Source organism: Salvelinus namaycush, chromosome 14, assembly GCF_016432855.1.
Source record: "Salvelinus namaycush isolate Seneca chromosome 14, SaNama_1.0, whole genome shotgun sequence".
NCBI classification, from domain to species: domain Eukaryota; kingdom Metazoa; phylum Chordata; class Actinopteri; order Salmoniformes; family Salmonidae; genus Salvelinus; species Salvelinus namaycush.
This window is the reverse complement of record NC_052320.1, coordinates 9087982-9232160: the sequence shown is the minus strand read 5'-3', so window position 1 is coordinate 9232160 and position 144179 is coordinate 9087982. Positions and strand designations below refer to the sequence as shown.

Genomic DNA, 144179 nt, shown 5'->3' with positions numbered 1-144179 from the left:
TGGGTCAGATCTGGAACGTAGTCGTCCTCTTGAAGAGTGGTGTGATGGGTCAGATCTGGAGCGTAGTGGTCCTCTTGAAGAGTGGTGTGATGGGTCAGATCTGGAACGTAGTCGTCCTCTTGAAGAGTGGTGTGATGGGTCAGATCTGGAGCGTAGTGGTCCTCTTGAAGAGTGGTGTGATGGGTCAGATCTGGAACGTAGTGGTCCTCTTGAAGAGTGGTGTGATGGGTCAGATCTGGAACGTAGTCGTCCTCTTGAAGAGTGGTGTGATGGGTCAGATCTGGAGCGTAGTGGTCCTCTTGAAGAGTGGTGTGATGGGTCAGATCTGGAACGTAGTGGTCCTCTTGAAGAGTGGTGTGATGGGTCAGATCTGGAGCGTAGTGGTCCTCTTGAAGAGTGGTGTGATGGGTCAGATCTGGAGCGTAGTGGTCCTCTTGAAGAGTGGTGTGATGGGTCAGATCTGGAACGTAGTCGTCCTCTTGAAGAGTGGTGTGATGGGTCAGATCTGGAACGTAGTCGTCCTCTTGAAGAGTGGTGTGATGGGTCAGATCTGGAACGTAGTGGTCCTCTTGAAGAGTGGTGTGATGGGTCAGATCTGGAACGTAGTCGTCCTCTTGAAGAGTGGTGTGATGGGTCAGATCTGGAGCGTAGTGGTCCTCTTGAAGAGTGGTGTGATGGGTCAGATCTGGAACGTAGTGGTCCTCTTGAAGAGTGGTGTGATAGGTCAGATCTGCAGTGTAGAGAATCAGCGCATTCCATCTTTTTTTTAATCCCCAGTTTTCTCCCCAATTTAGTGACATCCAATTGGTAGTTACAATCTTCTCTCAGGTCGAGAGCCATGCGTCCTCTGAAACAAGACCCTGCCAAGCCGCACTGCTTCTTGACACACTGCTCGCTTAACCCGGAAGCCAACCGCACCAATGTGTCAGAGGAAACACCGTCCAACTGACGACGAAGTCAGTTAGCAGGTGCCCGGCCGCCACAAAGAGTCGCTGGAGCACAATGACACAAGGAAATCCCGGCCGGCTCAAACCCTCCCTTAACCCGGACGACGCTGGACGCCGGACGACGCTGGACCCTGTGATTCTCCCGGTCACGGCCGGCTGTGATACAGCCTGGGATAAACCCGAGGCTGTAGTGTCGCCTCAGGACTGATATGCAGTGCCTTAGACCCGAGGCTGTAGTGTCCCCTCAGCACTGAGATACAGTGCCTTAGACCCCGAGGCTGTAGTGTCACCTCAGGACTGATATGCAATGCCTTAGACCCGAGGCTGTAGTGTCCCCTCAGCACTGAGATGCAGTGCCTTAGACCCCGAGGCTGTAGTGTCGCCTCAGCACTGAGATGCAGTGCCTTATGTAACCGATGTAGTGCCTTATGTAACCGATGTGAAATGGCTAGCTAGTTAGCAGTGGTGCGCGCTAATAGCGTTTCAATCGGTGACATCACTGGCTTTGAGACCTTGAAGTAGTGGTTACCCTTGCTCTGCAAGGGCCGCGGCTTTTGTGGAGCTATGGGTAACGATGCTTCAAGGGTGACTGTTGTTGATGTGTGCAGAGGGTCCCTGGTTCGCGCCCGGGTCGGGGCGAGGGACGGACTAAAGTTAAACTGTTAGATTGATGCTGTTTCATGACACTTACTGTAAGCATAAAAAGAGAAGAAAATAAATTAACAATTGGCACAATGTGGGCATGCAGGATAAGACAACAGTAAAATATCTTTAACAGTCAATAATCTACAAAAAAATTCTCGTCTATGTCAAATGTCTCAACTGCTCACATTTACTTAACAATTACAATGGAGCACACACGAGTGGTAGCAAAGGCATATTTGTTCATCTGTCCCTTCATATTAGGACATTAATTCATTGGTCATAAATCTAAAAGATTTTAAGAAAGAGGATATCAAAAGTAGACAGTAGTTGGATAATATATTTTTTTACTGATCTCTAAATGGTAAAGTCTTTCTTTACCTAATACCTAATACTTTTTCTAAACACACCGTTCCATATTCCGAAGGACATTGTCCTGTACAGAGATTGCCAAGCTTTCCTCAATTGGGGGATGCAAAAATGTAAGTATGTGTATTTTCCAAAGTTATGTGTGTCTGTTATATCATTCCTGCAACCAGTGGATGATTTAGGTATAGGCGATATGGGCAGCCGCCCAGGGCAGCATCATACTGGTGACATTTGCGCATTTGGTTTTCTATCGCTTATTTGCATATCACGTCAATGATATCATGTCACCGTGTGGGACTGTGGGTCAATTAACCTTGTCGGAGTGGGCGCCCTGATTCTAGTTTGTGAGCTAGGCAGGCTACTGCCTGGGAAGGTCTCCCACTCAGAAGTACGAGATGGGGAGGGGGGCGGGGGTCTCCCCACTGGAAGCCCGAGGTAGGGGGAGTGGGGGAATCTATCAAATAGCGCACCTTTGTACAGTACTAATGCAATTAGTAAAATCAGTCACACTACCAAATACTACCAAATAAACCACAATTCATTCATAATACTGTGAATATATAGTTTCACAGACATATTGTTGAATTTTTTTCTGGTTTGTGCGAAATCGTTAAAAATAATATAAAACCAGTCTGCACACCACCAAGTTGAATTGGTTGACAGTGTTGGGGGATGGGTAATGTATTGATGCTCGAGTGTCAAATCCCCACAAATTTGTTTCTATTTGTCTTTGTTACTTCTTTTGATATTTATGAGTTATTTTTGTATATACTTTTATATTTATAGTTTTAAATGTTATGATTATTTATTTGTGTTGTTCCAAATGTCTGAATAAAAATTACATTTAGTGCAGAAAGGTGATTTTTTTTTGTTAGGGGGGGGGTGTAATTGGCAAATCTCTTCTTTGCAACTGCGCATCTGAGTTAAAATATATTATTAGAAGCGGTGCTATTTCAATTGGATCTACTTGCACTAAGATCAGGCAAGCATGGTCAGCTGAATAGGATCTCATGTGGAATCCAGTCTCAGTGAGACCTGATGCAGAGAAAAAAAAACATTAATGATCATCAGCATAGCTAGTACAAACCAAGCTCTTACCAAGCCGGTTAGTAGGAATCAATACACATTGAAGATCAGAGTATCAAAGAGAAAAAAGTAACATTTCGCACACAGAACTTACTGTCAATGACTATGTATTTGAGGAGGGGTGGTTCTGCTCTCTCCATTCCCTGGGATGTAGCAGAATAGATCACTGGTTACTGAGTGGATGTAGAGGCCATGCATCAGATCATTGACGTTTCAGGAACTGTAAAGACAGAGACGCATCATGATTAACCATTACCTAAGGTCTTCACTAAGTTAGACTTAGCCTAGCAAGTACATTGACTATGGTTCCCCTCAGCAATATGTCAGTCAGGCAGACAAACTGTGAGATATTTAGAGAGAGAGGGACAGCAAAACATCGGCTATTTACATTTCTTCGTCAGCAGGCTGGATAAATACTGTATTACTTCGCTTTGTTCTCTCCTCCATCCAAGCTTGAAGATTCCTGCAACAAAAAAATATATAATAATAATTTTAAAAGGCTGTTGAGAAGTGTAACTTCAGAATGAGTGTTGGGGGGAGCAGTGATATACATAATGTATAATATTGTCAAATACAAAACACACAAAAATTCAAGGATCCTTGATGAATCAAGAAGAACTTCACATTCATATTGGGGCGTACACGTTTCAAGAATTAGGCTAGCTAACAATGTCTCACACAATCAATGTTTCCTATATTTGTATTAATCAACTACACACACACACACACTCACAAAGCTAGCATGACAATGTTGACATGATGAGAATCTTTTCTATAAGTTATTGTGATCATTATCTTTCTCCGTCACACACGCACAACACACACAACATTGTCATGTCAACGTTGTCATGCTAGCTATCTAAAGCTATTGTGATCATCATCTCTCCCTGTCTCTCTCTCACACAGCGACAGAGAGAGAGACAGAGAGAGACCGAGAGAGAGAGAACACAAACACATTTCTGTCATTAACTAAACAGATACAGTATCAAAATGTCAAAACGTTAGCTAGCTAGCTATAACAGGTAAACTTACCATGTCCATGGAGGATTAGCCAGAGAGCTAATGTTAGCTAACTAAAATGAGCTAGCTAGCAAAACTTTCCTTGATGTTTTTCTCCCCAACAAATCGCTGCTTTACACTCTAAAAATAAAAGGTTCCTGGACTATCCTTTAGGCGTTCTTCAAAGTTAAACTGTGGGGAACCTCTATAAGTTCTTCAAATAACCCTTTTAATGGATCCTCAAAGAACCTTTTGAAGAACCTTTTGGGGTTCATTTTTTAACTACCGTCCCCTATTATTAATAATAATAACAATACACATAACAATAACAGAATATTTTAGTTCTCAGTGTTTATTATGATTTTAGTAGCAAAGCAGAATAATAAAATCTAAATGAGGTAAACTCCCAGCAGAGCCCCAAGTCCGATGGGTTTATCCTCTGGTGTGTTGATGTTAATGTGTTGATGTTCTCCGTATCCACAGCCAGAATGATTTTGCAGTGCATTGTGATCGAACAGGTTTCCTGTTATATTCATCAGAGGGTGAAGTCTGTGAATCCCAAAAAATAGTAATTATACAGATGATTAACAAAACATGCACACAACAGAATTCATAGCTTGGTTTTTGTGTTGAATGTGAATGAAAAATCCTGTTTTGATAATGACCTATGGGATATTCATTGAAATGGTAAGGGAGGACGATGGTAAATGCGAACTGCATAACATACCAATACCAATTGACATACCTTTGTCAAAAGCGAGCTGTTCAGTCATCTGCACGCAATACAGCTAGACTTCAACATATTCTTATAGACTACATATTCTTACCTCTTTGATGATTGATATCCATTGAATTGTGTCCATTTTCTGTTTTAGAAAGATTGGCACACATATGAAAAGACAGATGGTATTATCATAAAACAATATACATTTAGATCATACAAGGGACAAACCTTAAGTGAAAAATGTAAAGATCTCAATTTAAGGTAAGTGCCTGCACCTGTTGTCCTTTCAAATCGAAATGTTTCAGTTGGGCAGTTAGGTTCCTGCAAGAACCCCCAACTAAGAAGGTTCCTCGATGAACCCCACCTCCGATGGGATTCTTCAAAGAACCTTTTGGGAGCCATTTTCAGTGCTAAGAACCCTAAGATTCTTCAAAGAATTTTGAGGATCTTAGAAGAACCCATGTTGAACCCATACTTTTTAGAGTGTAATAAAAACCTAAATGGCCTTACTCCTGAAAAAAATGATTGAGCCGTATAAGCTGAAGTGGATTCGGCCCGATTACCATTAGCCGGAGCCCAGAGTAATATGATTCTGCCGGACTCTGGAAATTCTCAGCCCGCATGAAGCCACCCAAGTCCGAGTCCATTCCGAGTCCCCTGTATCTCAAACGGAATACGCCAGAGCCCAGCGTGTTGACTGGGTACAGTATGCCATGACACCCTAACCCGGCTTGGTGCGCTCTGCCAGCTGTTGTTTACCAAGTGTGCTACGCTGAATCATGCAAACCCTGTTGAAAAAGAACATTACTCAAATTGTAATAATTGTAATGGTTCTAGTGTCTTATATGCAATGGGTGCATGAACCACAAACACTATGCACATGTTAATATAGATTGGTGTCTATTACTTGAGTAGTATTTAGATAACTGGTCAGTAGTTCAATCAGATTTCAACCAAAAAACAGATATCAACCAAAATAAGACGTATTTCTCATGGCGTCAAAAATACGGAATGAAAAACATGTGTGGTTATAAGACGTCTCGACCAGAAGTAAAATACATCTTTATCAGGTTGTATGCCCACTGGGTGAGGGGCGGAGTAGGAAGTAACTGAACAGGTTGTTTTGAACAATATATTTTTGAAACAGGAAAATGTACACATTTACATCGCATTTAAAACATAATCCATGAATTATATAATATATATATTTTTAAATGTTTTTGGGACCAATCACAAGAGGGGTGCCACCCCTAACACTCTAATTGGCGAGCCGCCACTGCTCAGTGGTTGAACTTGACATTTTTGCCAACCTGTGAGGTGAGATCAAAAGGTTGCCTATATAAGTAGGCTAGTAGGCCTAAGGAATATAATAGTATAGAATTCTTTCAAGAAATTAGTAGTATGCTACAACATTTAATTTCATGTTCCTTAAGGCCTAGATAATGTTTTTATGGGCTACTATGATAAAGTAAGACAGTGGAAACAATGGCCTTATGGCATTTCACAGGTTTATCCTTCAAAAATCATTAAATTGTTGAAATGACCCATCAAATATATTCTACGGAGCCTTTAAATAATATGGTTTATTTAGGCTACTCCTGAGAAGTGACAGAAAACTATTGACAACGTAAAGTCATCAAAACCAAAATGTAATGACCATCCATGAGATGGACAGGACTAAGATGAAACTGTTATCTAGCTGACAGACGGCTGACAGGGATCTTGACTGAGTTGTCTTCAGCCAGGCTGAGTACTTGCTGGCCCTAGTATACACTCCGGGTCTTTTAGGCAATCCGCAGGCATCCCCAAAACTTGTCACGCCAACAATGTAGAATTTTTCCTGATCCTCACTGAAGCACTGGAGTGGGCCTCCACTGTCTCCCTTCATAATGCAGTGAAAACAGAGTGTGTTCATGGTATTATCATGGAGAACACAACTTTATTCTAATGGACTATGTCCCAAATGGAACCCTATTTTCCATGAGCTCTGGTCAAAAGTAGTGCAGTATAAAGGGAATTGTGTGCTATTTTGGACACAGACATAATGGCCACCTCACCTGACATGTGTCGACCACCCCGGTCTCAGAGCCACCACAGATCATGCCATTCTTGATGTAACCGTTGTACCAGTCGATCCGGTTACAAGTATTTTGCTCAAACAGCTCCACCTCAGCTTCTTGCAGTGTGTCCATTGGCTTTCCTAAAGAGATACCAGACACACATTGTTCCAAGATGGCGTAGCAGTAAGACGTGTGTGTTTGTCTTTGTCTTATCCCGTGTTTTATCCCGTGTAAATAGCCAGTCTTTTTCGTATATATCTTAATCTCACTTCCTATCTACGAACTAAATATACTTTCCTGCAACCCGCCTCACCCAATGTGGTACGGATCTGCTGTTTTTATTCCTTATAACTGGAACTTCCATCAGGAGCTAGCCAGCTAACTAGCTACTAGTCTTTGTTAGCCACGGCTAGCGGTTTTCACTTTTTTCTCGGTCATCAGCCAGCCAGCCAGCCTTAGCTCAGACAACACTTGCCTGTCTGCACAGCGCGATATCAACCCAGAGCATATCGGACTGCTTCTCTCTACCACATCACCGGATTCCTGCCGCTCTGGATCATTAAACCGGATCATCGCAGCTAACTAGCTGCAAACGAGTGGCTACTGTTAACTAACGCCTCTGTCCCGAAGCAAGCACCAGCTAGCCTCGAGCTAGGCCCATATACCAGCTAATTCTAGGGCTACAATACCTCCTTTTCCAATTGGCCTGGACTCTTTATTGTCGACACGGAGCCCCGCTGATCCATCACGACTGGACTGCCGACGTGATCGGCCGATGTGGTCTCAACAGGCTATTATGTTACGATGTCGCCGAACAACCATCTACTAGCCCCGGCCCGCTAGCTTTTCTGAACGCTGTGGCACCCTGACTCACCTATTGTTGGTCTTTTGACCCTATGATCACTCGGCTACACAGCTGATGCCCCCTGGACTGTTTCAATAACACGGTACCTCATTTTGTTTACCTGTCGGCCCCAGCCTCGAACTCAGGTCCTGTATGTACCTAACTGACCTTTCATCGCCATTTACCTGTTGTCTTAGCTCTCCTGATCAACACCTTTGTTTGCTTTATGCCTCTCTCTAATGTCAGTATGCCTTGTCTACTACTGTCTTGGCTAGTTCTTACTGTTTTATTTCACTGTAGAGGCCTCAGCCCCGCTCAAAATGCCTTAGATAGCTCTTTTGTCCCACCCCACACACATGCGGAGACCTCAATGGGCTTAACTGGTGCCTCCAGAGACGAGACCTCTCTCATTGTCACTCAACGCCTAGGTTTACCTCCACTGTACTCGCAACCTACCATACCATTCATTGTCTGTACATTATGCCCTGAATCTATTCTACCACGTCCATAAATCTGCTCCTTTTATTCTCTGTCCCCAACGCACAAGACGACCAGTTCTTATAGCCTTTAGCCGTACCCTTATCCTACTCCTTTGTTGTTCCTCTGGTGAAGTAGAGGTTAACCCAGGCCCTGAAGCCCCCAGTTCCGCTCCTATTTCCCAGGCACTATCATTTGTTGACTTCTGTAACCGTAAAAGCCTTGGTTTCATGCATGTTAACATCAGAAGCCTCATCCCTAAGTTTGTTTTATTCACTGCTTTAGCACACTCCGCCTACCCTGATATCCTAGCCGTGTCTGAATCCTGGCTTAGGAAGGCCACCAAAAATTCCATCCCCAACTACAACATTTTCTGCCAAGATAGAACTTCCAAAGGGGGTGGAGTTGCAATCTACTGCAGAGATAGCCTGCAGAGTTCTGTCATGCTGTACAGGTCTCTGCCCAAACAGTTCGAGCTTCTACTTTTAAAAATCCACCTTTCCAGAAAAAAGTCTATCACTGTTGCCGCTTGTTATAGACCCCCCTCAGCCCACAGCTGTGCCCTGAACACCACATGTGAATTAATTGTCCCCCATTTATCTTCAGAGTTTGTACTGTTAGGTGACCTAAACTGGGATATGCTTAACACCCCGGCCGTCCTACAATCTAAGCTTGATGCCCTCAATCTTACAGAAATGATCAAGGAACCTACCAGGTACAACCCTAAATCCGTAAACACGGGCACCCTCATAGATTTCATCCTGACCAACCTGCCCTCTAAATACACCTCTGACGTCTTCAACCAGGATCTCAGTGATCACTGCCTCATTGCCTGCGTCCGTAATGGCTCCGCGGTCAAACGACTACCCCTCATCACTGTCAAACGCTCCCTAAAACACTTCAGCGAGCAGGCCTTTCTAATCGACCTGGCCCGTGTATCCTGGAAAGATATTGACCTCATTCCATCAGCAGAGGATGCCTGGTTATTCTTTAAAAGTGCTTTCCTCACCATCTTAAATAAGCATGCCCCATTCAAAAAATGTAGAACGAAGAACAGATATAGCCCTTGGTTCACTCCAGACTTGTCTGCCCTTTACCAGCACAAAAACATCCTGTGGCGTACTGCATTAGCATCGAATAGCCCCCGCGATATGCAACTTTTCAGGGAAGTTAGGAACAAATAGACACAGGCAGTTAGGAAAGCAAAGGCTAGCTTTTTCAAACAGAAATTTGCATCCTGTAGCTCTAACTCCAAAAAATTCTGGGACACTAAAGTCCATGGAGAATAAGAGCACCTCCCAGCTGCCCACTGCACTGAGGCTAGGAAACACTGTCACCACTGATAAATCTACGATAATCGATCATTTCAATAAGCATTTTTCTATGGCTGGCGATGCTTTCCACCTGGCTATCCTTACCCCGGTCAACAGCTCTGCACCCCCCACAGCAACTTGCCCAAGCCTCCCCCATTTCTCCTTCACCCAAATCCAGATAGCTGATGTTCTGAAAGAGCTGCAAAATCTGGACCCCTACAAATCAGCTGGGCTAGACAATCTGGACCCTTTCTTTCTAAAACTTTCTGCTGCAATTGTTGCAACCCCTATTGCTAGTCTGTTCAACCTCTCTTTCATATCGTCTAAGATCCCTAAAGATTGGAAAGATGCCGCGGTCATCCCCCTCTTCAAAGGAGGAGACACTCTAGACCCAAATTGTTAAAGACCTATATCTATCCTACCCTGCCTTTCTAAAGTCTTCGAAAGCCAAGTTAACAAACAGATCACCGACCATTTCAAATCCCACCGTACCTTCTCCGCTATGCAATCTGGTTTCCGAGCGGGTCATGGGTGCACCTCAGCCACACTCAAGGTCCTAAAAGATATCATAACCACCATCGATAAAAGACAATACTGTGCAGCCATCTTCATCGACCTGGCCAAGGCTTTCGACTCTGTCAATCACTGCATTCTTATCGGCAAACTCAACAACCTTGGTTTCTCAAATGACTGCCTCGCCTCATTCACCAACTACTTCTCAGATAGAGTTCAGTGTGTCAAATCGGTGGGCCTGTTGTCCGGACCTCTGGCAGTCTCTATGGGGGTTCAATTTCTTGGGCCGACTCTTTTTTCTGTATACATCAATGATGTCGCTCTTGCTGCTGGTGATTCTCGGATCCACCTCTACGCAGACGACACCATTCTGTATAATTCTGGCCCTTCTTTGAACACTGTGCTAACAAACCTCCAGACGAGCTTCAATGCAATACAACACTCCTTCCGTGGCCTCCAACTGCTCTTAAATGCAAGTAAAACTAAATGCATGCTCTTCAACCGATAGCTGCCCGCACCCGCTCGCCAGTCCAGCATCACTACTCTGGACGGTTCTGACGTAGAATATGTGGACAACTACAAATCTACAAATACCTAGGTGTCTGGTTAGACTGTAAACTCTCCTTCCAGACTCACATTAAGCATCTCCAATTCAAAATTAAATCTAGAATCGGTTTCCTATTTCGCAACAAAGCATTCTTCACTCATGCTGCCAAACATACCCTCGTAAAACTGACTATTCTACCGATCCTTGACTTCGGCGATGTCATTTACAAAATAGCTTCCAACACTCTACTCAGCAAATTGGATGTATTCTATCAGTGCCATCCGTTTTGTCACCAAAGCCCCATACACTACCTACCACTGCGACCTGTATGCTCTCGTTGGCTGCACTCGCTTCATATTCATCGCCAAATCCACTGGCTCCAGGTCATCTATAAGTCTTTGCTAGGTAAAGCCCCGCCTTATCTCAGCTCACTGGTCACCATAGCAGCACCCACCCGTAGCACGCGCTCCAGCAGGTATATTTCACTGGTCATCCCCAAAGCCAACTCCTAATTTGGCCGCCTTTCCTTCAAGTTCTCTGCTGCCAATGACTGGAACGAATTGCAAAAATTACTGAAGCTGGAGTCTTATATCTTCCTCACTAACTTTAAGCATCAGCTGTCAGAGCAGCTTAACAATCATTGCACCTGTACACAGCCCATCTGTAAATAGTCCACCCAACTACCTCATCCCAATATTGTTATTTATGTTTTTGCTCCTTTGCACCCCAGTATCTCTACTTCCACATTCATCTTCTGCACATCTATCACTCCAGTGTTTAATTGCTAAATTGTAATTATTTTGCCACTGCGTTCTATTTATTGCCTTACCTCCCTAATCTTACTACATTTGCACACACTGTATATAGATTTTTCTATTGTGTTATTGACTGTACGTTTGTTTATCCCATGTGTAACTCTGTGTTGTTTGTGTCGCACTGCTTTGCTTTATCTTGGCCAAGTCGCAGTTGTACTGTAATTGAGAACTTGTTCTCAACTGGCCTACCTGGTTAAATAAAGGTGAAATAAAAATAAATAAAAAACATGCTGTATTCACCTACTGCTAAATTCAACATTCAGCACTGTTATACCCTTGTAGCCTGGTCCCAGAAATGTTTATGCAATCATGTCAACTCCTTGTCATGCATGACAAGGAGTGGCATAATGGCACAAACAAACTGGTACCCAGGCTAAGGCTCTTAACACCTAAACTTCTCTTCATCCAGGGGTGCTGCATTGTGGTTGACCCTGTTGTCCTCTCAAATGGATGTGTTTGTGTTATACGGGGGGTTGAGAGCAGAGCAGGAGGCCAGTTTCCGATGTTACAGTTTGATTAATAACGGTTATATTGTATCATATTGTATTGTCATTTTCTAATAGATCCCACACAAACCTTTGAAAGAAGTGCTGCCCCAACCACTGACGAAACACTGGTTGAGGTTTAAGTCGAACTCCTCCATCTCGTCTTCCACTGTACAGACAGGCTGGACAAAGTCTGTGTACTCCAGTGGAGAGCTGAGACGCATAAGAGCTATGTCGTTGGAGTAGCTGGGGTGGTGGAACTTCTCATGGACTCTGACCTCCACAACATAGCGGCGCTGGGAGTACCGCCCTGGTTCTGTTAGCACGTTGAGTCCTGCCACCACGCGCAGACTGGACATCCTATGGGGTCTGGGTGCAGCAAAAGCAGTTGGGGGGTTAAACAACACAAATGATTATTTTGAGCAGAAGAGTATCAGCAGCTTTTTCCATTGTTTACTGACTAGAAGGAAAAAGGCAATATTGAACGATAAGAAAGTATGTATCTGTCACTGCAATGTAATTTATAAGTTAAATATTTTTGTCTTATTAAGCCTATACGCAATTTAAGAAAATATTTTTGATCAGTGACACTTTCAATGATGTATCTCAAGTGATTGTAGCCTACCTGTTTGGCTTTATCTTTTTGCATGTATGATTAGGCATGGTGATGGCTGGGTAGCCTATTTAGATTTAATATAGGCTATTCATGTGATTTATTTCTTGTTGGTTATATAGATGACTCACGGAACGATAGTGAAGCAGTGTGCAGCGGTGAGCACCCAGTGGCTGTTGAGGATGGTCCCGCCACAGAGGTGCCAGGACCTCACCTGCACGCTGACCTGCCAAGGCCATGCACCCAAAGGTGCATTGCGCCCTCCAACAACACGTGACCCTCCTGGAGCGTCCGCCAACGGCCGCTGTCCGCAAGCTGTCATCACCATCGCAGAATAATGGAAATGTAGGATGTAAATGTAAGTTTCAGTTGAAAGTTATGCAGGTCAAGCATGCGCACTAATGATTACATATGAAACTGATTATCACAGTAGGCTGAGTATGGCAAAAGTAAACACCCTTTACTCTGCTTATCATAATCGGTGTAAGGTCAAAATCAAAGTAAACATACACTGATTAAAACACCTGTTTTTCTGATTAAAACACCTGGTTTCGAATTATTAGGACATGTGCACGATTTATTCGGCGTTCCAGCGGTATATTTAATCTGCGCATGTGCTAGCACCGATAGCACAAGCCTCCCTCAGTAGGCTGGAATCAGCTTTCGCGTCATCGCTTATTGGCAACATTTAGCGCGCTCGTTGCGCACAAGTCTCTTCATGATACATCTGGTATTGATCTAGGACTTACTTCCTTGTGCTGAAACTTCAGATAACAATACGCTTATGGACAGGGCACATTGTAAAAAGATTCCAAATGTCCTAACGTCCATCTTTATGTGAGGAAAATGTAGGTGGACTAAACTGGCAGGTGGATTGGTGGAACTCCAATCATTGATTGATTGATTCATGTATTGTTCCAAAGCAAAAAGGTGTCGGCTTTGTGACGTAATAAAAAGTTTGGTCACCTTTTTTTTTTTTTTTTACTGTAGGCTATGTGTGAGGTCACTTATCAATAACTAGGGACTGGGATAATGTTGGTACCGGCTATCATAGGCTACAATATAATTTCAGATTTTGCATATAATTATTTGCAACGAATTTTAGGCCCAATTTACGCAGTGTCTCATGTCATCACTGTAGCCCACATCAATAGCCTAATGATCACGTACAGACAGTAAAACATTATTGTATGCCAACAACTCATTAGGCTACATTGGCCACGATGTAGGTCTACAGTAGCCTAAACGGCATATCATCCATCATAAATCTTACAAGACTGGAAAAGTGGTCCACAACGGTGGTCCACAATATCAGCTGATATGGCTCATTCAGTTGCTGTGCCTGTGCTGAACACCCTACAGGCTAGTATTTTTTAACTATTTCACCTCTTGTCGAGGTATTTGAACAAAAGTTAGATAACAATTCACCTCTTTATTTTGTTAACATGTACAGTAGGCCTGTTTTTGACGCACAAATGAATGGTGGTGGTGTCACTGATTTCTTCAGTAAAATGCATTTGCCGACACTCCCTTACATTTCTGCTGAGTGTCATCAATTATGCAGCCAGGGTAGCTGCAAGCACTGAGAGGTAGCAGCAACAATATGACGACAACCCCAGTTTCTCCCGAATCTTTTCGACATCTGCAGCCGAGCAACGCCTTTCTGGGTTCCTTGTAATGCTTATAAAGTAGGTCAATTCTTAGCTTTTTCTAAAATGGTTGCATGTTTTGATGAATTGGTTGGTTCTATAGTCTGTCAATAACCTGATAAAAATGTCGCAGAGCCGCTCTCTGACCAGCATCTTTTTTTTTGCTTGAATTGGCTGGCTGCCTTAGCCTCAACCTGATTCCCGTAATATTTAAGCTTAATCGATATATTGCTAATATCCTTCACTGAGCTAGCCATAATATTGTTCAGACAAATAGGAACAATTATAAGGAGAAGACGATGGCCACAATTTTGACAGCTTCAAAACTCAATGATTTAATTTTTAAATTTTTTATTATGATTATCAAACAACAATGTATGATTTTGTGCTTAAATTGTATTTCATTTCGTGGTAGTTATGACACGCTGCAAATATTGGCCAAACGAATGTATGGTAATGGGCGCCAGTAGCCTGACGAGTTCATTCTCTCCCCCACCTTCCCCCAAAAATGCTCATCAATCTAATCGAGCCTATTCTAACATTTAGGGGTGTTTTCTCTGGTGCCAGAGCCTTTGAAACTATGCTGCTATCCTTCACGAGTCTTTTTCATCAACCTTTCATCTCAAAATTGATCATCAAAGCAAGAACCTTACAACCATTGTAATTTCGTTGCATACACTTAGCCTGGTATCGATCAGGTGGTCTACATGGCTTTACGGGTGTGGTAGCCTACACATCTCCTTCCTTCAATTGGAGCCGACTTTAGGACTAGGCAGCGCGTAAAACGCTCAGAATGTCCTAGAAACATTGAATTACCGGAGAAAAGGATGGAGAACTATATATTTTTCCTGAGTCTACTATGTTGATGGCGATAAGGTAGGACTATGTATTCGAGATGGGACATTTTGCACGGTGGGAAAATATAACCGCCTAAAATCCTAACATAGAAACCACCCACTGCAGCATTTCGTTGTGTTTCTTAGGCTGTGATGGGCCGCACTTTTGGGTAGGCTGGTGCTAAACGCGTACATTGCAATATCTGTGCACGATGGTTAATTTGTCGTATTATGTACAGTATATCTACAAACCGACTTTGTGATAAGATTGGCAACGGTAGAATGATCGATATAAAAACACACGTTTTGTTATACATCATAACATTCAGTGGTACTCGATTGACGGTGTTTCGCCTATTACTCCTCCCGTGAAAATCAGATTAGATAACGATACACTAAACTAGTGTGCATGTCTTTGGCAGGGAGACTGCTGTCATTGAGTTTGTAGTAAACAATAGTAGCCTGAAATTGATAGGGCCATCGACTGCCAGGAATATGGCAGGTTCTGGTGCAACCCACTGAGATCTGCCTGCTTCGTTACAGAATATAGATTGCCATTTGCCATCATACCATGTCGCCGAATGTGTATCCTAGGCTATATTTGGAAAATGTTTGTCATTATGTGAAGTAAGGACATTTGAATTAGCCTAAGGCCATTTGGCCACGGGTTTACCTGTGAGTCACCGTCGTTAACAGCAAGAGCTGCATGGCGCTTTCTGTATACTCTGTCTAAGATGGTTACATAAAACTAGGCCGGTGCACCGCCACCGGATGAAAGAAAATGACAGAAAAATTGTTAATTTCGTATTATGTCCCACTGGGTCCAAGCAAGAATATAATATGAGGGATGGTTGCTATCGAAGGTATGCTGATGCATAGGCTAGCCTAATCTTACATTAGCCAGTGTGGTAACATTTACGGAGTTAAGTAAACGCTGTAGCCTAAAAAACCGTAATGTGCATTTTGATATTGCTTGTGTTTGTTTAATCAACGGAACATATTCCATTATCGGATTATACGACACCTGCAGCCCCATATCCCTGTTAGTATTAATGTAGCCTATGACTTTAGACTCATGGCCTGCATCCTAAGATCCATTTCTGCCCAAATATCTTGTCCTGTTATCATTAACGCCCCAATACAATACTTTTCCGGAGTAAAGCGATCAAAGAAAAAGAGTGTGCATGTTGATATTGTATTCAGAAGGCATTTTTTTACAAGATATTTGAGCCACTACTCTCGCTTGCCTCTATCGATCTCATGGTGCTGAAATGGGACAGCGCCCGTGAGCAGCGCGAGACGAGGGAGAGAGAACTGCATTCCACTCCCTTTCCCTTCTTTCTTTTATCTCTGATTTTAGGCTGCAGTATTGTTGCTGTTCTAGCCTGTTAGAAGTGTTTCGAGCTGCCTGTAAGGTTGGTTACGTTGTCAATCCCTGTGTTTAGTTATATTGTGCCAATGCAAACAACACAGTTATACAACAAGCTCTACAGTGGACGAGCATTCAGTGTGAGGACAAACACTGACATTTACTGTTTTATCGTTGGTTGAATTTAATATTTAATTTGAAATCGTGAGATTTATACAACGTTATTCATTGCAATATGTTAGCGGGATGTTTCGATATTTGCAGGTTTATACATGATAAATGATAGGCCCATTTTGGATGTAGGGTTCATCCTCCCCAGACCTTGGTTCAGAGGTTAGATGAACCCTCTACAGAATATGTAGGCTATAGATGTATAATTTGTCGTTTGTGTGAATTGTCCTTATAGGAGTATACCAGACCTGTACTCTGGACAGCTTGATGACATGAGCTCGAGAGTCACAAAAACGTTAAGAATATTCACTTCAAACATTGATGACGGGCAGTTTGTGTGTGTGTGCGTGCGTGCGTGCGTGCGTGTGAGAGAGAGAAAGAAATTGCACTTTGACTGAAGTCATATCATAGAGAAACATTGTATGTTGTTGAATAGTGATTGTGGTCGTGTTTAGAAATGGTCTTTAGACAGATGCCCCAACATGATTATGTACTAGTCATGTGCAGTACCCTATTATGTGAGGGTGGTATATGGGAACTGGATCTACCAGCAACTGAATTTGTGCTGTAATATTGATATTTTTTCAATGAAATTGAAAGCAAAGGTACAGGTATACTGTATTGGGAACCCACAATACTTACTGTAAAACAGTGCCAATGTAATGAGGAATGTAAATTAAAGTTCCTGTAGTGTATTAGCTTGTGGGATTAGACTGTGTAGCGTATTAGTGGGATTAGACTGTGTTGTGTATTAGTGGGGTTAGACTGTGTTGTGTATTAGTGGGATTAGACTGTGTAGCGTATTAGTGGGATTAGACCGTGTAGCGTATTAGTGGGATTAGACTGTGTAGCGTATTAGTGGGATTAGACTGTTTAGCGTATTAGTGGGATTAGACTATGTAGCGTATTAGTGGGATTAGACTGTGTTGTGTATTAGTGGGGTTAGATTTTAGTGTAGTAGTGGTATTATACTGTGTTGTGTATTAGTGGGATTAGACTGTGTTGTGTATTAGTGGGATTAGACTGTGTAGCGTATTAGTGGGGTTAGACTGTGTTGTGTATTAGTGGGATTAGACTGTGTTGTGTATTAGTGGGATGAGACTGTGTTGTGTATTAGTGGGATGAGACTGTGTTGTGCATTAGTGGGATGAGACTGTGTTGTGCATTAGTGGGATGAGACTGTGTTGTGTATTAGTGGGGTGAGACTGTGTTGTGTATTAGTGGGGTGAGACTGTGTTGTGTATTAGTGGGGTGAGACTGTGTTGTGTATTAGTGGGATGAGACTGTGTTGTGTATTAGTGGGATGAGACTGTGTTGTGTATTAGTGGGATTAGACTGTGTAGCGTATTAGTGGGATTAGACTATGTAGCGTATTAGTGGTATTATACTGTGTAGATTATTAGTGGGATTAGACTGTGTTGTGTATTAGTGGGATTAGACTGTGTTGTGTATTAGTGGGGTTAGATTTTAGTGTACTAGTGGTATTATACTGTGTAGATTACTAGTGGGATTAGACTGTGTAGTGTATTAGTGATATTAGACTATATAGTGTATTAGTGGGATTAGACTGTGTAGTGTATTAGTGATATTAGACTATATAGTGTATTAGTGGGATTAGACTGTGTAGTGTATTAGTGGGATTAGACAGTAGTGTATTAGTGGGATTAGACTGTGTTGTGTATTAGTGGGATTAGATTGTGCAGTTTATTGGTGGGATTAGACTGTGTAGTGTATTAGTGAGGTTAGATTTGAGTGTATTAGTAGTATTATACTGTCACTTTGACTGAAGTCATATCATAGAGAAACATGTCACGACCGTCGTATGAATAATTGGACCAAGGCGCAGCGTGAGTAGAGTTCCACATTTTAATGATAGTGAAACTTCCAAAACAACAAAGATATAACGATCGTGAAATACGTAGCGCACATAGGCACTCATACAAAACAATATCCCCCATAGCAGGTGGGAAAAAGGACACACTAAATATGATCCCCAATTAGAGGTAACGATCATCAGCTGCCTCCAATTGGGAACCATACACACACACCAACATAGAAATATACTACCTAGAAACCCCCCTAGTCATGCCCTGACCTAAAACACCATAGAGAACCCCGAGGGCTCACTATGGTCAGGGCGTGACAAAACATTGTATGTTGTTGAATAGTGATTGTGGTCGTGTTTAGAAATGGTCTTTTGACAGATTCTCCAACATGATTATGTACTAGTCATGTGCAGTACCCTATTATGTGAGGGTGGTATATGGGAACTGGATCTACCAGCAACTGAATTTGTGCTGTAATATTTATATTGTTTCCTTACAGTTACACATCCCATAGTCTGTTGTGGTCTGTTGCCAGGTAGGTCTCTTTTTTTCTCTGCTTGCACAGATTCATGACACGGCACATTTCTATACTACCACTTTACTACTGTACTATTACCATAATACTGTTGTATTTTATACATTTTGCCAAGCATGGTTAGCATGGAGTGTGATAGTGAAAAACTTGCCATTATAGAAGTAGATGGCAGGCAAAAAAAATAATTAGATTCTATGCTTGCCATACCTAAACAATATTCGTTTTTTATACTGCATTTTTTATACTGCACTCTTAGAAAATAAGGTGCTATCTAGAACCTAAAAGGGTTCTTCGGCTGTCCACATTTTTTCTTGTTCCAGGCAGAACGCTTTCCACAAAGGGTTCTTTATGGAACCCAATAGGGTTCTACCTGGAACCAAAAAGGTTCTACCTGGAACCAAAAAGGGTTTTTCTAAGAGTGTGATGCTAATGATAATATCCTTTCAGCATTCATTATTGTTACAGTAAGAGCAGCGCCTCTTTCTAAAGATCTAACTCAACTGAATATACAGTACCAGTCAAAAGTTTGGACACACCTACTCATTCAAGGCTTTTTCTTCATTGTTTCTATTCTCTACATTGTAGAATAATAGTGAAGACATCAAAACTATCAAATAGCACATATGGAATCATGTAGTAACCAAAATAGTGTTAAACAAATCAAAATATATTTTACCCACACAACACCATAGAAAGAGGCGAGGCTCTGCCATCTGCCTGGTACAGTTGAAACCAGGATTCATCCATGAAGAGCACCCTTCTCCAGCGTGCCAGTGGCCATTGAAGGTGAGCATTTGCCCACTGAATCCGGTTACGACGCCGAACTGCAGTCAGATCAAGACCCTGGTGAGGACAACGGACACGCAGATGAGCTTCCCTGAGACGGTTTCTGACAGTTTGTGCAGAAATTCTTCTTTGTGCAAACCCACAGTTTCATCAGCTGTCCAGGTTGCTGGTCTCAGATGATCCCGCAGGTGAAGAAGCTGGATGTGGAGGTCCTGGGCTGGCGTGGTTACACGTGGTCTGCGGTTGTGAGGCCAGTTGGACATTCTGACAAATTTTCTAAAATATTTAGATTTAAATAATTTATCAGATACTCCTTTTCTGAGCGACTTACAGTAGAGAGTGCATACATTTAATATTTTTCCGTACTGGTCCCCCGTGGGAATCGAACCCCCTGGCGTTGCAAGCGCAATGCTCTACCAACTGAGCAACATAGAACTAAAACAACGTTAGAGACAGCTTATGGTAGAGATATTAACATTAAATTATCTAGCAACAGTCAGCATGCCAATTGCACGCTCCCTCAAAACTTGAGACATCTGTGGCTTTGTGTTGTGTGACAAACTGCCTTTTATTGTCCCCGGCACAAGGTGCACCTGTGCAAGGATCTTACTGTTTAATGAGCTTCTTGATATGCCATACCTGTCATGTGGATGGATTATCTTGGCGAAGGATACATGCTCACTAACAGGGAGGTAAACAAATTTGTGCACAAAATGTGAGAGAAATAAGCTTTGTGTGCCTATGGAACATTTCTGGGATCTTTTATTTCAGCTCATGAAACATGGGACCAACACTTTACATGTTGCATTTATATTTTTTGTTCAGTATATATATTTAATTTAATGTCCTTTTCTATAACTGTTCTGTACTTCATCTGTTCTGTACTACATTTTATGTGGACCCCAGGAAGAGTAGCTTCTGCATGTGCAGTAGCTAATGAGGATCCTAATAAACAAAACTAAATAAACTAACATCCCAGGCCTGAATCAACCACACATTTTATGCAAGTTACGGCATCAGTATCTTCAATTGATAACGAGCACAAATAATCTACAGTTGAAGTCGGAAGTTTACATACACCTTAGCCAAATACATTTAAACTCAGTTTTTCACAATTCCTGACATTTAATCCTAGTAAAAATTCCCTGTCTTAGGTCAGTTAGGATCACCACTTTATGTTAAGAATGTGAAATGTCAGAATAGTAGTAGAGAGAATGATTTATTTCAGCATTTATTTCATTACATTGCCAGTGGGTCAGATGTTTACATACACTCAATTAGTATTTGGTAGTATTGCCTTTAAATTGTTTACCTTGGGTCAAACATTTAGGGTAGCCTTCCACAAGCTTCCCACAATAAGTTGGGTAAATTTTGGCCCATTCCTCCTGACAGAGCTGGTGTAACTGAGTCAGGTTTGTAGGCCTCCTTGCTCGCACACACTTTTTCAGTTCTGCCCACACATTGTCTATAGGATTGAGGTCAAGGCTTTGTGATGGCCACTCCAATACCTTGACTTTGTTGTTCTTAAGCCATTTTGCCACAACTTTGGAAGTATGCTTGGGGTTTTTGTCCATTTGGAAGACCCATTTGCGACCAAGCTTTAACTTCCTGACTGATATCTTGAGATGTTGCTTCAATATATCCACATAATTTTCCTGCCTCATGATGCCATCTATTTTGTGAAGTGCACCAGTCCCTCCTGCAGCAAAGCACCCCCACAACATGATGCTGCCACGCCCGTGCTTCACGGTTGGGATGGTGTTCTTCGGCTTGCAAGCCTCCCCCTTTTTTCTCCAAACATAACGATGGTCATTATGGCCAAACAGTTCTATTTTTGTTTCATCAGACCAAAGGACATTTCTCCAAAAAGTACAATCTTTGTCCCCATGTGCAGATGCAAACCGTAGTCTGGCTTTTTTGTGGCGGTTTTGGAGAAGTGGCTTCTTCCTTGCTGAGCGGCCTTTCAGGTTATGTCGATATAGGACTAGTTTTTACTGTGGTAATAGATACTTTTGTTTCTGTTTCCTCCAGCATTATTCACAAGGTCTTTTGCTGTTGTTCTGGGATTGATTTGCACTTTTCGCACCAAAGTACGTTCATCTCTAGGAGATGAGCGGTATGACGGCTGCGTGGTCCCATGGCGTTTATACTTGCGTATTATTGTTTGTACAGATGAATGTGGTACCTTCAGGCGTTTGGAAATTGCTCCCAAGGATGAACCAGACTTGTGGAGGTCTACAATTTTTTTTCTGAGGTCTTGGCTGATTTCTTTTGATTTTCCCATGATGTCAAGCAAAGAGGCACTGAGTTTGAAGGTAGACCTTGAAATACATCCACAGGTACACCTCCAATTGACTCAAATTATGTCAATTATCCTATTAGAAGCTTCTAAAGCCATGACATCATTTTTTGGAATTTTCCAAGCTGTTTAAAGACACAGTCAACTTAGTATATTTAAACTTCTGACCCACTGGAATTGTGATACAGTGAATTATAAGTAAAAAAATCTGTCAGTAAACAATAGTTGGAAAAATGACTTGTGTCATGCACAAAGTAGATGTCCTAACCAACTTGCCAAAACGATAGTTTGTTAACAAGAAATGTGTGGAGTGGTTGAAAAACGAGTTTTAATGACTCTAACCTAAGTGTATGTTAACTCCCGACTTCAACTGTATGTGAGCAATACACTCATTTGTATTTTCTTCCAATACAATATTCATGGAGCTAGCGTTATATATTTTAATAAAATACATGGTGTCCTCTACAGCATTTAAAGCCTTTGTCCCCAAAGCACCCTGTTTCCTATAGTCCACTACTTTTGACCAAGACCCATAGGGCTGTGTAAACTATTGTATGTAGGGAATAGGTTGCCATTTGGATTGCGACTCGTGATCTAACCTACTTGTTATATCTATCATACATGAAAGCCGTTGACTCATATTTGTTCTGTCGTTCTACATCTGTAGTGTCTTCTCAAAATAGCAGCATCGTTATTTGATGTTTTAGTTGGTGTTTTTAGTTTGATGATCTCACCTTTTTAACCGTTATCTCTCGTTCAGTGTTAGCGTATCTGGGTCCCGCCCCAAATGGCACCCTATTCCCTATATAGTGCACTGCCTTTGACCATGACCCATAGAGCTCTGTACAGAAGTAGTGCACTATATAGGAAATAGAGTGTTATTTGGGACATATCCTGTGTTATTTCTTCTTCTGTCAAGTCCGGACTGTACTGGTCCATTTCTGCGACGGCTCTGCTGTGCGAGAACTTGAAAGATCTTCTCTTGCTCTGAAGCTTTTCTTTACCGTAGAAAAAACAGGGAGAGAGTACTTGCGTCCAAAATGGCACCCTATATAGTATTTGGGTCAAGAGTAACGGGGGTGCCATTTTGGACTCACATAAAGTGTAACGCTAATTATTACTTCTCCAAATCCAGTTCATATACATACATCTTGCTGTTATGATATCCATGTATGATATTTACAAACATTTCAAAATCATTCAAACTATTAAATATTTAATGCCTTGTATTTTCAAGAGAAGACTATGAAAATCACAAGGGCCTCAACAATAGGACAGCCCATTTCTACAGTCTAATCTGCTCTGATGTTCTTTGGGCTCTGCTTCCTCAACTCTCTTGCTCTTTTGAAGGAAACAGGCACCACTCACTCTTGTGCATATTACCTTCGAATGCTCTTGTGATTTTTGGTTTCACCTTGATTCATCTTTTGTTGAGCACCTTCTATTACCCTTCTAACTCTGCTCTCTTGGCTCATTTGTTCTTATTTACTCTCTCTCATTCCCCCAGAGCTGGTTTCAGTGGATGGTACAATACTTAAAGACCAAGTAGCTAGAGGATGACAACATGGCTGCACCCCTTATGGCACCACCAGGACCTGACAGCTTTAAATATTTTACCGCGGAAACATTGGCTAACATCGAGCTCCGGATCAACGAGGAGAAGAACAAACCGCCGCCAAAACAGGACAGCAGTCACCGTGACGACGACGATGACAACAAACCCAAGCCCAATGGCGACCTGGAGGCTGGGCGGAATCTGCCCTTCATCTATGGCGACATCCCTCCTGGAATGGTGGCAACACCACTGGAGGATCTGGACCCTTTCTACCAGGCTCAGAAAGTAAGTGACACAACACACGCCTCCTCCTTATCTCTATCCTCCATCACAGACCGACAGACACAGACACACACACACACACACACACACACACACACACACACACACACACACACACACACACACACACACACACACACACACACACACACACACACACATCCTTGGCCTTGCTTTGTCTCATCACCTTACATCACAGATATAGTAAGAGGAATAAGTGCTGTCATGTGACTAAGATTGTATTACATTTTTTTAACAATCACCTTGTGGTAATTTTTCAAAACCTTATACACAAAACTCAAAACGGTCATCACTTTTAACACAGGCTGTCCAATGTTCAAAACATTGCATTGTGCATTCATATCTTTAAAAGAAACCTTGTACTTGCAGAATCGTTGGTTCAAATAACTAATTTATCATGAAATACCATAGGAACATTCATTTAGATCACCCACACACAAGATACCGATAGTTTCACTGTGTAGTTGTTCGTACAATCATTAAATATTGTAGTACAAAATATGTGATACGTTTCATTATGGTACTACATGTAAATAAATCACTGTAAAAGGACTAATAGAGAGAATACTACAGACAAAGTGGAATCATTGACAAAATCTGAAATGTATTGATGAAATACATTAAAATCACAACATAGGATTCTTTGAATCAAAGCAAAAAGAAAATAATTACAGTAAAACGTCAACTGCAGTGTTCCTCACCTAGCTTACTGTAAAAAGCAAAACAAAGGATTGATTACTGTACTTCTATATTTCCATTAACCCTGTCTTGTGGATTTGGCCACATCACAATGGATGTTTTCATTAGCCAAACATCTTGGGAAGAATCTTCGGGCATGGTGAATCCAGGCCCAACACTGGTCTGCCGTGATGTCATTGCATGTGTCATCCATGGCCTGGAGAAGGGTGGCTTGTTTGTGAGGGCGGCTATCATATACCTTCCACCTCCATGTGGAGAAAAATTCCTCAATCAGGTTAAGGAAAGGAGAATATGGGGGTAAGTACAGGGTGGTAAATTGTGGATGGGCCTGAAACCATGCTTGCACCATTTGAGCATGGTGGAACCTGACATTATCCCACACAATGACATAGGTCACGCCATCAGCTCTACAGACCTGATTTAGCTCATCAAGGAAGGTTACAAGGAGAGCTGCATTATATGATCCAATACGAGGTCTGAGTCCCACCACACCATCTTCCGATATAGCCGCACACATGGTGATGTTGGCCCCACGATGTCCAGGTACTTGGATGGTTGCCCGCTGGTCAATGAAATTCCGACCTCTCCTCCTTGTCTTGGCCAGGTTGAAGCCTGCCTCATCCAAGAAGAGGAATTTGTGATGGTTTTTGTCAGCATCCAGCTCCATCACCCTCTAAAAATACACCCTCTTGGAAAGAGAATTACTGATTACAATGATGTAGAATTTTGGGGGAATTTTTCACAACAGGCATCTTGCTTCACTCTGTCTGCATTTCTTTTCAAAGGCACACGGTATAGCTGTTTTAGAGACACCTGGTGCCCTTTCAGCATGCATGCAATAGTCGGCAAACTTATGGCTTCCACATTGTTGAACATGTCATCATTGTCCATGATGGGCTGCGGAATTTCTGTAAGGCGAATATCATTTCTGGCCCGAACCAAATTGACCACAGCCTGCTCTTGTTGGTCAGTCAGAATTTTGCCTCTGCCTCCCCTATTCGGCCTAGTCTCAATTCTTCAGGGAAAATGACAGTAAGAACACATTTAGTCACATCACCTACTCTGTGGTACACATTGGCATGCAGTATACAGTCATTTGACAATTGAGAGTAGCCTAATGTTTAGTGCATGCTGAAGACTTACTGGTTCTCATTGCGGAAAGTTGATCTTCTGAGGTTTGGTTGAATCATTGTAGCTGCCTCAGTCGTCATTGTCATGATTTACGACATGGTCTACAACTATTGCTCTGATTTCATTGGACACTCTTTGCTGTTGCTGCCGCGGTCTTGGTCCGTGTCCTCTACCACGTTCCCCCACACCTCTCAGACGAGGCCCACAACCACCTCTCAGAAGGGGTGCTTGTCCCCTGCCTTTCCTTTCACCACCACGTCTTCCTCCTCCCACTGCTTGACCTCTATTGTGACCTGGATCACCTGTTGTGACCTGGATCACCTGTTGTGACCTGGATCACCTGCTCGCTCCATGTTATCGCTATGTTGTTGTAGGGGGATACCACTCATTTCACAATATACACTCGTACCACAATGTGAAATCTAATCATCAGTAACGAGTTGGCAGTATTGGAAAAGCAATTACAAGGGCCTGCATACACTCACTGGCCCCTTTATTAAATACACCTGCATGTTAACGCAAATAGCCTGCTCCTTCGTACAGCGAATCATGTGGCTGCCTGCAACTTAATATAAAGAGTATATAGAGTAGACAGCTTTAGTTGTTGTTCGTCCAAACATTAGAACGGGCAAGATGCGTCATCTAAGCAACTTTGACCGTGGTATGATTGTTGGTGCCACACATGGTGGTTCCAGCATCTCAGAAACAGCTGCCCTCCTGGGATTTTCACGCACTACAGTCTCTAGAGTTTACAGAGAATGGTGCGATAAACAAAACACATTCAGTGAGCGGCAGTTCTATGGGCAAAAACACCTTGTTAATAAGAGAGGTCAGAGGAGAATGTTCAGACTCATTCAAGCTAACAGAAAGGCCACAAATGCTTAAATAACAGCCGTTTAAAACAGTGGTGTGCAGAAGGGCATCTCTTAACGTACAACTCCGTGAATAATTCAGGCTGTTGAAGAGACAAAAGGGGATCCTACCCAGCACTAGATAGGTGTACCTAATAAAGTGGCCGGTTAGTGTACAGTAATGTGAAATCTGAAAACATGGTTTGGAAAAGTGGTACATGGGACCATAGAAACAGTGTCTGATAAAGAATGATGATGAAATATTACATCCATAGATAATGTAGTCCAATTGGTTCATGTTCCACGTTAATTGGTGTCAATGGATCTCGTTATCCTGAAACTTTCATGATCTACACATGGAATATTGTTTGTCAGTTTCCACAAAACTATGCAACAGTTACTTATCATTTTGAGCAGTTGTATCAATTGATAATTAGATAATTGTAATGAAATTAATAGACATCCATCTCAGATGTAATGTGTGAATTGCATTTTGAAATGGTAATACTTTAATGTTAAGTTGTGTCATTTTGAACAGGTGATTTTAGTTCAATGAACAAATGATCTTAGCTTTATGTGTATTGTATCCAAGCAATTGGAAAAAGTGTTAGTTTAAAAAAAAGTGCACTTTGATCATTGGTTGTGAGTTTTGTGTCTAGAGTTTAAAAAAATGTGCACTTTGATCAGTTTTGTGTCTCGAGTTTTGAAAAATGACATCAAGATGCTGAAATTAGTGCCAAAGTGATTGTAAAAACACCTGTAAGGAACAGAAAACAGTGATTCTAATGATAGACCGTCTTCTGAAGATCAATATGGAAATGCTTTCCCAAAAACATCCCAATTCATTTAATGCAGTGGGCTAAATCAGTTTCTTGGTCTTAAACAGATCTTCTTTGGAGCAAAAGTATACACCTCACCCACATGGTTATGGGCTTAAGAAAAATAAACAATACACTTGTCAGATATAAAGTTGAAATGTAATACATTTCGAGTTTGCATCCCAATATTACACTATACATCACAGAAGACTGAAAAAAAGACTGAAATAACTAAACCGTTTGACATAAAAATACCGGATTTTCGGAGGCTTTTTAAAAATAATGTTAATTAATTATGAAATTATAAAAAATATTAATAACATCCCCCCCACGAGGCCAATAGGTATTTTGACTGCAGGAAAGGGTTGTGGGCCTCTCGAGTGGCGCAGCGGTCTAAGTCACTACAGATCCAGGTTCGATCCCGGGCTGTGTCGCAGCCGGCTCAGACGCACAACTGGCCCAGCGTCGTCCGGGTTATGGGAGGCTTTGGCCGGCCTGGATGTCCTTGTCCCATCGCGCTCTAGCGTCTCCTGTGGCGGGCCGGGCGCATGCACGCTGACACGGTCTCCAATTGTACGGTGTTTCCTCCGAAACATTGGTGCGGCTGGCTTCCGGGTTAAGCGAGCAGTGTGTCAAGAAGCGGTGCGGCTCGGCAGGGTCGTGTTTCGGAGGAAAAGGGCTACATCTTAACTAGCGTATGCCTACCTGTCAGAATTATTATTTACATCAATCCAGTGGCCATTTGTTTTGAAAATCTCATGTGTCCCACAGAAACAGCACTAACCAAACGGTGCTAGGTGCCTGCACAGTTGAATTAAAAGTGGTCTCCTGATGTTGTTTAAGCATTGTTGTGGACTTAGATCATATTTTGTTGTTTTTCTGTTAAAAAGTGTGACACTGAGAGCGGAACCCCCCCCCCCCCCCCCAAATGAAAAAAATCTGGATTTTTGGACAAGTTGACGGTCTCACTTATGCATTTCACCAGTAGGCTGATACCAAAATGAAGACACTCATTCAGAGGCTGTAGTGTAGTTAGTATGTGTTAATAATTCCATATCTGGCCATGTCTTATGACTTTAAATTCTTATTTCTTCTTATTTCATGTTTTCATTCCATTATTAGCCTATTTGCATAGTACAGCTTCAGTTGACCTGACTGAAAGACCAATGTGGGATTGATCATTTTAGGTCATTCATAGTGTATGTCACTGTTTGTCATATCATTTTTCACACAGGGCGCCGTTCTGTCGCCGTGGGGGCCTTTTAGACATTTTGGGGCAATATTATAGTATACCCACTTCTCCAGGTACCACTACACCACTGTTCATAACCAGGGGTGAAAGTAAGGCGGTACGGTCCGGTACGGCGTCCCGGCAAAATAAATAGTGGGGGCCATACCAGTAAAACATGAGCCTATCACAATAATGAAACCAAAATGTCAAGAAAACTGTGGGCTACTAGACCATTATTTATCATTACTACATGTCAGAGGCATGACAAAGACTCCTAAATGGTTCAACGAGAACACTGACATTTTGCCAAGGCGGAGATGATTGGCCGAAACCGAGACAGTGGAGGCATTAATTCTGGCCTAATGACAATCTCCAAATGTCATTACACTTTTTTGGCGTTTTGTGTAACAGATGTCTCTTTCCATTCACCACTTTGTTTGGAGGCTGGTAATATGTTGAGAGTGGATGAACGTGTGCAGGTCACCTAGTAAAAGGAGCCCTGTGAAGTGATTGACAATCATATGAAAACATAATGACTGGTTGCGTTTATGCCACAAGAAAAGGTAATGCATTTTAAAAGTGACATTTTTGTTGTTGTTTATGACTAGGCCCACAGAGATGCTATTGAATTAATAGCGATTTTAAATATAATTTTATGATTAGGCCCCACGGCCGGCCCGCCCATTAGGCAGGATTAGGCAGCCGCCTATAGCAGCAGTTTGACAAGGGCGGCATTTTCCGAGCAAAACTGACCAAGACGCACCTCCAACAATACATACCTCACATTATTCTGCCCCAAAACAATGATAGCTTCTCTCAGTGGCATTAGGGCTATACAGATTAGCGCTGATGCCGCCTTATGATAAGCAGTGCCTACTTTGCCAAAGGCTGTAAAATATTTAGCTTGTCCATGCCCAGCGCTCCACCAACACAAGAGTACAGGCTGAGTAGTGCAGTCTGTGTAGAGTACAGGCTGAGTAGTGATGTCTGTGTAGAGTACAGTCTGTGTAGAGTACGGGCTGAGCAGCGTGTCAATACAATAGAATCCTACTCCGACGCGTTCTGCCTACAACAACATCTCTTGCATAGTTAGTTTTGTTTCGGTATGTTGCATTGAAAGTGGCTAATACTGTATGTCACAATTGCCTCAGTCAAGGGAAACGTTGATGGTGTTAACAGGGAAAACTCTAGAACAGTGGTCACCAACCTTTTCTGAGTCAAGATCACTTTGAGTCAAAATGCAAGCCGAGATCTACTGCTCAGATTTTTTTTGACTTGGCTTATAAAACGTAAGTCTATGCAACATTAACCAATTAAAAACAGTACTGTAGCAATTAGGTTTGTGCAGTAAGCTACAGTTGAAGTTGGAAGTTTACATACACTTAGGTTGGAGTCATTAAAACTCGTTTTTCAACCACTCCACAAGTTTCTTGTTAACTAACTATAGTTTTGGCAAGTCGGTTAGGACATCTACTTTGTGCAATTTTTCCAACAATTGTTTACAGACAGATTATTTCACTTATAATTCACTGTATCACAATTCCAGTGGGTCAGAAGTTTACATACACTTAGTTGACTGAGCCTTTAAACAGCTTGGGAAATTCCAGAAAATGATGTCATGGCTTTAGAAGCTTCTGATAGGCTAAATGACATCATTTGAGTCAATTGGAGGTGTACCTGTGGATTTATTTCAAGGCCTACATACTAATACATACACATTGAGTGTTTGTAAACTTCTGACCGACTGGGAATTTGATGAAAGAAATACATGCTGAAATAAATAATTCTCTCTACTATTATTCTGACATTTCACATTCTTAACTTAAAGTGGTGATCCTACCTAACCTAAGACAGGGAATTTTTACGAGGATTAAATGTCAGGAATTGTGAAAAACTGAGTCTAAATGTATTTGGCTAAGGTGTATGTAAACTTCCGACTTCAACTGTATAGGCCCAATACATTATCACCACATATTGGCTTTGATTGAATTTCCCTGCCAATGCATTGTTCAGGCCATGCATATACAATTATTTTTCAAAGGTATGATCACACCGGTAATAGATCTGTTGCTGTATTACTTTTGAGGCATAGCTGAGTGAGTATACATTTAAATAATTAGCTTTTATTTTACCGGGCTGATGGTGCCTGTATCTGATGTCTCAGCGGAAGGAGAGAGCAGCAGACTGAGGGTCCACCTGTCAACATCTCTCCAGTCTCCCTTTTCTCCACTGACACTGACCAAAAAGGGACACAGTCTTCCAGCTGATGGCGAAACTCGATTCGCACCGCATTATTTCTGCCTCATGCACAAATTCATGTTGTTACTCCTATGAACAGACAAAGTGAAATATTCCTTGATATTAAAAAAGACCCAAGTCGCTAATAATAACAACAACGCCTATAGATAGACTTTCCTCCTCATTCATTACTGCTGCAGTGCTTGTTGTAGTCATTCATTACTGCTGCAGTGCTTGTTGTAGTCATTCATTACTGCTGCAGTGCTTGTTGTAGTCATTCATTACTGCTGCAGTGCTTGTTGTAGTCATTCATTACTGCTGCAGTGCTTGTTGTAGTCATTCATTACTGCTGCAGTGCTTGTTGTAGTCATTCATTACTGCTGCAGTGCTTGTTGTAGTCATTCATTACTGCTGCAGTGCTTGTTGTAGTCATTCATTACTGTTGCAGTGCTTGTTGTAGTCATTCATTACTGTTGCAGTGCTTGTTGTAGTCATTCATTACTGCTGCAGTGCTTGTTGTAGTCATTCATTACTGCTGCAGTGCTTGTTGTAGTCATTCATTACTGCTGCAGTGCTGGTTGTAGTCATTCATTACTGCTGCAGTGCTTGTTGTAGTCATTCATTACTGCTGCAGTGCTGGTTGTAGTCGTTCATTACTGCTGCAGTGCTTGTTGTAGTCATTCATTACTGCTGCAGTGCTGGTTGTAGTCATTCATTACTGCTGCAGTGCTTGTTGTAGTCATTCATTACTGTTGCAGTGCTTGTTGTAGTCATTCATTACTGCTGCAGTGCTGGTTGTAGTCGTTCATTACTGCTGCAGTGCTGGTTGTAGTCATTCATTACTGCTGCAGTGCTGGTTGTAGTCATTCATTACTGCTGCAGTGCTGGTTGTAGTCATTCATTACTGCTGCAGTGCTGGTTGTAGTCATTCATTACTGCTGCAGTGCTGGTTGTAGTCATTCATTACTGCTGCAGTGCTGGTTGTAGTTATTCATTACTGCTGCAGTGCTGGTTGTAGTCATTCATTACTGCTGCAGTGCTGGTTGTAGTCATTCATTACTGCTGCAGTGCTGGTTGTAGTCATTCATTACGGCTGCAGTGCTGGTTGTAGTCATTCATTACGGCTGCAGTGCTGGTTGTAGTCATTCATTACGGCTGCAGTGCTGGTTGTAGTCATTCATTACGGCTGCAGTGCTGGTTGTAGTCATTCATTACTGCTGCAGTGCTGGTTGTAGTCATTCATTACGGCTGCAGTGCTGGTTGTAGTCATTCATTACTGCTGCAGTGCTTGTTGTAGTCATTCATTACGGCTGCAGTGCTGGTTGTAGTCATTCATTACTGCTGCAGTGCTGGTTGTAGTCATTCATTACTGCTGCAGTGCTTGTTGTACTCATTCATTACTGCTGCAGTGCTGGTTGTAGTGCTGAGTGGAAGTAGGGAGAACACACATTTTATGTCTTATAAAAGTGTTGAATACAAAGTGTTGAATACAAAGTGTTGACAGTGCTGAGCGAGAACTTAAACATGAAGTCACTCATTAAAACAGCAGCTCTTTACTGTATTCGTTGACAGTCTCTCTCTAGTTATGGTTTTAAACGTTTAGAAACAGTATCAACTTTGTTGTAGCTTTCTTTTACGTCTTTACTGCAGATACGGTAGTCTGAGCCATCCGATTGACCAGCGGTAGGCCCATAGTGCACTTGATTTGCTCTCTGAGCCCGCAGCGAAGGCAGAATTTGTACCTTCAGACACATGAAATGGTTCAAAATGGCAACAGTTGGCCTACCCAGCACGCAGGGCATCTGAAATCAGGTGCACCTACTGCCAACAGCCCAAGACAAATTAAAAAAAAATAAGAACACAAGGTTTTGTTGTTGTTTTTTTAACAGAAATGTTTGGCGATCGACTAGAAATGCCTTGGAGATCGATCAGTCGATCACGATTGACCGGTTGGTGACCACTGCTCTAGAAAGTTGAGTGAAGTTTAATCTCGTGCTTCTCTCTGTGGGCTGATAGTCCCAGGGATCTGCGCTTCAGTCTCGGGACGCACGCAGCTTAGAGGGAAGATTGGCTTGAAGTAGATTGTACAGTCAACTTTCCTGACAGTTCTTGACTATGTTGACACCATTTACCAGAATGCAGCAGCCACTGCTCTTAAACTATTTGATGCCGTCTACCATAGCTTTATTACAAACAAATATTTGTATTTTATTTTTTTGGTACCTTCTACCCCTTTTTCTCCCCAATTTCCTGATGTTCAATTGGTAGTTACAGTCTTGTCCCATCGCTGCAACTCCATCGCTGCAACTATGGAGTCGGGAGAGGGGAAGGTCGAGAGCCATGCGTCCTCCGAAACACGACCCTGCCAAGCCGCACTGCTTCTTGACACACTGCTCACTTAACCCGGAAGCCAGCTGCACCAATGTGTCGGTAGTTACACTGTAGAACTGGCGACCGAAGTCAGCGTGCATGCGCCCGGTCCGCCACAAGGAGTCACTAGAACCCGATGGGACAAGGACATCCCGCCAGCCAAACCCTCCCCTAACCCGGACAATGCAGGTCCAATTGTTTACCGCCTCATGGGTCTCCCGGTCACGGCCAGGTGTGACACAGCCTGGGATCAAACTCAGGTCTGTAGTAATGCCTCCAGCACTGCGATGCCTTAGACCGCTGTGCCATTCAGGAGGCCCACAGGTGACAGTTTTAATACTCATCACTATCAGAAGGTCAGCTGGACCTCACTAAAGTCCCGTAGATCACTTCATTACTCCCTTCTTGTTTACAAGCTTTGCTCCATAAGTTTCCAACATACACAACAAGGCCAAAATAATGTGTACACCCCTTCAACTTAGTGGATTCGGCTACAGTGAGGGAAAAAAGTATTTGATCCCCTGCTGATTTTGTACGTTTGCCCACTGACAAAGAAATGATCAGTCTATCATTTTAATGGTAGGTTAATTTGAACAGTGAGATACAGAAACAACAAACAAATCCAGAAAAACGCATGTCAAAAATGTTATAAACTGATTTGCATTTTAATGAGGGAAATAAGTATTTGACCCCTCTCAATCAGAAAGATTTCTGACTCTCAGGTGTCTTTTATACAGGTAACGAGGTGAGATTAGGAGCACACTCTTAAAGGGAGTGCTCCTAATCTCAGTAATTTACCATTAAAATTATAGACTGATCATTTCTTTGTCAGTGGGCAAACGTACAAAATCAGCAGGGGATCAAATACTTTTTTCCCTCACTGTATTTCAGCCACACCCGTTGCTGAAAGGTGTATACAATTGAGCACACAGCCATGCAATCTCCATAGAAAACATTGACAGTAGAATGGCCTGTACTGAAGAGCTCAATGACTTTCAACGTGGCACCGTCATAGGATGCCACCTTTCCAACAAGTCAGTCTGGGTGCAATGTCAGTACAAGAACTGTTCGTCGGGAGCATCATGAAATGTGTTTCCATGGCCGAGCCTAAAATCACCACTCGCAATGCCAAGCGTCGGCTGGAGTGGTGTAAAACTCGCCGCCATTGGACTCTGGAGCAGTGGAAACGTGCAGTCCAACTTTACAATGCATAGTGCCAACTGTAAAGTTTGGTGGAGGAAGAATAGTGGTCTGGGGCTGTTTTCATGGTTTGGGCTAGTCTCCTTAGTTTCACTGAAGGGAAATCTTAATGCTACAGCGTACAATTACATTCTAGACAATTCTATGCTCCCAACTTTGTGGCAACAGTTTGGGGAAGGCCCTTTCCTGTTTCATTATGACAATGCCCCCGTGCACAAAGCGAGGTCCATATAGAAATGGTTTGTCGAGATCGGTGTGGAAGAACTTGACTGGCCTGCACAGATCCCTGACCTCAACCCCATCGAACACCTTTGGCATGAATTGGAACGCTGCCTGTGAGTCAGGCCTAATCGCCCAACATCAGTGCCCGATCTCACTAATGTTCTTGTGGCTGAATAGAAGCAAGTCCCCGCAGCAATGTTCCAACATCTAGTGGAAAGTCTTTCCAGAAGAATGGAGGCTGTTATAGCAGCAAAGGGGGGGGGGGGGGGCAACTGCATATTATTGCCCATGATTTTGGAATGAGATGTTCGATGAGCAGGTGTCCATATACTTTTGGCAATATAGTGTACCTCACTTCCCTGTTGAATATAAAAATAAATACCAAACCCGTTCGCAGGGTTGGTTAACTTTTGAGGTCCCACATGGTAAATCCGCCTCTAGTTTTAATGCATAAGTTATGGAATACTTTACAAAACAAATGACACCTGGATTCCCTAGTGCCGATAGGGCAGATGAGAAATCAGCTCTTTGAAGAGCGACAGTAACCAGCTTTGATTGAGGAGGGTATCAGTGCTATTGTGCTGTATGTATAGACAGACAGACAGACAGACAGAACAACATTCTTTGGCTATCCTCCAGAGTAGTCTCTACCTGCCCTTAACTATCAAATGTATGATAGCTGTTACAGAAACAAGGGCGTCCCATCCTCCTCTCTCAACATCGTGACTATCTTCTACCTAAATGATCATGGAGAAGTACTGTATAAGTCAGTATAGTTAAGAGTCACACCTTATTGATGTTGATGTGATGTTTGGTGATATTTCCCTCCTTAGTCAATCTGGGCTCCCGAGTGGCTAAAGGCATCACTCTCCCTTCCAGCCTTAATCAACAACCACTCTCCCTTCCAGCCTTTATCAACAACCACTCTCCCTTCCAGCCTTTATCAACAACCACTCTCCCTTCCAGCCTTAATCAACAACCACTCTCCCTTCCAGCCTTTATCAACAACCACTCTCCCTTCCAGCCTTAATCAACAACCACTCTCCCTTCCAGCCTTTATCAACAACCACTCTCCCTTCCAGCCTTTATCAACAACCACTCTCCCTTCCAGCCTTTATCAACAACCACTCTCCCTTCCAGCCTTAATCAACAACCACTCTCCCTTCCAGCCTTCATCAACAACCACTCTCCCTTCCAGCCTTTATCAACAACCACTCTCCCTTCCAGCCTTAATCAACAACCACTCTCCCTTCCAGCCTTAATCAACAACCACTCTCCCTTCCAGCCTTAATCAACAAACACTCTCCCTTCCAGCCTTTATCAACAACCACTCTCCCTTCCAGCCTTTATCAACAACTACTCTCCCTTCCAGCCTTTATTATGACACCCTATTCCCTAGTTTAGCATATAGGGAAAAGTAGTGCACTGTTCAGCATATATGGGCCCTTGTCAAAAGTAGTGCACTATATAGGGAATAGGGTGCCATTTGGAACACGTACTCAGCCTCTGTATGGAGGCTGGATGGACGGATGTGAGGAAAATGTAATGTGGAGGAGGCTAGGAGAATTGGAGGTTCTCTATTGGTCTGTCTCCCCTCCCCTGACAGGCTAGCCCTGGGTGATACATTAGTACTGGCTCTGTTAGAGTGGGTCATGACTGAGACTGAGAGGGAGGGGATGGGACGACCGGCCAACCGTCTGGCTGGCTGATGGTCGATGATGCAGCACTCTGTCTGTCTGTTGTGTGGGGGCTGGTCTGGGGATGGGGTGTGGGATGGGGCAGGGCTGGGCTGTGGGATAGGGCAGGGCTGGGGCATGAGATGGAGCAGGGGCTAGGACGCTGTTCTGACTATCTGAGAATACTAATGCATCCCACTCCCAAATGGCACCCAAATTATGAGAATCTTCATTCAATTGTAGCACACGCTGAGTGTGTAGGTCAGTTTGTCAGAACACCAGGTCAGTCAGGCTGGGGCTAGGATGTCTTAGGCTGGACTTAGTTTGGCCTGGGCTGGGGTTGTCCTGTGTTGGGGCTGGGTTGTCTTGGGCTGGGCTGGGTTGTCTTGGGCTTGGTTGTCTTGGGCTGGGCTGGGTTGTCTTGGGCTGGGCTGGGTTGTCTTGGGCGGGGCTGGTTATCTTGGGTGGGGTTGGGTTGTCTTGGGCTGGGCTGGGTTGGACTGGGTTGTCTTGGGCTGGGCTGGGTTGGACTGGGTTGTCTTGGGCTGGGGCTGGGGCTAGGCCATGCTACGCTGTCCTGGGTTGAGTTGGGGGTGAGCCAGGCTGTGCAAGCTAGATTGTGCTTAGCCTCTATTTCCAAGCTTCCTCACGTTCCACAGCTGAGTGATGAATGAGATTATGGAGTATGGTAACGCAAGACTAGCTTGTGCTGGGCTTGGTGTGGAATGCTGTCGCTACAAGCATCAGGTTAGTGGATGTTTCTCTCTGGTGGTGCAGAGTGGAAGAGAGGAAGGGGGAGAGAGCAAAGGAGGGTGGAGGATGAGGTGAGGACATGGGTGAAATGGGAGGACGTGTGCAAGCATGCGTGAGCGAGCAGCATCGCTCCCTCTCTCTACCCTCTTGGATGCAGCCTAGCCCATGTTATCGAAATGTGTTTCGCTGTGAAGAACCTTTTAGGTACACTTACAGTAGACTCCGGGGGAAATGACAAGAGCACAGAAATACAGCAAATATTACAGATCTTTTACAGGTTTTTATTATGGATATTAGAAGTCCAAATGAGAGCAAATACCAAGCCCCTTAAAAGGATTAGTTTTACCGCACAATCTCATTCACACCCTTTTACAATATTTGACCGTTTTTTAAACGTAATGATGCTGTCTATGTTGTACAATACATCAGTTCATGTAGAGAGGACCAGAATTTAAAATGTTAAAATCCCAGAGAGAGGATGTTTGACAAAGGGGTGTCACTGGCCTAAACACAATACCCCATAATGTCAAAGTGGAATTATGTTTATTTTTACATTTTTACAAATTAATTAAATGCTGAAATGTCTTGAGTCAATAAGTATATTAGAACTATTCCCCTTTGTTATGTCAAGCCTAAATTAGTTAAGGACAAAACATTTGCTTAACAAGTCACATAATACGTTTCATGGACTCACTCTGTGCGCAATGATGGTGTTTAACATGATTTTATTATGACTCCCTCATCTCTGTACCCCACACATACAATTATCTGTCAGGTCCCTCAGTCGAGCAGTGCATTTCAAACACAGATTCAACCACAAAGACCAGGGAGGTTTTCCCAATGCCTTGCGAAGAAGGGCAGCTATTGGTAGATGGGTAAAGGGGGAAAAAATGCAGTCATTGAATATTCCTTTTGAGCATGGTGAAGTTATTAATTACACTTTGGATGGTGTATCAATACACCCAGTCACTACAAAGATACAGGCGTCCTTCCTAACTCAATTGCTGGAGAGGAAGGTGTAACGTCTGCTTCTAACTCACACTCTGAGAATACTCACCACTCCAACATTCTGTTTAAGACAATTGAGCGTGTTGTTGGTGCCCCCTCTAACAGTGATATGCTCGCATCCCCTGATCTCTCCAAACGTTTTTTTACGATTCTTTACAAAATGTATAGATAATATTAGATCCCAGATTTACAGTAGCCAAGACCACACCAACATTTCTCACCTGGAGGCACTTGAGGCAGACTGTCTACTGCCTCCTTTTGCTCCTTTGAGAAAATATCCCTCGAGTCCCTCCTTGATACTCTAGACGACATGAAGATCTCCTCCTGCCCCTTGGACATGATCCTTACTAGAATACTAAAAGAGGTTATGCCTACTGTTGGCCCCAACATTCTCTCTATTGTAAATAAATCAGTCATTGAAATAAATTCATTAGGTCCTAATCTATAGATTTCACATGACTGGGAATACAGATATGCATCTGTTGGTCACAGATACCTTTAATAAAAGTAGGGGTGTGGATCAGAAGACCAGTCAGTATCTGGTGTGGCCACCATTTGCCTGATGCAGCTTGACACATCTCCTTCTCATAGAGTTGATCAGGCTGTTGATTGTGGCCTGTGGAATGTTGTTTCACTCCTCTTCAATGGCTGTATGAAGTTTCTGGATATTTGTGGGAACTGAAACACGCTGTCGTACACGTTGATCCAGAGCATCCCAAACATGCTCAAGGGGGGTTTGACATGGAAGAACTAGGACATCTTCAGCTTCCAGGAATTGTGTACAGATCCTTGCGACATGGGGCCGTGCATTGTCATGCTGAAACATGAAGTGATGGCGGCGGAGGACTGGCACGACAGTGGGCCTCAGGATCTTGTCACGATATCTCTGTGCATTCAAATTGCCATTGATAAAATGCAATTGTGTTAATTGTCCGTAGCTTATGCCTGCCCATACTATAACCCCATCGCCACCATGGGGCACTCTGTTCACAACGTAGATATCAGCAAACTGCTCGCCCACACGACACCATACACGTGGTCTGCGGTTGGGAGGCCGGTTGGAAGTACTGCCAAATTCTCTAAAACGACGTTGGAGGCGGCTTATGGTAGAGAAATGAACATTCAATTATCTGTCAAAAGCTCTGGTGGACATTCCTGCATGCCAATTGCACGCTCCCTCAAAACTCGAGACGTCTGTGGCATTGTGTTGTGTTACAAAACTACACATTTTAGAGTTGCTTTTTATTGTTCCCAGTACAAGGTGCACCTGTGTAATGATCATGCTGTTTAATCAGCTTCTTGATATGCCACACTTGTCAGGTGGATGGACTATCCTGGCAAAGGAGAAATGCTCACAAACAAATTTGTGCACACAATATGGATATGGTATGGAATGCATATGGAAGTTTTCTGGGATCTTTTATTTCAGCTCATGAACCATGGGACCAACACTTTACATGTTGTGTTTATATGTTTGTGTTTATATTTTTGTACACTCTTTCTCAGTGTATCTCCCTATGTTCCTCCACTTTGTCTCTCTCTCTCTGTCTCTGTCTCTGTCTCTCTCTGTCTCTCTCTCTCTCTCTCTCTGTCTCTCTCTCTCTCTCTCTCTCTCTCTCTCTCTCTCTCTCTCTGTCTCTGTCTCTATCTTTCTGAGGTCTCCCCATGGGGCTGGGTCACTGTCTTACTCTCCTCTCTTACTCTCTTCCTCTCCTCTCGTCTCCTCTCCTCTCTGTCTTTGGGCTGAAACACTGGTCCACGGTCTATGCTCTGCTAGACTTACTACAGGGTCATTAAAGTTTCATGCAAATTGTCATGCTTTATTTAAACAATTATGAGGTTATCTGCTGAAAGAAGTTTGCCAACCCCTTCCTACTCAGTCGGTCTCTCTGCACGCTTCCACTCCTTTCAATTCTAACAATCGACAGCAGGCAGGGCAGGACACAATGTAGAGGCAGCAGCTGAAACATTAGCACAGGACATTTCTCTGTACACTGCACATTTCCTGTTAGAGAAGGAAACATCACGATGATTGGTTTGAGAGGGGCTTATGGGAAAAACCCCAACATTAGAGGCTGCCTGCCCTGCATTGAGATTGTTTGGCAACCATTTTCAGGATGTTGATTAGTAGTAACAGTATTTTAACATGTAGTTTACATATACAGGGTATGTCGACGTTGTCTGTCCAATATAGCAACCAACCAACTCATCATCAAGCTTTGATTATTTCAATCAGCTGTGTAGTGCCAGGGCAAAAACCAAAACGTTCACTCAGTGGGGCCCCAGGACCGAGGTTGGGAAACCCTGCATATAGGACAAGGTGGAGAGTAAAAAAAAAAAAAAGACAGATTATTTCTTTAAATGGCTAACATTGTTACAGCTGTGAAATGTTGTTTGTGAAATATGTTTATTTAGAATTTTATTCAAACATACAGTATTTATTTATGTAGATTAGAATACTAGTATTGTGACTTCTCTGTGCATGTAATTGACCAATATCTACGGCATATAATGTAATTGACAATGTTTTACCTGACATTTTCTTTTCTGAGCACATAGCTGATACATGAGGATGAAGTACTGTACCTAGAGCTATGTTGGGTGTGCAGGCCTTGAATTATTACATTTAACCTGTTTATCTTCTCTCTCTCTCTCTCTCTCTCTCTCTCTGTTTCTTTCTCTCCACAGACATTCATAGTGCTAAACAGAGGGAAGACTATCTTCCGCTTTAGTGCCAACCCTGCCTTGTACATCATAAATCCTTTAAATATTTTCAGGCGAATAGCTATTAAAATTTTGATACATTCATATCCTTTCAAATGGTTTTCTACCACGAGAGACCTAAGTATTTCCTGTTCGTTTTGATTATTTATGAAGATTCTGCTGCTTCTGTTAGTGCTGCATGCTAATGTGCATTTGACTGCTGCTTCAGTTTAGGTAGTATAGACTGTATATGGCACCCTATTGCCTTTATACACTCTTAGAAAAAAAGGTGCTATCTAGAACCTAAAAAGGTTCTTCGGCTTTTTAGAACCCTTTTAAGAAACCCTTTTTGGTCCCGGCAGATTGCCAAAGTGGATGACCCTTAATCATGGAAAGAGAGGTTTGACGTTTGATCATCTTAAGAAAACATTCTCCAAACTTAACCTGCCAACCTTAAAGTACTTACTGAGCTCCCTGTAGAGGGCCTTCTAAAGTCTTCTGAAAACAAGGATGCCTTTTACTTCTTCCATCCACCCTCAGCCATTGATTAAAGTAGATGACACTGAAAATGACAATAACTGTATATCTCAATAATCTCAATATTCTAAATAGGTGTCCTAGTCTCCTTTTTCTCTTTGTCATTAAACCACTAGACAAGTGATAGCGAATTCATTGCAGACTCCATTTTGGTTTTCACAGGACATGTATTCAGACCAGTGCAGATGAAAGAAAGGAGTCATAGAGGAGAGGAAGGAGGCACAGAGGAGAGGAAGGAGAAATAGAGGAGAGGAAGGAGAAATAGAGGAGAGGAAGGAGAAATAGAGGAGAGGAAGGAGAAATAGAGGAGAGGAAGGAGAAATAGAGGAGAGGAAGGAGTCATAGAGGAGAGGAAGGAGTCATAGAGGAGAGGAAGGAGTCATAGAGGAGAGGAAGGAGTCATAGAGGAGAGGAAGGAGTCATAGAGGAGAGGAAGGAGGCATAGAGGAGAGGAAGGAGGCATAGAGGAGAGGAAGGAGGCATAGAGGAGAGGAAGGAGGCATAGAGGAGAGGAAGGAGGCATAGAGGAGAGGAAGGAGGCATAGAGGAGAGGAAGGAGGCATAGAGGAGAGGAAGGAGGCAGAGGAGAGGAAGGAGGCAGAGGAGAGGAAGGAGGCAGAGGAGAGGAAGGAGGCAGAGGAGAGGAAGGAGACAGAGGAGAGGAAGGAGACAGAGGAGAGGAAGGAGACAGAGGAGAGGAAGGAGACAGAGGAGAGGAAGGAGACAGAGGAGAGGAAGGAGAAATAGAGGAGAGGAAGGAGAAATAGAGGAGAGGAAGGAGAAATAGAGGAGAGGAAGGAGAAATAGAGGAGAGGAAGGAGACATAGGAGAGGAAGGAGACATAGGAGAGGAAGGAGACATAGGAGAGGAAGGAGACATAGGAGAGGAAGGAGACATAGGAGAGGAAGGAGACATAGGAGAGGAAGGAGACATAGGAGAGGAAGGAGACATAGGAGAGGAAGGAGACATAGGAGAGGAAGGAGACATAGGAGAGGAAGGAGACATAGGAGAGGAAGGAGACATAGGAGAGGAAGGAGACATAGGAGAGGAAGGAGACATAGGAGAGGAAGGAGACATAGAGGTGAGGAAGGAGACATAGAGGAGAGGAAGGAGACATAGAGGAGAGGAAGGAGACATAGAGGAGAGGAAGGAGACATAGAGGAGAGGAAGGAGACATAGAGGAGAGGAAGGAGACATAGAGGAGAGGAAGGAGACATAGAGGAGAGGAAGGAGACATAGAGGAGAGGAAGGAGACATAGAGGAGAGGAAGGAGACATAGAGGAGAGGAAGGAGACATAGAGGAGAGGAAGGAGACATAGAGGAGAGGAAGGAGACATAGAGGAGAGGAAGGAGACATAGAGGAGAGGAAGGAGACATAGAGGAGAGGAAGGAGGCAGAGGAGAGGAAGGAGGCAGAGGAGAGGAAGGAGGCAGAGGAGAGGAAGGAGGCAGAGGAGAGGAAGGAGACATAGGAGAGGAAGGAGACATAGGAGAGGAAGGAGACATAGAGGAGAGGAAGGAGACATAGAGGAGAGGAAGGAGACATAGAGGAGAGGAAGGAGACATAGAGGAGAGGAAGGAGACATAGAGGAGAGGAAGGAGACATAGAGGAGAGGAAGGAGACATAGAGGAGAGGAAGGAGACATAGAGGAGAGGAAGGAGGCAGAGGAGAGGAAGGAGGCAGAGGAGAGGAAGGAGGCAGAGGAGAGGAAGGAGGCAGAGGAGAGGAAGGAGGCAGAGGAGAGGAAGGAGGCAGAGGAGAGGAAGGAGGCAGAGGAGAGGAAGGAGGCAGAGGAGAGGAAGGAGGCAGAGGAGAGGAAGGAGGCAGAGGAGAGGAAGGAGGCAGAGGAGAGGAAGGAGGCAGAGGAGAGGAAGGAGACATAGGAGAGGAAGGAGACATAGGAGAGGAAGGAGACATAGGAGAGGAAGGAGACATAGAGGAGAGGAAGGAGACAGAGGAGAGGAAGGAGACAGAGGAGAGGAAGGAGACAGAGGAGAGGAAGGAGACAGAGGAGAGGAAGGAGACAGAGGAGAGGAAGGAGACAGAGGAGAGGAAGGAGACAGAGGAGAGGAAGGAGACAGAGGAGAGGAAGGAGACAGAGGAGAGGAAGGAGACATAGAGGAGAGGAAGGAGACATAGAGGAGAGGAAGGAGACAAGGAGAGGAAGGGGACAGAGGAGAGGAAGGAGACAAGGAGAGGGAGGAGAGGAAGGAGACAAGGAGAGGAAGGAGACAAGGAGAGGAAGGAGAGGAAGGAGACAGAGGAGAGGAGAGGAAGGAGACATAGAGGAGAGGAAGGAGACATAGAGGAGAGGAAGGAGACATAGAGGAGAGGAAGGAGACATAGAGGAGAGGAAGGAGAGGAAGGAGAGGAAGGAGACAAGGAGAGGAAGGAGACAAGGAGAGGGAGGAGAGGAAGGAGACAAGGAGAGGAAGGAGACAAGGAGAGGAAGGAGACAAGGAGAGGAAGGAGACATAGAGGTGAGGAAGGAGACATAGAGGAGAGGAAGGAGACATAGAGGAGAGGAAGGAGAGGAAGGAGACATAGAGGAGAGGAAGGAGACATAGAGGAGAGGAAGGAGACATAGAGGAGAGGAAGGAGACATAGAGGAGAGGAGAGGAAGGAGACAGAGGAGAGGAAGGAGACAGAGGAGAGGAAGGAGACATAGAGGAGAGGAGAGGAAGGAGACATAGAGGAGAGGAAGGAGACATAGAGGTGAGGAAGGAGACATAGAGGAGAGGAAGGAGACATAGAGGAGAGGAAGGAGACATAGAGGAGAGGAAGGAGACATAGAGGAGAGGAAGGAGACATAGAGGAGAGGAAGGAGACATAGAGGAGAGGAAGGAGGCAGAGGAGAGGAAGGAGGCAGAGGAGAGGAAGGAGGCAGAGGAGAGGAAGGAGGCAGAGGAGAGGAAGGAGACATAGGAGAGGAAGGAGACATAGGAGAGGAAGGAGACATAGGAGAGGAAGGAGACATAGAGGAGAGGAAGGAGACATAGAGGAGAGGAAGGAGACATAGAGGAGAGGAAGGAGACATAGAGGAGAGGAAGGAGACATAGAGGAGAGGAAGGAGACATAGAGGAGAGGAAGGAGACATAGAGGAGAGGAAGGAGACATAGAGGAGAGGAAGGAGACATAGAGGAGAGGAAGGAGACATAGAGGAGAGGAAGGAGACATAGAGGAGAGGAAGGAGGCAGAGGAGAGGAAGGAGGCAGAGGAGAGGAAGGAGGCAGAGGAGAGGAAGGAGGCAGAGGAGAGGAAGGAGGCAGAGGAGAGGAAGGAGGCAGAGGAGAGGAAGGAGGCAGAGGAGAGGAAGGAGACATAGGAGAGGAAGGAGACATAGGAGAGGAAGGAGACATAGGAGAGGAAGGAGACATAGGAGAGGAAGGAGACATAGAGGAGAGGAAGGAGACATAGAGGAGAGGAAGGAGACATAGAGGAGAGGAAGGAGACAGAGGAGAGGAAGGAGACAGAGGAGAGGAAGGAGACAGAGGAGAGGAAGGAGACAGAGGAGAGGAAGGAGACAGAGGAGAGGAAGGAGACATAGAGGAGAGGAAGGAGACATAGAGGAGAGGAAGGAGACATAGAGGAGAGGAAGGAGACAGAGGAGAGGAAGGAGACAGAGGAGAGGAAGGAGACAGAGGAGAGGAAGGAGACAGAGGAGAGGAAGGAGACAGAGGAGAGGAGAGGAAGGAGACATAGAGGAGAGGAAGGAGACATAGAGGAGAGGAAGGAGACATAGAGGAGAGGAAGGAGACATAGAGGAGAGGAAGGAGAGGAAGGAGAGGAAGGAGACATAGAGGAGAGGAAGGAGACATAGAGGAGAGGAGAGGAAGGAGACAGAGGAGAGGAAGGAGACATAGAGGAGAGGAGAGGAAGGAGACATAGAGGAGAGGAAGGAGACATAGAGGAGAGGAAGGAGACATAGAGGAGAGGAAGGAGACATAGAGGAGAGGAAGGAGAGGAAGGAGAGGAAGGAGACATAGAGGAGAGGAAGGAGACATAGAGGAGAGGAGAGGAAGGAGACAGAGGAGAGGAAGGAGACATAGAGGAGAGGAGAGGAAGGAGACATAGAGGTGAGGAAGGAGACATAGAGGAGAGGAAGGAGACATAGAGGAGAGGAAGGAGAGGAAGGAGACATAGAGGAGAGGAAGGAGACATAGAGGAGAGGAAGGAGACATAGAGGAGAGGAAGGAGACATAGAGGAGAGGAAGGAGACAGAGGAGAGGAAGGAGACAGAGGAGAGGAAGGAGACATAGAGGAGAGGAGAGGAAGGAGACATAGAGGAGAGGAGAGGAAGGAGACATAGAGGAGAGGAAGGAGACATAGAGGAGAGGAAGGAGACATAGAGGTGAGGAAGGAGACATAGAGGTGAGGAAGGAGACATAGAGGTGAGGAAGGTAACATAGAGGAGAGGAAGGAGACAGAGGAGAGGAAGGAGACAGAGGAGAGGAAGGAGACAGAGGAGAGGAAGGAGACATAGAGGAGAGGAAGGAGACATAGAGGAGAGGAAGGAGACATAGAGGAGAGGAAGGAGACATAGAGGAGAGGAAGGAGACATAGAGGAGAGGAGACAGAGGAGAGGAAGGAGACATAGAGGAGAGGAGAGGAAGGAGGCATAGAGGAGAGGAAGGAGGCATAGAGGAGAGGAAGGAGACATAGAGGAGAGGAAGGAGACATAGAGGAGAGGAAGGAGACATAGAGGAGAGGAAGGAGACAGAGGAGAGGAAGGAGACAGAGGAGAGGAAGGAGACAGAGGAGAGGAAGGAGACAGAGGAGAGGAAGGAGACAGAGGAGAGGAAGGAGACAGAGGAGAGGAAGGAGACAGAGGAGAGGAAGGAGACATAGGAGAGGAAGGAGACAGAGGAGAGGAAGGAGACAGAGGAGAGGAAGGAGACAGAGGAGAGGAAGGAGACAGAGGAGAGGAAGGAGACAGAGGAGAGGAAGGAGACAGAGGAGAGGAAGGAGACATAGAGGAGAGGAAGGAGACATAGAGGAGAGGAAGGGAAGGAGGCATAGAGGAGAGGAAGGAGACATAGAGGAGAGGAAGGAGACATAGAGGAGAGGAAGGAGACATAGAGGAGAGGAAGGAGACATAGAGGAGAGGAAGGAGACATAGAGGAGAGGAAGGAGACATAGAGGAGAGGAAGGAGACATAGAGGAGAGGAAGGAGACATAGAGGAGAGGAAGGAGACATAGAGGAGAGGAGAGGAAGGAGACAGAGGAGAGGAAGGAGACAGAGGAGAGGAAGGAGACAGAGGAGAGGAGAGGAAGGAGACATAGAGGAGAGGAGAGGAAGGAGACATAGAGGAGAGGAAGGAGACATAGAGGTGAGGAAGGAGACATAGAGGTGAGGAAGGAGACATAGAGGTGAGGAAGGTAACACAGAGGAGAGGAAGGAGACAGAGGAGAGGAAGGAGACAGAGGAGAGGAAGGAGACAGAGGAGAGGAAGGAGACAGAGGAGAGGAAGGAGACATGAAGGAGACATAAAGGAGTGGAAGGAAACATGAAGGAGACATAGAGGAGAGGAAGGAGACATAGAGGAGAAGAAGAAAGGAAGTCAGAGGAGAGGAAGCCACTATAGACTATTGATATGCAGCCCTAGTTGCTCAAATGCTGACATTGGGGTTTTCTTCACACAACCACATCGGTTGGTTAGTCTTGAAAGGTATAGTGCAGTACTTTTCATGGGTAAGTCCCAAATGGCACCCTATTACCATTGTAGTGAAGCATGTTTGTCCAGATACCCATAGACTTCCAGTCATTTTGCTAACGCTAGTTAGCGGTGGCTTGCGAAACTATCACTATCTTTCGTCATACTGGACACAGAGATATACAAATGGTATTCATCAGACTCTGGGGAAGTAGATAAGGGGCCTAATTGCCAAAATCCCAAAGTATCCCTTTAACTGTTTTGGATGATGACATTTACTTTGTTTTCCACCTTGAATCTCTGGACTTTTCCTTAATTAATTTCCTCACTCTTTTCAGCATGATCATTATGTGTACTATTTTGACCAACTGTATATTCATGACCTTTAGTGATCCTCCTGAGTGGTCCAAGCAAGTAGAGTAAGTTCACGTTTATTATAATTATCTACACAGGTATATAATGTAAACTAGAAAACCTTTATTATGCATGTTTTAACCTACACACGTTTGGTTTTAACAGTGGTGTATTGCTAGCCTCGATAAGAGCCTGAACGTATTACCAGTACGTCATTTCAACAGATAGAAACGATATACTTCTTGGATTTGAAATAGTAAATTGCTCATTCTGATCATGTTCCATGCTTCTGTCATCCAGGTACACATTCACAGGGATTTATACATTTGAATGTCTTGTAAAAGTCGTCGCTCGAGGATTCTGTATAGATGGGTTTACATTCCTAAGGGATCCCTGGAACTGGCTGGATTTCATGGTCATTTCTATGGCGTAAGTATGAGAATCTTAGAGGTACCTACCTGTTCATTCTTATAAGACATATTAAGTATTATTATTATGGTGTGGGATAATTGATAAATAGAGCGTTAATAAGTCTAAAGGTATTGTTACTGTCCAGAATTGTCCAGGCTTTCTTTCTTTGAAGGGGGGTTCAATCAGGTGTTTTCAGAGGGTTCCTAACTGTTCCTGTATATCTCTCTTTCTCTTTTCATCCCTCTCTCTTTATCTGTCTCTCTCGTTCTCTTTTCCTCCCTCTCTCTTTATCTGTCTCTCTTTCTCTTTTCCTCCCTCTCTCTTTATCTGTCTCTCTTTCTCTTTTCCTCCTTCTCTCTATCTGTCTCTCTTTTCCTCCCTCTCTCTTTATCTGTCTCTCTTTCTCTTTTCCTCCCTCTCTCTTTATCTGTCTCTCTTTCTCTTTTCCTCCCTCTCTTTATTTGTCTCTCTTTTCCTCCCTCTCTCTTTATCTGTCTCTCTTTCTCTTTTCCTCCCTCTATCTGTCTCTCCCTCTCTCTTTATCTGTCTCTCTTTCTCTTTTCCTCCCTCTCTCGTTATCTGTCTCTCTATCTCATTTCCTCCCTCTCTCTTTATCTGTCTCTCTTTCTCTTTTCCTCCCTCTCTCTTTCTGTCTCCCTCTCTCTTTTCCTCCTTCTCTCTTTATCTGTCTCTCTTTTCCTCCCTCTCTCTCTTTATCTGTCTCTCTTTCTCTTTTCCTCCCTCTCTCTTTATCTGTCTCTCTTTCTCTTTTCCTCCCTCTCTTTATCTGTCTCTCTTTTCCTCCCTCTCTCTTTATCTGTCTCTCTTTCTCTTTTCCTCCCTCTATCTGTCTCTCCCTCTCTCTTTATCTGTCTCTCTTTCTCTTTTCCTCCCTCTCTCGTTATGTCTCTATCTCATTTCCTCCCTCTCTCTTTATCTGTCTCTCTTTCTCTTTTCCTCCCTCTCTCTTTCTGTCTCCCTCTCTCTTTTCCTCCCTCTATCTGTCTCTCCCTCTCTCTTTTCCTCCCTCTCTCTTCATCTGTCTCTCTTTTTCTTTTCCTCCCTCTCTCTTTATCTGTCTCTCTTTCTCTTTTCCTCTCTCTCTCTTTATCTGTCCCTCTTTTTCTTTTCCTCCCTCTATCTGTCTCTCCCTCTCTCCTTTCCTCCTTCTCTCTTTATCTGTCTCTCTTTCTCTTTTCCTCCCTCTCTCATTATCTGTCTCTCTTTCTCTTTTCCTCCCTCTCTCTTTATCTGTCTTTCTTTCTCTTTTCCTCCCTCTATCTGTCTCTCCCTCTCTCTTTTCCTCCCTCTCTCTTTATCTGTCTCTCTTTCTCTTTTCCTCCCTCTCTCTTTATCTGTCTCTCTTTCTCTTTTCCTCCCTATCTCGTTATGTCTCTCTTTCTCTTTTCCTCCCTCTCTCTTTATCTGTCTCCCTCTCTTTTCCTCCCTCTCTCTTTATCTGTCTCTTTCTCTTTTCCTCCCTCTATCTGTCTCTCCCTCTCTCTTTTCCTCCCTCTCTTTATCTGTCTCTCTTTCTCTTTTCCTCCCTCTATCTGTCTCTCCCTTTCTCTTTTCCTCCCTCTCGTTATCTGTCTCTCTTTCTCTTTTCCTCCCTCTCTTTATCTGTCTATTTTCCTCCCTCTCTCTTTATCTGTCTCTCTTTCTCTTTTCCTCCCTCTATCTGTCTCTCCCTCTCTCTTTTCCTCCCTCTCTCTCTTTCTCTTTTCCTCCCTCTCTCTTTATCTGTCTCTCTCGCTTATTCTCCATTTTTCTCTTTCAGTTTGCTGGAGACCTTAGGATTTTGATCAAGGCTTCATCTTACCATGTTGGATTTGACATGATATAAATGTATAGTTACAAACACATTACATTACACGTTGGCAAACTAACTATAACTAACTCTAAGGCTACCATGTTTTTGATGTTGCGTAGAACTAGATCAGCCTTTTACGAAGTGGTCCTTAAATATCTTTAACTTCAAGAAGTGTTTCTGTTCAACCACTACATTCGTCTTATATCGTGTGTGTCAATAATAGTTTGTAACTTTTATTTGATTCTGCAGGTGTATAACAGAGTTTGTAAACCTAGGTAATGTCTCAGCTCTGCGTACGTTCAGAGTGTTGAGGGCATTGAAAACTATTTCTGTAATTCCAGGTAAGACAGGATGGGGGTCGATGTGTCGTGGGTCCTATTTTTTATTTTATTTATCCTTTACTCCCCCTCCGTGGACAGGCTCTGTGAGTGGCGTTGTGGTTACTTCCTGGTTGAGTGCGTGCGTGGTGGTGGTGTTGTGTGGTTTTGTCATTGGTGTTTGTTTGTGTGTGGTCCTTCCCCTGTTTACAGATATATAACAGAGTTTGTGGACCTGGGCAATGTCTCTGCGCTGAGAACATTCAGAGTTCTCCGAGCATTGAAAACTATCTCTGTCATACCAGGTGAGATTCAGTTTAAACACTAAGGCTGATGTTTATATCACACCCTTTTACTTTTATTATACTCACTAATATTATTATTATCATTTTTAAGCACCCCCCCCCCCCAAAAAAAGAATTGGAAATAATATTTGTTGAATTAATTTTTTCCTCCAAATGTATCAAAAATGGTACTGATACATTTTTGATAGGCTTTGCAGTCTACTCCAGGTTCTTCCAAAGTGTCTCTCTTCTGCCCCAGTAGAAGTCTCATCCTAAAGGCAGGTGTGATTCTCCTCGGAAATAGTTGTAAGCCACTGTCTATGTCTATTCATTGGAATGGGCAATAGCAGAAGCCCCACTAAAGAAAAGTACACTGACAGTATGATAGCACACCAATAGATTATCACCAGAGACAAAGTCAAATATATGTTGATTAAATATGGGATCCATTTTTCTTTAGCTGACCATAAGGAATAGCTTATAATTAGCCAACCTTTCCTGGTTCACTGTACTGTACACTTTGACAAAGACTGTTGAGACATCTACAGTATAGCTCATCCATAGTACTTTTATCATTGGAAAAAGCCTCCAGGCTCTTGCAAGGTTTTCGAAAGATGGAGATAATTATTCATATCCAAAAATAACTGGGTAATTGGATTGGAAGAGAGGGTACAATTAACTAAATCCATTAACATTATTTATCACGAACAAAAGGATGCAAATGAATGAATTTGACTCTTATGCGTCTGAGTTACAGAAGAAACGTAGAGTATGTTGACGCTCAGCTGGGAACTGACATAGCTCTTAGTGACATCCCACAGAATATACCTATTCATTATTGATGAAGACTGCCAAGCCTAGTTTGTGGACATATTTTATGCTGCATGATGCTTTTGAGTGACTTGCTTTACAGTATTAGCCTGCTAAAAAGCTTGGGTGATTAAAAATGGCATTGAAAACGTTTGTTTTGCCTGTTTTCGTTTGTTGTTTTGTTCATTTTGATGGTTAACTTTTCATTATAATGACCGACTTGAACAGAAAATAGAACACATATTTTCTGCTGGCATTCTAGAGCGTTCTAGAATGCTGATGGGGTGACTGAATGAGCCACTAACCTTTACTTGAGTCAACACATACAGTTCCTACAGTACATACAGTATATGATATGGTATGGTATATGGATGGTAGTGCTTAAGTTGTAAATCAGGAGGTGCCAGAACAAAAAGTGAGCTCGAGAGAGGGGTGACCTAGGGGGCTCTGAGGTACCAGAGTGAATCAACAATAAATCCCCTTGCTAGTAAAGCATTGCTTTTGTGTAGTGCCGTAGAGCATTAGAGGAGAGGTGCTTACAGACGCTGCACACATGAGATTCTTTTAAAACTTGGGTCTGGGAAGAATTTGACCTTTCACAAACACATTTCATTCAGTTCTGTCATTTTATATGACTTGGAGAGTTTAGCAGAATCTTTTTTAATACCTCACAAATGATTGAAATGACAGTTTACTTTGATACTGACAAACTGAGAATCTGAGATCAATAACAACGACTGTGTCTTGAGTCCTAGAAAAGCAGTTTCACTGACTCACCCAATGATGAGCAGCTGACTCACCCAATGATGAGCAGCTGACTCACCCAATGATGAGCAGCTGACTCGCCCAATGATGAGCAGCTGACTCACCAGCGATGAGCAGCTGACTCACCCAATGATGAGCAGCTGACTCACCCAATGATGAGCAGCTGACTTGCCCAATGATGAGCAGCTGACTCACCAGCGATGTGCAGCTGACTCACCCAATGATGAGCTGCTGACTCACCAGCGATGAGCAGCTGACTCACCAGCGATGAGCAGCTGACTCACCCAATGATGAGCAGCTGACTCACCAGCGATGAGCAGCTGACTCACCCAATGATGAGCAGCTGACTCACCAGCGATGAGCAGCTGACTCACCCAATGATGAGCAGCTGACTCACCAGCGATGAGCAGCTGACTCACCCAATGATGAGCAGCTGACTCACCCAATGATGAGCAGCTGACTCACCCAATGATGAGTAGCTGACTCGCCCAATGATGAGCAGCTGACTCGCCCAATGATGAGCAGCTGACTCACCCAATGATGAGCAGCTGACTCACCCAATGATGAGCAGCTGACTCGCCCAATGATGAGCAGCTGACTCGCCCAATGATGAGCAGCTGACTCACCCAATGATGAGCAGCTGACTCACCCAATGATGAGCAGCTGACTCACCCAATGATGAGCAGCTGACTCACCCAATGATGAGCAGCTGACTCACCAGCGATGAGCAGCTGACTCACCCAATGATGAGCAGCTGACTCACCCAATGATGAGCAGCTGACTCACCAGCGATGAGCAGCTGACTCACCCAATGATGAGCAGCTGACTCACCCAATGATGAGCAGCTGACTCGCCCAATGATGAGCAGCTGACTCACCAGCGATGAGCAGCTGACTCACCCAATGATGAGCAGTTGACTCACCCAATGATGAGCAGCTGACTCACCAGCGATGAGCAGCTGACTCACCAGCGATGAGCAGCTGACTCACCCAATGATGAGCAGCTGACTCACCCAAAGATGAGAAGCTGACTCGCCCAATGATGAGCAGCTGACTCGCCCAATGATGAGCAGCTGATTCGCCCAATGATGAGCAGCTGACTCACCAGCGATGAGCAGCTGACTCACCCAATGATGAGCCGCTGACTCACCCAATGATGAGCAGCTGACTCACCAGCGATGAGCAGCTGACTCACCCAATGATGAGCAGCTGACTCACCCAAAGATGAGCAGCTGACTCACCCAATGATGAGCAGCTGACTCGCCCAATGATGAGCAGCTGACTCACCCAATGATGAGCAGCTGACTCACCCAATGATGAGTAGCTGACTCGCCCAATGATGAGCAGCTGCCTCGCCCAATGATGAGCAGCTGACTCACCCAATGATGAGCAGCTGACTCACCCAATGATGAGCAGCTGACTCACCCAATGATGAGCAGCTGACTCGCCCAATGATGAGCAGCTGACTCACCCAATGATGAGCAGCTGACTCACCAGCGATGAGCAGCTGACTCACCCAATGATGAGCAGCTGACTCACCCAATGATGAGCAGCTGACTCACCAGCGATGAGCAGCTGACTCACCCAAAGATGAGCAGCTGACTCACCAGCGATGAGCAGCTGACTCACCCAATGATTAGCAGCTGACTCACCCAAAGATGAGCAGCTGACTCGCCCAATGATGAGCAGCTGACTCACCCAATGATGAGCAGCTGACTCACCCAATGATGAGCAGCTGACCCACCCAATGATGAGCAGCTGACTCGCCCAATGATGAGCAGCTGACTCACCCAATGATGAGCAGCTGACTCACCCAATGATGAGCAGCTAACTCACCAGCGATGAGCAGCTGACTCACCCAATGATGAGCAGCTGACTCACCCAATGATGAGCAGCTGACTCACCCAATGATGAGTAGCTGACTCGCCCAATGATGAGCAGCTGACTCGCCCAATGATGAGCAGCTGACTCACCCAATGATGAGCAGCTGACTCACCCAATGATGAGCAGCTGACTCGCCCAATGATGAGCAGCTGACTCGCCCAATGATGAGCAGCTGACTCACCCAATGATGAGCAGCTGACTCACCCAATGATGAGCAGCTGACTCACCCAATGATGAGCAGCTGACTCACCCAATGATGAGCAGCTGACTCACCAGCGATGAGCAGCTGACTCACCCAATGATGAGCAGCTGACTCACCCAATGATGAGCAGCTGACTCACCAGCGATGAGCAGCTGACTCACCCAATGATGAGCAGCTGACTCACCCAATGATGAGCAGCTGACTCGCCCAATGATGAGCAGCTGACTCACCAGCGATGAGCAGCTGACTCACCCAATGATGAGCAGCTGACTCACCCAATGATGAGCAGCTGACTCACCAGCGATGAGCAGCTGACTCACCAGCGATGAGCAGCTGACTCACCCAATGATGAGCAGCTGACTCACCCAAAGATGAGAAGCTGACTCGCCCAATGATGAGCAGCTGACTCGCCCAATGATGAGCAGCTGACTCACCAGCGATGAGCAGCTGACTCGCCCAATGATGAGCAGCTGACTCACCAGCGATGAGCAGCTGACTCACCCAATGATGAGCCGCTGACTCACCCAATGATGAGCAGCTGACTCACCAGCGATGAGCAGCTGACTCACCCAATGATGAGCAGCTGACTCACCCAAAGATGAGCAGCTGACTCACCCAATGATGAGCAGCTGACTCGCCCAATGATGAGCAGCTGACTCACCCAATGATGAGCAGCTGACTCACCCAATGATGAGTAGCTGACTCGCCCAATGATGAGCAGCTGCCTCGCCCAATGATGAGCAGCTGACTCACCCAATGATGAGCAGCTGACTCACCCAATGATGAGCAGCTGACTCACCCAATGATGAGCAGCTGACTCGCCCAATGATGAGCAGCTGACTCACCCAATGATGAGCAGCTGACTCACCAGCGATGAGCAGCTGACTCACCCAATGATGAGCAGCTGACTCACCCAATGATGAGCAGCTGACTCACCAGCGATGAGCAGCTGACTCACCCAATGATTAGCAGCTGACTCACCCAAAGATGAGCAGCTGACTCGCCCAATGATGAGCAGCTGACTCACCCAATGATGAGCAGCTGACTCACCCAATGATGAGCAGCTGACCCACCCAATGATGAGCAGCTGACTCGCCCAATGATGAGCAGCTGACTCACCCAATGATGAGCAGCTGACTCACCCAATGATGAGCAGCTGACTCACCCAATGATGAGCAGCTGACTCGCCCAGCGATGAGCAGCTGACTCACCCAATGATGAGCAGCTGACTCACCCAATGATGAGCAGCTGACTCGCCCAGCGATGAGCAGCTGACTCACCCAATGATGAGCAGCTGACTCGCCCAGCGATGAGCAGCTGACTCACCCAGCGATGAGCAGCTGACTCACCCAGCGATGAGCAGCTGACTCACCCAATGATGAGCAGCTGACTCACCCAATGATGAGCAGCTGACTCACCCAGCGATGAGCAGCTGACTCACCAGCGATGGCCGATGTGCTCGTGCCAAAAGCTTATCTCTTGTTTTACTTTGTAAAACAATGTTCGCTCAATCGGCCTATTTGGAAGTTGATTGAATATTTTGGTAGCCTACAGTAGGATTCGAGTCTTCTCTTTTAAGCAGGAGCCATTTGCTTTCCAACCTGTATTTTCCAACCGCGATTGTGTTTGAAATATTGCGTAAGGCTTGTTCCGGCTGCATGCTGTTCACTGACAGATTTGCAGCTCGTTCCCAGGCTATATGCTTTGGGATTGAGCTACGTGAACACAGTCCAAAACGAGGCAATGTTTGTAAACAGATCTTGGTCCTCTGTGGCTAAATGATGGACCTACTAGTCCTGACGTACTATTATAAATGATGTCATGCCTTTCTGAACAGTTATTCTATAACTCTGGCAAATGTATTTCAATGAATCAGTGGTGCTGCAGCTTCTGCAGAACCCTTCCCGTGGCTACTTTTTAATATTTTTTATTTCACCTTTATTTAACCAGGTAGGCAAGTTGAGAACAAGTTCTCATTTACAATTTCGACCTGGCCAAGATAAAGCAAAGCAGTTCGACACATACAACAACACAGAGTTATACATGGAGTAAAACAAACATACAGTCAATAATACAGTAGAAAAATAAGTCTATATACAATGTGAGCAAATGAGGTGAGATAAGGGAGGTAAAGGCAAAAAAAAGGCCATGGTGGTGAAGTAAATACAATATAGCAAGTAAAACACTGGAATGGTAGATTTGCAGTGGAAGAATGTGCAAAGTAGAGATAGAAATAATGGGGTGCAAAGGAGCAAAATAAATAAATAATTACAGTAGGGGGAGAGGTAGTTGTTTGGGCTAAATTATAGATGGGCTATGTACAGGTAATGATTCTATGATTCTATAAGGAAATAAATGATGAAGTGCAACGCTGGAGAGATGAGAGTTGCAGGCTCATGTCTAGCAGAGAGAGGGAGAGCGATCATAGAAAGTCAATGTCATTCTAGTTCTGAGAGAGATACAGGCACGCTTCTGTCTTTCACCACAGCAACGGCCACGCATTGGTCTCAAGCATAGGCTATAATGTTGCACAAACCATTAACCCGGGCCGGCCCAACACAAATTCATTCTTAGAATATCAGGTGTGGGCTGAAAATCTACGTTTTCACATTCCTTTGTTTTCGGGGGCAGGAGAATTAATGAGGAGGCAACTCGAATTAACTTTTGTTAGAATTTTTACTTTGCAAACAGTGATTTTTTTTTTCTCTCACATAGAGGTGCCGGTGTTCTGCCAAAAATCTCCCCCATGCCAGAATCCCCCCCCCCCCTTCTAATTCCCTTAATTTTGTAGCTAGAGTCAAATACTTTCTGTGGCACACATCAGAGTCAAATACTTTCTATAGAACAAACTTCACATCAGGATAGGCAACTGAAATGAATAATTCATGTGTGTGTGTTATATTAAACAGAGGGAGTAAAATGTTGGCAAGCCATAAACATTTCAGAACAACTATGGTTGAATTATTATCCTTACACTTTCAAAAATACTAGTTGAATAAGACATGGGAGAGATGACGAATTTTGGCAGATTTATTTATAGACTAATACAAAATGAGTAGCGGATTTAGGTACGGGCGACATGGGCAACCGGCCCAGGGTGGCATCTTGCCAGGGGTGGCAAGGAGGCGCCCGCGGGCGGGGGCAGGCGCTGGCACTGAAGGAGGGGTTCGCCCAGGGGCCATACAAGCTAGAACCGCCACATACACTTGAAACAAATAGCCAAACCGAAAACTGCAGACAAAAATGCTTTCTGCTACTAAGATCGGTGAAATGTAGACTAAACTGACAGCTGAGTGAAGAGCAGAAATAGCAAGTCACAGTAATGAAGAACGTGAGGGGGGGGGGAATTCTGTCAGGGGGGAGATTTTCAGCACAACACCTGATCCTGCTCAAATGAAGCACTGAAGGATGGTCAGCTATGGTTCTGGTCCCCAGCTGGCAAAGCTGTGCAAAACTGGTTGAAATGACATCATCGGTGGGAGGCAGGTAGCCTAGTGGTTAGAGCATTGGACTTTTAACCGAAAGGTTGCAAGATCGAATCCCCGAGCTGACAAGGTAAAAATGTTGTTCTGCTCCTGAACAAGGCAGTTAACCCACTGTTCATAGGCCGTCATTGAAAATAAGAATTTGTTCTTAACTGACTTGCCTAGTTAAATAAAGAAGAAATTAAATTAAAAATTATGACATAATGATGAACCGTTTCAGGTTGTAATGACATCACTTCAACGTGTTTTACTCACTGAGTTATTTTTCTTCTCACAGAAAAGACAAACTGTGGGTTTCTCTCATTTTGGCCGACACATTTCCTTGGGAATCTGTTGTATTGACAACTCATGAGATGTCAAAACAGGGAGGTGTCAAAAAGAAAAAGGGATTACTCTCTAAACCCTGTCCGGATTATAGACAATAAAAGTAAATCCTTGATTTTTATAATGTATAAGATGTTTATAAAGTATAAGATGTTTTTAATGTATAAGGTAAATTCACTCAGTAGTGTCACTGAAAATATAGAAGAGATTGTTTCTTATTATTTCAACGATATACCAATTAGGTGCATGACACCTCACTAATGGTACATTTTTCCGTCACTAGTCAGCATCCTAGAGGTCTAAGTTAAGTTGGGACCATATTATAGAAGAAGAGGTGTAGGCCAAGCCTGCAGAGGGACAACAGAAGCCCTTCAGGGCTTCCAGTTCCATGTGTGAGAGACATTCTGTTTCTGGAAATGTTTGCATTCTATGGACTAATTGCTTCAGCCACTGGGGGTTCTGCCTGAAGATGATGCCTGTCCTGAAGGGAAGAGCTGTGGGTGAGACTGTAGGGTTGGGGTAAGATAAGGTAAGATTCTGACTGTAGTAGGGTTGGGGTAAGAGTCTGGCTGTAGTAGGGTTGGGGTAAGAGTCTGGCTGTAGTAGGGTTAGGGTAAGAGTCTACTGTAGTAGGGTTGGGGTAAGAGTCTGGCTGTAGTAGGATTGGGGTAAGAGTCTGGCTGTAGTAGGGTTGGGGTAAGAGTCTGGCTGTAGTAGGGTTGGGGTAAGAAGGGGTAAGAGTCTGGCTGTAGTAGGGTTGGGGTAAGAGTCTGGCTGTAGTAGGGTTGGGGTAAGAGTCTGGCTGTAGTAGGATTGGGGTAAGAGTGGCTGTAGTAGGGTTAGGGTAAGAGTCTGGCTGTAGTAGGGTTAGGGTAAGAGTCTGGCTGTAGTAGGGTTGGGGTAAGAGTCTGGTTGTAGTAGGGTTGGGGTAAGAGTCTGGCTGTACTAGGGTTGGGGTAAGAGTCTGGATGTAGTAGGGTTGGGGTAAGAGTCTGGCTGTAGTAGGGTTAGGGTAAGAGTCTGGCTGTAGTAGGGTTGGGGTAAGAGTCTGGATGTAGTAGGTTTGGGGTAAGAGTCTGGCTGTAGTAGGGTTGGGGTAAGAGTCTGGATGTAGTAGGGTTAGGGTAAGAGTCTGGCTGTAGTAGGGTTGGGGTAAGAGTCTGCTGTAGTAGGGTTGGGGTAAGAGTCTGGCTGTAGTAGGGTTGGGGTAAGAGTCTGGATGTAGTAGGGTTGGGGTAAGAGTCTGGCTGTAGTAGGGTTGGGGTAAGAGTCTGCTGTAGTAGGGTTGGGGTAAGAGTGCTGTAGTAGGGTTTGGGTAAGAGTCTGCTGTAGTAGGGTTGGGGTAAGATGAGGTAGGAGTCTCTGCTTTAACCTAATGACACGTATGAGAGGAAAAGGCCCCAGAGTGGCGGTGGCATTGAATGGTTTCTGTTCAGCCTGCATGTCATTGGTTTCTAGCCCCTGCCTGCCTGAACCTCTGACCTCTTATCATATCATCTTGTTGTACTGCTGTGGTTACTTCCTTTCTTTCTTACGGATTGCCCTCTGACTGTTCCGTTTCCTGGAGTCCTCCCCTTCTGGTTTAGCTGTAGTCACTGGCCATACTGGCAACATAGAGGAAATATTTTGCGAGGCAAGATACTATACGTCTCTTCCTGGTTCAGTAGTGATATGTTATTTACATGTTTTTCTTTGATTAACTGTATACAGCCAGTGATACTAATAATGGACTTATTAGACAGTATAGTACAGTACTTTGGTAATGGACTTATTAATAGATCTCTTCCTGGTTCAGTAGTGGCATAACAACTAACTGTATACAGTCAGTGAGTGTCTCATTACTAAACCTCTAAACAGAGGGGGATGGCTTTTGGATATTTATTGTTCATATTTGTATTATAAAATGGTTTATATGTCTTCAGTTGTTGAAATTTGTCTGAAGTTGTACTGTTTTTAACTAATGAAATTTTCCGTTATTTACATTTATGTTATTGAAATGTCAGATATCAAATGTCTTTCCAACCCACTGCAAGGTTTTACCTTTTGTAGATAATTTGTCCTTGTTTGATATATACACAGAGTATACCAAACATTAGGAACACCTTCCTACTATTGACCCCCTCTTTTGCCCTCAGAACAGCCTCAATTGGTCAGGGCATGGACTCTACAAGGTGTCGAAAGTGTTCCACAGGGATGCTGGCCCATGTTGACTCCAATGCTTCCCACAGTTGTGTCAAGTTGGCTGGATGTCCTTTGGGTGGTGGAGCATTCTTTATACACTCGGGAAACTGTTGAGCGTGAAAAACCCAGCAGCGTTGCAGTTCTTGACACAAACCAGTGCACCTGGCACCTACTACCAATGTTCCCTAGATTTTTTATCTACACAGCAAAATTCAGGTCTGCTGAGCGCAAACTTGAATGTTGTGATAGTTTTGCAAGTTGGCTACTGTGGCTATTTGATCATAATACAGTCCTACCAGAGCGGCCAACCATCAACAACATGGAGCAAATGCATCCCATAACATTTTAACATGTAAATAGCTGTTCTATCATTCACCCTACAGCAGCAGCCAATGTGTGGTGTTTAATGTAGACCTACATTCCATGAGACTTTTAAAAAAACATGCAGGACTTGACATTAACCAGTTTATCCACTTGTCCGTCAGACAAGGAGGTGACTGAAAATGTTGTGTTTGATAGAATAGAATAAAACTTTATTGTCCATCCAGGATGGACATTTGTCTTTGGCATCGCCTCCCATTAAAAGGATCACATACACATAGTTTCTTACATCATACACATTTAAACCAGTCAGTCCATCATGTTGCATACACAAATATAGGTAAGTACATTAAGGCGGCAGGTAGCGTAGTGGTTAGAGCGTTGGGCCAGTAACCGAAAGGTTGCTAGATCGAATCCCCGAGCTGACGAGGAACGACAATCTGTCGTTCTGCCCACTGAACAAGGCAGTTAACCCACTGTTCCTAGGCCGTCATTGTAAATAAGAATTTGTTCTTAGCTGACTTGCCTAGTTATATATAAATAAACGGTGCAAGAAACCACTTTACAAATTCATTATTATTCCCATTATTACAGAGAATCAGACAAATTATGCTACCCTCTGCCTATTGGCTACTTAGCTTATTCAAGATCATCTCAAAATACAACACATCTCTTTGGCTCACAACTGGCTTTTAAAGATGGATAGAAATGTATATGTTTTGTGCTCTTGTAGGAAGCAATCACTCCCTCATTGTTGACTACAAATGATCTATAACTGGGCTAATAACTCACTAACTAGCAAATCATGTGAACAAATGTGCACACATGGCTACATGCAGCTCTCACTTTGATCTCAACACAAATACATCTACTCAAGACCACTCCTACTGTAGCCTAAACATAGTCCAGTTCAAAGTGAATGGCACAGATCCATATATGGCAATGGCTATTTGCATATAGGCCTACTGCAGCTCTGATTGGTTATGGCGCACCGTATAGAGTACAGTATGAGTTGTGCTGTCAATGCAATAGAATCATACACCAATACGCTCTGCCTACAAGAAAATCTCTTACACAATTAGTTTTGCATACTAAATCTTGCATAGTTTGTTTTGTTTCGGTATATTACATTGAACGTGGCTAATATTTTAAGTTTAATCTCATATTTCTTCAGCACCGGCAGTCCGAGGGGAGCTACTCGCTAAAGCGCGCACTCAGTTTAGAGGAAACATTGCCTACTACCATACCCCGTTCAAAGGCACTTCAATATTTTGTCTTGCCCATTCACCCTCAGAATGGCACACATACACAATCCATGTCTCAATTGTCTTATGTCATGGAAAGAACAGGTGTTCTTAATGTTTTGTATACTCAGTGTACAGGTACATAATATATATTATACTGATGACACATCAATGTGTATTGTGTATTGTATTATTAAATACCCAACGCAGGCATAAGGGTTTAATGTGCGTGTTATAATGGATACTCAGGACAATCCATTCCATCGCACAATATACTGTAAGTTGAATACTGGTTGAAGAAGGACTGGACATAAAACAGACAGTATAGTACAGTACTTTGGTAATGGACTTATTAAACAGGCAATACAGTACAGTACTTTGATCATGGACTTATTAGACAGGCAATACAGTACAGCAAAGTCACCTTGTCTGGGAATCCCAAGATCGTCTCCCATATACAAACCTTCTGCATCATCTCTTTGGTTTGTGTGTGTGCACGCCCGTCTGTGTTTGTACCTCTGTGCGTTTGTGTGTGTGTGCAAACGTTCGTCTGTGTGTGTGTGTGTGTGTGTGCAAACATTTGTCTGTGTGTGTGCAAACGTTCGTCTGTGTGTGTGCAAACGTTTGTCTGTGTGTGTGTGTGCAAACATTTGTCTGTGTGTGTGCAAACGTTCGTCTGTGTGTGTGCAAACGTTTGTCTGTGTGTGTGTGTGCAAACATTTGTCTGTGTGTGTGCAAACGTTTGTCTGTGTGTGTGTGCAAACGTTTGTCTGTGTGTGTGCAAACGTTTGTCTGTGTGTGTGCAAACGTTTGTGTGTGTGTAAACGTGTGTCTGTGTGTAAATGTGTGTCTGTGTGTAAACGTGTGTCTGTGTGTAAACGTGTGTCTGTGTGTAAACGTGTGTCTGTGTGTAAACGTGTGTGTGTGTGTAAACGTGTGTCTGTGTGTGTTTCTCCTCCCCAGGCCTGAAGACCATTGTCGGTGCTCTAATCCAATCGGTGAAGAAATTGTCAGATGTTATGATCCTCACGGTCTTCTGTCTCGGTGTCTTCGCTCTGATTGGACTACAGCTCTTCATGGGCAACCTACGACAAAAATGCGTGATTTGGCCAATCAACTCCACCGAGAACTTCTTGGCCAACGGCAGCATAGGCTTCGACTGGGATGAATACATCAATAACGACAGTACGTAGCCTGGCCGCAGTCAAACACACCAGGGTTGTGTTCTTAAGAGCACAACGTAGCAAAATGTTTCCATTTGCTGAGAAAGTTTGTCCTATATCCCTCTACATCACAGGAGGTTGGTGGGACCTTAATTGGGGAGGACGGGCTCGTGGTAATGGCTGGAGCGGAATCAGTGGAATGGTATCAAATACATCAAACCCATGGTTTCCATATGTTTGATGCCATTCCGTTCGCTCCGTTCCAGCCATTATTATGAGCCGTTTCCCGCTCAGCAGCTTCCACTAATCTACATAGCTGCAGAGGTTTAGCCTCCTAATTGGCCACTAGAAAAGACAGATAGGGAATGTTATTCTGATGCTATTCTGTATGTGTGTGTTGTGTTTCTTTCACCAGAAAATTTCTACTTCCTGCCGAGACAATTGGATGCCCTTTTATGTGGCAACAGTTCAGATTCTGGGTGAGTTGCATACAGGCCCCCGGTGTCCGTTCTGGAGCTGAAGTCACGAGCTCTGCCCTATGCCAAAAACCCTGGTCTGCCCAAGAAAGTCTATGTAAATTATGATTGCCAGAATGGTCCAAAGATGTTTTCTAGACGACTGTTTTGGACTCTAAAATTAGTATATTATGATCAATTTCAATCCCCACAGTGAATTATTTTCAAGTTCGCTACAAATCTAGATATTTAATTAAATAGTGATTCATTCTGACTACTACATTTGTAGTCACACAGGACCACGTGCTGACACAGACCAATCACGAGCCGGCCCGTGATCTTTGCGCGCGTCTCTCAGGCAGGATGAAAACAACTACATCGACCATGATCCTTTGCTATTTAGCAGAGGAGGCTGGTGGGAGGATCTATAGGAGGACAGGCTCATTGTAATGGCTCCTCCCACCAGTCTCCTCATCATGATCCTTAGTGTGTTTTTGGTGTCATTCACCCCCATATGGCGCGCTTCAAATTGAAATAATTCCGTCTTCATGCATCATCGGGAGTTTTCCATAGGATACAGGGATGACTTCAGCGCTATCACTCTACTGGTTTAAATCTCTGTCTGTCTGTCTGTCTGTCTGTCTGTCTGTCTGTCTGTCTGTCTGTGTCTGTCTGTCTGTCTGTGTTTGTCTGGTAGTCTGTCTGTCTGTCTGCCTGTCCGTCTGTCTGTCTGTCTGTGTTTGTCTGTCTGTCTGTCTGTCTGTTTCCTTGTCTTTCTGTCTGTCTGTTCTGTCTGTGTCTGTTCTGTCTGTATGTCTGTCTGTGTCTGTCTGTCTGTCTGTCTGTCTGTCTGTCTGTCTGTCTCTGTCTGTCTGTCTGTCTGTCTGTGTTTGTCTGTCTGTCTGCCTGTCCGTCTGTCTGTCTGTCTGTCTGTCTGTGTTTGTCTGTCTGTCTGTCTGTCTGTCTGTCTGTCTGTTTCCTTGTCTTTCTGTCTGTCTGTTCTGTCTGTGTCTGTGTCTGTCTGTCTGTCTGTCTGTCTGTCTGTCTGTCTGTCTGTCTGTCTGTCTCCTTGTCTTTCTGTCTGTCTGTTCTGTCTGTGTCTGTTCTGTCTCTGTCTGTCTGTCTGTCTGTCTGTCTGTCTGTCTGTCTGTTTCCTTGTCTTTCTGTCTGTCTGTCTCTGTCGGTCTATCTTTCTGTCTGCCTCTGTCTCTGTCTGTCTGTCTGTCTATCTGCCTTATTCTTTCATTAAACCAGACAGCTGTACTATCCGGCAGCCATGTTGTTTTTGTATGTAAATATTGCTGAGTCTTTGTATGGTTATGTGGCCCTCTCCTCTCCCCCCAGCCGCTGCCCTGAAGGCTTCACATGCATGAAAGCTGGCAGGAATCCAAATTACGGTTACACCAGCTTTGACAGCTTTGGATGGGCTTTCCTGACTCTCTTCAGACTCATGACACAGGACTTCTGGGAGAACCTCTATATGCTGGTGAGCACAGAATGAAATAGAACATACAGTATTATATACATGACTTCTATCTATGATATTGTATATCTATGCTGGTGAGACAGGCTTGTTGTTTTACCAAAGGATATGTTGGTTTGGTTTTGAGTTACGCTACTGTTCAACAGTTTGGGGTCACTTAGAAATGTCCTAGTTTTTGAAAGAAAAGCACATTTTTTGTCCATTAAAATGACATCAAATTGATCAGAAATACAGTGTAGACATTGTTCATGTTGTAAATGACTATTGTAGCTGGAAATGGCAGATTTTTTATGGAATATCTACATCGGCATACAGAGGCCAATTATCAACGACAACCACTCCTGTGTTCCAATGGCACGTTGTGTTAGCTAATCCAAGTTTATCATTTTAAAAGGCTAATTAATCATTAGAAAACCCTTTTGCAATTATGTTAGCACAGCTGAAAACTGTTGTTCTGATTAAAGAAGCAATAAAACTGGCCTTCTTTAGACTAGTTGAGTATCTGGAGCATCAGCATTTGTGGGTTCGATTACAGGCTCAAAATGTCCAGAAACAAAGAACTTTCTTCTGAAACTCGTCAGTCTATTCTTGTTCTGAGAAATGAAGGCTATTCCATGCGAGAAATTGCCAAGAAACTGAAGATCTCGTACAACGCTGTGTACTACTCCCTTCACAGAACAGCGCAAACTGGCTCTAACCAGAATAGAAAGAGGAGTGGGAGGCCCCGGTGCACAACTGAGCAAGAGGACAAGTACATTAGAGTGTCTAGTTTGAGAAACAGACGCCTCACAAGTCCTCAACTGGCAGCTTAATTAAATAGTACCCGCAAAATACCAGTCTCAATGTCAACAGTGAAGAGGCGACTCCGGGATGCTGGCCTTTTAGGCAGAGTTGCAAAGAAAAAGCCATATCTCAGACTGGCCAATAAAAAGAAAAGATTAAGATGGGCAAAAGAACACAGACACTGGACAGAGGAACTCTGCCTAGAAAGCCAGCATCCCGGAGTCGCCTCTTCTCTGTTGACGTTGATACTGGTGTTTCAATTGCCAGAATGATCCAGCGTCGTTGCATTGCTCGGCAAAAATACTCTGTTCCTGCTCCCCTGTCTCTCATCCATATTGATACAAATCATAAATTGATAAGGTACTAAGATGTATAATGTCTCCATCAAATCTAAGAAGTGATTTTAATGTTAAAGTGTGTGTGTGTGTGTGTGTGTGTGTGTGTGTGTGTGTGTGTGTGTGTGTGTGTGTGTGTGTGTGTGTGTGTGTGTGTGTGTGTGTGTGTGTGTGTGTGTGTGTGGATGAGTGTATATATGTGTGTGTGGATGAGTGTATATCTGTGTGGGTGCGCACGTGAGTGTGTGTGTGTGGATGAGTGTATATCTGTGTGTGTGTGTGTGTGTGTGTGTGTGTGTGTGTGTGTGTGTGTGTGTGTGTGTGTGTGTGTGTGTGTGTGTGTGTGGATGAGTGTATATATGTGTGTGTGGATGAGTGTATATCTGTGTGGGTGCGCACGTGAGTGTGTGTGTGTGGATGAGTGTATATCTGTGTGTGTGTGTGTGTGTGTGTGTGTGTGTGTGTGTGTGTGTGTGTGTGTGTGTGTGTGTGTGTGTGTGTGTGTGTGTGTGTGTGTGTGTGTGTGTGTGTTAAGGTGCAGAAAGTCAGAGCAGGTGGTCATTCCAGATCAAGTGCTCAGCAGTAGAAACTGTCTTTGAGCCTGTTGTTATCAGACCTCATGCTCCGATACTGTCTGTCTCCCCGATGGTAAGGGAGTGAACAGCTAGTGGCTGGGGTGTGTGGGGTCCTTGATGATGCTGCAGGACTATCTCAAGCACCGTTTCAAGTAGATGTCCTGGATGAGTGGCAGCACGGTCACAGAGATGTACTGGGCTGTCTTCACCACCCCCTGGAGCACCTTGCAGTCGTGGACGGAGCAATTCCTGTACCAGTCCGTGATGCAACCGCTCAGGACGCTCTCGATGGTGCAGTGGCAGTATTTGGAGAGGACCCTGGGTGGCATGCCAATGATCAGAAATTATTTCCCATTGTATTTTTTCAGACTATCAGATCGGACAAGCGATAGTTCAACCCAGCAGTTCAATAAGTGCCTGCATGCATACACACTACCTGTGATAACATTAGCGGGTTTTAAGAATGCCGTACATCATATGCACTGTCCTACAGACCATACACCCTCTTTTGAAGGGACCTAGTTCAGACCATACACCCTCTTTTAAAGGGTTCTAGTGCAGACCATAGTATAAGTGTACATCTGAAATAGAACCTTTTCTCCCCAAAATATTTACACTTTATTTTGACAGGGAGTCAATCAAATCACATTTTATTTGTCACATGTGCCGAATACAGTGAAATGCTTACTTACAAGACCTTAACCAACAATGCTTTAAGAAGTTTTAAGAAAAGAAAAATAGATAAGTAAAAAATAGAAAATAGAATAGAAAAGTAACAAATGATTAAACAGCAGCAGTAAAATAACAAGCGAGGCTATATACAGGGGGTACCGGTACAGAGTCAATGTGGAGGCTATATACAGGGGGTACCGATACAGAGTCAATGTGGAGGCTATATACAGGGGGTACCGATACAGAGTCAATGTGGAGGCTATATACAGGGGGTACCGATACAGAGTCAATGTGGAGGCTATATACAGGGTGTTACGGTACAGAGTCAATGTGGAGGCTATATACAGGGGGTACCGATACAGAGTCAATGTGGAGGCTATATACAGGGTGTTACGGTACAGAGTCAATGTGGAGGCTATATACAGGGGGTACCGATACAGAGTCAATGTGGAGGCTATATACAGGGTGTTACGGTACAGAGTCAATGTGGAGGCTATATACAGGGGGTACCGATACAGAGTCAATGTGGAGGCTATATACAGGGGGTACCGATACAGAGTCAATGTGGAGGCTATATACAGGGGGTACCGATACAGAGTCAATGTGGAGGCTATATACAGGGGGTTCCGATACAGAGTCAATGTGGAGGCTATATACAGGGTGTTACGGTACAGAGTCAATGTGGAGGCTATATACAGGGGGGTACCGGTACAGAGTCAATGTGGAGGCTATATACAGGGGGTACCGGTACAGAGTCAATGTGGAGGCTATATACAGGGGGTACCGATACAGAGTCAATGTGGAGGCTATATACAGGGGGTACCGATACAGAGTCAATGTGGAGGCTATGTACAGGGGGTACCGATACAGAGTCAATGTGGAGGCTATATACAGGGTGTTACGGTACAGAGTCAATGTGGAGGCTATATACAGGGGGTACCGATACAGAGTCAATGTGGAGGCTATATACAGGGGGTACCGATACAGAGTCAATGTGGAGGCTATATACAGGGGGTACCGATACAGAGTCAATGTGGAGGCTATATACAGGGGGTACCGATACAGAGTCAATGTGTGGAGGCTATATACAGGGGGTACCGATACAGAGTCAATGTGGAGGCTATATACAGGGTGTTACGGTACAGAGTCAATGTGGAGGCTATATACAGGGGGTACCGATACAGAGTCAATGTGGAGGCTATATACAGGGTGTTACGGTACAGAGTCAATGTGTGGAGGCTATATACAGGGGGTACCGATACAGAGTCAATGTGGAGGCTATATACAGGGTGTTACGGTACAGAGTCAATGTGGAGGCTATATACAGGGGGTACCGGTACAGAGTCAATGTGGAGGCTATATACAGGGGGTACCGATACAGAGTCAATGTGCGGCGGCACCGGTTAGTTGAGGTAATTGAGGTAATATGTACATGTAGGTAGAGTTAAAGTGACTATGCGTCGATTATAAACAGAGAGTAGCAGCAGCGTAAAAGAGGGGTCTGGGTAGCTCTTTGATTAGCTGTTCAGGAGTCTTATGGCTTGGGGGTAGAAGCTGTTAATAAGCCTTTTGGACCTAGATTTGGCACTCCGGTAGTGCTTGCCGTGTGGTAGCAGACAGAACAGTCTATGACTTGGGTGGCTGGAGTCTTTGACAATTTTTAGGGCCTTCCTCTGACACCGCTTGGTATAGAGGTCCTGGATGGCAGGAAGCTTGGCCCCAGTGATGTACTGGGTCGTACGCACTATCCTCTGTAGTGCCTTGCTGCAACCAGTCAGGATGCTCTCAATGGTGCAGCTGTAAAACCTTTTGAGGATCTGAGGACCCATGCCAAATCTTTTCAGTCTCCTGAAGGGGAATAGGCTTTGTCGTGCCCTCTTCACAACTGTCTTAGTAGGCTTGGACCATGATAGTTTGTTGGTGACGTGGACACCAAGGAACTTGAAGCGCTCAACCTGCTCCACTTCAGCCCCGTCAATGAGAATGGGGGCGTGCTCGGTCCTCCTTTTCCTGTAGTCCAAAATCGTCTCCTTTGTCTTCATCACGTTGAGGGAGAGGTTGTTGTCCTGGCACAATGCTGAGACCAAAGTCTCTTTTCCAGGTGAGCCCTGTTTAGCACCACAATACACATCAAAATACAATATACACATTAAACTACACATCCATATACACATTAAAATACACATTATTATACACAACAATACACAAAAAGCAAAACACAGTCATAAAACCAGACACATTCTTCAGTAAAAAGGTCTCCTAGTCCATTCATATTTTCCAACTGGGCTATACATTTGGGTGAGGTTTTTTTCTCGCCTGAGTTGCCTCCTTTCACTGCCAAAAATAAAATGAAACCATCTAGTGTTCAGCGAAATAACAACACAATGTCAAATACAGGTAGCCTAGTCAAATAATTAACATCCAATCACATTAACCATTAATTATCTCGCGGGATTTCCACTAACGGTCCGTATGTGGCCCAATGTAGCTGCTGCTCATGTTGGTATCTGTACTGATGGCGCAAAAGTCATGACAGGGAGACATAGTGGAGTAGTAATGCGCGTGCAAGCAGTTTCTCCCGACGCCACTTGGTACACTGCAGCATCCACCGAGGCTCTTGCTGCCAAGGGAATGCCTGACAGCTTGAAAGACGTTTTGGACACTACAGTGAAAATGATTAACTTTGTTAAAGCAAGGCCCCTGAGCTCTCGTGTATTTTCTGCACTATGCAATGATATGGGCAGCGACCATGTAATGCTTTTACAACATACAGAAGTGCGCTGGTTATCAAGGGGAAAGTATTGACACGTTTTTTTGAATTGAGAGACGAGCTTAAATTGTTCTTTACTGACCATCATTTTCACTTGTCTGACCGCTTGAATGATGACGAGTTTCTTACACAACTGGCCTATCTGGGTGATGTTTTTTCTCACCTGAATGATCTGAATCTAGGATTACAGGGACTCTCCGCAACTATATTCAATGTGCGGGACAAAATTGAGGCTATGATTAAGACGTTGAAGCTCTTCTCTGTCTGCATTAACAAGGACAACACACAGGTCTTTCCATCATTGTATGATTTTTTTGTGTACAAATTAACTCAAGCTTATGGACAATGTCAAATGTGATAAGGCGAAGCACTTGAGTGAGCTGGGTGCGCAATTACACAGGTACTTTCCCGAAACGGATGACACAAACAACTGGATTCGTTGTCACTTTCATGCCCTGCCTCCAGCCCACTTACCGATATCTGAACAAGAGAGACTCATCGAAATTGCAACAAGAGGTTCTGTGAAAATGTTATTTAATCAGAAGCCACTGCCAGATTTCTGGATTGGGCTGTGCTCAGAGTTTTTTTAATTTTTTAATTTTTTATTTCACCTTTATTTAACCAGGTAGGCTAGTTGAGAACAACTTCTCATTTACAACTGCGACCTGGTCAAGATAAAGCAAAGCAGTGTGACACAGACAACAACACAGAGTTACACATGGAATAAACAAGCCAATAACACAATAAACAAGTCAATGACACAGTAGGGAAAAGAAAGTCTATATACAGTCTGTGCAAAAGGCATGAGGAGGTAGCTTTTTCAAACAGCTTTTTCAAACAGAAATTTGCATCCTGTTGTACTAACTCAAAAAAGTTCTGGAACACTGTAAAGTCCATGGAGAATAAGAGCACCTCCTCCCAGCTGCCCACTGCTCTGAGGCTAGGAAACTCTGTCACCACCGATAAATCCACTAAATTGAGAATTTCAATAAGCATTTCTCTACGGCTGGCCATGCTTTCCACCTGGCTAACCCTACCCCGGTCAACTGCCCGGCACCCTCCACAGCAACCCGCCAAAGCCCCCACCATTTCTCCTTCACCCAAATCCAGCACAGCTGAGAGAGGAGGGGGTCGATAGCAGGCGGCAACAGTGAGAGACTTATTTCTGGAGAGATTAATTTTTAAAAGTAGAAGTTCGAACTGTTTGGGTATAGACCTGGAAAGTATGACAGAACTTTGCAGGCTATCTCTGCAATGACGGCCTGGATAAAGGAGGGGGAACAAATTGACGACCTCTTCTGGAGAACTGGATGGGAGACAAGTGTCTGACTCTGCTGTACTCTCTGTTCTCTTCCAGACCCTAAGGTCGACAGGATTATTCGGTTAGAGGTCAGAGGGTATAGGTCAAATATCAGTGTTTTATTTCCAGGTAGAACCCTTTTTGGATTCCATGTAAAACCCTTTCCACAGAGGGTTCGACGTGGAACCCAAAGGGGTTATACCTGGAATCAAAAAGGGTTCTACCTGGAACCAGAAAGCGTTCTTCAAAGGGTTCTCTTATGGGGACAGCCCCCTTTTGGAACCCTTTTTTCTATGAGTGTATCTGACCCTCTGCTGTCTTCTCTCCCCCCTCCCAGACCCTGCGGGCAGCAGGGAAGACCTACATGATCTTCTTTGTGTTGGTGATCTTCGTGGGGTCCTTCTACCTGGTCAATCTGATTCTGGCTGTGGTGGCCATGGCCTATGAGGAGCAGAACCAGGCCACCATGGAGGAGGCTGAGCAGAAAGAGGCAGAGTTCAAAGCCATGCTGGAGCAGATTAAGAACCAGCAGGAGGCTGCACAGGTCAGTATCCCAGTGTCTCTGTGTCTCAGCATGTCTATGGGACCTTTTCCCCAATAGACTTTATAGTGCACTACTTTTGACCAGGTAGTGCACAATGTCTAGGGAAAGGGGTGCCATTTCAGATGCATTCTTTGTGCCATACACTGTATATGTCATATGTGTTTGTTTCTTTGTCTTTGTTGTTACTGTCTCTGCAGGAGGCCGCACAGGTCAGTGTCTGTCTGTCTGTCTGTCTGTCTGCTCGGTCTGTCTCTGTCTGTTCTGTCTGTCTGTCTGTCATCTCTCTGTGTATACTGTATGTGCTTGTCTTTTTACTGTCTGTGCTTACTATACTCCACTCCTATCCTTGACTGTCTGTTTGGTTTAAATCTGTTGTGTCTAATATAAACAGTGGAGCCGTGTTCGTTACCGTGCTCCTATACCTCACTGTGTTTGTGACGGAGGTGAGTAACCTTGCCTGAGACCTGAAGATTTGCATGGGCTTCCTGAGTCAATGCCTAGGCTTTGGCTTAGCGGGCTAATGCACTCTTTTGGCTCACAGCAAACTGGGGTTGGAAACCTGTCTGTCACATATGGCTAGTTTAAATCTGTTTAGCCTGATATAAGCTGTACAGCCATGTCTCTGAAGCCAAGCTATGCAAAATGGCTGTTCTGCGTACTTTCTTAGCAAAAATATGCAAACTTGCACCGCCCAAGTAAGTCAAGTGCAGATGCAGCCCCGCAATTTGTATCTCGATACAACTACGCAGGATTGCTATTTTTGCGTAGCTAGCTAAATGCATTGTGTATTTGCGTAAGGTATGAATGAGATTTCAGTGGGAATGGACACGCAGGTGTTTTTCTCACTCTCTCTCCCGGTGTGGCGGTTTGCGATAGGCCAACGCCATGGCGACGACGGCAGGCACGGTGTCGGAGGACGTAGGGGACGATGACGGCGGGGGGACCCTGTCCTGTAGCTCGTCAGAGATGTCCAAGCTCAGCTCCAAGAGCGCCAAGGAGCGGCGCAACCGCAAGAAGAAGTGGCGCCAGAAAGAGCAGTCGCAGCGGGAGGAGAAGGGGGACTGCGAGAAGTTTGTCAAGTCCGAGTCGGACGACGGCAGTAAGAAGAGCCGCTTCCGTTTCCCTGACAACCGGCTAGGCCGCAAGTCTTCCATCATGAACCAGGTGAGAGGACCAGTGTCAAAGGCCACTGTTTGTCACTGTGCAATGCATTACTGGAGGAAGATGGAATGGACTAAATAACAGGCAGTTATTCATGTTTCCATTTGAGGTCACATATTGACACTCCAATGTTCCATTTTTTTTCAGTTCCCTTCTAAGTAAACTTAAACATCAGGGTTTGGTTTCAGATAAAGACTTTTAGAGCTTTGTAACAGGGCTTCAACCACAGACTAACAGGGCTTCAACCACAGAGTAACAGGGCTTCAACCACAGACTAACAGGGCTTCAACCACAGAGTAACAGGGCTTCAACCACAGAGTAACAGGGCTTCAACCACAGACTAACAGGGCTTCAACCACAGATTAACAGGGCTTCAACCACATAGTAACAGGGCTTCAACCACAGAGTAACAGGGCTTCAACCACAGATTAACAGGGCTTCAACCACATAGTAACAGGGCTTCAACCACAGAGTAACAGGGCTTCAACCACAGACTAACAGGGCTTCAACTACAGAGTAACAGGGCTTCAACCACAGAGTAACAGGGCTTCAGCCACAGAGTAACAGGGCTTCAACCACAGATTAACAGGGCTTCAACCACAGACTAACAGGGCTTCAACCACAGATTAACAGGGCTTCAACCACAGAGTAACAGGGCTTCAACCACATAGTAACAGGGCTTCAACCACAGAGTAACAGGGCTTCAACCACAGAGTAACAGGGCTTCAACTACAGAGTAACAGGGCTTCAACCACAGATTAACAGGGCTTCAACCACAGAGTAACAGGGCTTCAACCACAGAGTAACAGGGCTTCAACCACAGAGTAACAGGGCTTCAACCACAGAGTAACAGGGCTTCAACCACAGAGTAACAGGGCTTCAACCACAGACTAACAGGGCTTCAACCACAGATTAACAGGGCTTCAACCACAGAGTAACAGGGCTTCAACCACAGACTAACAGGGCTTCAACCACAGACTAACAGGGCTTCAACCACATAGTAACAGGGCTTCAACCACATAGTAACAGGGCTTCAACCACAGAGTAACAGGGCTTCAACCACATAGTAACAGGGCTTCAGCCACAGAGTAACAGGGCTTCAACCACAGACTAACAGGGCTTCAACCACAGATTAACAGGGCTTCAACCACAGAGTAACAGGGCTTCAACCACAGATTAACAGGGCTTCAACCACAGAGTAACAGGGCTTCAACCACAGAGTAACAGGGCTTCAACTACAGACTAACAGGGCTTCAACCACATAGTAACAGGGCTTCAACCACAGAGTAACAGGGCTTCAACTACAGATTAACAGGGCTTCAACCACAGAGTAACAGGGCTTCAACCACAGATTAACAGGGCTTCAACCACAGACTAACAGGGCTTCAACCACAGAGTAACAGGGCTTCAACCACAGAGTAACAGGGCTTCAACCACAGACTAACAGGGCTTCAACCACAGAGTAACAGGGCTTCAACCACAGATACAGCAGCATTCATCATAACCTGCTGTTGTAGCTGAAGATACAGCAGCATTCATCATAACCTGCTGTTGTAACTAAAGATACAGCAGCATTCATCATAACCTGCTGTTGTAGCTGAAGATACAGCAGCATTCATCATAACCTGCTGTTGTAACTAAAGATACAGCAGCATTCATCATAACCTGCTGTTGTAACTAAAGATACAGCAGCATTCATCATAACCTGCTGTTGTAACTAAAGATACAGCAGCATTCATCATAACCTGCTGTTGTAACTAAAGATACAGCAGCATTCATCATAACCTGCTGTTGTAGCTGAAGATACAGCAGCATTCATCATAACCTGCTGTTGTAACTAAAGATACAGCAGCATTCATCATAACCTGCTGTTGTAACTAAAGATACAGCAGCATTCATCATAACCTGCTGTTGTAACTAAAGATACAGCAGCATTCATCATAACCTGCTGTTGTAACTAAAGATACAGCAGCATTCATCATAACCTGCTGTTGTAACTAAAGATACAGCAGCATTCATCATAACCTGCTGTTGTAGCTGAAGATACAGCAGCATTCATCATAACCTGCTGTTGTAACTAAAGATACAGCAGCATTCATCATAACCTGCTGTTGTAGCTGAAGATACAGCAGCATTCATCATAACCTGCTGTTGTAACTAAAGATACAGCAGCATTCATCATAACCTGCTGTTGTAGCTGAAGATACAGCAGCATTCATCATAACCTGCTGTTGTAACTAAAGATACAGCAGCATTCATCATAACCTGCTGTTGTAGCTGAAGATACAGCAGCATTCATCATAACCTGCTGTTGTAACTAAAGATACAGCAGCTTTCATCCAAGGCTTGAATTATTAACAGTGAATACATTAATGTTTCATTATGGAAGAGTGTTATTTTGTTCTGGGGTCTTTCATATTGTACTGCTACTTAGGGGCAGGACGATATCAGTATCGCAATACTCATTAGCATCATGGGAAGAAAAGAAAACACAAAGCGGGTTTAACTTCTTTAGTTAAACGGCCCTAATGTTGGAAACAAACATCATTATGTTGTCATCTAGAGTCACATGTATTTATTTTCCAAGCTATAACACAATATTTTACATACAGCAGGTTCTTAAAAGACCAAAGCATGCTAAATGCCAATTTTTTCACATTTGCATTTTTTCATCTAAAATTAAATTCTAAAATCCTTTCTATGTGTGTAAATTATGACTGTTCTCATACTTTTCAAACATTTACTTTAGAATGTATTCATTTATTTATTTTGCAAACGCGATATCTGACAACATTTGTTTCGTACCAAAACGTGCTATATCCAGAGCCATGTATTTATAGAGTTGGACCAATGAGGTTTCTGCATTATGATGCATTTACATGACACTACAACATTCTACGGCAGCCATGTTAGAACCTCATTAACATTACACAGGGAATATTTAAATAAAATGTTCTGGAACTGAATGTCTAGAATTAGAACAGTATTAAACATTCTAAAAGTTGGCCCAACTCTCTAAATAAATGGCTCTGGCTATATCCACCGTCCAGATGAATGAAATGTTCCATATCGTTTTTGCCGCTAGCGCTAAAGTGAGTCATTTAGGGAATAATTTCTATTCTATTTGTCTGTTCAGTCATAAGTTAGGTTTAATAAGAACCGTATCTTATTAATTTAGGCTAACCCCTGACTTAGTCAGCCAGATGCAGAGAGAGACAGCTGTCACTCTCAGCTGTTTGCACGCTGGCTACCTAGCACTAGGTTATCTTTGACCTCTAGAGTGTCGTGGACCTTTTGATTATTATGGATCCCTTCAACACTTTGGAGCCTGTGATATCTGTTCCTGTTGGCCGAAAGAGGAAACTTTTTAAACAAGCTCATGAAAAGGAGAGAGCAAAGATCCAGCGACGGGAAACAATAATAGGCTACTGTCTGTAAACCTACGGAGGGCTATGTCAGTGGGCTGAGTCACTCCAACAATAAGAATCAATCCATCCTTGACTTTCTAATTATTCTTTAAATCCTTCCTTAAAGTGTATATATAATCAAACTCAAAAAGCTGTCCTTTGTGATTTATCCTACAGAAAAAAAACTGTAAAACCCCCATAAACTTTTTACAAAAGCTGTCAGAAAATTAAACACATTGTATATACCTTGTTCACCCTTTGGATACAATAAATTGGCAATATGTGATAGGCTATTTGCACAATATAGTTGAAACAAATGGATTCTTTGAAAATGTATTTATTTACGTATCGATACTTTATTACATGTAACTGTTTAAAACCCAATCGGGATTCTTTTTCTATTGCAGTTCTGTTGTTTGGGGTGGATATATAGCATTTTGCCACAAAACATGATTATTTGTCAATCTAAAATAAAATGACCTTGGTAATCATTGGTGTCTTTTCACTAGCCCATGTCATGGTAAGATTAACAAATTATAGCTCCGGCTCTTTCACAAGATGTGTTTTCATTTGTGTAAATTTACAAACATTTCTGAAAATGGATAGATCACGTTTTGAAATTAAACTTAATTTAGACATTACAGAAATAGAGGTGGAGAGAAAGGCAGGAGGAGATAAAGTAGCATAGATGGTTGTGGGGATTGAACTCTTGACCTTCAGCACTATGATGTGATTTGTGTTACAACTATATCAATTTCAATCACTCACTCGTCTCCTTTCCTTATTTCCTCTCCTTATTTCCCTGTCCCCTGCAGTCCCTTCTCAGTATCCCCGGCTCACCGTTTCTGTCGAGGCACAACAGCAAGAGCAGCATCTTCAGCTTCAAGGGCGTGGGCTCGGAGAACGAGTTCGCCGACGACGAGCACAGCATGGTGGAGGAGTGCGAGGAGAGGCTGGGCCCCCGGTTCAGCCCGTACCGGCGGTGCAGCTACACGGGCTACCACCACGGTGGTGGGAAGAGGAACTCCACGGTGGACTGCAACGGCGTGGTGTCTCTGATCAGTCCGGGGACCGGCGGACGCCTTCTGCCTGAGGTGAAAATAGATAAGGCATCTGGTGACGACAGTGTAAGGAAGTCAATAAGTAACTCAGACCCGTCTAGGCATGGCCCCCTCTTTCTCTATCTTACTCTCTCTCTCTCTTTCTCTATCTTCTCTCTCTCTGTCTCTCCTTATCTTACTCTCTCTCCCCTATCTTATTCTCTCTCTCTTTATCTCTCTGCCTCTCTCTGTCTTATTCTCTCTTTCTCTCTTTCTCTCTCTATCTTACGCTCTCTCTCTCTATCTTATTCTCTCTCTCTGACTCTATCTCTCTTCTCGACGTTCTTCTTTGCAAGTCCGTATGTCTGCGCTATCTGCGCTCGCCCTCCTCCCCTGCTACCTAGTATGTAGTGTATGCTATGCTGCCTCCCACCACCAGCCAAAGAAGCAAAATAGAGAAACTTTAGTTCATCAGAAAAAAAGGTTATTGTTACTTTATAACTGGGTTTTTCAGTGACTACCAGCATACTGTTGTTTTATATCTCAACGTTTTAATATCCTCACGCCAAACAGTGTGACGTTACATTGACATTAAAGGGATAGTTCGAGATTTTGGCAATTAAGCCCTTGCTCCAGTAGACTTCCAGCCATTGCGCTAACATTAGTATTGGCTCTAGAAACTACCTTCAACTTCCTTCAAACTGCCCACAGGGACATACAAATGGTATCCATGAGTTTATCTGACTCTGGGTTAATAGAAAAGGGCTTAATTGCCAAAATCTTGAACTAGTCCTTTAACATTGTACTAATTTAGCAAACTCTCTTATCTTAGGGCGACATTCAACTAAAATACAGTAGGTAAAAACAACCACATATCACAGTCATTGTAAGTAAAAACCCTCTTCAAAATAGCCAAAAATAGTCCCTTTCTTTTCAAACAATACGCTGTGAACAAACCAAACAGAAAAGTCAAACCAATGTTTCTCTTTTGCTAGTAAGCAGCATGGCAGTTTGACCTGGCCCTTCTACAGGTCTTGTACAGTGTTTTTAACTTAGCCAGCATGATAACAACTAATCTAGTGACTATGGTATCTAACCTATCCTCTCCTTCTCTTTGACTTGGTGCATGCTCAATGCATGCCGACTGGAACGGACCTCAATCCCAATAATGTTGCCCCTAATGTTCTCTATGGGAACCAGACTACTCTTCCCTCTACGTTCTCTTCAAATGCAACAGAATTTGTTACAGGACTTGAAGGTGATATTCTAGGGTCAAAAAAGTACTCATTCTGGAGACGTTAAGGATAGGAGAATGGTTAGAGGGGTGAAATATAGTGGCAGGATTGGCACATTTAGGCAGGGGGACATTTAGGTTGGTTCAGGAGTAATGGTTGGTTCAGAGATAAGGTAAGTCAGACTGAATAATGTACATACACACACACACATACAAAATACTTCCCTGCTCAATTTCTGAATATTCAAGTTTTATGTAATCACAATAAGGTCAAATTTCCCTATACCGCTGCTCTCACTCTGGCTGTGAAAGACCTGCATGTTTCTAGACACAATATACTCTCCCTACCATCAGTATCCATCGACAACAAGACAAATACATTACTACCCTGTGTGTCAACCAAAAATGTACCAATTTACAGTTTATCCCACCCTTCTTTCCAATCCAATCCAATCTTGTTACAAGTGCACTTCCCTCCCTGGCCAGCGATGGCGCTGTGTGGTGGTGTTCATGGTTTGACTACCATTAGTGCTTGATTCTTCTTCTTCCTCCTGGCAGCCCACTACTGAGGTTGAGGTGAAGAAGAAGCTGTCTGGTTCCCTGATGGTGTCTATGGACCAGCTCAATACCTCCTTTGGAAGGAAAGAGCGGACCAACAGTGTCATGAGCGTCATCACCAACACACTAGCGGAGGGTACTGCCTCTATACTTTACATCTCCCTACACTAAATATACATCTCCGTACACTAACTATACATCTCCCTACACTAACTATACATCTCCCTACACTAACTATACATCTCCCTACACTAACTATACATCTCCCTACACTAACTATACATCTCCCTACACTAACTATACATCTACCTACACTAACTATACATCTCCCTACACTAACTATACATCTACCTACACTAACTATACATCTTCCTACACTTACTATACATCTCCCTACACTAACTATACATCTCCTTACACTAACTATACATCTCCTTACACTAACTATACATCTCCCTACACTAACTATACATCTCCTTACACTAACTATACATCTCCCTACACATCTCCTTACATCTCTTTACACTAACTATACATCTCCCTACACTAACTATACATCTCCTTACACTAACTATACATCTCCTTACACTAACTATACATCTCCCTACACTAACTATACATCTCCTTACACTAACTATACATCTCCCTACACATCTCCTTACATCTCTTTACACTAACTATACATCACCCTACACTAACTATACATCTCCTTACACTAACTATACATCTCCCTACACTAACTATACATCTCCCTACACTAACTATACATCTACCTACACTAACTATACATCTCCCTACACTAACTATACATCTCCCTACACTAACTATACATCTCCCTACACCAGTGCTTCTCAATTATTTTCTGTTACGCCCCCCTAGGAAGAAGTAAACCTTTTGCGCCCCCCAACTCTCCGCCGCGACTGTAAATAGTATCATTTGTCTATAAAATTGTTATAAGTACACCTCTGCATAACATTGTATCCTTATTAACATTAAAGAAAACAAAAAAAACAAAAAAGAAAGAAATATAGATCAACTTACAACAAAGAATAACTTTATTAACATTGTTTTTTAGTCTGTAACAGAAAAGACTTAAAGTGCATCGATTTGCCTGAAATGTAAAAAAAAAATTCAAGCCTTTATTTAAACTGTAAACATTTTTTTACCATTTGATACTGAAAAATTAAATTAAATATAATCAATAAATAATAATAAATTCAAATTGATCAGCAACATTAACTCAGGAGCACAATATATGAAACACTTTGACCTATAAAAAAAATGAATAAAACAATTTGTGCTGATTTTTTAAAGTCAAAATGAGGAAGTCATAGTTTTTATTTTTGCAGCACTTGCATCATCCAGCATGACAGAGACCATGTCTAATGCTGCAGGTAGTATCAGCTCCTCTGCTATGGAGTGTTTTTTTTTGCACTGAGCAATTTGGTACGGCACCTGCTATGATGCTAACAGTGCTCGCTGGTTTACTGAAGTAGCATTCACAAAGCGGGACGATTGTTGGCAATATTCGGCACGTTTTCGCTGAAACAACTCAAGCGGCTTATCAGCGTGATTGGGGTGTAATGTCTTTAAGTGACGCCTTAATTTATTTGGCTTCATTCTGTCCGCTGCCAACATTTTTAGACACAGTAAACATACCGGTCTTTCCTCGTCTCGCACCGTAGTCACAGTGAAGCCAAGCGCTACATACACGTCGTCATATTTCCTCGTCTTAGCTTTCAGGAGACTTACGTTTGTCTCATTATCTCCGTCTCTCTCCGCCTTTCTTTTCATCCCTGTTAAATATTTTTCCATGGTGTCTCTTAAGGGTTTGTTATCTGCACTTCATATCTCCTGCTCTCTGCTGTGTACATCTCCCTACACTAACTATACATCTCCCTACACTAACTATACATCACCCTACACTAACTATACATCTCCCTACACCAGCTATACATCTCCTTACACTAACTATACATCTCCCTACACTAACTATACATCTCCTTACACTAACTATACATCTCCTTACACTAACTATACATCTCCCTACACTAACTATACATCTCCCTACACTAACTATACATCTCCCTACACTAACTATACATCTCCCTACACTAACTATACATCTCCCTACACTAACTATACATCTCCCTACACTAACTATACATCTCCCTACACTAACTATACATCTCCCTACACTTACTATACATCTCCCTACACTAACTATACATCTCCTTACACTAACTATACATCTCCCTACACTAACTATACATCTCCCTACACTAACTATACATCTCCCTACACTAACTATACATCTACCTACACTAACTATACATCTCCCTACACTAACTATACATCTACCTACACTAACTATACATCTCCCTACACTAACTATACATCTCCCTACACTAACTATACATCTCCCTACACTAACTATACATCTATCTACACTAACTATACATCTCCCTACACTAACTATACATCTCCCTACACTAACTATACATCTCCCTACACTAACTATACATCTCCCTACACTAACTATACATCTCCCTACACTAACTATACATCTCCCTACACTAACTATACATCTCCCTACACTAACTATACATCTCCCTACACTAACTATACATCTCCCTACACTAACCAAACATCTACCTACACTAACTATACATCTCCCTACACTAACTATACATCTCCCTACACTTCTATACATCTCCCTACACCAGCTATACATCTCCTTACACCAACTATACATCTCCCTACACTAACTATACATCTCCCTACACTAACTATACATCTCCCTACACTAACTATACATCTCCCTACACTAACTATACATCTCCCTACACTTACTATTCATCTCCCTACACTAACTATACATCTCCCTACACTAACTATACATCTCCCTACACTAACTATACATCTCCCTACACTAACTATACATCTCCCTACACTAACTATACATCTCCTTACACTAACTATACATCTCCCTACACTAACTATACATCTCCCTACACTAACTATACATCTCCCTACACTAACTATACATCTCCCTACACTAACTATACATCTCCCTACACTAACTATACATCTCCCTACACTAACTATACATCTCCCTACACTAACTATACATCTCCCTACACTAACTATACATCTCCCTACACTAACTATACATCTCCCTACACTAACTATACATCTCCCTACACTAACTATACATCTCCCTACACTTACTATACATCTCCCTACACCAGCTATACATCTCCTTACACTAACTATACATCTCCCTACACTAACTATACATCTCCCTACACTAACTATACATCTCCCTACACGAACTATACATCTCCCTACACTAACTATACATCTCCCTACACTTACTATACATCTCCCTACACTAACTATACATCTCCCTACACTAACTATACATCTCCCTACACTAACTATACATCTCCCTACACTAACTATACATCTCCCTACACTAACTATACATCTCCCTACACTAACTATACATCTCCCTACACTAACTATACATCTCCCTACACTAACTATACATCTACCTACACTAACTATACATCTCCTTACACTAACTATACATCTCCCTACACTAACTATACATCTCCCTACACTAACTATACATCTCCCTACACTAACTATACATCTCCTTACACTAACTATACATCTCCCTACACTAACTATACATCTCCCTACACATCTCCTTACATCTCTTTACACTAACTATACATCTCCCTACACTAACTATACATCTCCCTACACTAACTATACATCTCCCTACACTAACTATACATCTCCCTACACATCTCCTTACATCTCTTTACACTAACTATACATCTCCCTACACTAACTATACATCTCCCTACACTAACTATACATCTCCCTACACTAACTATACATCTCCCTACAATAACTATACATCTCCTTACACTAACTATACATCTCCCTACACTAACTGTACATCTCCTACACTAACTATACATCCCCTACACTAACTATACATCTCCCTACACTTACTATACATCTCCCTACACCAGCTATACATCTCCTTACACTAACTATACATCTCCCTACACTAACTATACATCTCCTTACACTAACTATACATCTCCCTAACTATACATCTCCCTACACTTAACTATACATCTCCCTACACTAACTATACATCTCCCTACACTAACTATACATCTCCCTACACTAACTATACATCTCCCTACACTAACTATACATCTCCCTACACTAACTATACATCTCCCTACACTAACTATACATCTCCTACACTAACTATACATCTCCTTACACTAACTATACATCTCCCTACACTAACTATACATCTATCTACACTAACTATACATCTCCCTACACTAACTATACATCTCCCTACACTAACTATACATCTCCCTACACTAACTATACATCTCCTTACACTAACTATACATCTCCCTACACTAACTATACATCTCCCTACACTAACTATACATCTCCCTACACTAACTATACATCTCCCTACACTAACTATACACCTCCTTACACTAACTATACATCTCCCTACACTAACTATACATCTCCCTACACTAACTATACATCTCCCTACACTAACTATACATCTCCCTACACTAACTATACATCTCCTTACACTAACTATACATCTCCCTACACTAACTATACATCTCCCTACACTAACTATACATCTCCCTACACTAACTATACATCTCCCTACACTAACTATACATCTCCCTACACTAACTATACATCTCCCTACACATCTCCTTACATCTCTTTACACTAACTATACATCTCCCTACACTAACTATACATCTCCCTACACTAACTATACATCTCCCTACACTAACTATACATCTCCCTACAATAACTATACATCTCCTTACACTAACTATACATCTCCCTACACTAACTGTACATCTCCTACACTAACTATACATCCCCCTACACTAACTATACATCTCCCTACACTTACTATACATCTCCCTACACCAGCTATACATCTCCTTACACTAACTATACATCTCCCTACACTAACTATACATCTCCTTACACTAACTATACATCTCCCTACACTTACTATACATCTCCCTACACTAACTATACATCTCCCTACACTAACTATACATCTCCCTACACTAACTATACATCTCCCTACACTAACTATACATCTCCCTACACTAACTATACATCTCCCTAAACTAACTATACATCTCCTTACACTAACTATACATCTCCCTACACTAACTATACATCTATCTACACTAACTATACATCTCCCTACACTAACTATACATCTCCCTACACTAACTATACATCTCCCTACACTAACTATACATCTCCTTACACTAACTATACATCTCCCTACACTAACTATACATCTCCCTACACTAACTATACATCTCCCTACACTAACTATACATCTCCCTACACTAACTATACATCTCCCTACACTTACTATACATCTCCCTACACCAGCTATACATCTCCTTACACTAACTATACATCTCCCTACACTAACTATACATCTCCCTACACTAACTATACATCTCCCTACACTTACTATACATCTCCCTACACTAACTATACATCTCCCTACACTAACTATACATCTCCCTACACTAACTATACATCTCCCTACACTAACTATACATCTCCCTACACTAACTATACATCTCCCTACACTAACTATACATCTCCCTACACTAACTATACATCTCCCTACACTAACTATACATCTACCTACACTAACTATACATCTCCTTACACTAACTATACATCTCCCTACACTAACTATACATCTCCCTACACTAACTATACATCTCCCTACACTAACTATACATCTCCCTACACTAACTATACATCTCCTTACACTAACTATACATCTCCCTACACTAACTATACATCTCCCTACACATCTCCTTACATCTCTTTACACTAACTATACATCTCCCTACACTAACTATACATCTCCCTACACTAACTATACATCTCCCTACACTAACTATACATCTCCCTACACTAACTATACATCTCCCTACACATCTCCTTACATCTCTTTACACTAACTATACATCTCCCTACACTAACTATACATCTCCCTACACTAACTATACATCTCCTTACACTAACTATACATCTCCCTACAATAACTATACATCTCCTTACACTAACTATACATCTCCCTACACTAACTATACATCTCCCTACACTAACTATACATCCCCCTACACTAACTATACATCTCCCTACACTTACTATACATCTCCCTACACCAGCTATACATCTCCTTACACTAACTATACATCTCCCTACACTAACTATACATCTCCCTACACTAACTATACATCTCCCTACACTAACTATACATCTCCCTACACTAACTATACATCTCTCTACACTAACTATACATCTACCTTCACTAACTATACATCTACCTACACTAACTATACATCTCCCTACACTAACTATACATCTCCCTACACTAACTATACATCTCTCTACACTAACTATACATCTACCTTCACTAACTATACATCTACCTACACTAACTATACATCTCCCTACACTAACTATACATCTCCCTACACTAACTATACATCTCCCTACACTAACTATACATCTCCCTACACTAACTATACATCTCCCTACACTAACTATACATCTCCCTACACTAACTATACATCTCCCTACACTAACTATACATCTCCCTACACTAACTATACATCTCCTTACACTAACTATACATCTCCCTACACATCTCCTTACATCTCTTTACACTAACTATACATCTCCCTACACTAACTATACATCTCCCTACACTAACTATACATCTCCCTACACTAACTATACATCTCCCTACACTAACTATACATCTCCTTACACTAACTATACATCTCCTTACACTAACTATACATCTCCCTACACTTACTATACATCTCCCTACACTAACTATACATCTACCTACACTAACTATACATCTCCCTACACTAACTATACATCTCCCTACACTAACTATACATCTCCCTACACTAACTATACATCTCCTTACACTAACTATACATCTCCCTACACATCTCCTTACATCTCTTTACACTAACTATACATCTCCCTACACTAACTATACATCTCCCTACACTAACTATACATCTCCCTACACTTACTATACATCTCCCTACACTAACTATACATCTCCCTACACTAACTATACATCTCCCTACACTAACTATACATCTCCCTACACTAACTATACATCTCCCTACACTAACTATACATCTCCCTACACTAACTATACATCTCCTTACACTAACTATACATCTCCCTACACTAACTATACATCTATCTACACTAACTATACATCTCCCTACACTAACTATACATCTCCCTACACTAACTATACATCTCCCTACACTAACTATACATCTCCTTACACTAACTATACATCTCCCTACACTAACTATACATCTCCCTACACTAACTATACATCTCCCTACACTAACTATACATCTCCCTACACTAACTATACATCTCCTTACACTAACTATACATCTCCCTACACTAACTATACATCTCCCTACACTAACTATACATCTCCCTACACTAACTATACATCTCCCTACACTAACTATACATCTCCTTACACTAACTATACATCTCCCTACACTAACTATACATCTCCCTACACTAACTATACATCTCCCTACACTAACTATACATCTCCCTACACTAACTATACATCTCCCTACACTAACTATACATCTCCCTACACATCTCCTTACATCTCTTTACACTAACTATACATCTCCCTACACTAACTATACATCTCCCTACACTAACTATACATCTCCCTACACTAACTATACATCTCCCTACAATAACTATACATCTCCTTACACTAACTATACATCTCCCTACACTAACTGTACATCTCCTACACTAACTATACATCCCCCTACACTAACTATACATCTCCCTACACTTACTATACATCTCCCTACACCAGCTATACATCTCCTTACACTAACTATACATCTCCCTACACTAACTATACATCTCCTTACACTAACTATACATCTCCCTACACTAACTATACATCTCCCTACACTTACTATACATCTCCCTACACTAACTATACATCTCCCTACACTAACTATACATCTCCCTACACTAACTATACATCTCCCTACACTAACTATACATCTCCCTACACTAACTATACATCTCCCTAAACTAACTATACATCTCCTTACACTAACTATACATCTCCCTACACTAACTATACATCTATCTACACTAACTATACATCTCCCTACACTAACTATACATCTCCCTACACTAACTATACATCTCCCTACACTAACTATACATCTCCTTACACTAACTATACATCTCCCTACACTAACTATACATCTCCCTACACTAACTATACATCTCCCTACACTAACTATACATCTCCCTACACTAACTATACATCTCCCTACACTTACTATACATCTCCCTACACCAGCTATACATCTCCTTACACTAACTATACATCTCCCTACACTAACTATACATCTCCCTACACTAACTATACATCTCCCTACACTTACTATACATCTCCCTACACTAACTATACATCTCCCTACACTAACTATACATCTCCCTACACTAACTATACATCTCCCTACACTAACTATACATCTCCCTACACTAACTATACATCTCCCTACACTAACTATACATCTCCCTACACTAACTATACATCTCCCTACACTAACTATACATCTACCTACACTAACTATACATCTCCTTACACTAACTATACATCTCCCTACACTAACTATACATCTCCCTACACTAACTATACATCTCCCTACACTAACTATACATCTCCCTACACTAACTATACATCTCCTTACACTAACTATACATCTCCCTACACTAACTATACATCTCCCTACACATCTCCTTACATCTCTTTACACTAACTATACATCTCCCTACACTAACTATACATCTCCCTACACTAACTATACATCTCCCTACACTAACTATACATCTCCCTACACTAACTATACATCTCCCTACACATCTCCTTACATCTCTTTACACTAACTATACATCTCCCTACACTAACTATACATCTCCCTACACTAACTATACATCTCCTTACACTAACTATACATCTCCCTACAATAACTATACATCTCCTTACACTAACTATACATCTCCCTACACTAACTATACATCTCCCTACACTAACTATACATCCCCCTACACTAACTATACATCTCCCTACACTTACTATACATCTCCCTACACCAGCTATACATCTCCTTACACTAACTATACATCTCCCTACACTAACTATACATCTCCCTACACTAACTATACATCTCCCTACACTAACTATACATCTCCCTACACTAACTATACATCTCTCTACACTAACTATACATCTACCTTCACTAACTATACATCTACCTACACTAACTATACATCTCCCTACACTAACTATACATCTCCCTACACTAACTATACATCTCTCTACACTAACTATACATCTACCTTCACTAACTATACATCTACCTACACTAACTATACATCTCCCTACACTAACTATACATCTCCCTACACTAACTATACATCTCCCTACACTAACTATACATCTCCCTACACTAACTATACATCTCCCTACACTAACTATACATCTCCCTACACTAACTATACATCTCCCTACACTAACTATACATCTCCCTACACTAACTATACATCTCCTTACACTAACTATACATCTCCCTACACATCTCCTTACATCTCTTTACACTAACTATACATCTCCCTACACTAACTATACATCTCCCTACACTAACTATACATCTCCCTACACTAACTATACATCTCCCTACACTAACTATACATCTCCTTACACTAACTATACATCTCCTTACACTAACTATACATCTCCCTACACTTACTATACATCTCCCTACACTAACTATACATCTACCTACACTAACTATACATCTCCCTACACTAACTATACATCTCCCTACACTAACTATACATCTCCCTACACTAACTATACATCTCCTTACACTAACTATACATCTCCCTACACATCTCCTTACATCTCTTTACACTAACTATACATCTCCCTACACTAACTATACATCTCCCTACACTAACTATACATCTCCCTACACTAACTATACATCTCCCTACACTAACTATACATCTCCTTACACTAACTATACATCTCCTTACACTAACTATACATCTCCCTACACTTACTATACATCTCCCTACACTAACTATACATCTACCTACACTAACTATACATCTCCTTACACTAACAATACATCTCCCTACACTAACTATACATCGCCCTACACTAACTATACTTTACATCACCCTACACATCTTCTTACACTAACCATACATCTCCCTACACTATACATCTCCCTACACTAACTGTACATCTCCTACACTAACTATACATCTCCTTACACTAACTATACATCTCCTTACACTAACTATACATCTCCCTACACAAACTATACTTTACATCACCTAACACTAACTATACTTTACATCTCCCTACACTTTCTAGCTATTTCCATGCTCTGTTGCTTTCACCTGACAGTCTAAACCAAAAAGTTCCAAACCTGAGGCATATTTTTCTTAGTCTAAACTGTCTCTTACCTTAGATGTCCTCGTTTTGGAGGAACAGTTTTTTCTAGATCAGATCAGATTTTTATTGATAGACTTTCTTGTTCCCCAAACGGGACTCACCTGAGGTGCCCTCCTCGCTCATTGGACGAACAGTTCTAAATCTCCTATATCTATAGCTACACTGAATATACAAAACATTAGGAACACCTTACTAATATTGAATTGCACCCCCCTTTGCCCTCAGAACAGCTTCAGTTCGTTGAGGCATGGACTCTACAAGGTGTCAAGCGTTCCACAGGGATGCTGGCCCATGTTGACTCTGATGCTGCCCACATTTGTGTCGAGTTGGCTGGATGTTCTTTGGGTGGTGGACCATTCTTGATACACACACAAAACTGTTGAGTGTGAAACACCCAGCAGCGTTGCAGTTCTTGACACACTGAAACTGGTGCGCATGGCACCTACTACCATACCCCGTTCAAAGGCACTTACATCTTTTATCTTGCCCATTCACCCTCAGAATGGCACACACACACACAATCCATCTCTCAATTGTCTCAATGCTTAAAAATCCTTCTTTAACAGGTGACATCAATAAGGGATCATAACTTTCACCTGGAATTGCCTGGTCAGTCTGGAAAGAGCAGGTGTTCCTAATGTTTTGTACACTCGGTGTATATATTGTCATTCTTGTACAGACATATACTTCATTACAGATATATTACTATATGTCACATATACAGAACAGTATTATTATTTCGTAACATTTATCAATAGCAGACCTTAATTTAAATACTATTTGCTTTCTTTCAAATACTTTAAGCATTTCCTTTAGCCTGCCTGGAGTGGCACTTTGGCGGGGACAGGGTTTGCACTGTTGGGGACTTTTCTATTGTTTAGATTTTTGATATATTCCTTTCCTTGCGGGTCTCTTAAATACTTTTCTCAGAACTGGAGGAGTCTCAGCGTAGTTGTCCACCGTGGTGGTATAAGTTCTCCAACATGGTCCTCATCTGGGAGTGTTGTCCCATCTGGTTGAAGATCAAGGAGATCGTCAACCTGATCGTCATGGACCCCTTCGTGGATCTGGCCATCACCGTCTGCATCGTCCTCAACACCCTGTTCATGGCCATGGAGCACTATCCCATGACCCCACACTTTGCGGAGGTGCTGTTCGTGGGAAACTTGGTGAGGATTTCACTATCTCTTTTTTGTGTGGTATTACTGCAGTTGATTTATTTTACAGCCGTTTTAAGGTGGTCCTTAAAGGGCACTTCACCACTTTTTAACCTTAAGAAGGTTTAAAATGTACTTTGAGCTGGTACTTTGAGCTGGTACTAACCTGGTATTTGTATAGTATTAAAACCCTTTCCTGCAGTCAAATTACAAGGGGCCTCATGGGCAGAATTTTATTAATATCATAATTAATCACCAACATTTTTTTTTAAAAGGCCAAAAATCTGGTGTTTCTATGTCAAACAGTTTTGTTATATATTAGTTTTCATTGATGTATCTAAAGTGTAATATTGGGTTGCAAACTGAAACATTTTATACATTTCAACTCTATATCTAACATGGTAAAAGTGTCTTCTTTTTTTAAAGCCATAACCATGTGTGTGAGGTGTATACTTTTGTTTCAAAGTAGATTTGTTGAAGACTACCAAGAAACAATCTGTGTGACTCTGATTTAGCCCACTGCAGTTAAAGGTTAACTAAGAAAGTATATGGAAGCATAAGACACTTTCTATTATTGACCTCAAATAATTTAACACAATGAAAAGGACAGTAAGTAGAGGCCAGGGAACAGGAAAGACTGTAGTAGAGTATGTGCCAAATTGGTAGTGGGACAGATACACTACATGGTCAAAAGTATGTGGACACCTGCTTGTCGAACATCATTCTAAAATCATGGGCATTAATATGGAGTTGTTCCTCCCTTTTCTGCCATGACAGCCTCCACTCTTCTGGGAAGGCTTTCCACTAGATGTTGGAACATTGCAGCGGGGACTTGATCCCATTTAGCCACAAGGGCATTAGGGGGGTCGGGCACTGGTGTTGGGTGTTAGAACTGGCTGGTAGTCGTCGGTCCAATTCATCCCAAAGGTGTTCGATGGAGTTGAGATCAGGACTCTGTGCAGGCCAGTCAAGTTCTTCCACACCGATCTCGACAAACCATTTCAGTGTGCGCCTTGCTTTGTGCATGGGGGAATTGTCATGCTGAAACAGGGAAGGGCAAAGTTGGAAGCACAGAATTGTCTAGAATGTCATTGTATGCTGTAGTGTTAAGATTTCCATTCACTGGAACTAAGAAAAACAACCCCAGATCATTATTCCGCCTCCACCAAACTTTACAGTTGGCCCTATGAATTTGGACAGGTAGCGTTCTCCTGGCATCCGCCAAACCCAGATTTGTCCGTAGGACTGCCAGATGGTGAAGGGTGATTCATCACTCCAAAGAACACGTTTCCACTGCTCCAGAGTCCAATGGCGTCGAACTTTACACCACTCCAGCCGACGCTTGGCAATGCACATGGTGATCTTGTATGCGGCTGCTTTGCCATGGAAACTCATTTCCTGAAGCTCCTAACGAACAGTTCTTGTGCTGACGTTGCTTCGAGAGGCAGTTTGGAACTCAGTAGTGAGTGATGCAACCGAGGATAGGCGATTTAGAGGCGATCCCGTTCTTTGAGCTTGTGCGGCCTACCACTTCGCGGCTAAGCTGTTGTTGCTCCTAGACGCTCCTAGCTTCATACTTTTTTTGTACTGGTCCCATGTGAGAATCGAACCCACAACCCTGGCGTTGCAAGCTCCATGCTCTACCCCCCATTTCTTACATGGGACTGGTCTGGTCTGTAGAGGGGCGTCTTTCTCCCCTAACAGTGTTCAGACAGCACTCTGTTTCACTCTCCCTGCTGTCTCTGTGCTGGTGGGAGGCCTACATTAATATTGTATGCTGCCTGATCGATTAGCTTCTCTAAAATGGGGCCTGAATCACTGCTCTCTTCCTTTGAAAACCAAAACTAGGCGTTTTACCATTAGCATTTCTACAGAAACGGTGTCTAGTTCTTGAGCAGCACTTTTCATCATATTCAACTAGCATGTTAGCATGGATAGCTTGCTTATTTGCTTAGGCCTACCAGCTAAAGCTAATAGCTAATACTGTTAGAATGGATAGCACAGCAGTATAAGACAGTCACTCTGTTTGTGGTAAGGGTATGATATTTATGACAGCGGTTTGATCAATAATAGCAGCCGAAAAACGTATCACTTTCATTAAATTGTGAGAAACAGATATGCTCAAAAAACTGTGTTTTATAGGGTTGGGAATTGCCAGGGACCTCACGATACTGTATTATCATGATACTTAGATGCCGATACGATATGTATTACGATTCTCACGATTCTATATGTATTGTGATTTGATGTTCCAAACTTATTGCTCACTATATGTCTGCTGCAAAGGGGCAAGAGAGAGCCATAAGAAAACAAGTTTTGATCAGTCATGGTGTAACGGTGTTCCTCCTCCTCTTCATACGAAGAGGAGGAGTAGTGATTCGACCAAGGCGCAGCGTTGTGATATGACATGATATTTATTTAAACAAGACGAAAACAAACTATACTTGACTAACTAACAAAAACAATAAACGATGTAGACTGACCTGAACGTAAGAACTTACATGTAACACGAAGAACGCACGAACCGGGAAAACAGACTACACAAAAACCGAACGAACAAACATACCGAAACAGTCCCGTGTGGCGCAACATACACAGACACGGAAGACAACCACCCACAACAAACAGTGTGAAAACACCTACCTTAATATGACTCTCAATCAGAGGAAATGACAACCACCTGCCTCTAATTGAGAGCCATATCAGGTCACCCTTTAAACCAACATAGAAACAGAAAACATAGACTGCCCACCCAAACTCACGTCCTGACCAACTAACACATACAAAACTAACAGAAAACAGGTCAGGAACGTGACACATGGAAATAAAAGTGCTCAAAACAAATTGGCTCCCTATTTTAAAAAAAGATGGAGAACAAGCTATGAAGGAAAAATACTGGAGTTTTGGTGCAGGTACAGCCAACTAGCGCAGATACAGCCCCCTGCCGACCACGCCTTGATCTATGTACACCTTATCTGGCTCCATGATTAACTATGACCTTCAATCATTCATTAGAATCAGATTAACTATGACTTTTTGTCATTCATTAGACTCAGATTAACTACGAAATCAGATTAGCAGAACACAGAGGTGTCACGATATCCTTACTGACTTCAGAGCAGCTGTGAGATTTAGAAAGATAAATCTTTGTCACTGTCCTGGGGGGCTAGTTTTGTACATTTTCGCAGTCTGAAAAGTACTAGCCTGTGGATAGCGGTCCACCTTAATTTCGATGTAAAATAGTGCTCACTGCACCCTTTTTGAATAATTACAGTACGAGTTCGTACAGTACATCTGACCTCTGTTGGTCCCTTTGACAAGGTAAAGGTTCTAGTAGCAGTTACTCTACCTGACCTCTGACCTCTATCCGTCCCTGCCAGGTGTTCACAGGGATCTTTGCTGTGGAGATGTTTGCCAAGTTGGTTGCCATGGATCCCTACTACTACTTCCAGGAGGGGTGGAACTGCTTCGACGGCTTCATTGTGACCCTGTCCTTAGTGGAGCTGGCATTGGCTGACGTGGAGGGGCTGTCTGTGCTCAGATCATTCCGATTGGTAAACTCTTTTTGAGCCCTGTCCTCCCCTCAAAATATACATGTTTGTTGTGTATTCAAATGATGTTAAATACACAGTGTGCATTGATTCAGTTACTGAATGATTACATGGTTATTGCTCAGCTACAGTACTGTCTCTATTACAGTGATTATTTACTATGTGAAATATCACTTATATACTGCTTTACTAGTCTATGTAAAGCTACTTTTCAACACATATGTATGGTCTTAATTGGAGCCAGTTTTCTACAGCAGGAAAATAATCCTGCAGTAACAGGAAATGTGGATTATAATTCATGGATATTTTTGTATGGGTTGATACATTTTTAGTCAGGGCAAATAAAGTGACATTTCAAAGTGGTCTAAGGCACTGCATTGCAGTGAACCTGTGCCTCTAGAGATTCTGGGTTCGAGTCCAGGCTCTGTCGCAGCTGGTCGTGATTGGGAGGCCCATGGGGTGGTGCACAATTGGCTCAGCGTCGTCCAGGTTAGGGTAGGGTTTGACCGGCAGGGATGTCCTTATCCCATCGCGCACTAGCGACTCCTGTGGCTGGCCGGGTGCAGTACACACTGACACGGTCGCCAGATGCACAGTGTTTCCTCCGACACATTGGTGCGGCTGGCTTCCGGGTTAAGTGGGCATTCTGTCGAGAAGCAGTGCGGCTTGGTTGGGTTGTGTTTCGGAGGACACACAGCTCTCAACGTTCGCTTCTCCCAAGTCTGTACGGGAGTTGCAGCAATGAGACAAGACTGTAACTACCAATTGGATACCACGAAATTGGGGAGAAAAAGGGATAAAAGTAACAAAAAACACAATAAATAAATAAATAACTCAAATACACTACAAGTTTGCATTTCCTGCTGTGCAGGAAAATTGTCAGCAACAAAAGAGTGATCGAATTCTGTGTAACTGCTCCTTCTACCTCTATAGCAATTACCATACCAATACCCCAAGAGCCATTGCTGCAACAGGGCTATTGATCACTCAACCCTCTGCTGATAATATGTATTTTCCTCTCTCCCTTCTTCTGTCATTCTCACATCTTCTCTTTGTCCCTCTCTTCCTCCACCTCTCTCTCCCCACTCAGCTGAGAGTGTTTAAACTGGCCAAGTCGTGGCCCACACTCAACATGCTGATCAAGATCATCGGTAACTCTGTGGGCGCCCTGGGAAACCTGACCCTTGTCTTAGCTCTCATCGTCTTCATCTTTGCCGTGGTCGGCATGCAGCTGTTCGGCAAGCACTACAAGGACTGTGTGTGTAAGATCGCCCTGGACTGTGAGCTGCCCCGCTGGCACATGCATGACTTCTTCCACTCGTTCCTGATGGTGTTCCGGGTGCTGTGTGGGGAGTGGATCGAGACCATGTGGGACTGTATGGAGGTGGCTGACCAGGGCATGTGTCTCATCGTCTTCATGATGGTCATGGTCATCGGGAACTTGGTGGTAAGTGTCCCCAGAATGTATGGTTGGGATGGGGAATGTTAGCCTTCCCGACGGACGGTTCTCAAACCCCAGTCTCCATGGCGAGGGCAGTGACTGTAACCGCTGGCCCAAGAAACTTAAGTCTCTGGGGAGAGCAGTTTGCTGTCTTATGAACGCCATATTCGTTACACTATCCCCACCGAACAAGAGAGCGTGTCCCAAGCTACACATACCAGGTCCCATTTGTACACACATCTCATCTCAGATCCACCCTCACGTCTGACCCAGTGTGTCTCCTCTCCTCCCTATAGGTGTTGAACCTTTTCCTTGCCTTGCTGCTGTCCTCGTTCAGCGCAGACAATTTAGCCGCAACAGATGACGACGGAGAGATGAACAACCTTCAGATCTCCGTCATCCGTATCAAGAAGGGCATCGCCTGGTTCAAGATCAAGCTGGCAGAGTTGGTGCTCAGCTTGACCAAGAAGCCGCCGGTGGAGGATGAACAGAAAACCTTAGACGACATGTACGACAAGAAACTGAACTGTATCGCCAACCACAGTGGTGTGGATATCAACCGTGACCTGGACTACACCAAGAATGGTAACGGCACCACTAGTGGTATAGGGAGCAGCTTCGGGAGGTACTTGATCGACGAGGACCACATGTCGTTCATCCACAACCCTAACCTGACCGTGTGCGTTCCTATCGCGGTCGGAGAGTCCGACTTTGAGAACCTCAACACCGAGGACTTCAGCAGCGAGTCGGAGAACGAGAACAGCAAAGAGGTGAGTGAACAGATTTAGTTAGCCACATTTTGAATGATAATGTAGTGTATATGTTGTCATGACAACATGACAAATCAACAGGGCTCTGATGTAAAGTAGTGCACTATAAGGAATAGTGTACTACTTTACAGTTTATCTCTTGTTAATTATGTTGTAGTAATATTTTGGTAATGTTGCAGGAGATAATGTTAGGGTTATGTTGTAGTAATGCTGTGGTAATGTTGTAGGAGGTTATGTCGGGGTTATGTTATAATAATGTTTTGGTAATGTTTCAGGAGGTAATGTTAGGGTTATGTTGTAGTAATGCTGTGGTAATGTTGTAGGAGGTTATATCGGGGTTATGTTATAATAATGTTTTGGTAATGTTTCAGGAGGTAATGTTGGGGTTATGTTGTAGCAATGATGTGGTAATCTTGTGAGATGTAATGTTGCGGTTATGTTGTAGTAATGTTGTGGTAATGTCGCAGGGGGTAATGCTGGGGTTATGTTGTAGGAGGTAATGTTGGGTTATGGTGTAGTGATTTTTTGGTAATGTTGCAGGAGGTAATGTTGGGGTTATGGTGTAGTGATGTTTTGGTAATGTTGCAGGAGGTAATGTTATGGTTATGTTGTAGTAATGCTGTGGCAATGTTGTAGGAGGTAATGTCAGGGTTATGTTGTAATAATGTTTTGGAATGATGTTGTATTTTTACAGGGGGTAAGTAATGCTGTGGTTATTTTGTAGTTATGTTGTGGTAATGTTGTAATAATGTTGCAGTAATGTGGCATGGGGATAATGTTGTAGTAGACAAATGTTGTAGTAATGGTTCAGTGTTTGGTAGTTTTGTGGTTATGTTTTAGTGATGTTGTGGTACTGTTGTGGTAATGTTATTGCAATGTTGTGGTCATGTTGTGGTAATGGTGTAGTAATGTTGTGGTAATGTTGTGGAAGTGTTGTGGTAATGCTTTACTCCATGGTTGTTATTGTTGTTGTGGCCTCCTGGCTGTAAAGTATGGGTATGGTCACCAGTGTAACAATAGTTTCATGTCCAAGGCTCTGATGTAATTCCATTACTCAATAGTATACACACTCATATACAGTTGAATTCGGAAGTTTACGTACACTTAGGTTGGAGTCATTAAAACTCGTTTTTCAACCACTCCACAAATTTCTTGTTAACAAACTATAGTTTTGGCAAGTCGGTTAGGACATCTAGTTTGTGCATGACACAAGTCATTTTACCAACAATTGTTTGCAGACAGATTATTTCACTGTATGTAACGGTTCTCTAGCTCTTCCTCCTCCTCGGACGAGGAGAGGCGAGACGGATCAGATGACCAATATGCAGCGTGGTAGTTTGACATTATATTTATTAAACAAGACAAAAAACAAACTAACTTGAATAACTAACAAAATAACAAAACGAATGTAGACTGACCTGAACGTAAGAACTTACATGTAACGAAGAACGTACGAACAGGGAAAACAGACTACACAAAACGAACGACCGAACAAACAAACAAACCGAAACAGTCCCGTGTGGCGCGACAAACACAGACACAGGAGACAACCACCCACCACAATCAATGTGAAAACACCTACCTTAATATGGCTCTCAATCAGAGGAAATGAAAACCACCTGCCTCTAATTGAGAACCATATCAGGTCACCCTTTAACAAACATAGAAACACATAACATAGACTACCCACCCAAACTCACGCCCTGACCGTCAAACACATACAAAATAACAGAAAACCGGTCAGGAACGTGACATAACCCCCCCCCTCAAGGTGCGTACTCCGAACGCACCACCAAAAGTCTAGGGGAGGGTCTGGGTGGGCGTCTGACCACGGTGGTGGCTCAGGCTCTGGGCGAGGTCCCCACCCCACCATAGTCAATCCCAGCTTACGTCTCCCCCTTAGAATGACCACCCTCATATTACACCCACTTAATTTAAATGGTAACCTTAAGATAAGGGGCAGCACCGGGATAAGGTAGCTCAGGACAGAGAGGTAGGTCAGGATAGAGAGGTAGCTCAGGATAGAGGGGCAACTCCGGACTGAAGGGCAGCTCCGGACAGAGAGACAGCTCTGGACTGAGGGGCAGTTCTGGATAAATGGCAGCTCTGGGCTGAGGGGCAGCTCATGCCCTGACCGTCAAACACATACAAAATAACAGAAAACCGGTCAGGAACGTGACATAACCCCCCCCTCAAGGTGCGTACTCCGAACGCACCACCAAAAGTCTAGGGGAGGGTCTGGGTGGGCGTCTGACCACGGTGGTGGCTCTGGACGCTCATGGCTAGCTGACGGCTCTGGACGCTCATGGCTGGCTGACGGCTCTGGACGCTCATGGCTGGCTGACGGCTCTGGACGCTCATGGCTGGCTGACGGCTCTGGACGCTCATGGCTGGCTGACGGCTCTGGACGCTCATGGCTGGCTGACGGCTCTGGACGCTCATGGCTGGCTGACGGCTCTGGACGCTCATGGCTGGCTGACGGCTCTGGACGCTCATGGCTGGCTGACGGCTCTGGACGCTCATGGCTCGCTGACGGCTCTGGCAGATCCTGTCTGGTTGGCGGCTCTGGCAGATCCTGTCTGGTTGGCGGCTCTGGCAGATCCTGTCTGGTTGGCGGCTCTGGCAGATCCTGTCTGGTTGGCGGCTCTGGCAGATCCTGTCTGGTTGGCGGCTCTGGCAGATCCTGTCTGGTTGGCGGCTCTGGCAGATCCTGTCTGGTTGGCGGCTCTGGCAGATCCTGACTGACGAATGGCTCTAGCGGCTCCTGACTGACTAACGGCTCTGACGGCTCGGGACAGACGGGCGGCTCTAATGGCTCGGGACAGACGGATGGCTCAGACGGCGCTGGGCAGACGGATGGCTCAGATACCGCTGGGGAGACGGATGGCTCAGATGGCGCTGGGGAGACGGATGGCTCAGATGGCGCTGGGGAGACGGATGGCTCAGATGGCGCTGGGGAGACGGATGGCTCAGATGGCACTGGGGAGACGGATGGCTCAGATGGCACTGGGCAGACGGATGGCTCTGGCCGGATGAGGCGCACTGTAGGCCTGGTGCGTGGTGCCGGAACTGGAGGCACCGGGCTAAGGACACGCACCTTCAGGCTAGTGCGGGGAGCAGGGACAGGGCACACTGGACTCTCAAAACGCACTATGGACCTGGTGCGTGGTACCGGCACTGGTGGCACCGGGCTGAGGGCACGCACATCAGGACGAGTACGGGGAGAAGGAACAGTGTGTACAGGGCTCTGGAAACGCACAGGTGGCCTAGTGCGTGGTGCCGGAACTGGAGGCACTGGGCTGGAGACACGCACCATAGGGAGAGTGCGTGGAGGAGAAACAGGGCTCTGGAAACGCACTGGAAGCCTGGTGCGTGGTGTAGGCACTGGTGGTACTGGGCTGGGGCGGGGAGGTGGCGCCGGAAATACCGGACCGTGCAGGCGTACTGGCTCCCTTGAGCATTGAGCCTGCCCAACCTTACCTGGCTGAATGCTCCCCGTCGCCCGACCAGTGCGGGGAGGTGGAATAACCCGCACCGGGCTATGTAGGCAAACCGGGGACACCATGCGTAAGGCTGGTGCCATGTAAGCCGGCCCGAGGAGACGCACTGGTGGCCAGATATGTAGGGCCGGCTTCATGACATCCGGCTCAATCCTCAATCTAGCCCTGCCAGTGCGGGGAGGTGGAATAACCCGCACCGGGCTATGAACACGTACAGGAGACACCGTGCGCTCTACTGCGTAACACGGTGTCTGCCCGTACTCCCGCTCTCCACGGTTAGCCTGGGAAGTGGGCGCAGGTCTCCTACCTGCCCTTGGCCCACTACCTCTTAGCCCCCCCCCAAGAAATTTTTGGGGTTTCTTCGCGGGCTTCCAGCCACGTCTCCTTGCTGCCTCCTCATACCACCGCTCCTGGGCTCTCGCTGCTTCCATCTCCTCACGAGCGCGGCGATATTCCCCAATATGAGCCCAGTGTCCTTTTCCCTCCAATACTTCTTCCCATGTCCAGGATTCCTGTTTCGTAGGCCACTGCTCGAACTCACGCTGCTTGGTTCTGGTTCGGTGGGTGGTTCTGTAACGGTTCTCTAGCTCTTCCTCGGACGAGGAGAGGCGAGACGGATCAGATGACCAATATGCAGCGTGGTAGTTTGACATTATATTTATTAAACAAGACAAAAAACAAACTAACTTGAATAACTAACAAAATAACAAAACGAATGTAGACTGACCTGAACGTAAGAACTTACATGTAACGAAGAACGTACGAACAGGGAAAACAGACTACACAAAACGAACGACCGAACAAACAAACAAACCGAAACAGTCCCGTGTGGCGCGACAAACACAGACACAGGAGACAACCACCCACCACAATCAATGTGAAAACACCTACCTTAATATGGCTCTCAATCAGAGGAAATGAAAACCACCTGCCTCTAATTGAGAACCATATCAGGTCACCCTTTAACAAACATAGAAACACATAACATAGACTACCCACCCAAACTCACGCCCTGACCGTCAAACACATACAAAATAACAGAAAACCGGTCAGGAACGTGACACTGTATTATTATTTCACAATTCCAGTGGGTCAGAAGTTTACTTACACTAAGTTGACTGTGCCTTTAAACAGCTTGGAAAATTCCAGAAAATGATGTCATGGCTTTAGATGCTTCTGATGGGCTAATTGACATCATGGGAAATGGATGTATTTCAAGGCCTACCTTCAAACTCAGTGCCTCTTTGCTTGACATCATGGGAAAATCAAAAGAAATCAGCCAAGACCTCAGAATTTTTTGTTGTTGACCTCCACAAGTCTGGTTCATCCTTGGGAGCAATTTCCAAACGCCTGAAGGTAGCACGTTCTTCTGTACAAACAATAGTACGCAAGTATGAACACCATGGGACCACGCAGCCGTCATACAGCTCAGGAAGGAGACACGTTCTGTCTCCTAGAGATTAACGTAATTTGGTGCAAAAAGTGCAAATCAATCCCAGAACAACAGCAAAGGACCTTGTGAACATGCTGGAGGAAACAGGTACAAAAGTATTTATATCCACAGTAAAACGTGTCCTATATCGACATAACCTGAAGGCCGCTCAGCAAGGAAGAAGCCATTGCTTCAAAACCGCCATAAAAAAGCCAGACTACGGTTTGCAACTGCAAATGGGGACAAAGATCGTACTTTTTGGAGAAATGTCCTCTGGTCTGATGAAACAAAAATAGAACTGTTTGGCCATAATGACCATCGTTATGTTTGGAGGAAAAAGAGGGAGGCTTGCAAGCCGATGAACACCATCCCAACCGTGAAGCACGAGGGTGGCAGCATCACGTTGTGGGGGTGCTTTGCTGCAGGATGGACTGGTGCACTTCACAAAATAGATGGCATCATGAGGAAGTAAAATTATGTGGATATAATGAAGCAACATCTCAAGACATCAGTCAGAAAGTTAAAGCTTGGTCGCAAATAGGTCTTCCAAATGGACAATGACCCCAAGCATACTTCCAAAGTTGTGGCAAAATGGCTTAAGAAGGACCATAAAGTCAAGGTATTGGAGTGGCCATCACAAAGCCCTGACCTCAATCCTATGGAAAACCTGTGGGCAGAACTGAAAAAGCGTGTGCAAGCAAGGAGGCCAATAAACCTGACTCAGTTACACCAGCTCTGTCAGGAGGAATGGACCAAAATTCACCCAACTTATTGTGGGAAGCTTGTGGAAGGCTACCCGAAACGTTTGACCCAAAATAAGAAATTTAAAGGCAATGCTACCAAATATCAATGAACTGTATGCAAACTTCTGACCCACTGGGAATGTGATGAAAGAAATAAAAGCTGAAATAAATAATTCTCTCTACTATTATTCTGACATTTCACATTCTTAAAATGAAGTGGTGATCCTAACTGACCTAAGACAGGGACTCTTTATTAGGATTAAATGTCAGGAATTGTGAAAAACTGAGTTTAAATGTATTTGGCTAAGGTGTATGTAAACTTCCGACTTCAACTGTACTCATGGCTACAGCAGTGGATGAAATGGAACTGTTGATTGCTGTGCTTGTTTTCTTTCTTTTTTTAAAGCTGTACATACATTTAGGACTATAGAATGGATGGTTTGTCATTTTATATTCCATCCTTGAACATCTTAAATCGTATTATTTGCTTTTAGACTGAATTATGTTAGTTTAGCATTTAAATGAATGTCCATCGTCTGTTACTTAATGGAGGCTCTCTAAGTGAATGTCAAGTCAAGGTGAAGTACAACCTAGTCAATGGTTCTCTGTTAATCAGGTGTTTTCTCAAGGTCATATGCATAGACTGCATTTCTAACTGATGACAGATCACATGCTTAGCGTGTATGGGGTCATGACCAGATGTATGTTAGTCCCAGGGTTATGTCTTCTTCTTCTATTGTGTCCTTTAATCTCCGTATCATCGTCTGTCTACCTATATGAAGCCTCAGTGAGGGAGCTAATTATACTGAGACATCTAACCTCAGTGAGACCCGGTGGAATGCACGCAGCAGTATGGATGAATGGCTGTGAGAGAGTCTGAGCCATCGGTCATTCTTTGTCCCAATACTCCAAGAGCCATTGCTACCGCCACGGCTATTGATCACTTAACCTGCTGCAGCTTGGCTATTAAATCACTTAACCTGCTGCAGCTTGGCTATTGATCACTTAACCTGCTGCAGCTTGGCTATTAATCACTTAACCTGCTGCAGCTTGGCTATTGATCACTTAACCTGCTACAGCTTGGCTATTGATCACTTAACCTGCTGCAGCTTGGCTATTAATCACTTAACCTGCTGCAGCTTGGCTATTGATCACGTAACCTGCTGCAGCTTGGCTATTGATCACTTAACCTGCTACAGCTTGGCTATTGATTACTTAACCTGCTGCAGCTTGGCTATTGATTACTTAACCTGCTGCAGCTTGGCTATTGATCACTTAACCTGCTACAGCTTGGCTATTGATCACTTAGCCTGCTGCAGCTTGGCTATTGATCACTTAACCTGCTACAGCTTGGCTATTGATCACTTAGCCTGCTGCAGCTTGGCTATTGATCACTTAACCTGCTGCAGCTTGTCTATTGATCACTTAACCTGCTACAGCTTGGCTATTGATCACTTAACCTGCTACAGCTTGGCTATTGATCACTTAGCCTTCTGCAGCTTGGCTATTGATCACTTAACCTGCTACAGCTTGGCTATTGATCACTTAGCCTGCTGCAGCTTGGCTATTGATCACTTAACCTGCTGCAGCTTGGCTATTGATCACTTAACCTGCTGCAGCTTGGCTATTGATTACTTAACCTGCTACAGCTTGGCTATTGATCACTTAGCCTGCTGCAGCTTGGCTATTGATCACTTAACCTGCTGCCGCTTGGCTATTGATCACTTAACCTGCTGCAGCTTGGCTATTGATCACTTAACCTGCTGCAACTTGGCTATTGATCACTTAACCTGCTGCAGCTTGGCTATTGATCACGTAACCTGCTGCAGCTTGGCTATTGATCACTTTACCTGCTGCAGCTTGGCTATTGATCACTTAACCTGCTACAGCTTGGCTATTGATCACTTAGCCTGCTGCAGCTTGGCTATTGATCACTTAACCTGCTGCAGCTTGGCTATTGATCACTTAACCTGCTGCAGCTTGGCTATTGATCACTTAACCTGCTGCAGCTTGGCTATTGATCACTTAACCTGCTGCAGCTTGGCTATTGATCACGCAACCTGCTGCAGCTTGGCTATTGATCACGCAACCTGCTGCAACCAGGGCTATTGATCAGTCAACCTGCTGCTGCCAGGGCTATTTATCCGTCAACCTGATGCAGCCAGGGCTATTGATCAGTCAACTTGCTGCTGCCATGGCTATTTATCAGTCTACCTGCTGCAACCAGGGCTATTGATCAGTCAACCTGCTGCAACCAGGGCTATTGATCAGTCTTCCTGCTGCAACCAGGGCTATTGATCAGTAAACCTGCAGCAACCAGGGCTATTTATCCGTCAACCTGATGCAGCCAGGGCTATTGATCAGTCAACTTGCTGCTGCCATGGCTATTTATCAGTCTACCTGCTGCAACCAGGGCTATTGATCAGTCAACCTGCTGCAACCAGGGCTATTGATCAGTCAACCTGCTGCAACCAGGGCTATTGATCAGTCAACCTGCTGCAACCAGGGCTATTGATCAGTCTACCTGCTGCAACCAGGGCTATTGATCAGTCAACCTGCTGCAACCAGGGCTATTGATCAGTCTACCTGCTGCAACCAGGGCTATTGATCAGTCAATCTGCTGCAGCCAAGGATATTGATCAGTCAACCTGCTGCCGCCAGGGCTATTGATCAGTCAACATGCTGCTGATTATGCATATTTTCCTCTGTCCATTGTCCTGTCATGCTCTCTCTCTCTCCCTTCCTTCCTTCCTTCCTTCCTTCCTTCCTTCCTTCCTTCCTTCCTTCCTTCCTTCCTTCCTTCCTTCCTTCCTTCCTTCTTTCTTTCTTTCCTTCCTTCCGTCCTTCTCTCTCTCTCTCTCTCTCTCTCTCTCTCTCTCTCTCTCTCTCTCTCTCTCTCTCTCTCTCTCTCTCTCTCTCTCTCTCTCTCTCTCTGCGTCTGTCTGTACCTGTGCATCTCTGTCTCTCACACTCTCTCTGTGTCTGTCTGTATCTGTGTGTGTTCGTCTCTCCCTCTCTCTCTATCTGTATATATGTGACTCTCTGTCTCTCCCTCTCTCTCTGTGTCTGTCTGTATCTGTGTCTCTGTCTCTCACACTCTCTCTGTGTCTGTCTGTATCTGTGTGTGTTCGTCTCTCCCTCTCTCTCTATCTGTATATGTGTGACTCTCTGTCTCTCCCTCCCTCTCTGTGTGTCTGTCTGTATCTGTGTGTCTGTCTCTCACACTCTCTGTGTGTCTGTCTGTATCTGTGTGTGTTCGTCTCTCCCTCTCTCTCTGTCTGTATATGTGTGACTCTCTGTCTCTCTCTGCGTCTGTCTGTATCTGTGTGTGTAGCTGGATGACACCAGCTCATCAGAGGGCAGCACCATAGACATCAAGCCTGATGTGGAGGTGGAGGCGGTGGTGGTGGAGGCTGAAGAAGAGTACTTAGACCCAGAAAACTGTTGGACACCTGGTAGGACTGCACCCTGTCCCTCCCTGTCCCTCCCTGCCCCGCCCTGAACCACCACGCCCTCTACTGCCCTCCCGCACCCTTCCCTTGCATGTCAGTTAGCCCAATTTGTAATCCTTACAATGTATTTAAATCACAAGCAAATGACTGAGGTATCGTATTATGTGTGCCTGTCCCCTTCTATACAGACTGTATTATCAAGTATCCTTGCTGCGATGTGCCCATCACTCATGGGTGGGGAAAATATTGGTGGTTCCTGAGAAAGACATGCTATCTTATTGTGGAGCATGACTGGTTCGAAACAGTCATTATCTTTATGATCCTACTCAGTAGTGGGGCCCTGGTAAGTCACCGTGTGGAACGTTAACACACACACACACACACACACACACACACACACACACACACACACACACACACACACACACATAAACACACACAGCTACGACTAGTGTGTGAGTGGAGAAGGTTGTCTTTTTAAGGGCTGTCTCTCTCTACCTAGAACAAGGCATGGAGTAGTGCAGTCACCAGGCCCAGTCTCTGAAGAGGGCGGGGGGAGGGGCCAGGCAGTAGCATCACAGCCAGTCACTGTACTAAGGAGGGTGGGGGGAGGGGCCAGGCAGTAGCATCACAGCCAGTCACTGTACTAAGGAGGGTTGGGGGAGGGGCCAGGCAGTAGCATCACAGCCAGTCACTGTACTAAGGAGGGTTGGGGGAGGGGCCAGGCAGGAGCATCACAGCCAGTCACTGTACTAAGGAGGTTGGGGGGAGGGGCCAGGCAGGAGCATCACAGCCAGTCACTGTACTAAGGAGGGTGGGGGAGGGGCCAGGCAGGAGCATCACAGCCAGTCACTGTACTAAGGAGGGTGGGGGGAGGGGCCAGGCAGGAGCATCAAAGGCAGTCTATTGCCTTTTTGGTCAAAAGTAGTGCACTTCATACGGAATATGGTGCCATTTGAGACACTTGAGCTTGACTCTCTGTGATTAATCGACTGTACCATTCATCAGAGAGGGGATCTAATAGACTGTACCATTTACCTGATAAGATAGGGGGAATCTATTTCTGTTGTCCTCAGACATGAAGTCAAATGAGCAGGGAGGGTATTGTGCAATCAATGCTCCATGCTTTTAATGAACAATGTTTGTTTTCAGTAATGATTTAGCAACAGTACCGTTGTTGTATACATTTCCAATACTTTTAATGTAAATCGTCTGTTGACTTTATTGTGTTTCTTACCCTCAACGTTTGTTGATGTATTCATTGTTGTACTTACATGGCTGAGGCAACTCTAGACTATGTATTTTAGATTTGTCAAATAAAATAAATCAATCAATCAATTATTCACTGAGCATGTTAATTCCCCCCCCCCAAAAAAAATTCAGCTAGAGCTAACCATGTATGTGCTTCCCCCCACCAGGCTTTTGAGGATGTGTACATCCAGCAGAGGAAGACAATCAGGACCATCTTGGAATACGCCGACAGTGTGTTCACCTACATCTTCATCCTGGAGATGCTGCTCAAGTGGGTCGCCTACGGATTCCACAAGTACTTCACCAACGCCTGGTGCTGGCTTGACTTCTTCATCGTCGATGTAAGTAACGTTTCCTGGCTCTTTACGGTAGATTTGATAGCCATTTTTAGAAGCCAGGATAGGAAGCTAGGAGCATAGAAATATAATTCCTAGAATGGGTATTTTTCCTTATTCAAGTCAATTATATTTCTATGGCTCTTCAACCACACCCTGTTGAAGGAACATATTGCACTGTGTACAGTCTGTATAAAGCACCTAAACACTGCCTGCCATGTAGAGATAAGGTGAAAAACACATATTTTGATCTAAAACAGGCCCTGTATAGTCCATATAACACACTATAGGGTCTAAGGTGGGCTTTCAGTCACAAAGTGTCACGTTATTGTTTCTCGAGGTATTCTGTACAGTGATCCCTAACGTAGTCTGACAGGGTGTGGTAGGGTTTGGAGGAGAGGATAGATAGAATAGGATATGAACAATAACTTCATGTTATGCAATGGGTGAGAGGACATATGATATTCTCATTAACAGAAAGTGTAGGATACATCAATCCTATAATATCCAATATCCATATCTCAAGAGAACATTGAAATGTATTCTAGAACCATATTGTAGTCCATCCATTTGTAGGGAACCTATGTCTCTCACCTATTGCATCTCCATGAAGCAATGTCTCTTTCTCTCTCTCTCTCTCTCTCTCTCTCTCTCTCTCTCTTTCTCTCTCTCTTTCTCTCTTTCTCTCTCTCTTTCTCTCTTTCTCTCTCTCTGTCTCTCTCTCTCTCTCTTTCTCTCTCTTTGTCTCTCTCTTTCTCTCTCTCTCTCTCTCTCTCTCTCTCTCTCTCTCTCTCTCTCTCTCTCTCTCTCTCTCTCTCTCTCTCTCTGTGTTTACTTGGTTTCTTGTCAATCTGAGATGCTTGAATATGAACAGCAATTTTCTGTTTGTGAGTTTGGATATAATGTGCCTTCATTTGCAACTAAGTCTGGAATTGTGCACTCTGTTTCCCATCATGTGCAAATAGAAAACAATTATATTGTTTTACGACATAACGTGAGACAAATTATTCAAATTTGATTACATTGAGATTGGAATGTGAATGCTGACAGCTAGGCAGCAACACAAATTAGAATCGGCCAATCAATAACCAAGATTATTGATCGACATATTCAAGCCATGCTCGGCAACAAAAGGGTATGTGTTTCTATTGTCTCCGGCCTGTCTACAACCTGTCTCTAACCTGTCTCTAACTTGTCTCTAACCTGTCTCTAACCTGTCTCTAACCTGTCTCTGACCTGTCCCCGGCGGCCTGTCTCCGGCCTGTCTCCGACCTGTCTCTGACCTGTCTCCGGCCTGTCTCTGACCTGTCTCTAACCTGTCTCTGACCTGTCCCCGGCGGCCTGTCTCTGACCTGTCTCTAACCTGTCTCTGACCTGTCTACAGTGTAATCTACTGTGTGTCTACAGTCCTAGATGTTTTTTTAAATCTCAGTGTTATTGGTCGTTCTCTGTCCCTTTTGTGACAGAGTGGAGTGGAACAGTGGAGTTTCTTTAATTCCATTCTTTAATTCTAAATCGATTCATACATTCTAAATTAATTCAGGACCATTGAAATGATGGGAATGATAATTCATTGGGGTTGGTTGCTTTGACAGTAATTATAAAAAATAAAAATAAAAAACTGGTTGAGAAATTCATTCAGCCTTCAAAGTTGACACCTCAGCAGGGGCATGGAGTAATGTTGCATAGATATGATCCAATCCCCTGACTGCACTGTATCTGTGATGGATGGAATACCTCCTACTTCCATGGCCAGATATGGCTTTGGTTATTACTGACCTTGTCATTGGAAAGATTAAGAAGCGCTCTTCTGTGTGTTCTGACCTCTGACCCTGTCCTTGAACTAACCACCTCTCAACAGTCTTCAACACACCGTTTGTATGGTCCATCCCAAACCATCTCTCTCTGACAGGAGTTCTATCTAACCATCGAAATATAATTGCTAGAACGTGACTACCTATTCAAGTCATTGACACCATGATGGGGGAACCAGGAAGTAAAGAAGTATATGTATGTTCTAGTGATTGTTGAGCCCATAGAGACACTATGATTCTATATGTAATTCTATGATTCTATATGTCATTCTATGATTCTATATGTCATTATATGATTATATTTGTAATTCTATGATTCTATATGTACTTCTATGATTCTATATGTAATTCTATGATTACATATAGTTGACCCATCCATTTCTCAATCACTGAAATCAAACACTGTTGCCCCCTTTTTACAGTTATAGCCCAGGCACACCGCAAAGACCAACTGCCAAAAGCAGAGGGTGGCCGCGGTGTGTTTGCGATCACCTGCTGGGTGTCGATGAACGGTGGCCATACAATATGTAGACTCGAAATGAACAGAAAATGACGGCCACCTGCAGCTTTAAAGAGCTTGTCATCATGTTGTGTTTTGGTCTTTACAGTCCCAGTATGTTTGACTGTTCAATAGGCTGTATTGATTGATCAGACATAGTATGTTATGTTACTCCCATCTCTCTTTAAAACATTGACTTGCTTTTTATGCATCTAGAATGACATTGTTACCCTACAGAATAATCAACTTTAATTCATTACAACCTTTTTTCTCTAAATTAAATGTAAAACTTGTTCCAGTTATTGTGCTTTATCATGTACAGTAGGACCTTTAGTGTTGATTCTGGTAGAACAAATTCTACCTCAGTCTAATCTAAGTCCTATATGTACTGTATACTGTATATTTAAAGTATCCCACATAGTTAGTGTCCCCTCTACGGGTTGATAGACAATGTACCCCATGCCCTAGAGCCATTGATGCTAGTCGTGCCGTACAAATCAAATCAAGTTTATTTTATATAGCCCTTCGTACATCAGCTAATATCTCGAAGTGCTGTACAGAAACCCAGCCTAAAACCCCAAACAGCAAGCAATGCAGGTGTAGAAGCACGGTGGCTAGGAAAAACTCCCTAGAAAGGCCAAAACCTAGGAAGAAACCTAGAGAGGAACCAGGCTATGAGGGGTGGCCAGTCCTCTTCTGGCTGTGCCGGGTGGAGATTATAACAGAACATGGCCAAGATGTTCAAAATGTTCATAAATGACAAGCATGGTCAAAAAATAATCAGGAATAAATGTCAGTTGGCTTTTCATAGCCGATCATTAAGAGTTGAAAACAGCAGGTCTGGGACAGGTAGGGGTTCCATAACCGCAGGCAGAACAGTTGAAACTGGAACAACAGCAAGGCCAGGTGGACTGGGGACAGCAAGGAGTCATCATGCCCGGTAGTCCTGACGTATGGTCCTAGGGCTCAGGTCCTCCGAGAGAGAGAAAGAAAGAGAGAAGGAGAGAATTAGAGAGAGCATACTTAAATTCACACAGGACACTGGATAAGACAGGAGAAGTAATCCAGATATAACCAACTGACCCTAGCCCCCCGACATATAAACTACTGCAGTATAAATACTGGAGGCTGAGACAGGAGGGGTCAGGAGACACTGTGGCCCCATCCGATGATACCCCCGGACAGGGCCAAACAGGAAGGATATAACCCCACCCACTTTGCCAAAGCACAGCCCCCGCACCACTAGAGGGATATCTTCAACCACCAACTTACAATCCTGAGACAAGGCCGAGTATAGCCCACAAAGATCTCCACCACAGCACAAACCAAGGGGGAAAAATAAAAATAATCCTGCAGCAACAGGAAATCAGAATTATTATGCAAATTATAATTCATGGATATTTTTGTAGGGGTTGATTCATTTTTCATACGGGAAAATAAAGTCTGAAATTTCGTATTGGAAATGACAAACTTCAGTAACCCTTTTAAACCTCAAATACACTACAAGTTTTATATTTCCTGCATCAACAGGGTGATCAAATTAAGATCCTACATCTTTAGTAGCCAGTCAAGTGTCGGGATGGAGTCGTTATATAAGAGTGGAATGAGGCTGGATCCATCCATCCATCCTTTTAGTTTACAGACATTTAGATATTTTCTTTAATGTTCTTTTTGTTCTGTTTGATTTTAGTTTCCGTTGTCTTTTTGTTTTTCTTTCTGTTTCTGTTCCACTGTTCCTCATTGGATCACAGCCCAGAGGTGTGATTGGCCTTGCCTTGCAGAGCTCGACGCTGATTCGCTGAGGGCTGCCACACCCACACAACAGGCCAAACCCTTGACCTATAAGGGGGTGGGGCACTCCAAGGGGTCAGGCTGAGGCTGAAGGTGACAAATACCCCAAATACTGTGACAGTAAAATAAAGGCTAAATCTTTATTTGACATCTGCTTTATAGTGACTTCATTGTGTTATCCTTGATAGTTTTTTTAATATACCTGGCTGGCTACTGGCTGATTAATAAATTCCATCAATCAATTGATCATCGCCCTGATAAAACAGCCTGCCGGGAATAGACAGTTATCATAAAGCTTAACAAATGGGACATCTCAACTAAAATAATTGATCTACTAGAATCTGAAAGAATCATAGGTGTAAAATGCAGTTCATACAGAGACCTGGAGATTCAGGGGCCCTTGACCGACATAATAACCCAGAGATGACTCATTAGTCATGAGTCCAGTCATCAGTTCCATGCTGATAGCTTCACCGCTGTCCTTAGCTATGACCAAATCATTTGGAATGACTAGTTTTCCATTGCAAAAAGTATATACATTATCATAGACTGTAGTACCGCTAATGGCCTTCAATCAAAATAAAGATTTAGCCTTTGTTAGAATCCCTCCTCTATCTATGACTATGGTCTGGTCAGCTTTTGATGTTGTGTTCTTTGAGTGAGTTTGACCAGTATGGTCTGGTTGGCTGGTTGGAGGTGCTTTCACATGTTTTTACTGTGTTCTACTGTTTTCACTTTATTAAGGAACTGGTGCTCTCACTCTCCCAGTCTCACCACCTGAACAATGGCAGTGAGAGAGATAGGGAGAACCTTTTGGTGTTTCCAGGTCTAAGAACTATTAGATGGACTTAATCTGTAATGTTGAGTCAATGAGATCCTGTAGTGCCATTTAGTCACATCAGGGTTGGGGTCAATTCTATTTCAATTCAGGAAGTAAACTGAAATTATTAATGAGGAAAATTGGCATTTGAATTTCAGTTTACTTCCTGAATTAAGTGAAAACCCATTGCCACATCTAGCCTTGCTCTCCTCTTGTCACTGTAGGCCCTGCTTGACAGACTCATGGTGCTTCACCCCCAATTGTGCCTGAAGCTACTGTATAGGCCCCTATCTCTCTCTCTCTCTCTCTCTCTCTCTCTCTCTCGCTCTCTCTGGTTGTGTGTTTTAGCTTACATCAGCTAGAAGGGCCTGTAGTGTAGCTTTGCGTCCCAAATGGACCCTATAGGGTGCCATTTGGGATGCTGGCAAGTAGTGTACAGTGCCTTCGGAAAGTATTCAGACCCCTTGACTTTTCCCACATTTTGTTACGTTACGGCCTTATTCTAAAATAGATTAAAATGTTTTCCCCACTCATCAATCTACACACAATACCTCATACAACACTTCAAATTTCACACACCTGTATTTGGGGAGTTTCTCCCATTCTTCTCTGCAGATCCCCTCAAGTTCTGTCAGGTTGGATGGGGAGTGTCGCTGCACAGATAGTCTCTCCAGAAATATTAGATCAGGTTCAAGTCCGGGCTTTGGCTGGGCCACTCAAGGACATTCAGAGAAACTTCTGAGTTGTCTTGGCTGTGTGCTTACGGTCATTGTCCTGTTGGTGTCTGCTCCTGCTCTTCCCTCCCCTGGCGCTTGAGGGCGCCGGGCTGCCCTGCATCACGCACTCCTGCAATCTATTACACACAACTGCCTTCCCTCGTCACACGCATCAGTGAAATTGGACTCACCTGGACTCAGTCATCACCTGTTGATTTCCTCCTCCATATTTGTCAGTTCCCTTGTTCTGTTCCCCAGTGCTGCATTAATTGTTTTTTGTCTGTGTTACTCGTTTGCTGACGCTGTTCCTGTCTTGTTCCATGTCCGTTCTATATTAAATGTTTGACTCCCCGTACCTGCTTCGTCTCTCCAGCGTCATTCCATGTGACAGTTCACAGTTCACCCCAGTCTGAGGTCCTGAGCGCTTTTTAGCAGGCTTTCATCAAGGATCTCTCTGTACTTTGCTCTGTTCATCTTTCCCTTGATCCTGACTAGTCTCCTAGTCCCTGCCACTGAAAAACCTCCCCACAGCATGATGCTGCCACCACCATGCTTCACCGTAGGGATGGTGCCAGGTTTCCTACAGATGTGACGCTTGGCATTCAGGCCAAGAGTTCAATCTTGGTTTCATCAGACCAGATAATCTTGTTTCTCATGGTCTGAGAGTCTTTAAGTGCCTTTTGGCATTGCTCTGACATGCACTGTCAACTGTGGGACCTTATATAGATAGTCAAATGGCCAAATCGCCCCTAGTGGCCTCATGGGTGAAATGTTGTTAATAGTTTTCAGATTTTCATAATTACTAAACTTTTTTTGTTTTTTTACAGAAAATCTGGTGTTTCTATGTCAAACAGTTTTGTTATAATTCAGTCTTCTGTGATGTATATAAAGTGTACTATTGGAACGCAAACTGAAAATGTAATACATTTCAACACTATATCTGACATGGTACAGGTGTTTTCAATTTTTTAAGCCCATAACCATGTGTGTGAGGTGTATAATTTTGTTTCAAAGTAGATTTGTTTAAGACTACCAAGAAACACTCTGTGTGACTCTGATTTAGCCCACTGCAGTAAAACCATTGAAATCCTTGCTGCTTGGTTGATTGAAGTCGCCAATACTTTCCCACTCTGCAATAGCCCCCTTACCACATGCCCCTAGCCCCTTAAACTGATGCTTAAACTCAGTTGCAGGGTTCCTATTCAATTTCCATGGATAAAACAGGGATTATCCAAGAGCTATGGTCCAATGAGTATGTAACATTGTTAGGATGTACATGTTAGTCATTTAGTAGAAGCTCTTATCCAGAGCGACTTACAGGAGCAATTCGGGTTAAGTGCCTTGCTCAAAGGCACATCAACAGATTTTTCACCTAGTCAGCTCAGGGATTGAAACCTTTTGAGTTACTGGCCCAACGCTCTTAGCCGCTAGGTTACCCTCCGCCCGCTATGTAGACGGTGATGCCTAGTTGACGGCAGCTGCTGTACTGTGCGTGAGAGTGGGGAGCAAGGCGGAGCATTAAACAGTATTACTTACCCCTGTCAAGTCCTCTCAGTTCTTCACAAGTGCATAGGGCATCGTTTAGGGGTTGATTTGGGATCGGGCCATTGTGTGTGAGAGTGGGGGAGAAGCACCGTTTCTTTGAGGTTGTGTGCTGTTAACTGTTCCTGTGTGTAATTCTACTGTACTCAGTGTCTCTCCAGTGGTCCTTCCAGTACCATCCAGTGCCAAATAACTACTGAGTCCAATCTCCCTCTAACCCCCTTTCTCAACCCTTTACTACTGTCAGTGTGTGGTTAGCTGTATATGACTGTATGTGACATTCCTATTTTATTCTAATGCTGTGTGAATATGATAAGATGATTTTTGTCAAAACAAAATGACCTACATGTACATATTTATCTGTATTCTTTCTCTTACGTTCCATTAGTTTGTCTGTCTTAGATTATATTGGAAATTATGCCTCAGCCAAGAGTGACAGACATGGAGAGACAATGTTAGAGGGGCCAGGGTAAGGTTCTACAAGTCTGTTGGGTTTTAATATGAACTTTTACAGGTTGTAATCTCTCTCCTTCCCTCCTCCACCTGCTCCTCCTCCTCCTGCTCCCTGGTCCCCTTCGCCCGTCTGTCTGTATTTGTATTGAATCAGTCGTGTGCTATGGCAACACTTTTCTGCCTATTTCCCCTTTGTCTTATGCCTCTCTCTCTCTCCCTCCTCTCTTTTTCTCTCTCTCTCTCTCAACCACAAGTTTCTTTGCAGGTACAAAGGAGTTTGTCACATTTCTCCCATCTACCCTAAAATAACAGAAACAAATCCCTCCTCCCGCAGTCTACCTTTTACTGCTACTAAAACACTACGCACATAAAACCTATACTAAACATTGACCTTCTCTCTCAATGTATATACATATATAAATGCAATATTATACATGTATATACATGCATATAGATTTATGTGTGTATGTCAAGCAACTCTCTCCACCCAATGCCAGTCCTATTGCTCCAAGGGCTCTCGTCTGAGTCTCTTCTACCTTTAGAGAATTTTCTCACTACTTCTAACAGTTTGGAACCTCTTTTGCTTCTCTGTTTGTGTGTAGGTGTCTATAATCAGTCTGGTAGCTAATGCACTGGGCTACTCGGATCTAGGTCCTATTAAATCACTAAGGACACTAAGGGCCTTGAGACCCCTCAGAGCCTTGTCACGTTTTGAAGGGATGAGGGTAAGATCCTAAAGCTAAGTAGCTGATCCTTACGCATGCCCATTCAACAGTATTAAAGCATGCTAGAAAGTGAAATATTATAAAAAAGTAACCAAGCAATTTTTTTTATGACAAAAAACATTCCAAAATTAATTTATTGGGGGACTTTTTTAAATATAAACTTTAGGAAACTAGCCAAGACAAGAAGTCCCCTTTCCATGCACACAAATCTTTTACCATACGTCACATACTATTTATATATACACATCATGATGCAGCTGGGAGTGTGAAGGAATGTTGCGCATTAATGCTACAAAGTGATACAGTAATACCATTAGAAACTATTTCCCTGGTTTTGATTGAATCTTTAAAAAATACATCTAAATACTAATTGATATTTTCTGAATTTCCACTATTTACAGGAATAAAAAATAAAATAGAGAGTGGAACTAGAGGAATATGTCACAAAGCTGCCTCATCACATAAAAACAAAGCAGCCTCATCACATTAAAACAAAGCAGCCTCATCACATAAAAACAAAGCTGCCTCATCACATAAAAACAAAGCAGCCTCATCACATAAAAACAAAGCTGCCTCATCACATTAAAACAAAGCAGCCTCATCACATAAAAACAAAGCTGCCTCATCACATAAAAACAAAGCTGCCTCATCACATAAAAACAAAGCTGCCTCATCACATAAAAACAAAGCTGCCTCATCACATAAAAACAAAGCTGCCTCATCACATAAAAACAAAGCTGCCTCATCACATAAAAACAAAGCTGCCTCATCACATAAAAACAAAGCTGCCTCGTCACATAAAAACAAAGCTGCCTCGTCACATAAAAACAAAGCTGCCTCATCACATAAAAACAAAGCAGCCTCATCACATAAAAACAAAGCTGCCTCATCACATAAAAACAAAGCTGCCTCATCACATAAAAACAAAGCTGCCTCTTCACATAAAAACAAAGCTGTCTCATCACATAAAAACAAAGCTGCCTCATCACATAAAAACAAAGCTGCCTCGTCACATAAAAACAAAGCTGCCTCATCACATAAAAACAAAGCTGCCTCATCACATAAAAACAAAGCTGCCTCATCACATAAAAACAAAGCAGCCTCATCACATAAAAACAAAGCTGCCTCGTCACATAAAAACAAAGCAGCCTCATCACATAAAAACAAAGCTGCCTCATCACATAAAAACAAAGCTGCCTCGTCACATAAAAACAAAGCTGCCTCATCACATAAAAACAAAGCTGCCTCCACATAAAAACAAAAATAATTAATTATTTTTTGGGTTTTAATGATTGGCTCGAGAGATAAGGTGAAATTATTATTAGTTAAAGCTCTGTGTAAACAAAGCCAAACTACATACCATTTCATAAAGCATTTGAATCAACAATTCGCTGTTCATTGGGCCTGATTCTCAATCTCTGCTGCTTTGATTCTCAATTCCCCTACCACTACCTGCACCCCACCTGGTTGTTGTCATCCTCCTCTATCTCTTTATCCCATGTAGTCCTTTTCCATCTCCCCATCCTTAGACTGGTTTGAACTTACTACCCTCTCCACCTCAGTTTAGTCCTCCACCACCAACCTCCACCCCACCCTGCCTCTCCTACCCTTCCACTGCTCACTCCATCCTGACCCAGTAGATCTGCTGGGCCTGCAGCAGGTCTCAGTCTGTCTGCTCCTCTTTGTGTCCTGCTTCTCCGGGACTGAGAAAGAAACCACACATACACTCCACACTCACATTGTTGTGGGTGTGGAATATTTGCTAAGCTTCTGCCTGTGTCTTTGTTATCATCACTTTGTGTTAAATGACTGAGATCTTTAAGGGCTGAATCGCAGAGATCGGTTAAGTCATGTCAGTTAGTTTAATGTAGACCAGACACCTGAAACTGCCGGCCTGTGGGCCAGATACGTCTTAAGTAAACGCGGACCAGATTCAGTATCTTAGCTTGTTTGTCTTCTTCTTAACCCTAAGTCAGAAGCTTAGGAAATATGCTGATAGGCTGCCATCTCACAAGGCATTACTGTCCCCATGTCATAACACGACACGTTGCATAGCAACCATACTGCAGGTCTTATAGAGCTTCCTACTTCCTGCTTCCTATTGCCTTCCACTCCCGCTAGGTCGAAAATATACAGGTTAAGACAACTTCGTTACAGATTTGGAACCATAGTTGCAAAGAGTTATAGGATATTTGAATCCTGTTGTCTTAACCTTTGTCATTTTCAATCTAGCTTTTAATTCCTACTTCCTGCTTCCTGTTGCCTTCCATTCCCACAGGAAGTGATTCTGGGAGGCAACATTGTTTAGCTCACTGGAGCGCTCTCTTATATTGTATCTTAAATCTTATATTTTCTTATAATAGAGGAGTGAGTTGGGTTGGGTGGGCAGCAGGGCCGATATTATATTAACCTATTAGGACCACATTAGGACAACACTAGTCTTTCTTAACCCCTAGACAGTCGCAGCGCATGTCACCTCTTCCTCTTCATAATGTCCCAAAAATGACAGACCAGGTGTGGTAGACTAGACGTGTGCCATGCACCACTGTTAATACGGTACAGGAGAGGTTAGCTAATCATCAATTTGACTGACATTTCCATTCATGCTGAAGTTCCCATCCATACAAAATATCCACTGGCTAAAATATGACAATGAGGTTGCAAATACGAGCTGATGACATCACAAAACCTTTAGGCCCTGGATAGGCTTTATGGTTGTTTACTACTATACTTATGAATGAGTCCACATCACAACACGTTTACATGATAGTCTGGTTTGTCCACTTTGCTCAGAGATGAGACTAGCGTAGAATTAGAAGGATTCTGTTTCTATGGCGGCTAAACTGGTCAAAATTCCAATATAATATTTTGGTGAAAAAAATCATGATATATTCTTAAAGGAACGTTGTATTCAAACATTGCATTACCCCTATTAATGATCTCAATCAATGGGAGTGTGGTAGGAGGTGACGGTGGCCCAGTAGGCTAATACTTGTAGCAGTGAAAAAGCAAACACAATATAATTAGATCCTGTCTGTACTTACTCACCAATTCAATACAATGTTGTCTACTGTATGTTCATCAATTGATTAGCCTTTTTTTTTTTTTTTTTTTTTTTACCTAAAAGGAAAATTGACAAATCAAAGTGGTAAATAAATGGATAGGGAATTACGAGAATGGAGAGATGACACCGACAACCATAATAATGAAAGAGATTCTGGAGAGTTAGAATGTTGAGAACTCTTGTTGACTTGAGCTTCCTGGCTGTGGTCATGGAAGGTTGTGTGGTGGAGGAAGCCAATGCAAGTCAACAGCTCTGGGAGCGAGCAGCATAACACAGCTATCATTTGAATATATTGCTATGCTTAACATGCAATGATGCAATGGGCTGTACCTACCTACCTGAATGCCTATAGTCTCTTGTTAAATGCTTTATCTGTTACTATGCTGCTTTGTAGCCTCATTGTTACTTTTGAGCAATGCAATGTACAAGAATGACACAGTCGCCAAGTCATCCTCACACTTGTGTTACGACAGATTTTCTAATGAGCTTTCACTCTAGTCTTTGGTTGCATTTTAATGTTTAGTCACAAAATATTTGTTGTATTATTAACTTAAAATGTATTTAAAAAATACCTTCTAGCTGCATCATGTCAGACTTGCAGCAGACACATTAGCAGGAAACAGATCCTGAATTACAGACCGTAGAACCATATAACAGATGTTTGAGTTCTTAGAACCTTAGAACAGAGGTCTGAGTTCTTAGAACAGAGGTCTGAGATCTTAGAACCTTAGAACATAGGTCTGAGTTCTTAGAACAGAGGTCTGAGTTCTTAGAACAGAGGTCTGAGTTCTTAGAACAGAGGTCTGAGTTCTTAGAACAGAGGTCTGAGTTCTTAGAACAGATGTCTGAGTTCTTAGAACCTTAGAACAGATGTCTGAGTTCTTAGAACAGATGTCTGAGTTCTTAGAACAGATGTCTGAGTTCTTAGAACAGATATCTGAGTTCTTAGAACAGAGGTCTGAGTTCTAACTCTACACAATCCATTCTTGACTGTTCTTAAATGTTGTGTCCAAAGATACCCAAGTGTCAAATCCACTTGTCTGATAGATATATAATATATAGACAATAAACCTTTTGGCCGATTATCTCTCTATCCAAAACATTTCTCTATCTGTTTGTTTATCGATTTGAACTGTTCTTGAAATTGCACCACAATGCCATGTAACAACACGCATGTACTCAAATTGCCGATGCACATTATGAACTTTTGAAAGCCATTTTCCCTCATTGTTTTGATAAGGTTTTTGATTTTTGATAAGGCATGAACCATTTTATTATATAATGCATGGCTAATATTACCTTGAACACTTTGAATCTTTGAAACAAGTCAAATTCTACCGCCTCGGCAAGTAGTTCATTCTCTCAGCATGTGTGCAGTGATGTGTTCTCCTACAGATGTAGGAACTTAATTCAAGCCCGTTTGCTACAGAAGGAAAATAATCCTGCAGTAACAAGAAATGTAGATTATAATTAATATGATTTATTTGTAAGGGTTGATAGATTTTTCATTAAGACAAATCTAATCTGACATTTTAATTTGGAAATTACTAACTTTAGATGCCTTTTAAAACCTTCACTACACGTTTGCATTTCCTGCTGTGCAGAACAATTCTCAGCAACAAAAAAGAGTTTGAATTAAGATCCTACGTATGTGAGAGGTGGGAGGTGTGACATTACTGTCATGATGCGGTATACTGCTAACTCTACGCATTGTGATCATTCCTCTCAAAAGGTAGCTTTCTCTTTACAGCTTCTGCATTTTTCATGACAGATTCTTACATGTATTATTAGAGGTTCAAGCACAATGAATAGCCTATGTGCCTTGTTTGTATTCTAATTCAGTTCAATTCACTAAGATATTTTTATAATCTGTTTTTGGGTTACTCACACAGAAAGAAATTGGCACCCAACAACCTGAAGGTTCCCTTTGTGGCCGTATGGTGTTTATCCAACCCCAGTGCCATAGCAGCCAGTTAGCAGCCAGTTAGCAGCCAGTTAGCAGCCAGTAACTCCATATTCCATAATCATTCAAGAGGAACAGTCAAAGGCCTGTACTTAACGCTTCCAATAATACACATGCTGTAGAGAGGAGAGTATCGATGATGTCATCACTAACATGTTTAACTGTAAGAGAAGAGTGTACCTACATTTTAGGTTATGATAAAGACAGCCAGTTGTGCAAGTCATATTTTTCCAAGAACCAATGGGTAAATATCAAGAATTAAAATGACCATTGAACAGCTCCCCCTGACTGTAGCTTTAAGTAATCAATGCAGGGTCCTGCACATTGCTGAGAGAACACTGCTCCTGAAGCTCAGTCTGCTCTCTGTCTGCCTGTCTGTATACAAGGAGGGAATATGGCTCCAAAAACCAAGTCTGTCCGCTAAAAACAGACGACATGCATGCTCAGCTCAGCTGTGCCTGACAGCTGCTGGTCTAGTTTGGTTAGCCTGCCTAACACTGTGAGCTAGCGTTCAACCCCACTATGCACTACGACACTGAGCTTAATGCACATCAGTGTATGGAAGGGCCAGTCGGTCCGGAGATAGAAGCTGTAAAGGGGGCTAGCCATGGGTGTTATGGATGTGGGAAGCAGTCTATGGGTTGCGTCTCAAACAAATGGCACACTATTCCCTATATAGTTAACTACTTTCTAGCAGAAAGTGCACTGCTTTTTACCCGGGCCCACAGGGCTCTACCCGGGTCCACAGGGCTCTACCCGGGCCCACAGGGCTCTACCAGGGTCCATAGGGCTCTGCTCAAAGTAATGCACTATACATTATAGAGAATGGGGTGCCATTTAGGATGCATCCTATGGATAAAACTGCTTTCCATTGCATCACGTCTGGGTGGGAGGTGTTTTAGGGAAAGGGACAAGGGGAGGAAGGGAGGGTGGTGAATGTTTGGGAGAAGATGAGGCTGCATACTGGCATGGCAAAACAGTTGTGGTTCAATTAGTTTAAGACAGTTCTATGATCTCAAAAGGAAAGTGGGGTGCATGCATGTCTGTCTGTCTGTCTGTCTGTCTGTCTGTCTGTCTGTCTGTCTGTCTGTCTGTCTGTATGTATGTATGCGCAGACCCCTTGGGCAGTCCTAGTCGTGTTCTCAATCAGATCAAATACAATTCATTGTAATTATAACAGAACTGATAATACTCTTTCACTGTTATACTATATGTTACTATACTATATTATACTATAATAATGATGTACTATACTGTACTGTACTACAATATACACAAACATACTAAATATTATAGTCTAATTATAACCAGTGAACTATACTATACTTTATACAACGTTATGTATCATAATAACGTTAAAACACAATTTGTAATATGACTCGATAATGGAACATAGTACATGTCAAATTAGTTTTTGCTGCCACTTTCTCCTTTATGATGCCATGACAGTATGCAGCTGCTCTGAGGGGGGTTGATAGGTATCATCATGGAGTATGTTTTGAATCTCTCACACTGTCCTGTCCTCCTGTCTCCCCTGTCTAGGTGGTAGTCAACGCCCTAGTGGGAGCCATCCCCTCCATTATGAATGTGTTGCTGGTTTGCCTCATCTTTTGGCTGATTTTCAGTATCATGGGAGTCAACTTGTTTGCGGGCAAGTATTCCTACTGTTTCAACCAGACAGCAGAGGAGTACTTTGATGCCAGCCAGGTCAACAACAAGACACAGTGCCTGGCCCTCACTGAACAGAACTTCACTGAGGTCAGGTGGAAGACTGTCAAGATCAACTTTGACAATGTTGGCGCCGGATACCTGGCTCTGCTTCAAGTGGTGAGCCTCTCTCTCTCTCTGTTATACTATATGTTACTATACTATATTATACTATAATAATGATGTACTATACTGTACTGTACTACAATATACACAAACATACTAAATATTATAGTCTAATTATAACCAGTGAACTATACTATACTTTATACAACGTTATGTATCATAATAACGTTAAAACACAATTTGTAATATGACCATAACCATAATCTCTCTCTCTCTCTCTCTCTCTCTCTCTCTCTCTCTCTCTCTCTCTCTCTCTCTCTCTCTCCTCTTCCTTCCATCGTCGCACAGTGCTCTTCCTCGCTCCCCCTCTTCCTCTCTCCCCCTCTCTGTGCACATTTCTGTTTTTCCACAGGACACATCAGATTTAGGTTTGAAATGTGTATTTTTGGTATTTAGTTAATCGGATCTCTTTGTCGCCAAAGGCGACATTCAAAGGCTGGATGGACATCATGTACGCAGCCATAGACTCCAGAAGGGTGGAGGACCAGCCCATCTATGAAGACAACCTCTACATGTACATCTACTTCGTCATCTTCATCATCTTCGGATCCTTCTTCACCCTCAACCTCTTCATCGGTGTCATCATTGACAACTTCAACCAACAGAAGAAAAAGATACGACCTATTTTCTTACCTCCTCCTCCTCCTGTCTCTTTTTGATAAATCCTATAGCATATTATACGCCTTGTTGTAAAACATCGAGGCTCATACATGCCAATAACAAGTTTTAAAGCATTATTCCTGTATATAAAGTGTTACGCTCAATGACATTTGAAAGCAAGGTTGTGGTCTATTCCATTTCAATTCCAGTCAGTTCAGGAAGTACACTGAAATTCCAATTCCTAATCACTTCAATGCTTGTCAATTAGGAAAATGTGGACTTTTCTTATGTGGAAATACTTTCTTATTGACTGAAATTGAAATGGAATTGACCTCAACCCTGTTTGAAAGTAAAACAGTTGAATGTAGTTATTTACACTGTTTGAATACTGCTCTAAACATGTAGAAGTGCAGCATACAATAATGGTCTATTGTATTATAGGTTGGGGTTAGGGTTTGGCTCATTTGTTAGGATGGGGTTGGGGTTGGGGTTGGTTGTAACCAAATGTGTGTCCCTATTCTTTAGGGTTATGGAAGTGTTTCCCAAACTCGTTCCTCAGGACCCCAGGTGGTGCACGTTTTGGTTTTTGCTCCAGCACTACACAGCGGATTCAAAAGATCAAAGCTTGACATTGCGTTGATTTTTTGAATCAGCTGTGTAGTGCTATGGCAAAAACCACTAAACATACACCTCTTAGGGTCCCCCGGACTGAGTTTGGGAACCATGGGTTAGTTAGGGTTAGGTTTGGGTTGTAACCAAATGTTTGTGTGTCCCTTTACTTTGGAGGTCAGGACATCTTCATGACAGAGGAACAGAAGAAGTACTACAACGCCATGAAGAAACTGGGTTCAAAGAAGCCCCAGAAACCCATTCCCAGACCACAGGTTGGCTGTTGCTCCCGGCATTTTTTAGCCTGGCTTTTTCATGCACTTTATTAGCAGTAAAAATCACTCCATATTTGTTTATCCAGCTCCACACTTAGAGTGTGGGACCAGGCTAGGTCTGTATGGTGTTGAACACTGCCACACACAGGAGGCTGCTGAGGGGAGAACGGCTCATAATAATGGCCGGAATGGAGTATGTGGAATGTCACCAAAAACATGGAAACCAAGGAAACCATGGGTTTGATGTACTTGATACCATTCCCTATCTCCGCTCCAGCTATTTCCACGAGCCCATCCTCCCCAATTAAGGTACCACCAACCTCCTGTGCTGCCACAACATATTGAAATCAGTATTTTCAGTATTTCATTGTTGACGTAGCACTGTGTATTATGTTAACACTGAAATGCTGAAATAGGAATTTCAATCCATTGTGGCAGTTTTTCCCTTTGATTAACGAAATGTGTGTTGTTGCTGTTGTTGTTCTTGTGTCTGTGTGTTTGTGTCTGCATGCGTACATGTGTGTGTGTATCTGCATGTGTACGTGTGTACGTGTGTGTGTGTGTGTGTGTCTCTGCATGCGTACATGTGTGTGTGTGTGTGTGTGTGTGTGTGTGTGTGTGTGTGTGTGTGTGTGTGTGTGTGTGTGTGTGTGTGTGTGTGTGTGTGTGTGTGTGTGTCTCTGCATGCGTACATGTGTGTGTTTGTGTCTGCATGCGTACATGTGTGTGTGTGTCTCTGCATGCGTACGTGTGTGTGTGTGTCTCTGCATGCGTGTGTGTGTGTGTGTGTGTGTGTGTGTCTCTGCATGTGTACTTGTGTGTGTGTGTGTGTGTCTCTGCATGCGTACGTGTGTGTGTGTGTGTGTGTGTGTGTGTGTGTGTGTGTGTGTGTGTGTGTGTGTGTGTGTGTGTGTGTGTGTGTCTCTGCATGTGTACTTGTGTGTGTGTGTGTGTGTGTGTCTCTGCATGCGTACGTGTGTGTGTGTGTGTGTGTGTGTGTGTGTGTGTGTGTGTGTGTGTGTGTGTGTGTGTGTGTGTGTGTGTGTGTGTGTGTGTGTGTGTGTGTGTGTGTGTGTGTCTCTGCATGTGTACTTGTGTGTGTGCATGGTGCCTTGTTGTTGTCTCCTTGTCTCCACAGAACTATATCCAAGGGTTGGTGTTTGACTTTGTGACCCAGCAAGTGTTCGACATCTCCATTATGATGTTGATCTGCCTCAACATGGTCACCATGATGGTGGAGACAGCAGACCAGTCGGATGAGACGGAGAACATCCTCTATTGGGTCAACTTCATCTTCATCGTGGCGTTCACCATCGAGTTCGTCCTGAAACTCTTCGCCCTGCGCCACTACTACTTCACCAATGGCTGGAACGTGTTCGACACGGTCGTAGTCGTCCTGTCCATCGCGGGTGAGTGGAGTGGGGCTGTGTCTAAAGTGGCACCCTCTTCCTTATTTAGTGCACTACTTTTTTACCAGGACTCATAGGACTCTGGTCAAAAGTAGGTCACTGTATTGGGAATAGGGTGCCATTTTGGGCGCATACTGTACAACACCATGGTCATAGAAAGCCTCCGTAGACTTTGGTTTATCTACTGAGTACTCTTTATTTAATGTAATGTTTATTTAACTAGCCAAGTCAATTAAAAACAAATTCTCATTTACAATGACGGCCTACACCGGCCAAACCCGGACGACGCTGGGCCAATTGTGGGACTCCCAATCACGGCCGGTTGTGATACAGTCTGGATTCGAACCAGGGTGTCTGTAGTGATGCCTCTAGCACTAAGATGCTGTGCCTTAGACTGCTATGCCACTCGGGAGCATAGACAGTATATATTTCATACACAGTATATTTGGGATTTCAGAAAGCAGCTTTTCTATCAAACAGATCAATAAATTACAGGTCTTGGATCTTAATTCGATCACACTTTTGTTGCTGAGAATTTTCCTGCACCACAGGAAATGCAGATGAGCTTTGTGATTTCCATAAATTCTGCAGTAGACAGAATACTCAGCACCATGCGTTTCCATCTCCTCCTCTCTGTCCTTTATTCCTTTCTCCAGCGCGCAGACGGCCTGTCAACAATTTTGTGAAATATGTTTAGTTGCAAAAACATATACTATTGATGTTCCCGAACAGGTTTCACTTTGTTTCCCAAATGAAGCACTGGGTAGCTGCAGGAACAATGTTGTAGAGCCGATGGCATACAGAGTTTTGGCGGAATATCACTTCTCGGACAGCCAGATCATGCTCCTCAAACAGGAATATCACCTGTCGGGCAGCAAGAGCATGCTCCTCAAACAGGAATATCACCTCTCAGGCAGCAAGAGTATGCTCCTCAAACAGGAATATCACCTCTCAGGCAGCCAGAGCATGCTCCTCAAACAGGAATATCACCTGTCAGGCAGCCAGAGCATGCTCCTCACACAGGAATATCACCTCTCAGGCAGTGAGAGCATGCTCCTCAAACAGGAATATCACCTCTCAGGCAGTGAGAGCATGCTCTTCAAACAGGAATATCACCATTCAGGCAGCCAGAGCATGCTCCTCAAACAGAAATATCACCTCTCAGGCAACCAGAGCATGCTCCTCACACAGGAATATCACCTCTCAGGCAGTGAGAGCATGCTCCTCACACAGGAATATCACCTCTCAGGCAGTGAGAGCATGCTCCTCACACAGGAATATCACCTGTCAGGCAGTGAGAGCATGCTCCTCACACAGGAATATCACCTGTCAGGCAGCCAGAGCATGCTCCTCAAACATGAATATCACCTCTCAGGCAGCCAGAGCATGCTCCTCAAACAGGAATATCACCTCTCAGGCAACCAGAGCATGCTCCTCAAACAGGAATATCACCTCTCAGGCAACCAGAGCATGCTCCTCACACAGGAATATCACCTCTCAGGCAGTGAGAACATGCTCCTCACACAGTTGATGCGTGGAGTGAAATAAGCGTTCTTTATATTTATTTCTCAAAGCACATGACCCACTATAAAACTGAAGTAGCCTACGAAACGAGCCGGTAGGAAAGCACATGACCCACTATATAACTGAAGTAGACTACGAAACAGACCGGTAGGAAAGCACATGACCCACTATATAACTGAAGTAGCCTACAAAACGGACCGGTAGGAAAGCACATGACCCACTATATAACTGAAGTAGCCTACGAAACAGACCGGTAGGAAAGCACATGACCCACTATATAACTGAAGTAGCCTACGAAACAGACCGGTAGGAAAGCACATGACCCACTATAAAACTGAAGTAGCCTATGAAACAGACCGGTAGGAAAGCACATGACCCACTATATAACTGAAGTAGCCTACAAAACAGACCGGTAGGAAAGCACATGACCCACTATATAACTGAAGCAGTGTACTAAACGGGCCGGTAGGAAAGCTCATGACCCACTATATAACTGAAGCAGCCTACACAACGGGCCGGTAGGAAAGCACATGACCCACTATATAACTGAAGCAGTGTACTAAACGGGCCGGTAGGAAAGCTCATGACCCACTATATAACTGAAGCAGCCTACACAACGGGCCGGTAGGAAAGCACATGACCCACTATATAACTGAAGCAGTCTACTAAACGGGCCGGTAGGAAAGCTCATGACCCACTATATAACTGAAGCAGTCTACTAAACGGGCCGGTAGGAAAGCTCATGACCCACTATATAACTGAAGCAGCCTACATAACGGGCTGGTAGGAAAGCACATGACCCACTATATAACTGAAGCAGTCTACTAAACGGGCCGGTAGGAAAGCTCATGACCCACTATATAACTGAAGCAGTCTACTAAACGGGCCGGTAGGAAAGCTCATGACCCACTATATAACTGAAGCAGTCTACTAAACGGGCCGGTAGGAAAGCTCATGACCCACTATATAACTGAAGCAGTCTACTAAACGGGCCGGTAGGAAAGCTCATGACCCACTATATAACTGAAGCAGTCTACTAAACGGGCCGGTAGGAAAGCTCATGACCCACTATATAACTGAAGCAGTCTACTAAACGGGCCGGTAGGAAAGCTCATGACCCACTATATAACTGAAGCAGTCTACTAAACGGGCCGGTAGGAAAGCTCATGACCCACTATATAACTGAAGCAGTCTACTAAACGGGCCGGTAGGAAAGCTCATGACCCACTATATAACTGAAGCAGTCTACTAAACGGGCCGGTAGGAAAGCTCATGACCCACTATATAACTGAAGCAGTCTACTAAACGGGCCGGTAGGAAAGCTCATGACCCACTATATAACTGAAGCAGTCTACTAAACGGGCCGGTAGGAAAGCTCATGACCCACTATATAACTGAAGCAGTCTACTAAACGGGCCGGTAGGAAAGCTCATGACCCACTATATAACTGAAGCAGTCTACTAAACGGGCCGGTAGGAAAGCTCATGACCCACTATATAACTGAAGCAGTCTACTAAACGGGCCGGTAGGAAAGCTCATGACCCACTATATAACTGAAGCAGCCTACACAACGGGCTGGCAGGAAAGCACATGACCCACTATATAACTGAAGCAGTCTACTAAACGGGCCGGTAGGAAAGCACATGACCCACTATATAACTGAAGCAGCCTACACAACGGGCTGGTAGGAAAGCACATGACCCACTATATAACTGAAGCAGCCTACACAACGGGCTGGTAGGAAAGCACATGACCCACTATATAACTGAAGCAGCCTACACAACGGGCTGGTAGGAAAGCACATGACCCACTATATAACTGAAGCAGCCTACACAACGGGCTGGCAGGAAAGCACATGACCCACTATATAACTGAAGCAGCCTACATAACGGGCTGGTAGGAAAGCACATGGCCCACTATATAACTGAAGCAGTCTACTAAACGGGCTGGTAGGAAAGCACATGACCCACTATATAACTGAAGCAGCCTACACAACGGGCTGGTAGGAAAGCACATGACCCACTATATAACTGAAGCAGCCTACACAACGGGCCGGTAGGAAAGCACATGACCCACTATATAACTGAAGCAGCCTACACAACGGGCTGGCAGGAAAGCACATGACCCACTATATAACTGAAGCAGCCTACACAACGGGCTGGTAGGAAAGCACATGACCCACTATATAACTGAAGCAGCCTACACAACGGGCTGGTAGGAAAGCTCATGACCCACTATATAACTGAAGCAGCCTACTAAACGGGCCGGTAGGAAAGCTCATGACCCACTATATAACTGAAGCAGTCTACTAAATGGGCCGGTAGGAAAGCTCATGACCCACTATATAACTGAAGCAGCCTACACAACGGGCCGGTAGGAAAGCACATGACCCACTATATAACTGAAGCAGCCTACACAACGGGCCGGTAGGAAAGCTCATGACCCACTATATAACTGAAGCAGCCTACACAACGGGCTGGTAGGAAAGCTCATGACCCACTATATAACTGAAGCAGCCTACTAAACGGGCTGGTAGGAAAGCTCATGACCCACTATATAACTGAAGCAGCCTACACAACGGGCTGGTAGGAAAGCTCATGACCCACTATATAACTGAAGCAGCCTACACAACGGGCTGGTAGGAAAGCTCATGACCCACTATATAACTGAAGCAGCCTACACAACGGGCTGGTAGGAAAGCTCATGACCCACTATATAACTGAAGCAGCCTACACAACGGGCTGGCAGGAAAGCTCATGACCCACTATATAACTGAAGCAGCCTACACAACGGGCTGGCAGGAAAGCGCCCCCGTCGGGGGAACATTTGGGCAAGCTGTACAGTATATTAAAGGCATAAAATATTATGCATTTTATAAATTTCAGATTTAATTTAAATCATAGATATGTTGCCATCTCTTGTTCCCCTTTTTGTTCGCTATTTGACTGCATACAAAGGACATTTATTTTCCCCCCTGCTCTGTTCCCTCCCATTTGGGCCATTCTAAATCTAAACTAATGTGGCATATAAATAAAGACAAGATTCAATTGAGAATAGTTTGATGGGTGAAAATGTGATCACTTGATGAGAAAACAGCTGTGCAGCCTGAGGCAAGGAACAGAGCACCACTTTTCTGCTACTTTCTCAAATCATCGATAGTCTATAGTCACATTATGCAGCCCATATATGTTTTGATTCTCAGGTGTGTATCATTCATAACTAAAGTTGCCAAATAACTCAAAATCTAGCATACATATAGGACCTGTTTCAAATGATCACTTTTATGCTCAACATAGCTTCTTAATATGCGCACCCGCATGGAGCATAGATAACATAGCACTACAGTAGGCCAACTCATATTCTGTTCTTCGGGAAAAAAAAATTCATATCATAACGTTTCTTTAGACCTGATTAAAATATATCATGGATGTATTGTGATGGTGTATATTACATTTATTTATTATACTTTTTAAAACGTAGATGTTACAAACGCGCCCATCAGCGGCTTGTATGCGTGGAGGCCGACAGATGCTAAACATGTTTCATGTTGTTAATTAACAATCAATTACAGTGAGATTGAATTACAGTCTTTTGCATGACAATAACCGTCTGACAAAATGTTGTGACTGCCACAGCCCTAGTTGAGTCATGTCTGCTAACTTTGTTGTCTCTGGGTGTCTTGTCTCCTCCACCCTCTTCCTCCACAGGCATGTTCCTGGCTGACATCATTGAGAAGTACTTCGTATCGCCGACCCTCTTCAGGGTCATCCGATTGGCTCGAATCGGCCGCATCCTGCGTCTGATCAAAGGGGCCAAGGGCATACGGACTTTACTCTTTGCCTTGATGATGTCACTTCCTGCCCTGTTCAACATCGGCCTCCTGCTCTTCCTGGTGATGTTCATCTTCAGCATCTTCGGAATGTCCAACTTCGGCTACGTCAAACATGGGGCCGGGATAGACGACATGTATAACTTTGAGACCTTCGGGAACAGCATGATCTGCTTATTCATGATCACCACGTCTGCAGGCTGGGATGGTCTCTTGCTCCCCATCCTCAACTACCCTCCTGACTGTGACCCAACCATGGAGAACCCAGGTGCACCGTCTACAGGCAACTGCGGCAACCCCTCAGTTGGCATATTTTTCTTTGTCATGTATATCATTATTTCCTTCCTTGTCGTAGTCAATATGTACATCGCCATCATCTTAGAGAATTTCAGTGTAGCAACAGAAGAGAGCGCCGACCCGCTCAGTGAAGACGACTTTGAGACCTTCTATGAAATTTGGGAGAAATTTGACCCCGCCGCTTCCCAGTTCATCACCTTCGCAAAACTAGGGGACTTTGCAGACACCCTGGAGCACCCTCTCCGCGTTCCCAAACCCAACACCATCGAGCTGATCGCCATGGACATGCCCATGGTCAGCGGCGACCGCATCCACTGCCTGGACATCCTGTTTGCCTTCACCAAACGCGTGCTGGGCGACAGTGGCGAGCTGGACATGCTACGCACGCAGATGGAGGAGCGCTTCGTGCAGGCCAACCCCTCCAAGGTGTCGTACGAGCCCATCACCACGACACTGCGCCGGCGCCAGGAGGACATATCCGCACGCTGCATCCAGAAAGCCTACCGTGCTCACCTCCTCAAACGGGGCTTCATCTGCAAGCGCAGGCCCAAGACCACGCTGGAGAACGGAGGGACCAACAACCAGGAGAAGAAAGAGAGCACAGCCTCCACCGCATCTCTCCCCTCCTACGACAGCGTGACCAAACCTGACAAGGAGAAACAGGAGGAGAACGAGGGAGAGAGGAAAGAGAAGGACAGAAATCAAAAAGATGAGCGGGAATCTACATTTTAGTCAGGCTTCAGTCTCTGTCATTATTACAATACTACACACAGCCAGAAGGAACTCTGAGCCCAACAAACAGACAAATGTATAAAAAATATAATTTGCAAGTTTGCAAGCAAATTCTTTTACGAAAACTACAATTTCATTTTTTACAGACTTCAATTTAACACAAAATGAAGGATCGAGATTCGGCATTGGATAGTTAGGGTCAGTTGAAGCAAAACACAGATGGCGGTGTACATGTTGCCCACGATAAGAATTTAGTTAGGACACCATTATTATCACGAAAGGATTTTACTGCCTGATAATACATTTCTTCTTTATTTCTTGGAAATAATGTGAGGAAGAACCACGATAATATAAATAATTATCAATAATAACTCAATAATAGTGTGCCCGCCATTGACATTCTATATATTAATATATATGTTCAGGATCATCGAAAAGAAGGGAGAAACCTCTGCAAACAAGATGGAGGGAGATTTATTGGAGCAAAGAGTCTCTGACTGCCAGTACCCTGTGTGGACGAGCCCCTGCTGCGAAATGTCCACCACTATGGGAGCACCTCAGGAGAGGAACGGGTCGGAACCTATGTTACAGAACCTTCTAGAACTGTTCTACTACGCAGTCTGACATGGTCTCTGTAACATCCACTTCCTGCACTGTCGTTCTTATCAAGTTTTAAATACGAAGAATGAACGTTTAGAGAAAGAAAGAAAACAGAACAGCCGACAAAGTTTTTACTTTGTCAGTTTGTGCTGAAAATACTTATATCTTTACATTATTTGAGCAGCAAAAAAAATGAGAAAAAATAACATTTAGCCCATGTCACACTAGTCTCTTTTCATCTTCTCTCGCTTTGTTAAACTAACATTATGAAAAATACATTTTCTACATGGGCTTTCATACTGTCACACTGGGTAGGGGGTACAAGTCAGTGTTTAGACTTGGGCTGAAGAAGGGTGGGGACTCGCTCTGACCGACTGAGTCTCAGATAAATTATTGTGCTCGTTCAATGCATAGATATGACTTGCATGAAGGCATGTTTTGATCAGGAATCATGCATGATGTAATCATAGTCCACAAGACACTAATTATCTTACTACTCTAATGGCTTGACCATACGTTTGAGGCAGTCCACTGGAAAAATGTTTATGAGAAATATAACTGGAAAATGATTGATATATATGACACATATATGTCTATATATACAATATTGACGGAATAAAGTGGTGTGACCTACCGTTCACTATAATGTTGCTTTTCAACTGCCAGACCGATCTTTTTATGACGCCCATTGGGATTTTAATTGAGGATGTAGTTTCACCCTCAGAGGCAAACCTCTATTCTGGCACATTTAAGAAAAACACAAACTATATCTTTTTTTTCTTTTTCTGAGAGGGACAAGCATAGTTGCTGCTGAGTTCTATCAGGAATATATCTTCAGAATGAGAATGAGGATGCAGAGATTTAGAAGACACTTCTCAGACCATTCTAAAGAAACCTAATCTGGGCCTTATTAAGAGACCTTGGTTTTTGCATCAAATGTTTACTACCCTTACCTTTGTTGCTACGGTTACCACCCTTACCTGTGGTCTCCAACCAACTCCCTCCAACTCCCTGTTGTTGTGGCAGTACGAACAGGCAATGTTTGATGCCATATCCTGTATATCCATATCCTGTATATCCATATCCTGTATATCCATATCCTGTATATCCATATCCTTCACAGATCAATGTCAGTTAAAATTCAAAAATTCTCCTCCAATGCTTTGTCTGTCTGCAGACAGTGAAGAGCGAGACATGTATCAGTAGGACTGTAGGGGGAGGATGATGGGAGATGTTGAAACAGCTGATATACTGATGCTTCCATAGATCCTTTCTTCTGGTTTTTATTTGATTCACTTCTGTCCTCTGTCACTCAGTCAGTTCCCTGTTAGACTATCGTTCACTGTGACCCAGTGGCACATCGATAGCCTTTTCTAGACACTTTGAGTTGCCAGCTCTGAAGTTTGTAGATGTCCTCTGATGCAATGCAATCCTTCTCAGAAGAAAGTTTGAATTTCAAGCAGTGTGAATGTATGTGGCATAGTAGTTCGTATCCCAGAGAAAAATCTGCCGATTTTGCTCCTGTAAGTCTCTCTGGATAAAACCGTCTGCTAAATGACTAAAATGTAAATGTAAAATGTAGTTCATCTATAAAGCAGCATAGAGACATAAAAGTGACATAGAAGTATGAGTGTACATAGAGGGGACCATGGAGGGTACATAGAGCAGCAGGACATGCTCAGCCACTCCTGGCATGATGTACTAAAGGACTGAAAGACGGTCGGCCATCGAAGGCTTAAGGGTTGTACTGTGGAGAATAGAAATATATCTGATTGGATAGACTTATTCAGGGAGGTGGGGGATGGTATAACAAAGGACCAAAGGAGAGACTTAACAGAACCTCTCCTGGACCCTCCACAGTTTCTAGCCTGACTGCCATGAATGAAAATGATCAGAGAAAGTCAAGATGGCATCCGGAGCAGCAGGGAAAATAGTGCTTATGTCTTCAGCAGGAGTGAGTGCTGAAAGTCCCATGTTTGTCAGTATATCATTGCGCTTTGTGGGACCTCTTCAACACTGTGCATAGTGTGTGGATGTTGGACCCAGGCTTGCATCATCATGTCATGTGCTAGCAGTCTATTATTTGATTGGTCACCTAGCTGTCTGTTTGATAAATTAAGAATCTGCCTGGGGATGTAAGAAGGTCAAAGTGACGTGACCCGTCCAACCGTCGTTTCTCACAGATCTTCTCTGTCTCTGCAGAATAAAATTCAATTAGACTTTTAGCAGATAGGCCTCGTATGATCAACTCGTATCAAGTCATGATTCATGATTCACAGTAGAATCGGGCCTTTAAGAAAATGTAAGGCAGCTTTGAAGCTACTCAAATGAAACGAGAGCGAGCGCTAGGCTAGGCCGGGCCAAAGAGATGATTTAGATCCCTGTGAGTGACAGGTAGGTGAGACAAGTCGAGACATAACAATAACAGTTCCTCTTAAAGGTATTTGCAGTTTTTTTTCTACACAGGAGTGATGTAATGGTCGTTCATCTATACAAACAAACGGATGCCTGGTCAGACAACAACATAGTATCTAGGGACGCACCATTGAAGCCATCATGGTGTGTTGAACACTGCCTGTACCCGTACCTGATATCCCCATGTTTGTCTATTATTACTATCTAGAGGTCTGTTTACAATATGAAGACATGTCTACAGATAACGTCCGTCTGTTTGACTGCTGCACACTTTAAACCAAATACATTCCCGATTTGATCGATCAATGACGTTACAACCATAAGAGCAAACAATGCCATCCAGTTTCAGCCCGTGCTCATTTTGGATGTCATGTTTTAGATGAATGATGTATTGATCAATGAATTTACTTGGAGAAATAAAATGAACAAGAATAAGAAATGTACATGTATGTGCTGTGCAGGCTATGATGACACAATCACTGGAAAAGAATGAACTTTTTAAAAGAAACTATAAATAATGTACTATATTATTTTATTTTATCGGCATGCTTTGTTGTGTTTTTTTGTAAATACTGAATTTTAAAGAGCTACCACTAATAATCTAAAATGAAACAATAACAGTATAGAACAGCTTCCAGATATGCCCTTTGCCACATTTGTTCCTTTTGGGATTTTTTGTTGTTGACACTTTTCACTTTGTTGACGAAAATTGAATGAAATATAGATATTATATAATACACAAAGATATATACATCTATACATATATGTGTCTATATGTACAGTGCCTTCTGAAATGATTCAGACCCCTTGACCTTTTCCACATATTGTTACGTTGCAGCCTTATTCTACAATAGATTACATCGTTTCCCCCCCCTCATCAATCTACACACAACACCCCATAATAACAAAGCAAAAACAGGTTTTTAGAAAATGTTGCTAATTTATTTAAAATAAAAACTGAAATATCACATTTACACAAGTCTTCAGACCCTTTACTCAGTATTTTGTTGAAGCACCTTTGGCAGCAATTACAGCCTCAAGTCTTCTTGGGTATGACGCTACAAGCTAGGCACACCTGTACTTGGGGAGTTTCTCCCATTCTTGTCTGCAGATCCTCTCAAGCTCTGTCAGGTTGGATGAGGAGCGTCGCTGCACAGCTATTTTCAGGTCTCTACAGAGATGTTCAATCCGTTTCAAGTCCGGGCTCTGGCTGGGCCACTCAAGAACATTCAGAGACTTGTCCCAAAGCCACTCCTGCATTGTCTTGGCTGTGTGCTTAGGGTCATTGTCCTGTTGGAAGGTGAACCTTCACCCCACTCTGAGGTCCTGAGCGCTCTAGAGCAGCTTTTCATCAAGGATCTCGCTGTACTTTGCTCCACTCATCTTTCCCTCGATCCTGACTAGTCTCCCAGTCCCTGTCGCTGAAAAACATTCCCCCAGCATGATGCTGCCACCACCATGCTTCACCGAAGGGATGGTCCCAGGTTTCCCCCAGACATAACGCTTCACATTCAGGCCAAAGAGTTCAATCTTGGTTTCATCAGACCAGATATTCTTGTTTCTCATGGTCTGAGAGTCTTTAGGTGCCTTTTGGCAAACTCCAAGTGGGCTGTTATGTGCCTTTTACTGAAGAGTGGTTTCCGTCTGGCCACTATACCATAAAGGCCTGATTGGTGGAGTGCTGCAGAGATGGTTGTCCTTCTGGAAAGTTCTCCCATCTCCACAGAGGAACTCTCGAGTTCTTGGTCTCCTCCCTGACCAAGGCCCTTCGCCCCCGATTGCTCAGTTTGGCCGGGCGGCCAGCTCTAGGAAGAGTCTTGGTGCTTCCAAACTTCTTCCATTTAAGAATGATGGAGGGCACTGTGTTCTTGGGGACCTTCAATGCTGCAGAATTTTTTGGGTACCCCTCCCTAGATCTGTGCCTTGACACAATCCTGTCTCTGAGCTCTACGGACAATTTATTTGACTTCATAGCTTGGTTTTTGCTCTGTCATGCACTGTCAACTGTGGGACCTTATCTAGACAGGTGTGTGCCTTTCCAAATCATGTCCAATCAATTTAATTTACCACAGGTGGACTCCAATCAAGTTGTAGAAACATCTCAAGGATGATCAATGGAAACAGGATGCACCTGAGCTCAACTTTGAGTCTCATAGCAAAGGGTCTGAATACTTATGTAAATAAGGTATTTTTTTTATTTTTTATAAATGTGCAAAAAAATGTAACAACCTGTTGTCGCTTTGACATTATGAGGTATTGTGTGTAGATTGCTGATGATTTAAAAAAATATATTATCCATTTCAGAATAAGGCTGTAACGTAACAAAATGTGGAAAAAGTCAAGGCATCTGAATACTTTCCGAAAGCGCTGAATATACATATTACAAAATAACACTGTTTGTTTGTCACATTTGATTGATGTGTAACACGTTCAGTCTAAAACTGGTTGGTATTCAGCACCCTACTGTATGTGTTGGGAAATAGCTGATACATTGTCACTGGAGCTGCTGCCATGGATTGTAGCCTGATATTACCATGATGATGAGAGGTTTATGCTACCAGCACATTTCTCACTGTTTTCTGCAAACTTGTCAAACTTTTTTCAACTGCAATAAACAGAAAAAAACACACATACACATTCACACAGACACACAGCAATTCAACCTGACTAATCAGTCATTTGTCCCAATTAGATAGTCCGTTGGGTGTGACTGCCTCTTCCAGTGAAGATGGCATCTATCCCAACCAAGGCCTAGTATCTACCCATACATCCACAAGGCCTAAAAGACCTAGTATCTACCCATACATCCACAAGGCCTAAAAGACCTAGTATCTACTCATACATCCACAAGGCCTAAAAGACCTAGTATCTACCCATACATCCACAAGGCCTAAAATACCTGGTATCTACCCATACATCCAAGGCCTAAAAGACCTAGTATCTACCCATACATCCAAGGCCTAAAAGACCTAGTATCTACCCATACATCCAAGGCCTAAAAGACCTAGTATCTACCCATACATCCAAGGCCTAAAAGACCTAGTATCTACCCATACATCCACAAGGCCGAAAATACCTAGTATCTACCCATACATCCAAGGCCTAAAAGACCTAGTATCTACTCATACATCCACAAGGCCTAAAAGACCTAGTATCTACCCATACATCCACAAGGCCTAAAAGACCTTGTATCTATAGATACATCCAAGGCCTAAAAGACCTAGTATCTACCCATACATCCAAGGCCTAAAAGACCTAGTATCTAAAGATACATCCAAGGCCTAAAAGACCTAGTATCTACCCATACATCCACAAGGCCTAAAAGGCCTAGTATCTACCCATACATCCAAGGCCTAAAAGACCTAGTATCTACCCATACATCCAAGGCCTAAAATACCTAGTATCTATAGATACATCCAAGGCCTAAAAGACCTAGTATCTACCCATACATCCACAAGGCCTAAAAGACCTAGTATCTACCCATACATCCAAGGCCTAAAAGACCTAGTATCTACCCATACATCCACAAGGCCTAAAAGACCTAGTATCTACCCATACATCCACAAGGCCTAAAATACCTAGTATCTACCCATACATCCAAGGCCTAAAAGACCTTGTATCTATAGATACATACAAGGCCTAAAAGACCTAGTATCTACCCATACATCCACAAGGCCTAAAAGACCTAGTATCTACCCATACATCCAAGGCCTAAAAGACCTAGTATCTATAGATACATCCAAGGCCTAAAAGACCTAGTATCTACCCATACATCCAAGGCCTAAAATACCTAGTATCTACCCATACATCCAAGGCCTAAAAGACCTAGTATCTACCCATACATCCACAAGGCCTAAAATACCTAGTATCTACCCATACATCCAAGGCCTAAAAGACCTAGTATCTATAGATACATCCAAGGCCTAAAATACCTAGTATCTACCCATACATCCACAAGGCATATTAGGCTTATCTATATACTGTAACCACCCTACACACACTAGGATCTAGTACACCTATCCACATACACAAGATTTGGTCCAATCAATCTGTCTCTCTATCTACCCATAAATACAGCCACACGGTCTGGTCCAATCAATCTCTCTCTCTCTACCCAAAAATACAGCCACACGGTCTGGTAGGCCTAACTACCCATCTCCATCCATACAGCCACACGGTCTGGTAGGCCTAACTACCCATCTCCATCCATACAGCCACACGGTCTGGTAGGCCTAACTACCCATCTCCATCCATACAGCCACACGGTCTGGTAGGCCTAACTACCCATCTCCATCCATACAGCCACACGGTCTGGTAGGCCTAACTACCCATCTCCATCCATACAGCCACACGGTCTGGTAGGCCTAACTACCCATTTCCATCCATACAGCCACACGGTCTGGTAGGCCTAACTACCCATCTCCATCCATACAGCCACACGGTCTGGTAGGCCTAACTACCCATCTCCATCCATACAGCCACACGGTCTGGTAGGCCTAACTACCCATCTCCATCCATGCAGCCACACGGTCTGGTAGGCCTAACTACCCATCTCCATCCATACAGCCACACGGTCTGGTAGGCCTAACTACCCATCTCCATCCATACAGCCACACGGTCTGCTAGGCCTAACTACCCATCTCCATCCATACAGCCACACGGTCTGGTAGGCCTAACTACCCATCTCCATCCATACAGCCACACGGTCTGGTAGGCCTAACTACCCATCTCCATCCATACAGCCACACGGTCTGGTAGGCCTAACTACCCATCTCCATCCATACAGCCACACGGTCTGGTAGGCCTAACTACCCATCTCCATCCATATAGCCACACGGTCTGGTAGGCCTAACTACCCATCTCCATCCATACAGCCACACCATATCAATGCAATTACAGTTCAACACTTCAATGTCTGATACTTTGTGCTTCAAATATCTCTCACCTTTACTTTGAAGGGTTTGTTTCTAATCTAGTGTTATAACTCCTCTCATTGGTATGTGCCTTTTTCAGCTTTTTAGTGTTTTTTTTGGAAGATGATGATACCACACTTAAATGTTTCAAACTGTGGAAGGAGGGAATGGGGTGGGGTGTGTGTGTGTGTGTGTGGGGGGGGGGGGGGGTCGTTAATTTGAAAAGAATGAAGGACAACGTATATCAGGGACTCGAGGCTACCAAACAGCATCGTTTGTCCATACGATACGATGAGAGGGGTCAGAACTGATACTGCCGGGGATCAGATTATCTTAACTATTAACAAATACCTGCCTTCTTCTCTTCATCCTCAAGATAGACTTTTGATGTTACCTTACAAAACAGCAATCCAACTCAAAACAGAAATCCAACTCAAAACAGCAATCCAACTCAAAACAGCAATCCAACTCAAAACAGCAATCCAACTCAAAACAGCAGTTTCTTGTGGTCATGTGTGTCACCTTGTGAAAAAGCAGCTTGCCTTCTATATCTCTGGTCTTTCCATCTGAAATTTATTTTTGTATCAATATTAAATTAATGAAATAATGGGGACTTTTCTTTTTTTAGCATATGGATTTATTATTAACTTTTTTATTTATTTTTTGCTGAAAAATCATTTTTGAAAGTGCTTTTCAAACTGCCGTTTATCATTTGAACGCTGTTATATTAAAGATACATACAGTATGGTGTTAGTGATACTGTTATATTAAAGATACATACAGTATGGTGTTAGTGATACACAACCATTTGGACTCTTAGTAAGAACTCATGAAAGATTGTCTTCATTTGAACACAAACATTTGTATGACCAATAAAGCAGCCTTCCATTTACAAACTGTATCGTCTCTGGGTCTCTCTTCTATGGGAAGACTTCTACAATATTGTGATGTATTTAATCAATGGGTTGATATTCAGAATATTTCAGGATATCTACAGTATAGAAGACTATAATATTGTGATTCTTCACTCATTTTATTTACAGTAGGCAACATTTAAAGCACTTTTGGTGCAAATTTTAATATGAATGTATTTTGATATAAATATTTTTTGGACTTTACAATGTGACAGGAACGATAGCCTAGCACTTAGCATTAGTAAATGTAATTGAATTCTAATTCAATGCCCTGCACTCTGTCACCCTTCTGTGTGTATTAGCCCATACACTCCTGTGGATGTTATTAGCGTAGGACAACAACACAGGACATGGAGCTAGGTGTGGTATACAGTAGCATAGCAGCTAACAGTCCTTTGACTTTCAGCCAGCCCTTTGAAATGTAAGGGAAGTCCCCCCCCAATTGTACAAAATAACATGGCAACTTATTGGCACCGAGCGCAGCATATACACGATGGACAAGTACACTACTTCTGGCGGTGTTTCATCCAAAGTTGATGGCAAATGCCATATTGCAAATGAGCTGTGTAACACTCCAAAATTCCTATAGTGGGCGAGTTTGTTCTATCTAAATTTTTCATAGGCTTTATGTAACGCAAGTCAAGACCCAAGAGTAAAATTTTGAGATTTTGAAAGTTTTGGCAAAAACTTATCACCCCCTTAAAAAAGTGCTTTCTGGACCGTTTTTCGAAATTCTTTCGAGTTTTATGTCAATTACACATGTGTAAGCACTATATGAAAATACTTTTTTCAAATTTTATTAACATAATTTTTTTTGAAATTTTATTTGAACTTAAGGTATATGTTTTGTGCATTTGGAATGTGATTTCATAGGAAGTCAAAAGTCAAAAGTCAAAAATGTCAAAAATTTGGAAAAAACGTATCACCCCCTTTAAAAAAGTGCTTTCTGGACCGTTTTTCGAAATTCTTTCGATTTTTAGGTCAATTACACATGTATAAGAACTGTATGAAGATACTTTAGTCACATTTTTTTATCATAATTTTTTTTGAAATGTTTACTTGTACTTAAGGAATATGTTTTGTGCATTTGCAATCTGATTTAATATGAAGTCAAAAATGTGAATAAATTAGGAAAAACTTATCAACCCCTTTAAAAAAGTGCTTTTTGGATTTCATAGTCGAAAATAACATTTTGTTTTTAAAAGGCCAAAATGAAGCATTTAAAACCGTTTTGAAAAATGACGCCTGGTAACCCAAAACATAGAATATTTTCTGACTTTTTTTGAAAACCTCCTTAAATCACTCAGGCCAGCACACATTGATTTTTGTCCGTAGAATAGTGCTCCCAGAGCGGGTATGGAATTCTGGATGCCCCCTAAAAGCAATTTCAACCATGGCACCTGGTAACCCAAAAAAAATACCAGGTGCACGAAAAGTTTGGACTTAGAATATTTTTTGAGTTTTTTGGAAAAACTCCATAAATCACTCAGGTCATTGACTCGAGAAGAAAAAACATAAAATATTTTCAAGAAAAAAAAAAAATATTTTTTGACTTTTTTTGAAAACCTCCATAAATCACTCAGGCCAGCACCCATTGATTTTTGCCCGTAGTATAGTGTTCCCAGAGCGGGTATGGAAGTCTGGATCCCCCCTAAAAGCATTTAAGGCTCTGTGTGTCTTTAAGCACCATACTTTTTCATTCCATCCTTGCTGTGTGTGTCTGTGTGTGTGTATGTGAGCTTTTCTTTGACATCTGTTTAGAGAAATGACTGATTTACAGTGCATGAAGGTTGCCTAATCACACACATAAAGTTTTGGAGAGATCTGACTTTTTTAACCCTTTGAAACAGCACCTATGACCCCATTTTAAGGCACTTCCGGTTGGCACAGGAAGCTATAAGTAAAGACCTATCCTGATCGGGGTATGCTTTTACAGAATCCTGAGTTTTAAGTCTATACGTTAAGAACTGACTGATTTACACAGGGTTGAATGCACTATATATCACAAACTGCTGGTTGGGTAAAACACTTTTAGGGTGATTTTATCACTTCCGGTTGCTCCAGGAAGCTTAGAATCAACACAGGTAGACCTCATAGTGGCTTGATGGATTGTCATTGAAGACAGGTTCATAAGACATTCATAACCCACATAGGGTTTATTTAAAGAATGCACGTTACATTTGCATATGATTCAACAGTGAAAAACATCACATCATATTGCAAACATAACACAGTGTTACATTTGCAATATGATGTGGTGAATCATATTGCAAACATAACACACAGTGTTACATTTGCAATATGATGTGTTGAATCATATTGCAAACATAACACACACTGTTACATTTGCAATATGATGTGTGGAATCATATTGCAAATGTAACGTGCATTCTTTAAATACTTTAGAAATACAAAATTGAACGTCCTGATGACCTCAGGATGGCCGGGCAGTGTTAGTGGTTCCTCTCCATCGCTCGTTGCGTGGAAATTTCATCATGTCGATTTTGGTGATGGTACCCCCGCGTTGAAACATATTGCAATTGTACAAAAGTCAACTAGCAAGTCGGTGTCCATCAGTCAATTGGATATTGTCAGACACCAAACTGATACCATCTGACACCAAACTCACTTTTTCCAACTCCTTTAGAAGCCAACTATAACATATTTCAGAGCAGGCCCAAAATTCACAGCGCCTTCTCTTTAAACCATAATAAAACAAATAATACGTAGTTATGTTTTAGCTGCGGGTCCAATTTTCACATTATGTTTAGCCCTATGTGAGGCGACCTCGAATCCCAAGTTTCGGCTCGATAGGTCATTCGGTGTCCGAGCAAAACGCTAATTGGTGCTGAAAATCCACTTTTTTCATTGCCTTGCTACGAGGTCCTTGAATGAGCAATCAAACAGGCTCGTTGGGGTCTGTCTCTATGGGCCGAGCCGGTTTCAATGCACCTAGTCTTGAGACTCTGGGACTTTTCTAAATGTCGTCAGTTTCGTTGAGCTGAAAATGAATTGAAAACACTGCAAATACACGAGGCTGTTTATCGGTCTGAGAACCTTCTAGAGCCACATAACTCACCGTGCACAATCAACCTGAGGTCTAGAACAGGTTTCCAAAGTTTCAGAACTCTAGGTCTGACGGTTCTTTAAAAGTGGGAACAAAAGTAACTACCACAGGCACTGTCTGCCTCTTAGCCCCTCAGTGTGTCCCTCCATCATTTCTGTGTGGGTGTGTATTTTTTTTTAAAAATCTGATGGGATGAATGACTGATTTACAGTTCAGGAGGGTTGTCTATTCACATATATGAAGTTTTGGAAAGATTTGACATTTTTAACCCTTCAAAACAGCCCATTTGACACCAATTATGGCACTTCCGGTTGGCACAGGAAGCTGAAAATAAACACATATACTCACTGGAGTATGCTGTTAGAGAATCCTGAGTTTTAAGTCTATATGTTAAAATTTGACTGATTTACATAGGGCTGAATGCACTATTTCTCTCAAACTGCAGGTTGGGTATTGCAAACACTTTTAGGGTGATTTTAACCACTTCCGGTTGCTCCAGGAAGCTTAGAATCGACACAGGTAGACCTCATGGTGGCCTGATGGACTGTCATCAAAGACAGGTTCATAAGACATTCATAACCCACATAGGCTTCAGGTTGAATTTAGAGGTGCACTCAATGCATTCCAATGGGGAGACATGTCATTGTAAACTGTTTTATGTAAACACCTTCTTTTAACTGTCAAGGGTTAATGCCACAAGGTCCAGGTTAGGCTTGCACAGATCG

The 144179-nt window shown here is 43.3% G+C and overlaps 1 protein-coding gene across 1 annotated transcript; it reads left to right on the top strand.

Annotated features, from left to right (window-relative positions):
- Nucleotides 1-23469: 23469 nt before the first annotated feature.
- Nucleotides 23470-131545, top strand: LOC120058816 (sodium channel protein type 8 subunit alpha-like). Its single transcript, XM_039007547.1, has 25 exons — nt 23470-23745; nt 40649-40767; nt 47184-47273; nt 47509-47637; nt 49963-50054; nt 62212-62433; nt 62827-62890; nt 64211-64352; nt 71122-71328; nt 72205-72492; nt 76712-76990; nt 78729-78864; nt 90349-90587; nt 93956-94129; nt 95217-95573; nt 95864-96337; nt 105347-105467; nt 105653-105807; nt 106883-107056; nt 115288-115410; nt 121980-122264; nt 122693-122884; nt 123650-123754; nt 124893-125163; nt 130395-131545. Exons 1-25 carry the CDS (start codon nt 23470-23472, stop codon nt 131543-131545), a joined length of 5865 nt encoding a protein of 1954 aa, XP_038863475.1.
- The last annotated feature ends 12634 nt before the right edge of the window (nt 131546-144179 follow it).

Bases quoted from the DNA above. Each gene is read 5' to 3' on its own strand.
- LOC120058816 (XM_039007547.1), top strand. From the start codon at position 23,470: ATGGCTGCACCCCTTATGGCACCACCAGGACCTGACAGCTTTAAATAT. The intron at 122,885-123,649 runs ATACGACCTATT...GTGTCCCTTTAC, and splicing joins TCAACCAACAGAAGAAAAAG to TTTGGAGGTCAGGACATCTT. The intron at 125,164-130,394 runs GTGAGTGGAGTG...CTTCCTCCACAG, and splicing joins AGTCGTCCTGTCCATCGCGG to GCATGTTCCTGGCTGACATC.